The 144,179-nt window shown below is 30.3% G+C and overlaps 2 protein-coding genes across 4 annotated transcripts; both read left to right on the forward strand.

Moving 5' to 3' along the window:
* The first annotated feature begins 7,914 nt into the window (after positions 1–7,914).
* Sp1 (transcription factor Sp8) lies at positions 7,915–91,037 on the forward strand. 3 transcript variants are annotated; one of them, XM_089228688.1, is made up of 4 exons: positions 7,915–8,570; positions 81,580–81,651; positions 88,435–89,038; positions 89,898–91,037. In XM_089228688.1, exons 1-4 carry the CDS (start codon positions 8,460–8,462, stop codon positions 91,031–91,033), a joined length of 1,923 nt encoding a protein of 640 aa, XP_089084814.1. In that variant the 5' UTR covers positions 7,915–8,459; the 3' UTR covers positions 91,034–91,037. The 3 variants fall into 3 exon arrangements, with proteins under 3 accessions (XP_089084814.1, XP_089084815.1, XP_089084816.1); XM_089228689.1 differs by lacking the exon at positions 7,915–8,570 and adding an exon at positions 57,705–57,951; XM_089228690.1 differs by lacking the exon at positions 7,915–8,570 and adding an exon at positions 71,895–72,542.
* Positions 91,034–92,289, forward strand: LOC149055008 (uncharacterized; the record flags this gene model as incomplete). The annotated part of the gene is made up of 1 exon (XM_089229489.1): positions 91,034–92,289. A coding segment is annotated over one exon (363 nt), but the record flags the coding sequence as incomplete, so codon positions are not given.
* Positions 92,290–144,179: the final 51,890 nt, after the last annotated feature.

Consider the following 144,179-nt stretch of genomic DNA (forward strand, 5'->3'; position numbering starts at 1 on the left):
GACTTTTTTCCTATAGTATAAGCATACCTATAAGCTACATTATAGACAAGGAACTATGCTATACTATGCTATACCACCTTCTTAAATGGTTACCTTTATTCGGTTTTATACCCATAATATGTGCTTTGAATGTCTAATGTAGTGATACTCACAAAGAAACAATGATTGAATATTTCTGGGCTCTGTTGAACTAAATTTTGTTAATTACTAAAAATCGTTTTGACAGTTATTTTATGTCTAAATTGCTCACTATTATACTGTAATGTTTGACCTATTAAATAAAAAGCTTTATTTCAGACTTCCTTATACCAGTTGTACCTATATTTTAATATTTATGAATAGGTAATACTTTTACGAAAACTTTGTCGTGGGAGATTTTTCACATCGACACTAGAAGACATAACTTCGTCCAAGTTTTTCACGGGCTCGTCGAGAAAGGTAAAAAAGACGAAGATAGATGGCGCTGGTATTATTATCTAGATGCATCGTTGAATACAAATATGAAATGATATTACAATAAAGCCGTTGACGTTATACTAAAAAACAGAATAAATTTTCTGGTTGACTCACTTGACTGTCATGTAGTAAAACTCTAAAAACGTAAGTAAACGACAAACGTACGATTTAAAAAAAAAAAAAATGCATCAATATTAATTGTTTTTAATCCGTGTCCTGGTTTTTACCGCGCATTTCCACCAGGTCCATTCGAGTTTTGAACAATAATCAATTTATAACACACGTTTTTCATTCACTATAATAACTTAATATTATTACATTATTCTTATATGTATAGGTGCAATGTATTAAATACCTTACTTCCTTACTATATATGAGATTTAAACATATGAATGTAATATTACCTATATGTTTGTTTGTTTTACTTGTACCTACAGGCTACAATATTTCCATAACTTTATAATAGTATAGCCATTTGTGTTTTCCTATAACTTAAGTTATACATTTCATATTTCAAATAAAGTATACAAATTTGTGTCCTTTTTAAATTTGATGATATAATGTGCAGGTTCTGTATGGTACTCGGAAAAAAAATCTCCAGAAAAAAAACTACCGGAAAAAAACCTCCGGAAAAAAAATCCCCAGTTTACTTATATATTATATAATATAATTGTACATCCTAGGTTACAGTTAGGTATAACTATTGAGGATTTTTTGACAGCTCCGAGTAATAACATATTATATACGCAAGAGAACTGATTAACTTTTTATTATATAGGTATATACCTAGATATTATTTTTATTTTATGCGCAATGTATTTACTATTGTTCATTATTATCATAATTATTTTTAATTTTTGCGTAATCTAGCTGTGTGATCAAGATAATATTATAATAGTTATCATTCAAATTTTATATTTTTTTAAAATTATTTTATATTATATTATTAATTATTATTTTAGAACAGTTAGTATATCTTTGGGGATTTTTTTTCTTGTGGATTTATTTTCCGGGGATTTTTTTTCCTAGATTCTTATGTATATGTGATATATCTGCAGGTGCATCAAAAATGGTCTTGCGTAAATTCACACATCACATTATAGTCAGCTATTATAAGCACTCGTGACTCAGTAAAACTATTAACTATTACATTTATGCCAATGAGCAACGGCACGCACGTACTTGCACATAATAACTTTAGATAATATTTCAATGTTTATACATTATAATAATATTATGTATAAAACGTATATTTAAAGTTTGAACGTTCATACCTATTATATCGGTCGCCGTTGCCCAATACATTTATAAACATATATTTATCACATATATATTGGTTTATTAATTACAATATTTGGTTCACGACATTATTCGCATAGGTATCTATACCACCAGCTATTATTATATAGATAGTTTGATTGGAAATTACTTCTGCTTTACAACGCGTATATCAATCAGTGTTCAAAGTTATAACTTTAAGTCTATACTGAATCCAAATATGTATATATAATATATAACCCTCTCGACGGCAGAGTCGGGATCGACCTCGACGTAACACAGTAATATAATTGTATTAATACCTTATAGAACGATTTTATTATTACTTCACATTTTCGTGTAGATGCATTATAATACGGTTAGGTTTATATTATATACATATCCGATACTTATATTTTATATACGTATATAAATGTCGAAGGACATATTTGTAGGTTGCTGCTGCAGTTTCAGGCATTAAGTCTCGTCTAATATATACACTTATCTATCGACTTCGCAATTTATTATACAGCTATATAGGTAGGTACCTATAAAATGTATAAATTCGTTATTTCGTATAGTACCTATGTGCACCGCCTAATATATAATAATTCGGTGGAAATCGCTTCCGGATTGCAATTGTACCTGCGAGACCCATCATCGGATGTCATTTGCAACAAGAAAAATTGGGAGTACCTATACCTATTATAACTGTATCTACAGAATGATTCACTATAGGCATGTGTACCTTCATTTTTTCCTTTAACGATGAATTTATTCAAATTATAATGTTTTGAATTTTTGAATATACTTAAAGAGTTAAAGATCTTCATACTTTCGAATACATGAGATTTGTTGTGCTATTTGTTGAATTTCGTGTGTGGTGATGCATACATCTGTTTTTCAGACGACAACTTCCATTCTTATATACTGTAAAAATTATTTAGTAGACAACTTTTTTTTTTAATTTTGAAGTACTTAATCCAAAGTTTGAACGAGTAGTTTCTCAGTTGTAAAAACTTTTTATTTTATAGGATAATAGTTCTTAAAAATGATTTAAAAAAAGTTCTTAAAAATGATTTAAAAAAAGTGTATGATAGAATGATAGATGGAATATTGTATCTATTGTTTATTATAATTAAACCAGTTTTACAAATTGTAAAATATGATATTACTATGATAGATGAACATTTATTATTTAATATTAAAATCGTCTAATTACCATTATGTCCCATATTATCTTACTATAACCCATCATAATACGTATGGAACTATCATCATTATACTATACACAATAAGTCAAATAACTCAATGACTATACTCATTATTGATGTTGATACGTTGATATTTTCAGAAAAATTATTTGTTAAATAATTTATATCATTATTAAAAGTATAAAACATTTTAATATTACACATAAAAAAGAGTGATCATACTTAGAAAATCAATATGTACATATTATAATTAGACAGGTAATTATAATTTATAATATATACACACAACAAAGTTTATATATTATATACGTGTTTAACAAATTACCAAACCCGCATGCAGTTGTTATTTTTATAAGATAAGGAATAATTTAAAATTCTTAAAAATTATCTACATTATAAAACAATATATATTATACTATACTACGAATAAGATATAGTTAATGTATTTTCATATTCGAATTCAACTACTTTGAAAATTAATTTTTTTACCCACTATAATTTATTGAATTAATTTCTTTTTTTGTAACCTAACCTAACATAACCTGAGCATAGGTGTATACATTAGCCTAATCATCCTGTGCGTTATAAAATAATTATTTGTAATTTAACTTCATCCTTTTTTTTTAACAGGTTGATTTTTAATTATATAAATTTGTTTTAAATATACCTGAATATTATATTTTTAATGCTTTATAACCATTTTCTATATGGTATCATACGTATAACCTTTACGTATATCTCTGTGCACTGTACATTGTGTAACTGTATTTTATTTTATAGTTTTTTAAATAGCCAAGTTCCCTCATATTATAGCCATAGTATTAATGTGTATAATATTACGTAATATAGGTGCTAATAAATTGAATAATTATTTCGAGTAACAATATAAAATAGATTTAATTTTTCTCAAAATGAATCAAATTGGTTTATATAATTTGTATACCTATACCTATTAAGTATATATATATTTAAATATTTTTAAACATAACTGTTAAAGAGTCATGTGCTATTATACATTTATAAAACAATTGTTTAGATTTTATATTATACTAAAAGCTATACGTAAGTGTAGATTTTTTAAAGGTAAGACAATAAATATATTAACATATAGATTTTATAGGTAGTAGTATAGGTAGTTGTAGTTATACCCATTTCTTTGGACATTTAAGTGATAACGATATGTCAGAAAATCTTAGTTAAACGATGTCATATATAAATGTATTTATTCTATAACATTAAGATTTGGATGAAAATGTTAATAAATACCTACTAGACGGTCTAAGATTATTTGTGAATCATTTTTTTTAAAATGTTAATGTATCTAATTCAAAATTTGAATGCATAGTTTTTTAGTTGTTAAAATTTTATTAAGAGCAATAGACACAAGTCCTTAAAAATAAATCCAATACTATAGTAATTAATATATTTGGATAAATGTTTACAAATAATTGTTAATGTTGTCAGATCAATATCAATCACTATAATGTTCAAATGACTATAATATATGGATCACATTACTTCGAAATCCACAAAATCATTATGTACACATAGTTAAATAGGTAACTCGAAAACTACTCGTTCAAATTTTAAGTCAGATACATATATCATTTTTCAGAAAAATGTTGTGCTAAATAATTTACAGTAGAAAATAAGGTCGATTTTCATTTGAAAAACAGAAATTTGTATCTCTATATAATGACTTCCTTAAGTAGTAACTACCTAAAAAAAAAGCACAAGAATTTGAATATATTTATAGTCTTTCGATAAGTAGAACAGGTAGGTATATTTAAAAACGCTAAAAATCAGATTTTGAATATAACTGTATTATTGACGAAAAGAGGTGCTTATAATGCTCGTGACACACCCTGTATATATAGGTTTAGTTAGGTATCAGTTAAAATGTGTATAACATTTACCAGGGAACCGACTAACCGAGCGTACAATATATCATATTATACATTTATATTGGTAATATATTTTTAAGCACGATTGTTCTTATTTTTAAAACTGCGTATTACAAAAGCGGAAGTAGTTAGTTTTGTGTTAAAATCACAATATGTAAGTATACAATACTCTTAAGTTTGTTTATTTATCAAAGAAAATAAGACTATGAAACGCGTGTACCCTACTATATGTGTGTGATTGAAACTAAGTTATAGTACGCACTTATGATAGGCCCTACAGTCATACATTAGGCATGTATGTAGGAACCAATTTAATACTATTTGTGCCTATAATAGGTATTACTTTATACGTATAAAAAGTAAAACCTTCACTTGCAAATTATAAATTATCGAATAAATCAATAAAAACATTCTTAACAATTAGGTATTTATAGTACAGTAAAATATACTTAGGTTCAATGTTTATATGATATTTTACGATGTGCTTACCTATACTTACTTAATACTTTTAAATATGAAGTTACGTGCGTTAATTTATAATGTATATATTATATTATCATCTAAAAGACTAAAAATGACTTTATTCACAATTACACTACAAAAAAAAAGTTCTGAGCTAGGTTTTAAATTATCAAATTAAATAAATCACAAAATTACCATAAACTTTTCAATAAGTGAATACTTTTCAAATATTATACAGTGTGATCACGATAAGTGGAAACACTCAATAACTATGTGCAGGCTTCATATATTTCAATTCTGCTTTTTCGGCTAACTAATAAACATTATTATACACATTTTCAAATAATTAGACTATTTTTTTGACACTTAACTTTGCGCATGCGCACAATAACTTTTTTTTTTTTAATGGCATGATCCATTTTTGACCACAAATTATTTATTTTGGTATTTTTTTTATGAATTTTAGTGGTTGAATTTCTTTTCTAAGTCAAAAAATGACCGAGTTACAGCAATTTGATTTTACGTTATTATTTGCACGGGTATAACAGATTATAAAATACTTAGTTAATAATAAAAAAATAAAAATAACTAATCCAATTTATGAAATACTTGTTTACCTATTGTAATTTTATATTAACAATAGGTAAAATCATAAAATTCATGATGAAATGATCATAAATCAAATATTTACATAAAATACCAAAAAAAAAATAATTTGTGGTCAAAAATGGATCATGCCATTTAAAAAAAAAAGTTATTGTGCGCATGCGCAAAGTTAAGTGTCAAAAAAATAGTCTAATTATTTGAAAATGTGTATAATAATGTTTATTAGTTAGCCGAAAAAGCAGAATTGAAATATATGAAGCCTGCACATAGTTATTGAGTGTTTCCACTTATCGTGATCACACTGTATATATGTACGCAACAATTATTCTTCATTAATTTCAATCTATTTTAATATTCTATATTCTATAAGAAATAAGGATAAAAGTCTAATTACTTAAATACCTACGTTGTAAATGCATACGATAATTATAATTCGGTATACAATATAAAAATAAAATATTTGTTAATAATCACTACTTATTACTAAATGGCCAAGGTTAGGTACTAAATGTAGGTATTTAAGTATTAGACTTTTATCCTTATTCCTTAGTATTTCAAGTAGAATAACTCTTTAAGTTTTCGTTCGAAATTTGATTGCAAATTGCAATATGTCAAAATTTTCAGAAAAATTATCTGAATCACATTTTGCTTTAAAACATATAGGTTGTCATTTGAAAAACCTAAGTTGGTATTGCTACAGGATACTCCTTAAAAGTTGTGAAAAATCTAAGTACTCAAAAATATCGTCTTTAACTACACTTAAAAATTCCAAAAAACAGAATTTGAATATATGCATAATTTAAGCATAAAATGGGGTGAGCATGCTTAAAAAAATCACGCTGTATATATTATAATATGACCAAAGTCGAGAGACTAATACATAAATGTATAAAATATATATTATTTAATATAAATTTATCATAATATGCTAACATATACATCGCTATATTACACCTCTATATATCTATATAATAGTTCAATCTATCAGTACAATATGTCTCAGATCATCCGCTGTGTAATATATATATATCATCTATATAAGACTTATTGTGGTCTAGCTGCGTATGACAAACGGATTCCTCCCATGCAAATAAACATAAAAATCTCAGTGTAAAAATATTGCAAATAATCAATTTGATTGTCGTCAAAACAGTTTATCACAATAATGTTATGTACTTATGTGTAATACCTATATTGTGTAAATAAATACGTGCCACTAACAACAGGGTACAATATAATATATTATTGTAAAAATAGTAAAAAATAACAAACTTCAGAATATCTGTAATCATATTCCATATACACATTTTATGTACTTTACGTGTATCTATAATAGTATATATGCATATGCGTATTATACCTAATACATATAATAATAATATATAGTATAATATAGGTACACTCACCGGAAAAGTAAATTAACGATTTTGAATCGGGAACAAGTTAAAAAGTTTGTCAGACTGACAGGTGGCGGCATCTGACGACGTGCCGCCGTCTCCGGTTGATGGATAGGTGAATATATATACCTGGAAGTACATATATACCTACCTGTGTATATATATACAACGTCGTTGGCGCGCGCGCGCTCGTGTATGAGCGTATGTCATGATGGCCGAGACGGCCGGTCTCATTAAGTGGGAGGCGCCATATTATGGCCATTTCCATACACCTTCCACGTATACATACAGACACACACACACACACACATATATACACTCGAGTCAAATAAAATAATAATAATAATAATGAAAAAAAAATAGTAGAGAGAGAAAAAATACGCATATATATATATACATTATACACACACACACACGAGCACAGAAAAACACAAACACACGGACACACACGCGCGGGGAATGAACCCACGTACGTATATCGTATACGTAATAACGCTGAAATTATCGAGGGGAAGATAATTGTCGCCCGGCGGAAACCACCGCCGCTGCCACACAGACACACACACGCATACACACATACACAGTTCACGAAAAGACCTGACAAGTCGTCGCAGCAGCGTTATATTGCTGTGTCGGTGGTGGGATACACGCGCTTATACGCCACACGAACGCGAGTAGGGAAGAAAGGAAAAAAAAATACAAATACAAACCGACGAAAAACGAAAAAAAAGAGTAAAGCTAATAATATTTTCATTAGTGCGAACATGGTTTGCTCGTGTTTCGTCCGGCCGCGGTGGATGCGCGCGGGAAAACGCACGGAAATGTGATAAATAAAAATAAATCGTCGTCCGCGCATTTTCGTCTTTGCCGCCGCCGTCCGTCGGCCGAGTTGGTACAATATTATAATATTATAATATTATCATATCACACACACACACACACACACGCACACATACACACACACAAACACGAAAACAAGCAATATATTAATCATCGTTTGAACACATCTCTCTCTCTCTCTCTCTCTCTCATTCTCTCATTCACACACTCACATACACATTCGTCCGCGTATATTATAATCTTATATATTTTTTATTATGATGTATAAATAATGTGCGCGTGGGCGAGTGGTGAGCCGCTGCAGCAGAGTGCGCGTGTGGGTTATGGAAGAAGATGACCGGCGGAACAGAGCGGACAGTCTGCAGCAGCAGGAAAGGACCGCAGAACTCCGGCATCACAAGAACGACGACCGCGACGGAGCGACCATCATGAGCGTAAGTCCGACCTATATATATATACGATTTTAATTGTCGTTAAATACTTTATCAAAATAATATGATTTATGATCAAAAAATAAAATAACAATATATACGAGTGTCTATACTAAGTGCGTATCAGACAACAATTTTTTTTTGCATTTTCGGCCAAAGTTCTCAGGATGTTTTTCAAAAAAAAAATGTCCACTACAGTTAAGGTATAGGTTAACAATTTGTTCCTTTCTCGGTTTCTCATCCGTGCCGAATGAAACTTATTTGATTAATAAGCCAACTACAATGTAATTATATATACATAATCTGTAGTTATAGTCTCAAAACTCAATGACATTAGCGTAAAGGTGTATCTATGACATTATGTCCTATAATGTACCCGTAACTTCACCGTCCTGGGCAGACTATTGGCGCGAGAATTATCTACGATGATGACACACATATTGATGTGCGTTTCGTGATTTTGTCGGAAAGTTCGTTCCGTTTCGGCTTATTTTGGCGCCCGAAATACGCATGTCGTGCGTAGACGATACAAATGTTTGTACGTTGATAATTATATTGCCGTGTCGCCATTTATGTTATTGTACGTACGAGGACGATGTTCGCTGTGAAAAACAGATGTTTTGTCACGTCGCGCGCGTGTTTAAATTGAGATGAATGTGCGTTGTCTATCAAGCGGGGAAACGCACGGAAAGGATATCGCAGGTGTGTGTGAAATCGTTACGAATCCCGGGGTTGTTTTTTTTATTTTTCACAACACCAGAAATAAATTGATTGATCGACAATAACGGTGTACATAATATAATAGAAAGAGCAGCCGTATAATGATTAGACGCCCGTTCGCCCATATAACAAGCGCGTAACTTGGACGTATACCAAAGGTGTCGAGTCATCTGGTTAACAAACTCGATAATAATAACATCTTCATTGTCGGACTCTTTGGCGTATATTTGGGTAGATTTTTATATAGGTACGATGTAGACCATAACAACAATCATATAATAATATGTAGGTATACTTACCTCCTATATATATATTGTACCAGTAATACAAATATAATTGAATTATTATATTTATTGTAGTCTTATGTTTTTAAATATTATATTATATATAATGTACACCTGTTAGTTAGACATATAAGTATAATTCGATACTTTTTTGAGTAATATTATGTAATATGGTTTATGTTATTTCAAGTGTGCGATATTTAATGCAATCTTCATAAAAAAAAAAAAAATATATATATATATATATATATGAGTATATATATAATATATACTCATAATATTTTAATAAATATAAATTAGGCTTAAATTATGTTTTATATTTAATGTTCTTTTTACTACGATAAATAATGTTTGTTTTATTTAATTTATTGGATTATCGACCTAGGGAGATATGCATAGTAAGCTTAACTTAAAATAAGTTGTAACATTTTTTTATTTCAAAATTAAATATTAGTTGTGAATATATTTTTATTACAGTTTGTCATGAACGAATATAAACGTTCAGGAAAATAAAATTAAATGTTGATAAAAAATGTTGATGATTAATTTCATAAGTATATTATCATAATTTTGCATTTTAGTAAAATGTTGAATATAATCATTACCTATTTTATAAAAGAAAATGTTTCTTACAACTAAAAATTTGACCATGACTCTATTTTCTTTATGAAACATTTTTAAGTTAGTGCCATTTTTAGAACAATATTGGATCAATAAATATAGCACAATTTTTTATATTATATTATATCCACGATTAAAAAATAAAAAATAATATTATATAGTGTATACCATAATATAAGCAACAAACATAGCAACATAAAACTAGTAAAAACTATTATAAGTAGGTACCGTTAATACACTAACACCACAGTGGCACAGTATATTATATACTAATAACATCTTGTTTACTATAACCAATAAATGTGTTTTAATTGAGCTTGTGCTCAATGGTAAAATTAAAGTTAGAACAATTTTAAGACCAATTGACGAAATCATCATCATCATATAAACATTATGAAGACAATTATGAGCTACTAAAAATAAATAAATCATTTATAGTTGTTGATACAACATATTATATTAACCACTGTGTGATGTTAATGATATAATATATCTAATATACAATAATTAAGTATAATGATTTAGTCTAGCGTTGTATTTGGATTGTGACACTAAAGTATTTTTACCTTAAAAGTTATAACACAATGTTATACTAAATTGTATTATATTAATGATATTAATTATTATTTGAAAATAATATAAAAAATTGTACTAATACATAATATATCTATATATTCTATTGACATTCGAGACAAATGAATATCATGTTCCACCATATTTTATGAATATTTTATATGTGTAATAATAGAGCAGTGTTCGATACATATATGACATCAGGTTTTTCCTAATTGTCTTCGTGTCGTTTTTTTTTCGTTTGAAAGTTAAGTACAATTTCAATAAATTATAATAATAATAATAATTTAAATTGGATTAAGGTTTCTGTGTATTATACGCGTGTATACATCACACATTCAGTCAATTGAATAAATCGAACACGCCGTATTTTCTAATTTGTGTCTTCGTATTATACAACCATGACAAATCTCGGGGCGTTTTTCGATCAAAAAATACCACCCACTTCGTGTGCATGTGCGTTCAACCAGATTATATTCCCGTAATCAAATAATATTTGGGACCTCTCCGTTTTGCGATCTCTCCCCGCTGCAACCGCATCGGTTTGGGCGTTAAAAATTATGTCAGAAACTAATGTCATAAACTCATAACTTAACTTAAAGGGTTTCTATAGTATTATACTTGATTTGTGTTAGTTATAAACACATATAACGTGTTATTATATCGATTCTCTTTTTATAACACTTTACTAGAATATAATTTTAAAATGAGCAAACAACATTACAAATATAACATTAAAATTATGTTTTAAAATATCTTTTTAATAATATCATAAATACACAATTAATAATAAGTATATAATATAATATTGTAAAATCATATTTATTATAAAGTGTAGTTATAATATAATAATATGTTATATAGTTATGTAATTTTAATGTTTTTAAAATAATATTTGTATCAACATTTAACATTGAATAATAATATGTATATTAATAACACCATGATTACAGAAATGCTAGCAATAGGATCTACACGACTACACTAACTTTTTAGTTAGTACAAAGTCGTAACAGAAAAAAAATTCGGGAGGGGGGGGGTCCAACATTTTTTTAATTATAGATACTCATTATAGAAAACGAACATTTTAACGTTAAGAATAAAAAATTTTTGATTATCATCGTTATTAAAAACATATGTCGTCATTATAATATTCAATTTACATATAATAATTAATTATTTATATTGTGCTAAAATGTTTCTACTTTAAAAAATTTCGGGGAGGGGAGGTCCAGAATTGTATTAAACTTTGTAAAAGTTATTAAAAAATAAAATAATATCAATAGGTGCACAATAAAGTTTCAGTACAATTTTCTCGCGTATACCATTTACCAATATATAATATATTATATATGTAGTTTGCGTTATAGACCACAAATTATGTTCCTATAAAGAATTTAATATATTAGGTTTATAATGTATAATAAGAAAAATCGTAAATGTCCGCCAAAATGTATAAATTATGTGCATTTATATTATATAATGTAATATATACCTATAATAATCTACAAGTTGACTATAATAAAATAAAACTATTTACTATCTGGTATATTACTATTTCCCGTAGGCATATAATGTACATACGATAATAGCTACGACACACGCTGTGACTTAAGTGGCACTAAAACTAAAAATAAAAAAAATGGCAACAATTTTTTCTCGAGTTTATAATATAGTAATATTAATAATATTATATACATAATGTAAACGTGTGAAATATATATATATATGAAGTACATGTATACCTACCTAATATGCATGTAGACTGCTGCAGTAGTAATTTAATAATTGGTGAATATTATGTACCACAGTTGCTCCGCTCAGCTGTGTATTATGTACAGGGTGATTCGCCGCAACCATTATGCTTTGTTTTAATTAACAGGTCATAAACACTGGTCAAATGTTTGGAATAGATAGCTATATGATAATTTAAAAATTTTATCTGCTAATAAAGTACCTAATTAATATTAATAAATCATAATTTTTAATCAGATATTTTATATTTTTTGTAACACTATATTTTTAAGGACTATCTTAGTAAATATTTATACATTTTAATAATTCAGAAACTACCAGTTCGAATTGTAATGAACATTTTCAAAAAAGTCAACTGCTAAACAATAATTTATAGGAAAAAGGGCAATCATCATGCGAAAAAAAGAAATTGGCATTGTTATAATATACATTAAAATCGAAGTGTTTGAAAATATGGTTCTTTAAAGTATATGCATAATATAAATGGAAAAAATCTAATTTGAAAAAATTGGTTGTTAATAAAAAAATAAAAAATAGCATTGAGCATCCTTCACTCTGCAGTTATAAGAAGCCACTTCGTTTACACCCGGTGTTAAAAAATACCAAAACATCGCAATAATAGTTATAACCGATATCGTTTAAATATCGTTGCCATCATGTATAGATCTATATTTCAAAAATCTTTCTAGACGCATAATAAATATATACAATAGTAGGGTACCTAAATAAGTGGAATCGAGTACCTACCACATTTATACAAACCACGTGATTTTTCAGCTATATACATTATACATATATATATATATACCTATATACTATTCGTATAGATGTATATTGTATATATAAATACGTAACCGTGTATTTATAAATGTTATCGACGAGCAACAGTCTGCGATAGACGTGCAGGTTTATACCTATATCGGGTCGCAACCGCATTGCGTGATCTCCTTGACGGAATAATCGGAGCTGTCCGACATCACCACAAACAAATGGCTGGTTCTCGTGTTGACGCCGCATAATGTATATAATAGGTATATATAAATTCGTAAAATATGCATACACACCTCTGTATTGTACTTACCTATATGGGTAGTAGTAAGTACAGTATATGAACAACGAACAACAACCAAATAAAACGCGCGAGCCACATACAAAAGCCACACACACTATACACCACGTACGTGAAGTTGGCCCCCCCACATCAACCCAGAAACTTCAAACCTCTTTAGAAAAATTGCTACTTTTTTGCTAGAATTTGCTATGTAGTTTTTAGAATTTGCATGGTTTTGGTTTTCCCAGCAAAAACATTTTTCACTCGGGGGGGCCAACTTCACTGTAGCCCCCCCACATTTACTCAGAAACTTCAAACCTCTTTAGAAAAATTGCTACTTATTTGCTAGAATTTGCTATGTAGTTTTTAGAATTTGCATGGTTTTGGTTTTCCCAGCAAAAACATTTTTCACTCGGGGGGGCCAACTTCACTGTAGCCCCCCCACATTAACTCAGAAACTTTAAACCTCTTTAGGAAAATTGCTACTTATTTGCTAGAATTTGCTATGTAGTTTTTAGAATTTGCATGGTTTTGGTTTTCCCAGCAAAAACATTTTTTATAAAAAAATATTTTTTTTTTATTCCTAATATATTTATATCATTTTTAAATCTCTTTAGAAAAATTGCTACTAACTTTTTATTATTTTTTTTATTGAATAAAAACATGATGAATACGTGTTTTTTTAATTTTATTTTTTCTTATGTTTAAAAAATTATATTTATTCTCATTATTAGAATGAAAACAAAAAATAAAATATAAAATATTTTTTTCGATTCATTCTTCCATCAACAAATATAATAGAGTATCATGTTGGCCATTGGGTGTATAATAACAAAATAGTTTATTATAAAAATTAAAGTCTAATGAACTACATTATAATAAACATTATTAATTATAATCATTTATCTGTTATATATTACTTTTTTACGTCCTGAAGTTGACACCTTGAGTATGGTTGACCAAATTCAAACTTGTGCCAATAAGGTTTTGCAGATTTCATGCAACAATTTGAAACATAAGTTTTAGAATTTGTAACATTGCTTTATGTCCACAACTTTCAACATAGTTTTGGATGCCAAATTTATTGCGTCATTTTTAAGCATGTCTGTTGATGTTGGTATTGTCATAGATGGTTATAACATCAATATTAATGACTCATCAAATATTATTTTAATAATTAATAAACAACACGTCAATGAACTTGGCCCACCCACTTTACGCAATCCACTGCAAATATATGTCAAAAAATAGCGAATACTTATTACTTAGCAATTAATAGCAAGTTGGTTTTCAAAATTAGTAAGTCAAAGTGCTTGCGGAAACTATGCAACAAAATAGTTCATATTTAACTTCTAATTGCATAATTTTTTTTTTTTTCGAAAATCAACGATTTATCAAATAATATTATAACACTACTATAGCCATCGACAAATCATAACGTGTAATAGCAACGGATTCTTCAGACTTCATATAATTATTTCTTATTTACTCTCTAGTAGTTACATGAAAAGTATTATATTATGTATTATTTGGTATAGGTAGATTTGTTTTATTATATAACAATAAAAATAAAATCCAAAGTAAATTTAGGTACTTTGATAAGTGCCTATTTTGTGACTAGTACCTGTCGGCTGTCACATTCTTAACTAAATTAATTTATCCCAGTAATGAACAAATACAATTTAACTATACATTATTAGTTATTAATTTATTATGTCCGTGAAGATACCCCGCCTGTGCCCCACACTAATGATTTCGGGTCGATTACTTCAAGAAAGTACATGAAAAATAATATGAGTTCTAATAATATTTCCCACTGTCTTTTAAAATATTGCTATTTTTAAATGTTTAATATAACCCGACCTTATTATGTATATCGACTATACGAACGATTAAAATGGTTTATATTTAGTATTGTTATCTTGTTATTTACATATGATTGTATCGTCGTTGATTTTACTATCGATAAAGTAAAAAACACTAGATTGTCTGTCATTCGTTTTCGTATTACGATTTCCAACGTGTGATGTTTGATGCGATTTCGTGTACCAACTTATAATATTGATTTATCACATTGTCATTTGCTTGCCGCGTTTGAAAAATGGACAACAAAATAGTAAGTTACCTTGATTGTTTATAAATTATGTACTTTTATGTTTTAATAAATCTAGAAGTAAGAAAATAATAAAGCAATAATAATTATCATAAGGTTATTACGCCGTGTCCTATGTGAATACGACAAATGTGACGAAATTACGAATAATAAAACAGTTTGTATTAGATTCTGAGCGGAGCGATGAATGTATTAATTTTACAATGATGTGTGTTTTTTTTTGTGTCTGTCATCACGTTTTGGGGCAGTAAAAGTGCTTCGATTTTTGACTTCAGTACCTCGTTCGATCACAAAGTGAATCTAGTTGGTACTTTGGGGGGTCAAAAGTAAAAAATTCTTAATAATACTTTTCTAAATAATCGAGAAAAACAAACTAAAAATTAAGGGAAAAACGGGAAATTTTACGCACACTCATTTTTCGACAAAATCGATTTTGGTTTTTGATGTAACTTTAAAACGAATGACCATAGATACATGAAATTTTCACCGAATATTTATATAAGTATATTCTATCAAACATGCAATTTTCAAAAAATTTCGACTTAAGTTGAACTATTCATAGGCATTTGAAATTTTCGATCATTATTAGTTTTTTTTAAATTAATATCGATAAAAATTTATTTGTTAGGCAGAAAAGCTTGAACATTTAATTCAAGGCTCTAAATATATTGTTACAATAGCAGCTGAAAAATAAAAGAAATTCATTGTCACAATTTTATTTTATATGCCTTCAAAGTTTGAATTTTGACAAAATACGTAAAAATCTCGAAAATTCTCAAATTATTTTAAGGTAGAAATTCATAAAAAATTTTCTTTTTAAATCTAAGATTTAAAAATTTAATACAAGATTTCTTACAAGTTTTTCAATCTTTATCACAAATAAAAATTCCACCGGAAATTCAAATTAAATTTTTATGAGCATTTGAAATTTAAATTTTTACAACATTGGATTTTCACTGGATTTCACATTTAGTGATTTTCTTATTTTGGTGTAACTCTAAAAGACTAAAACAAATGACCGCAGATACTTGAAATTTTCACTGAATATTTATATAGGCATTTTATATATTTGATACAATTTTCAAAATATTTAGATTTGTTTTGAGCTGTTTACTGACATTTTAATTTTTCAACTTTTTTAGTTTTTTTTTCTATAAATATCGATAAAAATTTATTTGTTCGGTAGAAAAGCTTGAAAATTTAATACAAGGCTTCTAACACATTGTAACAATAGCAGTTAAAAAATATTAAAAATTCGTAGGCACGATTTTTTTTTATAAGCATTTAAAGTTAAAATTTTGACTAAATACGTAAAAATCACAAAAATTCGCAAATTATTTTAAGCTAGAAATGCATGACAAATTTTCTTTTTAAATCTAAGGTTCGATATTTAATAATCTATAATATATCCTAGACTGACAAATCATCTCCGTTTAGAATCGTTTTTTGTATACAATGATACCTATCATTTCATTCAAATTTAACCTACCCTAGTCAGAGGTCCACCCCACCCCCTAATGTACAGCAGAGCGACATCCACTTACCCGCTTTTTTATGTTTTAAATTAAGGTTCTCAGAATGATATTTTATCTCATGATAGGAAATACCTAATATACATAAACTGTTATTATATTAAGTTAATAGTAGTAAGATTACTTCAATAATTCATGTTATTTTAAAATTAAATTAATTTTTTGAAATTCCTCGTCTAATATGAATATTTATATAATAATAATACAAGCCAAACTTATTGAAAATCTTGTATTAAATTTTTAACTCGTAGCTACTTATACAACATTTTTATGAATTTTCAACTACAAAATTAATTGTTTATTTTCGCGATTTTGACATATTTTGTAAAAATTTGAACTTTTAACACTTATAAAAAAGATTGTGCTTAACAATTTTTGATTTTTTTTTAACTACAATAAGAGCGACTTATAAGTAACGTTGTATTAAATTTTCAAGTTTTTTTGAGTACCCAAAATTTTTTTATTGACACTTTAAAAAAAATAATTAGAAATATCGAAAATTGTTGTACAGTATACATACAAAAAAAAAACTCATAATTGTAAAATCAATACATTAATCACTTCGTTCAGAATCTAAAGAAGAATAAATATAATTAAGTAAATTATAAGATTATTAGGTAGTATAAATATATTTAATAAATAAAAACTATTTTAAAATATAAATTTATTTTCATATCTTATATTTTCACCTACGTGAAGCTGGCACCACAAAGTTAGCACAATCACCTAAAACCATTCCAACAAACTCTACTCGGACTTGTTGGACAATTGTTAGATTTTGTTGGAAGCTATAAAAAAAGTTATTCGATTTCAAAGTTTGTAGTGCCAACTACATGACAAGCACTACATTTATAAAAAAACACTTTAAAACTCTTACAAAAATACTCATATAACGTTGTTGGACATTGTTGGGCATTTGAACTTTGAAATTGAATACCTTTTTATATAGCTTCCAACAAATGCCCAACAATGTCCAACAACGTTATATGAGTATTTTTGTAAGAGTTTTGAAGTGTTTTTTTATAAATGTAGTGCTGGTCATGTAGTTGGCACTACAAACTTTGAAATCGAATAACTTTTTTTATAGCTTCAAACAAAATCCAACAATTGTCCAACAAGTCCGAGTAGAGTTTGTTGGAATGGTTTTAGTTGATTGTGCTAACTTTGTGGTGCCAGCTTCAAGTAGGTTATATTTTCTATATTTAATGATATTTTAAAGTAGAATAATGTTAAAAATATAAAATTGGTGCTGCTATAGTAATTTTATGTTCAAATTTGAATAACATTATATCGAATTAGTCAAAAAATTAACAAATTTTTAATTTTTTTAATTACGACTTATGTGTATTTTGGTACCTAATATGAATATAAAATACCTTTGACAGCCTTTGCTCAGAAACGTTTTTCTTTTACAATGATACAAAATTGAATCAATATTTAACAAAATTTACTATATATATTAAGCTATTAAAGTGATAACTTATTGTCCTACTGTGCTATATGTAAAATGGATTGCGAGATTGATATTTTATTTTTAAAAACAACAATAAATACCTACATATTTTTTTTTTCTGATAATATAAAATGCGGGTGTCTAAGTTTTTAAACAATTTTATTTTAGGAAAAATCGAAGAAAGGTAGAAAACCAGTAGTTGAGCTAGGTATTGTCTTCAGTCATCTTGAAAAAAGGAAAAATGACTTATTTAATGAAAATGGTATTTTGAAAAAAGCCTCTTCGAAAATTTGGAATGAGATTTCTACTGCTCTTGAAGGAAAAATTACATCAGTAACATTGCATTTGGCTGTGCATCATAATCGAAATAATTGGCAAACCAAATTAAAGAATCTACTAGGTATTAATGAAAAAATAACTGTTCTATCATCAAATGATAAAGAAAGTTCAACAGATGAATCATTTATATCGTCATCAGAATCATCATTATCATTAAATGACTCTAGTAGAGAGTTATTTAAATTTTATCTGTCATATGAAAAATTTAGACTAATATGTCCTACAACAACTTCGTATAAAAGAAAAAATAAAAGAAGAAATTATGAAATATTAACACCATATGTTTGGACAGATATAATAAATGATGAATTTTTAAAGGCTCATAAACTTCCTTGTAACTTCATTTATAAAAGAGGGAAAGCATACACGAATTCCGAAAGTAGGTATTACATTACATTTAAGGCAAAATGTAAGGATTGTGATGCTAATCTTTTTGGTTGGAGTGAATCTAAACCTGACGAAGGAAAACCGCTAGATGTTTCAATTTTAACGAATAACACAAAGGGGCTTGAACATCAACATAATACAAAAAGACCGTTGAAAGGAATAAAACGTCAAGAAATAGGGCAATCATTAAAAACCGATCTCGCTTGCAATTGGAGGCGTGCAAATGTTGATGATATGGAGTTTGGTAGTATTTCCCCACCAAATTTATATAAGACATCTGTCTTACGAAAAGCGAAACAGGAGTCGAAAGATAAAGAAATAGGTAAAAAATATAAATGCTCAGTTCAATCACTTGTAGAATTTAAGAATAATTCAAAGTATTCAGGGTCTATACATACTATTGGCATCGATCCTTTTTTAGTACATTATTGGACTCAACATCAAATTATAATTTACAAAGAAGCATGCAAAAATTATTGTAAGTTATCAATTGATGCTACTGGTTCTTTAGTTAAAAAGCTTAAACGTTCGTCGCTAAAATTACTATCAAGTCACATATTCTTATATGAGGCTGTAGTAAGTACCAGTTTTGGAAATAACATGACTGTTTCACAAATGTTGTCAGAAAAACAAAATACTTTGACAATTTTTTTATGGTTGAGTGAATGGATGCAGTTTGGTATTGGCAATCCTAATGAAGTTGTCTGTGATTATTCGAAAGCTCTACTTGGAGCCACGTCGAGAGCCTTTTGTAACGGTAGCAGCATAAGCAGCTATGTAGAAAATTGTTTCATGGCATTGATGGGTCATGAGGAACGTTTACCGTGTTGTTTCTTACGCATAGATGTTGCACATGTTATTAAAATATTTTGTCGATTGAAATGTTTAACTGGTGTAAGAAATAAAACACTGAAAGAATTTTATGTTAGATCACTGCGGCTTCTCTTATCATCAGAAAATCTTTTTGAATTTGGTTATTATTTAGAAGCGGTACTGACTGTAATTATGAGCGAAACTGATGGATGGATTGAAAATGATAACCATAATAAAACTCCGGCTGAGAAAAATAGAGAAAATATAATTAATAAAATAAAAGGGTTGCCTGAACAAAATGATTTTATAGATGGTTTTCAAAGTACTGATGATGATTATGTTATAGAAGATAATAATATTGAAGTATTAAGTTCAAATCATGTACAGCAATATTTAAACAGTATTTACGAGCAAAGTAAAACAAATTCTTTAGTAAAAGGAGATCGGTTATCGGCATATTATCTTCCTGAATTAGCCAACCATGTTCTACGTATTTGTAAAGATTTCCCTCTATGGACCAATGTTATGAGAACAATGTTTAAATCACCTTATACTAATGGAAGTTCTGCCGTAGTTGAAAATGATTTCAAAGAGCTTAAATCTCAAATTCTGAGGTTTGATGTTCGACCTATGAGTGTGGATAGGTTTATAATAACACATCTAAAAAGTATTGAATCTAATGCAAAACTGACCAGAAGTACTCAGATTCGAGACTCTTTAATATCACAAGATCACAGAAATAATCACATTTCAATCATTGATGACACAATGGTTCACGAGAAATCAAAAAATAAACTTGTATGTGCACCAATAGAATATTTAAAAAATATTGACTATTCTGATTCCGATTTAAATACAACAAGTCCAATACCAACCAACAATGATAATATTCAGAATTATTCTATCAGTAGTCCAAACTCCTCAGCTACGGACGATGAATTAAGTACTTCAATTAACTCGGAATGTTCTCTGAGTGCTGTTGAAAATTGGCGTGGTTTTGGGAATGATACAACTATTTCTCCAGTTCAAATAAATAAACATAAAAAACAAAGAGTTACTAAATATATGAGTTCAAATCCAGAAATAGAAAGAATTCTTAGTAATCCTTCAACGCGTTCATCATTGGATACTATATTGTTAAATGGTAATACATCTACTCCTATTCGATATAATAAAAATAAATATTTATTACACAACACCTGCCCGTTTGATTCGGTTTCGTCGATATTAGTAATGGCATACATTGATATAAGTTTCTACAAAGATTTTATAAACACAAGTAAAAATAGGATGTTACAATTTTGCAAAGAATTAGCTCATCACAAGACATCAAAAAAAACATACACCGATCGATTTGTTCTACTAAAAGGCATTTTTAACGAAGACATGAATGTATCCAACATAAAACTAATTAACACTGAATGTAACGTTTCTTTTATTGTTACACAATTGCTCAAAGATGCACCATCGGCTGAAGAATACATCACTTGTTCTAATAATCAATGTAAAAATGCTTCAAAAACTCACGGTTGCCCAACAATCATCATGCGTTTTAAAGGCAATGGATTTAATTTATTACAACAAAGTCTTATTCAGTATATAGAAAATAATAGATACGAATGCCAAGAAGAATTTTGTAGCGGGATCATGAATTCATCCAGAGTCTTGGGATATCATTTATTTATTGAGACTGATATTTTTGCTGAAAATCAACAATTTAAGCTGGATGATTTTCCAGTGAACATAAATATTGAAACAAAAAAGTTAGTATAGTAGTTAAAATTTTATTTATAATTTAAACAAAAAATATAATTATATTTATTTTTACTGAGTTAAAATTGAACAAATTTCATATAATTTCATACAACTTAGTAACAATCATACTCATATATTATTTTTCAGCTACATATTTTACGGAGCTGTAGCTTTTAGTTCTGGTCACTACGTGGCGTATATACGAAGATCCGAAAATAAATGGGAACTTCACAATGATATTTTGAAAAAAATTATGAAATTCTCAAGTACAAAAGAAAAATATTTAACTCCACATCTTCTTGTATATATAAGATTAAACTAAACATTTTAAAAAGAAACACGTGAAATGTTAATTTAAACTTTTAATATTATTATTATCATTTTTAGATAAAAGACTTATTTCATTTTTTTTTAAATTGCTTATAATTAATAATGTTCATTATAGTATAGTTCATTAGACTTTAATTTTTATAATAAACTATTTTGTTATTATACACCCAATGGCCAACATGATACTCTATTATATTTGTTGATGGAAGAATGAATCGAAAAAAATATTTTATATTTTATTTTTTGTTTTCATTCTAATAATGAGAATAAATATAATTTTTTAAACATAAGAAAAAATAAAATTAAAAAAACACGTATTCATCATGTTTTTATTCAATAAAAAAAAAAATAAAAAGTTAGTAGCAATTTTTCTAAAGAGATTTAAAAATGATATAAATATATTAGGAATAAACCAAAACCATGCAAATTCTAAAAACTACATAGCAAATTCTAGCAAATAAGTAGCAATTTTCCTAAAGAGGTTTAAAGTTTCTGAGTTAATGTGGGGGGGCTACGGGAAGTTGGCCCCCCCGAGTGAAAAATGTTTTTGCTGGGAAAACCAAAACCATGCAAATTCTAAAAACTACATAGCAAATTCTAGCAAATAAGTAGCAATTTTTCTAAAGAGGTTTGAAGTTTCTGAGTAAATGTGGGGGGGCTACAGTGAAGTTGGCCCCCCCGAGTGAAAAATGTTTTTGCTGGGAAAACCAAAACCATGCAAATTCTAAAAACTACATAGCAAATTCTAGCAAATAAGTAGCAATTTTTCTAAAGAGGTTTGAAGTTTCTGAGTAAATGTGGGGGGGCTACAGTGAAGTTGGCCCCCCCGAGTGAAAAATGTTTTTGCTGGGAAAACCAAAACCATGCAAATTCTAAAAACTACATAGCAAATTCTAGCAAATAAGTAGCAATTTTTCTAAAGAGGTTTGAAGTTTCTGGGTTGATGTGGGGGGGCCAACTTCACGTACGTCTATACACCATCGTGATGTGCGGGTATGTTGACCTGGCGAAATGTCGACCGCAACTGTACAACAGTGAATAGTGATGGGAATCTATGCGTTTAAATCACTGTTTTTTTTTTTTTTAAATTTTTTCCACAATACAATAAAATAATAACATCACACCGCCGCAAAAACAATTTCGTATATTTATGCGTTATTGTAATATTTTCTGGAAATTCGGTCGAGCGTTCATATTATTGTGGTGCTTCTTATTCGTTCGCAACACGCAGTTTACTGTTATAATATATCATTTTATCATGATAGTTCTAAAATAATATGTAAAATCCATAAACAAATAAACAATAACTATATAATATATATACACCAAAAACAAAAATAATATAATGATGACGTGTAACGTAGTGTTAATAATTTTCATTTTAGACGCAAATTACTCGTAAAAAAATAATTGTTTAACATAATTTCCCGCGCGAATTTTGGTACCTATGGAGGTACATAATGTTATATACCTTAACGTACACGATATTATGTACGTACCTACACACACACACACACACACACACACACACACACACACACACACACTTACACCATGGTAGTATCGACGTACATACACGTCGTATGGATATACTTTAAAACGAACGGTATATAACATGCATTAATATATATATAATATTATATATTTCTACTCAAACAACACCGGCGGACGTGATCGCGTGGAGAACACGTCCCGTCGCGGGTCACGATTGGCCTCAGCCGATGGATCGGTTCAATAATATATATAATATGGGCACCTACCTACCTATATGTATATATACAAGTTATTTTTTTATTCTATTTCAATGTATCACTGATTTATCGGCAATAAGATAGTATAAGACTCACCTCATCCATTCCCATGGATTTTCCTAACGTACCTGTAGGTACTGCAGTGTGTATACTGTATATATCATACACCAATATTATAATATATTATGTTGCGCCGACATATAATAACAATATTATAATATTATATACGAGAGGGGAACCCTTACCTTTTGGGCACCATGTATATATATATGTGTGTGTGTGTGTGTGTGTGTGTGTGTGTGTGTGTGTGTGTGTGTGTGTGTGTGTGTGTGTGTGTGTGTGTGTGTGTGTGTGTGTGTGTGTGTGTGTGTGTGTGTGTGTGTGTGTGTGTGTGTGTGTGTGTGTGTGTGTGTGTGTGTGTGTGTGTGTGTGTGTGTGTGTGTGTGTGTGTGTGTGTGTGTGTGTGTGTGTGTGGTGTACCTACCTACTTATATATATATATATGTCTGTTCACACAAGCTATATGGCGGTCGTGAGCCCCGACGTTTTTATCATAAAATTATCCTAATTTCACAAGAACAATAGAAATTGGTTTGTATTTTTGTCACGACTATAATTATATCGCACAGGGACCCCATGTACATCGTCGCAAACACGTATCTATACCGTATATTCTATACATATACACACACACACACAATATGTATATATAATATATATATGTTACACGTCAAGTCTTATGCGATGTCCGTTAAATATTCGAGTGTATAATATATTATAATACAGAAAATCTCGAAAATAATGAGGCTGAATTATGAATACAATGGACGTCGATTTTCTCGCACGTCGTCGTCGTCGCCAAAGCTTCGATACACGCACCACAATGTGTGATGTGTATATATATGTACTCTAGCTGGCTCATATATTTGTACACATTATGGTTATATTATTATATATCCGCACACACATATCACGTGATTACCAAATGAAAGCACATATAATATTATACGCTCTATGACGACGTTTAATGATGTCGCAGTAGATCTTATTCGTCGGAACAAATGGACAATAATAATATTATAATACATTATTATATATTATGTTTTTGTATGCGGCACACGATATTTTGTACGCATTATTGTATATACTATAATGATATGCGTCATCTACGTGTGGGTCTGGTGCAATGTTTCGAGCAAGTTGAATGTATATGATATTATAATATATATGTCATATTTTACAACAATCGAGTGCACCAAGGTTGTATTTTTTTTTAATTTTCATATCACTATATGAAATACAATATCTCTTTATTAATTATTTTTTTTTTGTTCTATGACACCGGATTTAATGAAGATATATATAATATTATATATATGCCACGCATTTATTATGCGCAATATGCATCACATATAATACGGGACACGATATAAACGTTTGCAATTTATTTGTAACAGGTATACAATTACTATAATATATTTATTGTGCGCATTATTAAATAAAAACAATTTCGTTTGTTTAAGCGGATAAATTTAACACAAAAATAATTTATATCCATACATGCACCTTGCACCTACACATGCTTATAAATATATAATATACTTAAGTCGAATACGATTTACAAACACTGCAGCTCGCTGTGTGCAATATCCAATTAAAAGTATAATAATAATTAATGTAAGATATATACCTATATAGAAAAGCAAAAAAAGAAAAAAAAACAGTTTTATTTTTCCGACAAAAAAGGCGGTTTAATTAAAATATGTTTCAATTAAAGAGTAAGAGTATTCTACCCCGGAAAACCGTCATATAAATAACGCGAGGCTATATTGTTTAGCGTTTTGAAAGGGGCAGTCGGGTCGGTGAAATACACATAAAGGCGTTCGGACGACTATAGCACACACATACACACACACACACCCGCACATACACAAGTGTGTATAACATCGACCGCGAAATGTCTTTTATATTTTTATTACGATGTATATATATATATATATATTTTTTTTTATTCTGTTTTGTTTTATTAGTTCTAAAAGGGGCGCCGACTGGCGCCGCTGGATGGGTAAGCGCACAGGTAACCAACGAAATTAAAAATGAAAAAAAAAAGATCGCCTGTGCCGCTACAGAAGGCCGGTCTAATTTGTGTGAGCGGCTTGTCAAAAAAACGTAATAACGTATTGTAACAGGTGTAAAGTCATGAAAAAAATAAAATACTGTAGTCTGGTTTCGAGAATGCCAATCCACACAACATAAAAATATGTCTAACCGCAGTAGGTAAAATTTATTGTATAAATTAATTTCAATTTTCCCTGAGCAGAAAAATATTATCATCAGCGTCATATAATAGCGGACAATCTATTTGCGCTATAAACAATACGACGTACTCGTTGTTTATACATGGTACGGAGGTTCTTGGACAATGAATATTTTTTATTTTAAATTCCATTAAAATTAAATCTCATATAAATTAATATTTATTAGCGATTACGTATAGATAACGCTGGTGCTGCTCCCGTGCATTAAATATTTATACATAAAGGAAACAATAATGCAGTCTGGTACACATTAACAATGTGTACAGGTATGAACATATTATTATTTGATACGTAATAAAATCACTATGTGTGCATGCAATTCAAATTATTACACAACAAGTTTATCGTCGAGTTTTTAATACGAAATAGGTGCCGACAATCAGAAATTGACAACATTTATTAATCATATTACCTATGTTCTGTTCTAAAATATGACAACAATAAGTATTACTTCGTTATATTATATTATTTATATTACTTTTTAGGATAAGGTACGCTCTGAATATTATATTATATTTCATATAACTGATCGAAAACAGTAAGTATATTTAGCTCGAAATATTTTACTTACTATGTGCAATAAGATTTGAAGAACACCAATACATCATGGCGAATGGTGATGATATGATTATATGAATTATAGTAATTATACCTTTTTAGTAATTAGCAGGTAATTCATGCAATTTATTACTTTAATTAGGTAGGTATATGTTTCATTTTCACATAATTAGGTGACGTCTTAGGAGCTAACCTAAATTCTAAGTTTAAAGTTAGATATGATAAATTGATAAATGAAAATAATTTTCAGGATGTATATCGATTGTATATAAATTAATGAATAATAAATGTTTATTTAGATACAAAGTTAATTAGGACAAGATTATTGGAGATAAAAAAACCTTGTGGCAATATGTACACGTTAAGAGTTTATTAAAATCATATCAAAGAGCGAATTTAAGTTGTTTATGGCTGTAAAAATGTATATGAATTTCATAAAAATTTCTATGACGGACACTTATGTCTTCGTTCATTTAATAATTTTATAAAGTGGAGAGTGTAAAAACATTATATTTTATTTTATAGCGTGTACACATAAGTCACTACAATAATATAATATTAGAGTTTCTAGACATTTATCGTCACATTTTTTATCTTTGTAATGGAGATTAAAGATTTATGTACACAACGTAATAAAGTATGAAAACAATCTTATGTGGAGTATTATACCGCCAGTTCTTTTCAATACTATTTCAAATTAGAAAGGTAGACAATGAAACTGAATCGCGTTTCCACTTCAAGCCATAAATTTGGCAGCGGAAAGATTTATATGGTTCGTAATACCATAAAAGCGGTGTTTTTGCTACAAAGGGCGCTGTCGTAAGAATACAGTATGATATAGTAAGAACACTAAGAACTAAATAGTTTTAAATTTGGATTCGTGCAGAAGTCGAGAAAAAACGATTCGTATCTAATTTATTACTTTTAATTATTTAGTAACATTAAAAAAATATCTAATTTATCTTGAAAACAAATAGCATTTGTGATCATAATTGTTTGTACCTACTACCTATATATTGTGGCATGTTGGAATTGAATTAAAACGAAATCAATAACTAAACTATTGAGTTTCGATAAATAAATACATTTTACGTATATACAACATAATATATATAGTACCTAATTAAATAGTAATTTTCATTAAATTATTCAATACAAATTGTTTTTTTAATAAGTTAATTTTCACATTAATGGCCTATTTTTCGTTAAACGTTGTTTATTTTTTTTCTCAAAGAAAATATGTATTTAAAGTATAATATACATTATAATTCTATACTCCATTTTTTGGTAGATTTCTGACTGAATTACCGCTATCGAATAGTAATAAATCTTATATTAAATTATATATTGAATATAATATATACCTATGTAGAATATATTATCATTGGTATTCGGGCTCTGTGAAAATATTAGTAGAACGTGAAATATTTATGGAGATTGATATTGATCATTTTCAGTATTTTCACATAAAATATTAGAATTTGAAACATTTATTGTTAAAATTAATTGAAATATACGTACCAACTTATCAGTGTCATTTCTCGTCCATCCGTCCACTATATAAATTATTTTATTTTTTAATTCTGTCCTTTCCTAAACAATAGATTGAATCCAATTAAATATGTTTTAAATTACGATTTTATAGTATTAAATTATATACGATAAAAATTATATTATATATTTTTTTTTATTATTATTTAAAGTAAAATACAGTCTGCGGCAAATTATTTATAATTATTCATCTTACTAGTAGGTAACAAGAATAATATAATATCTATACATCTATTAATTGTGGCAGGTAATAGGTATCTATACTAGCTAATTCACTATAAAGGTAGGTTTTTTCTAAACTATAGTGAGTCAATAGGTAGGTACCTATATTTATGAGGCATATGAAATACCTATCTAGTATTGTATAAAATATGAAAAGAAGCGGCTCACAAAAATCATAACATAATATCAAGGCCTTGTTCCAACGGTGTTAAACAACATACGATTGAGTTTGAAACTAAAAAAATGAATTGATTATCAACAAAACAATATAAGTGATGTGTTTAAGAATAATATTTTCAATTTTGTGACTGTACTTAATAAAATATGTGCTATACTAAAGTAGACCATCTCTTTATTGTGGACACGCGAGGCAAGGCAGATATCTATATAGTGTATGTTAGGTATTAAAAGGCCAAAATCAATACAATAGCATTCTTCTGTTTAATAATTTTTGAGTATTATACAAAGGTATTATTACTTGTTTTTATCAGCTTTTAAGAGATAGTTGTTTAGAGAGTTGCTTGTAAGAATAGTAGTATTATATTTATATATATATATATAATAAAATACAGTGTAATATATATAATATCAGAAAATAATACTATAGACAGTTAAAATACATAATAGTATTATATAATAAAGTACTTTCAATTGATCGATAAATATATTAATATTTTTTTCTTAAACAAGCGGCTGACTTAGAATATATAAAATGAAGGGAATTTTCGACTTAAAATATAAACGATGTATTATGAATTATACCGAGTATTGACGATATGTTTAAAACGGAACGTGCTGTTGTAAAATAACATGTTGAGATATATATATACACGTTTATACACCGGAGAGTATTTGATATCATTCGATTTACACAATTTACAACGTTTGCAAAATTAAAGGGACTTATTCCGGCCCCTGCATCAGCAGCCGGACAAAGGCAATGGAAAACAAAACAAAAAAAAGAAGAAAAATAAATAAGAAAAATAAGGAGTGCCGGATGTATTAAACGGCGACCGGCGTTTCTGTAACGCAGGAAAGACTCGGCACTTTTCCCAAGAGAGCTTTTGCTGATAATAACATCCGGAGGTCAACCGTTTTTCCCGCACACTCACACACACTCACACACACACATACACCCGACTTTATATCCCCCTAATGGACCATTGAAACTCGCAGCATTTTAACCCACTCTGTTTCTCCACACCACCCACGCCCTCTCGCAGTGCACAACAGACCTACATCAGGACAACCGTTGTCCTCCTGCACTGCACACACTTCACGACCGGACCAACCAAATTCCCCTGCGCTCACCGCGAGTACTAAACACGATATATATATACAATACGAGGAACACTGCAAAATCAAGTGTATTGATCGTATACGCTTTTATATATAAATAATATATATATATAATATATATATGATATTTTACCTATGTGTGTAGTGCACATTTTATGCTGGCAATATTATAATATGTATTATATTATATTGTGTTAAATAGATAAATAGGTATTGTAATTTGTAGCCCGTCATCGATTTCATATATATATATCATTTTTCAGCTTATAATATATATATATACCTAATGTTGATATTATGTACCGGGGGATTTTTGAAACAAGCTCACACTGATTTTACGGTTAAATTACGCATGTATTGAAATTAGATTTTTGGAATTTTTAAATACACTATATTATATTGAAGACCATTTTTCGAATCATTGGCATTTTTTTACCACTCTTAAGGATGATCCTGTGTCAATACAAACTTCAGTTTTTCAAACAGGAACCTCAATTTTTTACTAACAAGCAGATTAATAATTTTTTGAGGATTTTGATTTAGATATAGGTACATCAACATTTATAAAAAAAACTATCCACTTATAATTTTTCAGTAAAAAAGGGTGTTTTTCATTTGAAAAATAGAAGTTGGTATCGCCGCAGGATACTCTTGAAGTAGTACAAAAAAATATCAGAAATTTGAAAATACGATCTTTTTAGTCTACTCAAAAATTCTAAAAATCAGAATTTTCATAAATGTATACTATTATAAAGGGAAAAATGGGGGTAAGCATGTTTAAAAAATCACCCTGTATTATTTCAGGAACCCAAGGCCGCGGTATAATTATTCTTTGGCGCATATACATATTATGTAAGTATAATCAGGTACATGATGTTTTAAATAATATTTGAATTTTGTGCCCAATATAACGTCATCGAATCTAATTTGAAATAATAATAATAAAACCGATAAAAAAAAAAATGTATACACGCGCGTCCGTTGTAGTAATAATGCGACGCGCGTGCATATGAAATATTTCATTACAAATTTAAATTAACAGCAAATCGATTTTTTCTCGTTTAAAAAGTCTAATCTACCGTCTTTAATTATTACTACACGAACATCACGGTTAGTGTCCATGATACGGCGGCGGCGGCCATATTAAATTGTCTAGACCGCATAACCGCGCGTATGTTCCCTCAATTGCTTATATATACATAATAACTAGAACCATTATGCAACGAAAATTATTTCCTTTTTCGAAAAAAAAAAAAGATCAATTTGTATATTTTAATATACCTACGTAGTTCGTCGATCTAATCATCCAACGGCTTTGAGTTTAATTTTAGATGATTTTCGTTTAGAACTCATTTTTGGTCTATCTATATATACATATGTACCTAATAATATAATAATATATAATATAGCTTCATTAATCGAATTTAAGGCAATACTTTTATTAACTCTATTTTAAAAATGTATGTAATTATGTATATATATATGTATATAGTAGTGCTATCTTAATTAATTTGTATATACCTCGTGAATATGAAATGTAATTAACTAAAATATTTGTTTAGTGTGTGTTAACGCCTTAACGGTATATATATAATATATATAGTCGTATGCAAATAATTGTATGGAAATGAATTACGCAAAATGTAATATTATACTGTTTTACCGTAATGCTGGAATATGACCAAATGTGCAATTATAAAAGTGCAATATAATGGCTATGATCACAAAGCAAACTTAATGAATTCATGTAACAGAAATAATTTTAATAATCTTTTTTATTTCGACCTTGGGTAAAGTAGTATATGTATACGAGAAAACGTATGATAAAAATATGGTATTTCGATTGCTGATTTCCGCGTGTTTATTATATGAATAACTAAATGAAAAAAATATTTTTTATTCCATCGATATATAAGCATTTAAATTTTTAAATTAAAAAAAAGCTTACATTTGCTCATACTTAATATCATATTATATACATATCATACGCCATGATAATATTTTTTTGGGCGTTGATATAAAGCTTTGCGTGTTATACATAATATAGAGAGAGTTTTTATTACTTCAACATTACATTTTATGAAACTCTGTAATGCATTAAACAGAAGAAGTCGCGTTTTTTATGTCCGTATTATATATTTTTAAAGATTTTATATGAACCCTCGAAAATGCTCTTCCGCCATGTTAAACGGTGTGAAATAAACCAGAACGCATTTTAGTGTTATTATATTTACTTAATACTTGTTGGGGCGAGGGACTTTTTGTTGTTGTTGTAATTTAAGCGAAAACATTACGACTCTTTGCTGACATAAAATGTGTTCCGGACTTTGGAGATCCTATGCGTCGTATCACTTTAATATACAACCATAATGTAATAATGCAAACAACCAAAAATGGATTATTATGTTGCGCGAGATTTATAAACTGTATTATTATTTCTGGTTCTCGTTGTAATTATAGACTAGGTATATACCTTATACCTAGTTAATATAGTAATAATGATAATAATAATAATATATAAAATCATCCACAATAATTTACGTCATAACAAGACGTCAAGACACATCAGTAGCATTTGCGTGTGATGTACGGGTATCGTGTGTTTAATAATATTAGGTATATATTGTGTTCAGAGTAGTTTTAAGTAGCCTTCTAAATATCACAGGTGCTATTGTAAACAAAAGTTGTAAAAAAAAATATAAAAACATAAATGACAGCAATTATTATCCTTATTTGCTTATTGGCTTACACGATATCCAAATTTTTTTTTTAATAATATCAATCTTTTTAAATAACTTATATATATTATACAAGGTCTTTCTCAACATCTAATGGTTTATTCAAAAAATGGATAAAAAAAAATATATATAAATTAATCTTATTTGTTAAAAAAAAAAAATAAAAAAATAATTGAAACAAGATATCGTAATTACCTTCGTGTTGCATGTTTGTTTTCAGATGTATTTTCTTCTCTTTTTACATCCGTTGACCTTGAAGGGGTCGAGGATAACCTGTTCCCATCAACTGCAGCTCAATTTTTCTTTAGTCCCTCGAAATATTTTTTCGTGTGATCTATAACACGATGGAGCTCAAACCAATATTTGTTAGATATAATATACCTATTATACAGGGTGATTCTTTTATCAAACAACACTCATTATTTAAAAAAGTATTGACTTTTTTCAATTTTTTTTTTTTTCAAAATTGTAGATTTACACTCTTCTTGAATTGTTTATTATTTTTATATTTTTCACCCTTATATTTATTATATACACCACCATCAACTTTTGATTTTTAAATGGTAACCTATACTTCAAATTTCATAATTTAATAAAGCTATTTTTTTAATTAATTATTACGTTAAAATTTTGAATTTAGCGCTAGTAGTTTATGAGTTATAGGTATTTAAAGTTTAGATTGGCAGAGTGGAGTGGTACGGGGTTACCCCGCAAAATGTTTGTCCACTACTCCGCTTGTCTAAACTTTAAATACTTATAACTCATAAACTACTAGTCCTAAATTCGATTTTTATGTATCAAAATTTTTAGAAAAATATTCTGCTTTGGAATATGAAATTAAAAAACTATGTTGCCATTCAAAAAAGTAAAAAACTTAAAAAATGATAAGGATAAAAAATATTTAAAAATATAATTTTTTAATAAAAGCGTTGGTTTTTTAACAACTTGAAACTATGTAAAACAATATTTTGAAAAAAGTCAATACTTTTATAAATAATGAGTGTTGTTTGATAAACGAATCACCCTGTACATATTCTTCTTGACGGCTGTCATGTGGTATACAGTATACACGATGCATGTCTAAAATCAATGTACAACTGTATATACATTATAACTTAAATAGAACTATATTATATAATGTATATCTATGAAGTAAGAATAACGCCATGTTATTATAAGACTCATATAATGTATGTATAGAGCAAAACGAGGCTGCACTTAATAATAGGGCTCCGCAAGACCTTCTATAACTAAAGAAAATCGCAAAATATGCAAGCATATATTTTAATATGTACTGCACAACTCAAAAATATGGACTTAAAATTAATTTTTATCGATTTTTGTACACTAATATAGTAATGCAAGTCGCGCTAAAATGTTACACACATTACCGTAAATTATCGTATATATGCATTACGGCGCAATATTAGTGTTATTTAATTTTAATTATTTGGCATAACACAAAAACAAAATTAGCGAAGAATTTATCTATTCAATTTCATTTCATGGACTACGACCCAACAAAAAGTTTTAAAAAGGAGAAATATTCCTTAAAAATATAAAACTCAAAATACGCATTTATTTATTATTTATATTCGAAACAAAATTACATGCATCTAGTTTTGTCTTAACATATTTTACCTAACGCATTTGTTTCTGACGCTGTTGTTTGACGTGATTAATTAAAATAAATAAGCAAATGCTAGAATAGTCCGCCGACCTAGACTTAGTCGTGTATTAAATTATTTCTCAGTTAAATTTTTTCTGTTTTTATTTTGGACAATTAGATGAAATGCATCGATTTAGGGTAACTATTTTAGATTTTTTTTTTTATAAATGAAAACGAAAGGATGTAATTGGCCAGAATATTTTAGTAGATTCAGTTTAAACTTCGCGCTGAAAGAGTTAACAATCTGGGTGATTCACCCGAAGCAAATATTACTTCAGACAAGAATCTGAACATGGCTTTATTTTATTATTCACCAGTAATGTGTTTTATTATCATAATCCAATGCTTTAGGCGATGGATAAAAAGCGTTTTTGTGAAAACCTATATTGTAAATCAAAAATATCAGACAACAAAATTTGTCAAGGAAAAAAATAGCTGCTAACGACTGATGATCTTTTATGAGCTATTGTCTTAAATTTGTAACCTTGTCTGTTCATTTTTTCTTCTGACTTTTAATTATTATTTATTGAGTTGATTTTAAAATATTATACGTACATGTTTGTCTTACTATACTCTCAGTGTCTTCATTGATATATGGTTTCAATACAATTTTTTAAAGTTATCGTTTGTTGTTGTTGTTATTATTAATTATTATTACTTTTTTTTTTTAATGTCTCCAAAATTAATTATTAGGAACTAGCTGATGGTGTTAATAATTTATGGTTTTAAACATTTATTTCTTAGCGTGTTATAATAATAGTTCACAAAGGTAACGAGATTTATATGATTACTTTTTTTTATTATTATTATTTTAAAATTGAACCCGTACTGCTAATTGTTTCGCTATGAACTAAGACCCAGAATATATATATATATATACATAATGGTACATGTATTATATATTATACACAACACACACACACACACATATATATATATATATATATATATATAGTTTTCTTCATGTAGACGTGCTCCGTCAGATAATTATAGGTTGTATGCGGCCACAGAAAATGTTCACCCAATCTTTGGCCGTGAGAAGAGAGAGGAGACTTATTTTTTGTATTTGATCATATACATTATAAATATGTATATATATGGCGGAAAAAAATATTTTATCACAGACTTTATAATGGTCACAGAGTATTTGAAATATACTTTAAAACCATATAATAGTGGTTGAAATAATGTATAAAATAATATGATGGTTAATATACAGTGACTGTTTTTTTTTTTTTTTTTAAGAGTTACTTGATTTGTAGTACAACTCTATCAAAACTTACGTATAAAAAATAATATTTTTATACTTAATACATAAATATTAGTTGGAATTATATTTTGTGTCACTATTATACATTGTATGTAAGTAAAATATATGCATATATAATATTAAATATGTAGTCGAAGATTTATCACACTAATAAGCTTTCATGTCGAATATACCTATAATATTATATGAATAGTGTTTATGTATACTTTATAGTTTTACCTCACGAATATTAAAACAAGTTGTGAGATCGTAATTGGATAATAATAATAATAATAATAATTGAGAAAAAAACATTTAATTAAAACTTAAAAGAAACGTAAATTGAGCAACAGCCAACGAATACAACAATGTTAGTTGGATACGATCTTAATAAAGGTTTTACGTTAATTCCGGTGTCGTATCGAATATAATACATGTGGGTGGAGTTTCTGGGAATAAAAAACCGCTTTCAACTCTTTTGGTAGTGAATAATATGTTCGTTGTCGGACAGTGAACCTATAAATATTATATGTTTATCAGAATCGGAGTATCTTGGATAAACAATGCGTCGCTTGAAGAACATTGAATTCATATATATACGTATATTATATAGTATTGAATGTATGTTATCAGTTTATCACTCATATTCAAATTATAAACTTACATTTAAAATTAGTTTAAAAAAAAAGTACGGTTTACTTGAAGTTAAAAAAATAGTTAAAACAGTTTAAAAAAATCAGTAGATAAAATATAAATATAATTTTTTTTTTTTTTATCGTGCCAATAAAACCATCAGAGCTGTATAATAAATTATCCCCTCGAAAAAATAAGCATGCACAATAATACTGGCGTTTGAAAAGGTGTTGTCATTTACGAGTGTTTGGTGACTGATGGCCTAAGGTAAAAAACATAATGGGAAATCGAAGGGTTGGAATGTAATGGGTTAATGTTGATTGATGTCATCTGTTTTGAAGTGCTGCTATTTGCAGGTTTATTATTATTTTATTTCATTTATTTGATATCAAACATTGCTTTTGATTGATCGCTTCGTTTTTTCTATATAATAAATATTGTGGAAAACGGAAGTAAAGCATATTTTATCAACTTTCAATGCAATAATTATGAACGTATAGGTACCTAAAATTAGTCATTAAAAATAGATATAAATCACAGAGTAAACGAGCAACTAATAAATTATATTTATCTGTTTTTTTTTACCGTGAGTATAATAGCGCTATTTTTTATATTATATTGTATGATTGATAATCTCTGTGAATACAGTTTTGTGATACTTCCTATAATATAATATTATGTAATACAAAATATTTTTTTTGACTTAAGCTCGTACGGTATAGATAATAAGTGACCTGAATAGTTTTTAATGTTACCATTGGCATTATTTGAATTCCAAAAAAGTGAATTAATTTTCCATCATCCTAATTGCATATGTTCATAAAAAACAGAAAAATATCATTAGGAGTACAAAAAGGCTTTGGGCCACTCGAATTTCAGTCTGCTTAAAACCTTATTAAAAAAAAAAATCTTTTGGATTTATCCATAATATATAGTATTATATACAACTATAGGTATGACTAACTTTATATATAATTTGGGTTCTCGTAAAAAATGAATATAAAATGTATAAATAACAATATATTTATTCAGAAAATAAATAGCGTTAATTTTGCTATTCTAAATTTAGGTTTTTTCTAACTATAGACTTTTTACCGATTAAAATTTCGTGGAAGATTTTTTTTTTTGGTGGTTATTTTTTAAATTTATTTATAATTAAAATATTTAGATAGTTATTCAAATTATTTTTATTTTTTTAACGATTTTAAAATACACAAGTGTTTTTTTTTATTGTTGTAATAAGGGATCTTCTTTTTAAATGCATGTCCGCGTGATAACGATAATTATGGGTTACGCACTTGAAAAGGTAAAATGTAGAGTCCATACATCGAGTATACGATGTAGTCGTAACCGTATATGCTACCCAAACCCTTTTGGTACCTACCTATACCTGTTAAATTTTGTATGTATCATGTTTTAATCAAATATACCAATATTACCACTGCATCTTTACTTAAAAAATAATAAAAATGTCCTTGTAAAAAACACATTCGTATAAAAATAAAAATTATACTAATAATCATTGTTCACTATTTTTTTTGTTTTTAGACATAATAGAGTGGTTATTTGAATACCTATTCACAACAATGATGTACAATTTGATTTCGTAACCACTTATAAAAAAATATAATTATTTTGAAATTTATTATATTAAATTATATTGATAAATAATTCAATATTATTTATTACTTATTGAGATAAAAATAGAAAATTTAATTAAATTCTCTAAAACTTTAAATTTAATTATATTGTTCAATAACTAGTTAGTATTTATGCATAGAATATATTATTAGAAAAATTAAATATGTTGGTAGGTACCAAAGCATTAAATTAATATTCACTACTTATTTCCTGTTAAATTACCCCATATTGTTTGTAAGCTATTTAAATATCTATCAAGTCATTATAATATTTTTTCACAGAAATCCATATATTATTAAATAGTGCTAAAAACTTAAAGCACTTTTGCGATTAATTTCATTAATTTATATACAACTATAGTTCAAAGTTTCTAAAGAGTAATAATAGGTATATCTTTTTTTTGTAGGCTGCACAAAGTAATTAGGATACTCTTTATAAATATGGTATAAAAAGCGTTTATAATTGTATAACTTTTACTACCATAGGGTCGTCATAATCATGATTTTTTTTCGTAGGAGGGGGGTGATAAATAGAACGGGCAATTTTACCTGACCTAATTATTGTGCAGCTACAACACAATTTATACGGTTCTCAAAAAAATAATGTACACCGTGTATACCTAATGTCGAATCCCTTGATGAACTCGTTAAACATCGATTAGCTTCATATATATATATACCTGTCTGGCGCACGAACCCAAACAAAACAATATTTTCGCTTCGTCCCGCGCTCGTAAGATCATTAATCCAAAACTCCGGTAGTTGAGTGGATGATAATAATTTGTCAAGACTCGCTTAAAACATTTTTTTCCAGCCCCTCCTACCCACAGCGTGACGTATTTTTGTTGCGCGGGGAGGTTTAAAAGTAGTTAATATATATATAATATAGAATAACGACCTGCGTTATACGATGACGGCGAAACGGATTAATGATGCGAAAATGATAAACGATTATTATATGGGTCCTCCGTGTTCGTATATTATACAGTTTGCGTGTATTTTTACGAACGCCACAATTTATAATATATTCCATACGTGCGTGATATATACCTAAAATTCGCGGAATTATTCGATTTGATATACTGCCCGCCATAACTGCGTGGTTTTGAAACATATTATATTTCTATATATGGATAGGAGACATTGGTCAGTATGGAGACGACACTACTGTATTTATATATTTAGCTTAAAAGTATTCGTGTTTTACCAACAAATCATACGACGATTTCACTGCAGATCGCCCACAGAATGGCTATATATATTCAACTGTACCTATATAAGTACATACCGACAATCAGTTAAAGTATTTTGGTGTCGTATAACGTTGGACAAAATACTAATACCGGGTGACCGAATTTATAATCTAAACTTCAATAAGCTTATATATCAACGCCTATCGATGCCGTTCTCTATATTTAAAACAGGAAATCGAATTGAGTGAACAAAATGTTCCTTACCTTTTTACAAGCAAATTCTGCACTCTTTTCTCACTTGTGCTTGTCCCATTCGGGGCAAATGTGTGCTAATTTAAGGAAACTTTAAATATTTCAAAACAAGACCTTAAACGCAATAATAAATACTCGATGGATTGTAAAAACCAAAATATTCACTAAGACCTCAAAAATCCATGTCTCCAGGGACTAAATTACAAATTTGGTTTATAGCTTCTTCAAGTTTATTCAGAATTCAATACAAGCTCAATGTACTACCAACTCAACATAATACCACCCCTTCAACGCGGCCGTAGACACGGAGGCTTCACGACCAGATTGTTTAAATAAACAGCATTAAGTTATCACTATAACTTTATCACTACTTCATAATAATTAAAGTTAATTTCAATTATCGCGCTTATAAGAACTAAACGTGTATACATATCTACATAATCAATATTATATACATCTTAATAGCGCAATCTTGATATAACTAATTGTGTTTATGTATAATAAATAAGATTATTCAAGTAAATATATGATGAAAAACTTGGAGTGAGAGTCACTATAATATTGAGTAAAATGTCAAATAAAGGCATCGAAAAATCTGGAATCTGCGAATTTCGTTACACTTGTAATATTTTAATGTACATAATATAATCAATAACAAGACTGTGCAAAATCTGATATAGTGTATACCTAGGTACATACATTTGCTTTTCGTTCGTAAAAAGCTGCAGCTGTATGTGACAGATTACGAATTATTATGTTAATTACTCGTTGTGGAACGTAGATTTATACTATAAGAAAAGGTGAATTTGGTCTATTGGTCAATTGTGCGAGTCCACATCGCGCGTGTGTATTTCGTAATCTAGACGAATTTCATACAACTACCGCGGAGATGCATCGGTTTCGCTAATGTTCAATAATTGTGCATTTATCGCATGATACAAGAAGTATATTATATTTTGGAATTTTTACGTATATAATAACATCGAAGTTTATTGGCCAATACTCGCGAGTCGGCTGTGACCCAGAAAAAAGATAATATTATATAAGCATCTTAAGTCGTACAACAACAACATGTTTATAACATAATGTACATACACACACAGGACCGGATTAAGAGTTTACCCGACCTGGAGCCTAGTATTCCAAAGGGTCCTCAGTCCTTACAATATTTATTACCAATAACTGGATTTTATTTATCTAAAAAAATGATACAATAAGGTAATTGGTTGCACAGAAATATCTTTAACAATTTTTAATATTTGTCAATTTTCATTACATGCTATTATATTATACAATATTTATTCTTTAAATGTCCAAATATGAATGTAATATTTTAAAGCTAACTTAATTATCTTATTTTTTTGAAACTCATGGCGTAATACAAATAATACAATTATGAAAATTAAAAAAATTTAAAAAATGTGTAACCAAAATAAGATTTAAGCTTAAAATATTTTGAACTTGGTTTCAGATTCAGTATTTTAGGGCTCATAGGCTCCGTGCTTAATCCGGCCGTGCATACACTATACACATAACAATGCGTATACTTATAGATAACATTATCGATATTATAATACGCGTACGTCCCACATTATATACATATAAATATAACTACACCTATACATAGTGCGACATATATAAATAGAGGTATATAAACATAATATACCGTGTAGGTCAATTATATACCGCGTTTCCGACACGCCGATGACAGTCCTGCAGTAATCGACGCCCATCAATCAGAAATTACCGTGTTATCGCGGGCGGCCGATCGTGTGAGCAGGCGCGTTTAGCGTCTCGGCCATAAATCCACGAATGAGGCGACTCGACGCGCGCACAGTGGCTACCAAAAGATTACAATGCCCGACGGGCTCGAATTCAAAACATACACACACACACACACACACACGCCGTGCCGTATATTATATAAGTACATCGTAATTTCGAACGCCAGCTGGTATACAATTAAAATTATCTCCACCGATAAATTACTACTTTCGCGCGGCGTGTACCCGTGGAGGGGGGGGGGGGTTGTGTTTTTTTAGCGGCGTGTGTGATGTGTTTTCTAGTCATCCGACGGCCGGCGAAGTGATGGTCGGAACAACGGGTGGGCGCGGGAGCTGAAGGTCTCGAAGAATCTGCCACTCCACCGTGTAACATGATGTATAATATATAGGTAACCTACACACGCGCGTTTTATTTCGTTTATATTATTATTATTAAGCAGAGCTAGACCTGCACTATACTGCTGCTATATTATGGCGGCGGTGTTTAGCATATATACTTATAGGTAGTAATTTAATCGAAACCTGCAATTTAAACGTCAACCCGATGAATCCGTACTGCTGTATTCGTCATCATCGTCGTCACCGCCGTCATCACCGTCATCATCACCACTCGGTCGCTGCGGCGATATAGGTAGGTATAGGCCAGTAGGTATAATATAATATATATAGGTATCCGCGGTATATAGACCATCACAATCAGGGCCGGCGCTAACTTTTGCGAGGCTCTGCGCAAAACTTATGTAAACAATAACCATCGTATACAGTCATCACCTGCCATATGGCCTATATATAGGATTTCTTTGGAAAATATTTTTCAATGTAAATTTTGTGCGCGAGGCCTTGGACAAATGCCCCACTTTGCCAAACCCCCCCCCCCTCCCATCACGGCGACAAAATATATATTTACCTAGGTCAATTGTCATATATAGGTGATTTTAGTAGGCAGGGGGGTTGCCTTTGTCATTCTAAAATATCTAAATATATTATGATGATAATTGAATTCGACATTACAGTTATAATTTTGAACTAAAAGTCGATAATATTTCATAACGACTATACAATATATACTCAGTAAGGTAATTATAAGAAATCGGTGGCTGTCAAAATTATATGTGGAGGTGTCTAATGTCATTGGTAAAATTTTGGACTTTGGCGCCACTGCCCCCCCCCTTTAACATCTGCCCTGATCCAAATACGCGGTGTTTACTGTTAATATATTATTTATAATACACATCATCATAATCACGCGCACATATTATTATATTTTACAAAATAATGTATTGAGAATATTTATATATGCTTACAGTCGTACTGTGTGTTATTATTATTATTCTTTTTTACACGACGATCGTGTACAAGACATTGTTCGGTGTTCCGTATAGGTACGCGTTCATATAGGATATGATATAATATATAAGTGGACGCAGTTAAACCGGACCGCAGATATAATCAAAACTAATAAATAATCGTTTTCGAATCAAGTGAAAAAAAAATATATATATAATAACGATTGGACATCATCAAACCGATATTCTCACGAAAAGCGGCTATAGTTTTTTTTTTTTTTTATGAATAAATACAATTCACATTCGTCGTTTTTTACTTTACTTTTTTTTTATACCACCGTAGCACCTGTCATTTGAAATGTAATTAATACGTATATAAGCAATTAACCAATTGACCTTTTATGTAGTTATAAACGTGTACGTAATACTATCGATATAAACTCTGAGTATTTTTAATTTTAATAGTGTTAGGTATGGGCGGCTTCGAATATACCTCAATGGCCAATGTCCGGTGTCGAATTATAATTTGGAAACAATATTGATTTAATCTGAAATGAAGACATTATTAACAGTTATTATATTGTTTGTATCAAATTACGATTTAAATTATATTTTGAAAATGGAACGTTCGCTTTTAAAGAACCATCACAAATAACAACAATGATGTTTAATTTTATTCAGTCATAATAATGTTAATATCTTGTGCGTGTTTTTATGCGTTCGATAAATATTTTAAAATTGATTAAGAAATAATATTGCAAAGTTGTTATTCTTATGATGTCTACTACAATATATATATAGGTATGACGATAACGTGATCATTTCTTTAAAATAAATTTTAAAAAAAAAGTCTTTATAATTGTGCGTTTAAATTTTTTAGTTATTATTACTTAAAATATGTGCACGTCCATAACGATTACTGCAATGAAAATATAAACAAAGATTAAACTGTGTGAATTTTTTAAGTGGAAAGTTATTACATCATTTGAAATTTAAATATCCGGTTAGTGGTTTAATATTAATTAATACGATATCTAACTATATGTAAAATTTTTGACAATTTGTACTCAATCTACGATGTTGTAATAATATGATTATTATAATAAATTTAAGAGAGAGAGAGAGAGAGAGAGAGAGAGATATTTTCAAATGTTATTAGTTTATTACCTAGCTATAAATGTTTTTAAAACATAATCGTATTATAATATCTAATGAAATATTTAGTTATATACCAAGTTAGTTATACCAACATTGTTTATATAATATGACTAAATTTTTATTGATAAAAGCTTGGCACTTTTGATAATCTATATGAATTTATTTAAAAATTATATATTGTATTGTTTTATTTTCAAGTAATAAATGGCGGGAGCTATTTATAGTACCTAATATAGTTACAAAGGTTGATGGCAATCGCGCAAAAAAAAAAACTAGCATACATATTATATGTATACTCCGATTATAACGAGGCAAGATAAATAATTTTAATGTTTTATATTACACACATATTCATTGTGCTGTAATATAGTTTTACACTAGAAGCTTATAAAAACAAAAAACAAATATATATTATATTTTATACAAATAGAGAATATTGAGGAATATTTGACCTACTCGTATATACCCCGGCATTTATTGTTTTAAATCATATACACTATATACAGATATTATATATAATATTTATGTTTGCTTGCGACATGGTATTTTGTATGGAAGTCTGTGGAACGGACAAATTTTATTTATTATTTTCTGTTCGTACTTTTAGATTTATTGACGGACTATATTATATAACATATATATGGACGGTATAAAAATAGTTTTTCGCTAGAGAATTCATATACACATATAATACATATAGTGTGGTGCGCGCGTGTAACATAAAAATTCATAGGGCTATCATCATGCGCCGAGGGTCATGTGATATAGAAATTTGTTATTCATGGCGTTTTACGTACGCACACACACACACTCACCCACACATTTCTGTATACCATATAATAATAATAATAATAATAATAGTATATAATATGTGAACTTGTGTGCGACGGCGAAGTCTGAGTGGAAAATCGGGGTAGTTTATGCGTATAGTGTAGAAAGTGACTCTCCGGCGGCGTCGTCGTGGTGATGGTGGTGACGGTGGTGGTGGCAGTGGCAGTGGCGGCGGTGGCGGCCCAGGTTGATTTATCGTCAGTGCGGCACGCCCACCGTGCGCGAGCGTAACGCCGGTCGGGGGTTTTTGTGAAAAATAAGCGGTGCCGCCGATTTCAGACGAGCCAGCGATTGATAATGGGCGGAAACGGCACTTCTAACTGCAGTCCCTGCCGACGTTCGGTCCTATATATATATAAGACCCGCCGTGATTAGAGAGGGTGGTCGGCGTGCGGGGACAACGATCGCGGTCTCGAAGAAAGCGCCACATACTCTATACAAACGACGAGGGAGAGGTATATCATGTTGACAGCGTCAACTTTTCTGCGCACACATCACACGCCATATCGTAATATTAATATGTTATATCATATTGTATTGTTGTTATACGATGTCTAAAATAAAAACTGTGTGTGCGCTGCAGTGTGGGAATGATGACTACGTTCGTCAGTGAATATTGCGCATGCGCGTTGAGGGGACAGAGGGAGAGTACGATGTGTCAGATGAACAATTGAAATTCCATACGAGTTTAACAATCGTTGGTTGTCAAAATTATAGGGGCTCGATGGTAAAACATAGGAAAATGCCATTAAAAAAAAAAAAATCATTTATATGGCCCAATAAATGTACCTATTGTTCCGAAGGCTCAAATGCAAAAAGTTTGATATATACCTAAACTTAACATTTTACTTATCTAAAACATAAATAAAACGTCGAATATAAACTGCAAAACTAGATTTTTGTGTTGCAATAGAAAATATATAACTCTTACTCGTCTTAGACTATATAATATGGAAAAACATTTCGAGTGTGTTATAAAAATAATAGTTCCGACCTAATACAAGTATGAAATATAGACAAGTTTCTATTATTTACATCAAATGTATACTCTATAGTCTATAGTGCACAGCTACATAAAAGCAATGAATATTTAGTAGAATAAAAATAATTGTCTTCCATTCTATATATATATATAGTTATAGTTTATAAGTAAATAATTACTTTCGTAAGTCAATTTAAAACTATATTAAATCTTTTACGTATAAAATAAAAAGTATATATAATTCAAAAGTGGTATGATATTTACATAATTATGTTTACGTGTTTTGCTTATTACGTATATATTAAATTTAAATTATTTCAGAATCAATTAAAATTAAATAATTTAGTGAGAAAATACTTATAATTAGTTTGAAGAAAAAAAATAACTGAGAAAATAATTATAATAATTACTCTATATTCGACATAATTAATGTAATACGCACTTTACAGATTTGATTGTTTTTTTATATGAATATTTTCTTTAAAAAAAGTTACCTACTTAATATTTTTTTAACGCTCCAGCTCTATGAGACGGTTCATCAACTTGTTTGCGGGTAGGAACAATAGTAGACAATCGACAGATGCGAAGACCTTCCTATAACCAATTTCCGATATGCCTATATAGAAAAATAAAAATCTTCGATTCTCTCCCAAAGATTAATTAAAAGTGAATTTTCATTTTGTAAACCGATTAACCACCAAATCGTAACCAAAACCGGATTGTATTTTTCATGACGGTGGTCTGGGTGGCGAACGAAAAAAATTAACCCGAGAGCCGACTAATGTCTATCACGATGTGGATGAGAACGTGTTACGTGACCGGCAAGAAAGATTGGACTTTTTCTACATCTTAGTAGGTATTCGACGAACAACAGCAACCACACGGAATAATGTATAATATTGTATCTATTTATAATTTATACCATCATTCAACATTCTGTGACTAATTATAGAAGATATAATAAATAGTGTAATATGACGTATATGGATAGATGGTCAGTTATGGTGACAATAAAGCATTGTATAGGCGCGCTTGGAAATCATTTAATTTCGTATCAGTTTAGGTTTAGGTATATGATGATATTATAGTCCTTATCTAGAAACAATTTTCAGTCTAAACTTTGATCATTATAATATATTATATTGTTTTACCTTTTATACGAATTAGTTTGATCATCTACAAGATCGAATACATATAGATAGCAACGAATTTCCTGAAATTCTCTGTACCCTGTAATTATATAATAATTATAAATATAATATATATATATATGTGGGCTAGGTTAGGTACTTCATAATAATAATGTGTTGGAAATTAATTTTTTAACAATTTCAATCTTTATTACGGTTACTTGTTATCAATATTAGATCCCGTATATGGTTATACTTATATTATAAATAATATGTATATACCTCGGCATGCATGGGTTTATTGTCTAAATAATTTATATTATGTATTTATATCCGTATATAGCTATATATAACAGGATATTTAACACAATATTTTTATTAGAAAAATAGAAACATTTTGAATTGTTTACCTCTCGGGCGTTTTTAACTATTAATAAATCGCTGTGTCGCGACGATCGAAATTTTACAAAAGCTAAAAAATACTTACGATATAATAACATTAAATTTTCTTATACAATTGGTGTAATAATAATAAACACCAAGTATACTGCAGTACCTATATAAACTTTATCAAATATTATGATGGACAAACTTTGCAGTCGAATTACTAAATTAATATCTAATGTTCGTGTCGTATATTAATTGTAAGAGTATTTATTTATTGGACACATTGTCGGTATTTAAATTATCATATCTATTCGTAAGTAAACGATATTAATTAATGTACAATTTATAATTATGTATATAAAAATAAATCGTTATAACATATTATATCAGATTTGAAATGTATAAATACTAAATATGTGTTTGATGCAGCACCACCTATACATATACACTGCATATTGTATATTATTTTATGTATTGCTTGCGCGTTTTCAGTTTCTCGTATGTGGCACGCAGAACTATTTCGAGTTCGTGTAAAATATTTTATTGCCCTTGTTCTGCGGATTGTTGCCACGGGAAAATAGTTTTTCACCATTTCCCTGCCCTTTTTGCCGCCGCCACCGCAGCGGAGTTTTCCTCGAGGGCACACGGTTAACGCCCACTCGCGTCTCCCGTGGCAACACGACTTCCGACCATTGGCCGCCGCCGGAGCCCTCGTGACATTAATTAATGATTCACGAAGACAGCTTGCTTTTGCCACAGAGCTCCAAAGACGGTTCGGGAGGAAGCCAAAAAAGAACTAATATTATTTTAAAACATTTGAAATTATTTTGGGAAAACTATATTGGTACCTACAACTCGCGTTGCAGGGCTTATATTTCGCGGTCAAAGTTCTTTTTATTAAATGTTTCGTGATAAAAATTTAACTCCGTAAGTTAAAAACTATGCATACCTAGGTACTTATTGCACCTAATATAAATATAGTACAGTATTGCACGATCTTAATTTTTTAATGATTTTATTCTGCTCATATTATGTTATCATCACAGCGGATATAATATTCATATTAATACTGATTATGCTGACTGATAAAGATAAAAATATTAACGTACCGAATAACAATACAACTTCTACAGTCCTAATACCTATGTATTTAAAAAAAAAAAATAAGTATTTTATGTTTCGTAAAATCAAGGAGTCGGAAATGTACCTATATTATATATACTATATATGACCGTGTTGTGTATTATATATATATATATGATAGATTGGTATTAAAAAATAAAAATAAAAATAGTAATATTATGGTTTTATATATTTGTGCATGTGTATTTATATATCATCTATACTCTGTAGTATAGACGATATAAGTACTTATTAATGCATTGAAATTATATTCATGTGTTTTTAAATAGATAACTGATAATAGAAAATATCATTTGATAATAAATTATTTAAGGTCAAAGCGAATGAATACAATGGAAGGTTAGATAACCGTTAGATTTAACCACGTTAATCTGTGGTCAAATTCGGAGTGAATAATGAAAAAAAAAACTCAAAGGAAAGTTAAAAACTTTTTTTGATAGCCGTTTGAACGTTTCGTGTGTCTAGTGAGAGTATAATCACATTTAATATAATATAATAAGAATCTCAGTTGTATGATAACACCTACCTCTCACACTTAACAAATTTATCCCTTTTTTTCCTTTTCGTTATTATATTAGAACGATATAATGAGTATTAATAACATATTAATATGTATACCTATTTATAATGTACTACATGCGACATAACCGAATAACTAACAATATCTTAGTTGTTGAAATGTTCTTAAAGTTCAATAAAAAAAATAAAATTAAAATAGCAATCACAAATATTTAGTTGGAAGAAACTAATGAGTGATGAGTATCTAATGGGAGAGTGGAAAGCAATAAAATAAGTTATACAATGAAATACGTTAATAATTATTGTAACGACAAATACTAAAACGATTATACGTAGGTATAATAATATTATATTGTAATAGTTGATTCGTCCGATAAAATGTAAATTACTTCTATATAGAATATTGGTTAATTAAAATGCTAAAGGTGACCATCATTTAAATCACACAGTGTTAAAAGTGTCGACGTTTACGAATTCCTCGCGATCGTCGACGAAATCGGACTAAAACTGCAGCTGTATTATAGCCATATATCTCTGTAAGGTATATAGCACTTTTTCTTGAACGTATATTATCGCATCAGCACAATAATAATAATAATATTTAATAACTCGTTCGTCCCACCTTTTTTTTTTTTTAATCGTCATTACTTATCATATTATAAGACAATATGATTATTTCGTTTTATATAAAAAAAAAAAACATATATACAAGTGAATTATAATTTATTACAAACAGTTGTATGGAATACAAATTAAATAAATAGACACATACACACACGCGTTTATACCTCAATATAATATGTAGTACATTATAATATATATATGAAGTATAAATAAGATTCGATGCGCGCTTTTTCAGCTTTGTCAGTTTTTTAACGCGCTATACACGACGGCGGCGGCAATGAATCATATTGGCGGCGGCGGTTCGGTTAAAATTCGACCGCCGCCGCCGTAGTCTGGTCGCAGAGGATAATCCCCCTAAGCCTATAATTAAATACGGTCGCTTCCCCTGTAATTATAGCCTGTAAATTTTCGTCCCGTCCATCCGGACGGATTGTATATATATATATAAATATAATATACGCGAGCGAACGCACACGCACAAGCACGCACACACACACACGCGCGCACGAGGGACCACTCGCCCGGGTTATCTCACGGAGGATCTCCGTCCAACTCTTCCTCACTCGCACTACATTATACACGTACCTACCCATACCTACATTACCTATATATATATATATATATATACTCGAGCACCGACGACGATGCTGTGTGGCACGTCTCATATTTTATATACAGCCAGTTGTTATATTTATAAACATCACTCACACACTCATGCGGTGTACCATGTGATATAGGTAGGTATATACGTATAACATATATATAGCAATAAGACATTCGCATGATATAATGTGTCTTATATATATAGCTGGTGGTACGCACAATATTATACAAAACGTATTTTTATTTTTACAAGTCGTAAATTGTATATAGGTAAACATATTGGCTGCATAATACAAATATTATTATCATTTTTTTTTTCGATATATATATACGTACATATCACACGCTCATATATATAGGTACGTACCTGCAGTGTGTGTAGGTACTATATACATATTATACTCTCTATGTTCTATATATATATAGTATCCTGCAGTATAATATACTTGAGTAAGACGTATGTATACACAGAGCTTACACAAGGAGAGGGGGTCAGAAGTGCCCATGTGGTACTGCAGGGGCCCGGACATTAGAGGGACCTGCAGGCGTTCATGTAAATAATCACTTCAAAATTACTTCAATATGTTATAAATATTGAAAAAATGTTCGTTTCCCGGATTTAGTTCGGTACCAGGTTCAAAAATATGATGGGGGGGGGGGGTTATCGAGAGATTATAATATATAATATACGAGTACGTGTAAGGACAGCTTTGGGACTTATCATTATTGTATATATAACGTGTCATAATAATCAGCCAAATAGTATTATAGGTATATGTTATATACATGCACAATGCACACTGGCATGTATATGTATCTGTCCTATGCATACGACGTGTGTCGTATAGTGTACTCCCGCGTTTGATATATATATAATATGCGTGTTGGTGCGAGTGTGTTCCCGCGGCCAATCAATAACGCTGCACGGTCTTAACCCTGAGGTCACGCGCGGTGAATATTTCATGGGTTTTTGTATTATTTAGTGTGAAAACGACTTGAATCAATCGTCGCGTGTGTATTATATTCGTATTGTACAACCTCTGAATATATTATATTATAATTTTCAAAGCAGTCGTAAAAAAGTGTATTTTTTTATGTTTTAGTTTTCTTAAAATAAAACAAAATCAATACGAAACCCAGTAATAATATAGGCGTAAGAGTAAAAATGGATAACGAAAAAAAGTTATGTTTTAAAATCGCAGTAGCCAGTTGTAGGTATATACCTATATATACAATAAATTAAAATCATAATTCTCATTTCCGGCCGACCCTCCGGAAGGGGCTAACATAATAGGAACATGCCTACCCGTAAACGTGTACCTACCGTACCCGAGATACAGCTATGAAGTAAATTACAAAATTATAAAATCCCTGATCCATAAATATTAAATGAAAAAAAAGATAGATGCCTGTCTGGCTGTCAATGGTAGAATATATATACTGTATATAAATATGCAATTGATTTATAAGGGTCGTGTACACCTGCTGAAGTGTTTTTTTCTAGGAAATCATTGCGAGACACCTATATAATATTTTTTGATATTATATTTTGAAACAAAAAAGTTTACCTAATTAAAAACTTATAATTGTTTGATAAAAAAAAAAGTGAAAAATATGCTAACTATAATTCACCATAAGCATTTAACTTATTATTTTATTTATCACAGTACTTTTTAACCACCAAATTTGTAGGATCCAAGCTTTTGGTTCGTCAAAATGTATACATACAAATAGTGAGAATAATCAGTAAATATATAGTTCTTTCTTAAACTTGAAATCATTGTAATATTCGCTAAACATTTCCTAGGAGTTGTCTAGAAAATATATTATAATTGTGGTCCATAAAGAAAAAAACATAGTACCTAACTTGTACTGAAATATTAGGTCCGTGGTGATTACTTTGTGAGTCGTGATGAATCAATGCTCTATATATAACCATACTGCAGTCGATATAAGTACTTTTTTAGTGTATTATTAAAGTTTAATAATTTATTGATAAGGTACATACTATTGATTTTTTTAAATGGGTTATGTACTTTACTATTATATTTTAATCGCTACAAAACGAGATTTATTATAACTTTAAATGACCATTGGTTGCAGCCATCTTCAGATGTATCGTTATTATTGGTTATACAATTATAAGGTTATAATTCTCTATAATTGACCGATTGAATAACAATTTCAGTTTAAAATTTCATATTAATACAATTAAAATTGAGGTAATTAATTTAAATGCTCATTATTTTTAGATACTCAATAGATACTTATATATATATATATTTACAATTTATATTACAAGATTTTAAAATAAAACAATTACTCTGAAGTAGGATTTTTACACAATCGTTTCTGTTAAATTATTTGTTAATAATTAAAATAATAAACGTTTATAGGTACCGTTATAATAGTAAAAGCTATATATAGCAGTACCTATATAATAGCTTATATAAGTCAAACATCAAATCAGCTTTACATAGGTATAAGTATGCTTAAAATATTGATATTATATACCTACCTATAATACAGAGCGTAACACAAAGATGTAACATGTTGTCATAATATGTTTCTGTTACACATTGTATGTATATACAAGGTGTAACTGATAGAACTGACATTTGGACTAACTTTTTTTCACATTAATATTTTTTATTTTTGTTCATTAAGCGAACCTAGCACTACATGTATAATACATTTTTTTATTTTTTAGTACTGAAAATAAAAAAATATTAATTTAATAAAAAAAATGTTGGATAAATTCAAAATAGTCTATATTTATGAATCTGATTATAAGAACAATTTTGATGGTAAAAAGATTTATCTAAATCAAGTACTTGGTTTATTTTTTAGAATTTTTATAAAATTCAATATTTTTTTGGTTAATTTAATTTGGAACGCAATAACTTTTAAAAAAATATGATTTTTGAGAATTTACTGACATGAGTATATTTCTTAAATTATTTATTCATCATATAATATTTAAAAAAATTGTCATAAGATGAATTTGCATAATTTTTTTTTCGGTCAGGTATTTCTATTACACCCTGTGTATATAGGCATAAAGTATATGTCCAGTTTCCTAACTATGCGACGATAGTATTACAGATGAAGTTTATAGAAGTGCATGTAGAATGCGAAAATTCGTATGATAATAATAATATTATGTAACACGTTCCATGAGCCATTATACGATTAAAAAAGATTCTCGTTTAATTGCATATAGATATGCCTAAGGGTATTCAATTGAGACACACTACACTATATAGTGAACATATATATGCATATAAATATGAATATATATTTTTAAATGTCTGACTGAATAGTTGAACGGATTGTCAAAATGTCATATTTTATACACACCGACGGTATGAAGCATGTCGTGCAGCATAAATAAAATTAAAGTGTATAATAATATTACCTACATACACAATCAATCAACAAAACAGCATTGATAATAAGCAGACGATAAAGCCCGCCATACGATGTAATTATACAGAACCCTTTTTCATTATAACATAAATGCAATAATAATAATTGGAAAAATCGACTTAATGCCTTTTAATATATAACACAATAGTATATAATATATATATATTATACAGAACGCCCACGGTATTCCGTTATGTATACACAGCGCGTCACGACCGCGGTAATAACAACGAACGCGGTAATAACCACGAACGCGCGATGGTCGTGCAGCGCGGACCGAATGCTCGAACGCCACGGCTGCGGCGGTGGTCGCCGAGCGGAGCTGTAAGCGGCCGCAGTGGTCGCGCGCCGCGTGCAGCAGGGGACTGTAATGATATAATATAATAATATGTCATCGGCAATAACGCTCGGCCGCAGTACAATAATATCATATCGTTACGGTATGACAAACGACCAACAGACGCGCCGCAATAATTATTATTGTCTGTATACCAACGTTAACAAGTGCGGGCGACAAACGAACGTATGCACACACACACGCACACGCACACGCGCACACACACACACACACACACCAACTTAACGGCGGCGGTGGCCAGTGGAACGGACAGAAAGACCGCGCGCGGTAATTATTCAAACGCATCTCCTTACACTCCCTCCACCCGTTCGCCCTCTGCAGCTGTTCACGTGCGAACGTCGGCGACGACGACAACGGCAGAGCTGCAGCAGAAACAGACTGCAGCAGCGGCGACGAGACGGATAGCTGCTGCAATATTTTATATTATTATTATTATTATTATAGAACTGCACGCGACCGTCCGTCGTCACTATATGCAGTATGCACAACAATAGTGTACACGAATAATATATTATTATTTTCCATCGCTGCAGTCGACGACGAGGCCCGACGCGTCCTCAAGACAGTCCAGTGACCCTCGGCCGCTACCTATTCGCGCGAGTCGTTCTCGGAGTGCGCGCGCTGTCGCTCATCGGCCTGTCTCTGTCCGGTGCACTGGCGCGCGGCGCGCGTATCCGCGATAATCTTATTTATCGTCGCGCCACCGCGGGTGGGTGTACACATTATGGGCGATAATCTGCAAATCGCCGACGACCCCGCAGGCGCCACAATAATAATATTAATATTAATAATATCACAATCATAATTATATTATAAAACTATATAATATTATCGCGCAGGTTATTATTATTATTATATTATATACGACGTGGCCCGCGGCAGGGTCCCCAAAGTTTACTTCACGTTATCTATCGAATCGACCTGCACCCCCCCCTCCTCGGAAACGCTGTGCGAGTGTGTAGGTCAGTGGTTTTCAATCGGTGCTCCGTAAACTTGGCCAAAGTGTTCCGCCAAATTTTCAAAATTTGCGAAAAAAATCATTAAATCATTGGGATAATTTAATTTTCGGTTTCATCGTTTTTAATAATTGTACTTAATATACAGCACAATACGAGTATATTATGTATGTAATTTTATTTAAAAAAATAAATGTAAAGTATTGTTTATGTTACGTCTTTACGACCTATAGTGCTCCGCAAAAATCTTATAAAATTATAAGTGTTCCGTGGTTCTAAAAATGTTAAGAACCACTGAACTGAAGGTGTTATAATATTTTATAGGAAACGCGTGTGGGAAATTTAATCGAACGATTTTTATTTCTCTGCACCTATATACATACATGTTAATGGTTATAATGTATTTACCATTTCCTCCACTTCTCTCCCCTCGCCATGACCCCTTCAAACGTTCAAACGGCGATTTATCGCAATCGTGTCCAATAGTGTCGTACATTATAGTCGTGTTTTTTTATATCTCGTAAAATATTATTGATAGAACTCGCAGGTCATCTGCAGGTACCTATTATATTGATAAAGAGAAAATTACGATTTTTCTGCTAAAAATGTGTACATTTTTGCTAGTGATTAAATATTTTTAGGGTATAATTCAGGTAATAGGTATATTATACAACTCGCATGTGTCGTATAATACGCATCGTATGATTGTACTCCTGCAACAGTATTTTATTATAAATATTATATCATATTATTATAATTTACAATATTTATAATATGCTTTGCACAAGACGTAAAATATATAATAATGCGCGATAACTATATAATAACAATTAATATGAACAAATCATACTTTTACGAGTAAAAAATTTGGATATTGTCGTCGCAGACGCAGGGAGTGTTAAATGACGGTCATTATCACTCCCTTTTAATAGCTTAAAAATTATGTTAACGAAACCCTTTTTAACTGTTGAACGATAAAAAAATCGGGTTCCAACGACACGTTTCACCGACAAAAAGGGATTAAGGTCAACTTTACAATATTTACAATGTACGTACACGAGGATAAAAATTAAAAATTAAAATATTTTTTTATTAATACCGGGAACATTATTTACTCTTGAGTGGCATTTTTCTAACGTTTTCACAAAAAAAAAAACGAGAATATAATAGTTTTAATAACAGTATATTATTATTCTCATCGCCGTTATGATAATATATCATCCACACGATTTATAATAAAATATAATTGTATTTCTATTAGCTAGGTATTGTCATACGCGTGTGATCAAACGCTTTTAATTTTCAAGTTTTCCATCGCATCCAACATTGTAATATCATATGAAAATATTTTCATAATAGTCATCTGCTGTAGTAATTCTATTGTTGTTGTATGTTTACCATCATGTTTCTGTTTATATGTTATAATTATATTATAATATTATAGCGTTAATTATTATTATTTCGATTCATTTTGATAATAATTAAGTGTTTAAATATATTATATATAGGTATATCCGTGTTACGTGTACCTATATATACTATGTAAAATATATAATACATACTAATTATATATATATATATATATTATATACATATATAATAGTTGTGTGTACCAAACTAGTTGGCGCATACAACAGTTGAAAAATAAAAATTAACTGAAATGTTACTATTATAATATGTAATAGTTAGGTGTACTAACATTTTTTTTCTCTCGACTATAATGAAAATGATTTTGGTTGTTTGTGATGAAAATAGTGTTTTTAATGTTCTATATATATTACTGCGTATATATATGTACCTACCTACCTATATTTATTGCGTAACTGCGGACCGATAAATCCAATATCCGTGAGATTAGAAGCGCACACGGAGGATACCGCCTCTGGCGCCTATAAACGATTTTTGCGCCATCTAATTTAGTTGTGTTTTTTTTTCTTTCATAGACTATAAAGTATAATATTATATAGTAGCACTTTACTGCAGTTTTAACACTTTCTTTATAATTTTTTCGTATACAGCATATATATAATAATAATCTATCAAAATAACAAACACTTTTGGTTTTACGAAAGGAATTTGGTATTATGTACGTAATATTATATGATTTCTAGTTATATATACCTATGCCTGTGACGATAAAATTTGTCTATTGTGTGTTCTCTTTAAACATACACGCCCATGATGCCGACCTGTGTTTCGGGCGTTGGCCTAAGCCGCCCCTTTAACGCCGCTGCTGTTCGCAATCACTTAATAATTTCCATTACTCTTTTATTTTATTTTTTTTTTTTTAGTGAAAAGTCAATATTAAACGTGCAAACGAGTGGTGAAATATGTTCTTTTTTAATATTTCTAAAATATTTTCAATTATATTATTATCCGCGTATAAAACAACAAGATATCAATAAATTATCAATATTTAAGCTTAACGCTTGTGTTCTATTATAATATACCTAATAATAATACAAGATGAGATATATACATATAATTTGTTGTGAAATCTTATAAATAGCTCAATAATAACGTGTAATGACTAATGGATAGCAAACTGTGTTAATACTCTTTTACATTATTCATTTACACCTCCTATGATATTACATTATATTTTGTATTTCTTATAATTTATGTATGTACTTACCCGTGTAATACTTATAAACTAATGTATAGAAGATTTTAATTTATATATATATATATATATATATTTTTTTTTATCAATGATTATGTACAATAAATTACATAAAACGGTGTTACTCGAGTAATACCTGTATACATGTATAAAATATACCTAATGTAATAATATAAGTATTATAAGAAGGCAGCTATTTTATGTTACCTAAACAACAGCTTAAAATCATGCAGCAGGTTTAATCGTTATTAACCTCGTAAGTGCGGTATTGAGATGATTTCGCTTTTGTTTTTCAAAAATTAATTAATAATTTTTTTTTTTTTAAAGGTGCGTAGAACGCCGGTTTGTGATGGTACTAATCAAAGTGGTGGTTGTACAGTGTGGGTGTAGTAAACGACTAATTATTGTTGAGCCAATGAAACGGCAAGACTCGTTTAAACCGTCTTTCCTTTTTTTTTCGTTTAACGCGGCTATAGATACATTTTTTTTTCTCTCATAAGCCAGATTTTTATTAGTTATACTGCACCAGTCTTAAACGAAATCTCGACAAGTCTACAAGTTCGCGGGTTTTACGTGATTATTTTTTTCCCTCCAAATATTCATGTAATATAGTTGAAGTGATATTGTACTCAAACACACATAAATAAATATATATATATATATACTACCAGTGCGTATATAATCGTTTGTCGAAATGACCACACTTGACATGTCGTATCCATACAGCAGTTATCATTTAGCCGAAAATTACAACGCATTGTACTGTGAAAAAGTAAGATCAATAATATTATTACGAATTAAATATAATATAATTATATAGGTGCAATTGTGCATATTCTGAAGAAAACCATCTACAACGTTAATATACATTTTCAAATATTATAAATAGTATGCTTATCTATATGTTTGCCCCGTGGTATAATTTCAGGTATATGTATTATACAATTATTTATTTTTATCATGCTTCGAGATTATTTGTCTTAATATTTAAGTTTATTTCTTTGCGATAACCGGCCTGTACCTGTAAAGACAATATAAAACTACACATTTGATATAGATTCTCTAAATCAAGCATCGTCAATAAATAAAACGTAGGTATATTGATTAAATGCATATATATATATATATATTGATATATGCAATATATGCATACATGAAATATACATTAGGTACATATATGGTATATCGAAGTTATAGTTAAGTATTATTATCAATCTGTGCACAAATCATGCCGTATTGAATACTTGACTATTCATATTCATGGAATTATTATTAAATTTATATTTTAATATTGATTAATAAAAATACATTACTATCTATTAATATTCTTTAAATATTTTACAATAAACTAATAACAATTGCATATTTTGGTATGGTAGTTGGTAAATTTATATTTTACAAAACAAAAAGTAATGTTATATAATCGTTTTATAATAGTTCTTAATCAGATTTCTTTAATTATATATATGAATTCATTCAGATTTATCATTTATCGTAGTTTAATTCCTAAGATTTTTTTTAAATGATAATAATTTAAACTTAAATGTTCATTTGAATTAAATCTTTATCTTCATAAATTCAAAAAATGACTATATAGATAAATAAGGTTCTTATAAATCTCTATAGAAAACACGTATCTCTTAAACTTATACTATAAAAATTTTAGTAATTAAAATAATACTTATATAATTATAAAATGGATAATTTTAAAAATCAGCAACATCAAAATTAAAAAAACTCGTTTTTATTTTAGCTATTATATTTTTACTTATTGGTTATTATAGGTAATTTTTATAGACCGTATAGAAATAATTATATAAAAAGTAAATTACTTACGAATTTAATGACTCATTAAATCTTGTTTTTTTTTAATTCCAGCAACTATTATAATATAATACTATAACATTGATTGAATTTTTAATCGAATTCTTTTTTTTCTTTCTATTATTACCTAAAAGTAATAACTCATAGCGTTGCATGTACCATGTACCTATACATTATTACCACGAGTATCATAGATATATGTATATATATATATATAAAAAGTATAAATTTACATTTGCAGTACACTTATTATCTATACTGCAGTGTATATCAGTTATATATATATATATATATATATATATATAGCCATCTCGTATGTTTATAATAATATCTATAACATATATAAGGACTAAACGTACAGATTTACAAATCTATTTGAAAACATGGTTACCTTATAAATATTTATTTTAAAGGCTATTTTTTTAATATTAAATAAATCTTATAGGCATATGCAAACTATATAATATATAATAGGGCACTGTTTAGTATTCCATCGTATTTCGATAATATACTCATCTTGGAAAATAATTTGTTGGACACTGCTCGTGTGTTATACTGTTATGTATGTCAAAAGGCATTATTTTAGATTCTGAGCGGAGCAAGGAATGTATTGGATTCACAATGATTTCTATTTTTTATTCTGTAAACACTTTTTCTTCTTCTAAACTTGCTCAAAAGTACCAAGTGTAGCATCTTTTCTGAAAGGCAATGTTCTTGAGCTGGTACATTAAAGAGGTAGTTTTTCGATTTTCGAAACGGTACTCGAAATAAAAGCGGTTAAAGGAGAAAAAGTACGATTTCACGATTTTATAATGTTAAATAATTACGGACGTTTTCTACCAGAAATATTGCTTCAAATAAAAAATGACAAGATTTATTTTTCGTTGTATTTTGGATTTTGTTCCTTAAGGTTTAAAGTTCGGGAAAATTTTAGCCATTTTTGAGCTATTTATAGACATTTTAATTTTGGGAGTTTTTTTTTGTAGTAATTCGGTTAAAAACATTTGTATAAAAACTTGAAATTTGGGTTGTTTACTTATATTAGCCTTACCAAGGCATGGTAAAATTTTCAAAACATTTGGTTGACTGTTTTCTTTTTAAATCTGAGATTTGAACATTATTAATAATCTATATAATATATCCTAGACAGAAAAACCGTCTCCGCTCAGAATCGTTTTTCGTACACTGCGATGATATAATATCATTGGATTTAAATTTATATTCCATCCATTACAATAACCCACTTGTAACCTACTGTACAGCAGAGCGACTTACCCGCTTATTTTTATCTACAAATATTAAATGCAACCAGTCGTTGTGATTTGTGAACTATGTTGTATAGACGTTTGGCTCACGGGCACGAATCAGTGCAAAACGTATCATATATATATAATATATTATATCGTACCTAATACCTACCCATATATATATATAATATATTTATCAATGTTTAATATACTCCTACACTTTCCATCATATATATATATATATATACTGTGTCATAAGTGCCTACATTGTGGCGCCTTGATATTGTTATAATACATTTACTAGGATATAATGTAAAAATTATAAATTTCAAATTTTTTTTTTTTTACAATATGTATTAACATTTTATTTTTATTTCGAAATCGTTCACGTGCCCATAAATAATTATATATATATATATCGATATAATAGTTATTACTCTATGTTTGCAAATGATCGATTGAAATATTAAAGTTTCTCGTTCTTATAGTCATTATAATATACGTGCATATTATTATTATTATTATTATTATTATACCTACACCGCGCCTCGTGCAAGTATATGCGTGAACTAAACGGGCATATTAAATTATATTTATGGGCTCATAAAACTGAAATCAGTCGCGGTCTTGTTTATGCACCGATGAAATTTATGACGCTAGCTCATTAACCCCCCACCCCCTCCCTGTCAGTATACCCTCACACACAACCATTGAGCTCCCCAAATTCTCTCGTATCCTCTTAAGTTTTGATAGAATATAAATCAACACGCGCGCACCAGATATATATAGTATACTACATATTCAAAGCATTTTTTATATGCACATATGATTATGATGGATATATATTATAAATGATGATTTATTAATCGCGAAATCTATTATAGCTGAACCAGGCCCTATTATTTGTAAAATTTTGGACTGCACACTTAATTTTGCTGTTTAAACGAATATTTTATGCACTACTATCTTAGAAAAACCAATATACGAGTATTACATATTATATATAATATATAATAATTTAACAATGCAATCAAATCAAATTACAACATTCTGGAAATACTCATATTTTCTAGTGGCTGACATATTTTGTAATTTTTGTTTTGTAGACCATAGTGCACACACGTTCAAATCGTAGTGCACATTTGTACATTCGTGATGGTGATGCACATAAAAATAGGGCCTGACAAATGAGCATTTACCTACTTGTTCACAATTAAACGTGATGACGGCAATTTTTTATAATCGATTATGACTTGTAAGTCTATAATTTTCATAAACCACAATAAGTTGTAGGTATATATATATATAGGTAGGTACGCTTTAAAATTACTCTAATCGAAAACTGAAGGTTATATTATGTTATGTATCCTAAACAATTTAATAATTATATTTTCAAACAAATGATGCAAACATATTACATTACATTATGATATTTTCTCAGATAATTTTGTATATTTTTTAACACATTCCTCTGTTAGAAAACAAAGATTTTGAAAATTTTAAATTTTACAAAACAATAATACTTACAAATTATCTAATTTTATCCTTACGTGGCCGTGGTGTATAAACAAACACAATGTAAAGTTTATTGTGTATTTTGATTTATGATATTTTCACAAAACAACAGTTATTATTAAGTTTTCAGTTATAATGTATTTTTTTAAATAAGTTAAAAAAATACAAAATATAAGTTAATACGTTGTCGTTGAAAAAACTTGTAAGTAATTTTATTTTTATCAAGTTAAAAATATAATTTATAATATTATATAGAGTTTTAAATTATAAAATATAAATTATTCTCGGTTAGGTATATATGTTGACATTTATTATTTATATATTTATACAGCTAATTTTTTTTTGTTGTGCCGTCTACAAAGAACACTATATAGTATAAATATGCATTAGTAAATTTAAACAAATTTTGTTTTATAGATTCAGTTAAATATATTATATTTAAATTTAATGAAAAATAAAAGCTTATATTATAAGATATTTTATATTTATGTATCTATTCAAGCACGCCCGCAGAATAAAATCCCACCCGGGGCAAGATCAAAATTCTAAAACCAAATCAAAAAGATTATATTAAATTTTAATATATTTCTAGTGTCTTCATTCTAAAATAGCATATCATAAATAAAAAAAAACAACATTATGTCATCACATAAGTCCCTTATTATATGTGTAGGTTTACAATACAATATTAATATTTTTTGAATACATGTTGATTTAGATATTACAAATTCATTATATTTATATTAATTATCAAATAAAAGTTGTTATGTATGCGTCTTGGTTCCATACAAAATGATTGTATAACGACTTCAATAATTTTTTGTTTTTGCTTTAACAATGTCTTCAATATGCGTGGCATTAAATTAACAATAGTTTTTAAGTATTCCCAGTAGGGGCAATGGCCCCCTTGCCCCCCCTGCGGGTGCCCTTGTACACTCAGAGAAAAATATATCTTGGTTTTAATTGTGGTACTCCTTTAAATTGAATACACACAAACAATTTAAGATTAAAGAAATAATTCATAAAAGTTATTACTATAGATTTAATATTAGGATATTAGTTTAAATTCAATAGATATCAAATACCATCTATCTATTAATAATTACTAAACACTATATGTATACACGATAAATGCATTTTTATCGTCTTAGAAATGTATATTTATAATTAAATCACATAAATTGATCACTTCCCACCCTTATATATTTTAATAAACATTAACTAGACTGCACTTATATATAGAGTCAAATATACAAAGCAATTAATTAATGTTTTGACGAGACGATGACAAATATTGTATTTTTAAATTAAATTTCGAGCCCATCATCCGCTGGCAAGACATTTTAAATGCATATACCTAATAAATATTGTGATAAAAATACTCTACAGCAGTACATACGATGATGATAATTACTATAATGACGGTTAATGTTTGTTCATTTCCGTTTTGGAAGTATTTATATTACAAATAGCCATCACATCATACTTGGTCTTCATCTGACGTGGGCGAAATACATTTCAGATCGCGTTTGGCAGGGTGGCGCGTGTGTAGTGTCGATTACTGCTGATATAGTCAACACGACGACTTTTCACTGCAGGGCGCGGCACACACGCATATATATATTTTATAACGACATGGTAGGCTGTTTCTGTATATTTACTGCACTACCCATTTGATTAATTATTCTTCTGGAAAAAATAGATTATAGGGGGATATGTGCGATATATGTGTTATTCAAATTTCAATACAAGGTGACAGCTTTAAGTTCCAAGCCACATAGCTACCTTGCTACCTTACTGCAGCAGAGTGACTCTCCGTTTTTTTTTTCTAGTAATTTACCTATGTATAATATTTTACCTATAAATATATATAGGTAGCGTTTATCTTAGAATTAGCTATTATTTTTACAGTGATACAGGTTATATATTATGTGTATAGATAATAACTATATACTAAATTCATAAACGTTTATATATAGTACATAATATACTACCTATATATATATGCTGAAACTGCAACTGTATATCTATACTTCATTATATATAATATATATATAATTACAATCGTATAAACCATATATATATATATATAAGATAATGTAAAAACGTTCTATAAACACTTACCTATAAGTCGTATAGATATAGTATAATATAAGATTAAAATGTATATAATATATGCCATATATGATATATATATATATATATATATATATATATATATATAGTTATTATTATGTTACGAATAATTTGTTATTGATTGGTGTGTAATGTGTATTATATAAATATTATAAACACATGCAGGATACACTAATTTGTTCGGTCATTAGGTTAATCCTCGTGATACACGCCTCCGGGCCTTTTTTTTGTTTTTGGCAAAAAAAAAATACAAATACTTCTAAGCCCAGTCGTGTGTATAGACAGAACTTGTCTAGTCTATATCATTAGCGCGGCGGCGTATATAATATGCGTATTACGATGTATAATGACGGTCAGGCATGTAGGAGGTGCGTGTGTGTGTGTGTATGGCGTTTAAAATTCGTTCAATTAGTCAATAATATATAATATATAATAATAAATAGGTACCTGCTATACACCTATATATACCATATATATATAGTTGTATTTATATATACACATCAACGGGCGCCTTGTCAAATACATAGGTATATGAATTCCAATGCGCAGCTCTATCTTCGTATTATTATTTTAGCTTCGTATATATACACACTTATAATATTATACATATACATGTATATCATGTTATTATATATATATATATAATACGAAAACATCCAATAACTACACTTATAAAATATTATGTGTATAAGCGTTATGGCGCACACCCATTTAAATACACACTCGGTGTGCTTAAAAGTACTCCGCCCCGCGTTCTGTACATCGCGGACCTCTCGTGTATATAATACATATACATATACATATAATATATGTAGTGTGTGTATACATAGAGGTACGTCGTCGCGCCCCGTCGGCACCCGTCCACATTTCCCTAATAATCGGATATTTTTACACACACCTCGCCAAGTTAATCGCGCTCGCACGTGTCACCTCCGGTAGCAATCTGTTACCGCAATCCCGTCAAAAATTGCCCATTGTCTATACGAACTTGTAATAATAATAATGATACAAATAAAAACAATAACGATAACAATTTAATACAATATGCACTTACTGTACTTACGTAGTTATTGTATGTAGATACATATATTCGTGTAATGCGCGTCGTATAGTCTGCCTAATAATAGGTTGTGTAGACGTGTAGTTCTGGTGGACTGTGCGGTAGGCACTACATATTATATTATGCGCAGTCACAATAAATCCATCAGAATGGAATGGACTGTTATATTATCATTATGGGACGGTAAATTTAATTTTGTTTGCAAATTAAAGATTTTGAATTTTTATTTCGTTCCTATAAATATAGAACACCTTGTCTTATTTTCGACACACGATGGTACAAATAAATTTAAAATCAAAATAATAACTATGTAGGACGTCTATATATACATTATATATAGTAGGTCTTATAATATTATTCGCAATTATTATATTACATAATGTCCGACGTTTTCATTAAAACAGTTTAAATTTCATTCATGATTTGAAGATACATATCTGTGAAAGACATTATACGCTCATTAACATCACGCAGAGTTGAATTTTTTTTTTTTTAAAGAATTTATTGTAAAGAAAACATTTATAATACAAGTAAATAATAATATTAAGATTAAATTTTACAATAAATTATCTACCTCCCTTAAGCATATGCTTGTGATGGAGGTAGAGAGTTACATTACATAATGATAGTGATAGACACAAATTTATAGGTACACTATTTAATGTTGAAATTAAATCTAAGATTGTTACATATAGAAACAAGAAAAAGTATGTGAAATAAATTTAATAATGTTGCATTTTAATCTTTATACACTTAATAGAGAAAATAACCATAAGTTAATTTGCTTTTTTATATTTGTAATTTTAAGATTCCCAGATGTAGAGTAAATGAGATATATATTTGGTGTTTTTTTTTTTTTTTATTGACCTAAAGCATTATTTTGACCATTAGAATTTTATAAGGAGGTTACAGTTGGTTGTCAGATACACGTATAATATATGTATATATATGCGATGTATGTGTGCAGGGGCGAAGATTCGTTGCTAAAAACCCGAAGGGTCACCCATCCGGGAATTAGCGACGTCGAACGATGCTTGACCGCAGCACATATTAGTGACTGCGGCCAATCGCCGTTTTATACCAGGCCTCGATGGTTTTTTTTTTATATTTATATATAATAATGTATATACCATTATAGATGGGTGTTAATTCATCACTATATTATGGTAGGCAAGAAAAAATAATTTCATAATGCAATAAATTTCGGTTGAAACATTGCAGCTCTTTATCTTAGAACATAATATGTTCATCACGTACAACATAATAATACAATAACAGTATAGGTATATTCAATTATTGTCGTTTTCGATCAAGAAATGTATTCATCTAAGAACACCTAAACCAAAAGTCATGCGATATTATCTACGAAATAATTATATAAGTGGGTATACCGGCCATGTATAGTGTTATGTTTATATCAGATGTATAACTACAACAAAACTTTTACTATATACATATACAAACTAAAAACAGAAATCGTGTAGGTATATATTATGACATCATAATATAAAATAGATATATTTATATAAATCATATTAACATTTATTTTTTACAAGATTAAAATCTTAAGTCTTTTGACCATTGAGTTCTTTGCAGTCATCACATACACCTATATATATACTGATGATATGTATGTTTTCGAATTAGTTTTAGATATTTTATATTGCCATTCAAGAATTATTTATTACAGTTCTAGAAAATTAAATTACATTATAATATATTATTACATTATTACATGATAATATTGATAATATATATATATATATATATATATATATATATATATATATATATAGCTAGACACTGTTTGAAAGTTATATACAATACGTCTATATAGCCGTAGAGTACCTATATATGAAATATAACGCTGCAGCTGACGGGGGGGTTACATAAATTATACCTAGGTAGTAGGTATAACCTAATACTACCTATATTATTACGTTCAGTTGTTGGACAAAAGTCTAATTACGTGTAGTGATGCGGTATATATATATATATATAGTAGCATTACATCAGCAGACTGACTTGGACCACGTGTCCACGTATATGATGCTATCTCGTAACAATAACTATATAGTTTGTGAGCTGTGTACACTATTTAAAATATATATATACACATTATAAAACCTTTTAATATATATATATTACCTATTTATACATATTATTTAGCTGTGGCAGTGGCGTCATTTTTTTTTTTTTTTAACAAATGAAACGGCCGGTAGAAACGCGACGTGCGAGTTCACGATGTTATACATAATGTGTGTGTTTACGTCGGCGTTTTTAATATATTTAGTTTTGTTAACGACGGTCGATTTTTCCACGTCTCGTATATATTTAGCACCCACCGACAACCAGCCGCTGCGGGACGTGCACGAATGACCAAAAGTGGAAAACCACTATACATATAATATATTATACTTGTGGTGTTGTGTATTTATCAGTACGACCTATAGCTATACATATATATATATTATATATATATAATGGCCGCATATTATTTATATTATTTTACCAATGTTTATATTCGTTTTTTTCTTGTCCAAACATTTCGTACGCTCCTCCTTTATATTATTGTATCATATATATACTTTTCAAACGTCTCCACCGTGGTTGTTATATATATGCAATATATGATGCCTATAATGTGCCTATATATGTGTTATACCACTCTGCAGTACCTATACATAAGTACTATATATACGACTTACAGCGTAGGTATATTATACGTATACATGATCTGGGAAATTGATTACATGAAATTAATTTCGTCGGCACGCACGCGGCGGAGTGTATATCTATATAGGTACCTACGCAGTTACATTATGAAAACACGAAAATTAAATATGCTACACAGATATATACATATATATATATTTATAGATACATCATGCCTGTATATATACATTTGTGTGTATCGTGTATATACACAGTGTACATAGACAAATACAATGTGGGTGGTGCCGTGTGGTGGGGTGCAGTGGAGGAGATAACAGGGGAGGTACCAGAAAGCGCCTAATGTTTGGTTAACGAGCTTGTGTGTGTGTGTGTGTCGAATATTGTATACTATTACGATGGTGGCGCCTTTGGGTCGTATCATTAAGCCGACGACGACGGAAGATCGCTGAAAAATCGGTTCTGATGCTGCAGACACGACCGCTGCTGCTGCTGCTGTTGCTGCTGCTGCGGAGGACAAATGATTTCCTATCCTTGATGGCGGTATTTTTTTCTTTTCCATCTATATATAATATATTATTCTCTCTCCTCTCGCGTTCCCTCCGTCCGGCTGCCAGCCTGTCTGTTAGTCATTCTCATTCATTTTGTGTACGCGTATACAGCGATACAGCAGAGTCCGGTGTGCTACGTGCCCGTTGATCTATAATAGACGTCGAACCCATTATATGTATACAACAGAAATACAGATGAAGAACAAACCCAACCGGTTTAATGTGCCTTAAATATAGGGGTAGCGGAAATTGCAATAGAAATTTGGTCTGTCGTTCATATACACATACACACACACACACATCTTATAATGGGTAGTAGGTAATACCTACACATTGTACAATTCAATTGGCCAAAAACTCGTTAAACACTGCACGGTCTCGTCATTAAATACTCAATTATATAGCTTCTTCATTTTTGTGTTATTATATCATCATCATCATTATCATCATCAACTTTTTCCAGTTTACGGTTTTAATCTTAAGCTACTGTCTTTATATATACTCTGAAAATATAACATATACCTAACTAATATTATATATATAAACAATTGAATGGAATATTATACTGCACATAGCACATACAATTAACATAATATATAAATATATATATGATATATATATATATATTATAGGAGTGTTAAGGACCAATTATTGATTATATTTAAAAGTATTTGTTATATATATATGGACATTATATAAATATATAATAGTATAAGTATATATACTTATATTATATAAGTCATATAACTATACTTTAGTATATTGCCAATAAATTAGCATTGCAATTATTGATTTTAATTTTTTAATATTTCGCCGACTAATGACTATATTTAATGATATGGTCGGTAAACTGCGAATGATAACAGATATAATAATTAAGCTGCATGCGTAAATTACTATGTACATCAAGATTTTTGCGATAGTTCGTATAACAAATGATTAATGATGTTTTGTTTACGCCCAAAGAAAATAATATATGCCTCGCGTGAGCGTTTCTATAACTTTAAATTAATTTGATGCGAAAATTCAAACATATTTAGAAATGTATATTTAATAGTGTATTAAGGTATATATATAGTATACAGTAATAAGTTTAATAGCGGTAGTGGAGCATATAAATTGCATTGTTTGTAGTAATAATTACTGCAGTTTGGTCTTTGATGAATTATATATAGTACTAAATAGATATAGTATCACATTGCAATTTATAAATTATTATCATATTATATAAAGAACATTCAATTATTCAACTGCAAGTGCAATTTTCTGTCATAAAACGCTACTGTTTATGCTGATTATATTCATATCGAGTATTTACTGAACAAATATTATAATATATGTGTATACAGAGATAAGCAGATCGCACTTAAAAATACAATAACATATATAACAGCGGGGGTCTTTATACCTATTATTATACGCATTACGCAATAACATTATACATATTAATATTTATAATAACACCTATATAACTTATAAGTATATTACCTATATATGTGTCATATACCAGGGGTGGCGAACCCACGGCACGCGTGCCAAAAGTTGAAAAGTGGCGCACGAAAAATTAAAACTGCGAAAAATTATGATATTCATATAAAATGTTGCTTGAAAAAATTCAAAGAAACAAATTACATACATTTTAAATATTATAATATGTTCCTGTAATATGTTTGATTGATTATACCTACATATATATATTATACCATATACCTACCTATTATTACTATATTTATTATGTTCTACTTCAATTTTGAGCGTCATGTGAAAAATTGTTAATTCCTATTGATATTGCAAAAATTTGGCATATAACCCAAAAAAGTATTATACATAGAATAACGTAAGTATTGTAAGCACATTTTTATTATAGTACCTACAATTAGTTTGTGTGTTTGTAACAAGTATCTAAATTAAAATTATTATATAAATATAGATATGTATATATGGTGTTGTAATAACAAAAATATAATACATTTTAGTTAATTCCTTATTTATATACCTACTACTAATAGTTCTTATCTTATATTTGTAAATATAGGTAAAACTATATGTATACATATATTATTATATACTGCAAATATATTACATGAGCATAATATATAGGTAGTGACAATGTTCACGGTAACATGCGTATACGCAATATAATAATATATACACGTGTACCGCAGCACGTGCTGCGAAATTGCTCTGCAGCTTATGTATAAACTGTAATATACATTCTACCGTATGGCATATATATATATATATATATATATATATATATATATATATTATACATTGTACCTATATACACTGCATGATGGCCTCAATATTATCTATATATTATAAATTGGTTATAACAATTGCAGCTCAGACCACCTACTAAGGGTGCCGGATGGATAATTTTCAGGGATAAGAACATCTGCAGCAGGATTTTCAAAATATATATTTTTTTTAAGCATTCTATATATATATATATATATATAGGTACCTACATAAGAAGAAAAAAATATAAATATTTTTTAGGATTTGTTTTGAATTTTTCAAATATAATGGCAATAAGTATATAAAAACGGTTTTATATATTATATACCTATTATACTCAAAATATATAAATTTATAAATATTTAAATAATGGCTATATAGGAATGTTAAGTATAATATACCCATATTTACTATCGTGTTTGGTTATGAATTTATGATTAGATTATATTGAGAATTTCGCCAATATAACTATATGTATAATATTCTTACGAGTATATAATATATTATACAACTATTATATTCTATATACATAAAGTTAGTTATTCACATAGTACCTATAGAGATAGGTGATGTATATAAATATTTAAAAAATAGTAAAATGTCTTCATAATAAAATACGGCACGTAGTATAATAAAGCGGCTGCGCTAAAACGGTCGATATAAATTTGATAAATTATATGCATTATTATTTATGTGACTCGTGTAATAGGTATATATTGTGTATACCGAGCTTGTGACCGGATCCGTCCGAAAGACTGACAGACGGCGATGACATCCGTCAAAAGCGAAAATACCTATACAACTATATACATAGCACTGTACATAGTAAATAATACTATATACATATTATAAATATATATATATATATATATATATATATATATAATAATACGTATATATATAGTATATAATACTTAGGTATTATAAAAACAACTCGTATGGGAAAAGGTATTATATTATTACATGTTTTATGATTACGAATGCACTCGGCCATAAGTACGCGTTGAGTATTATTGTTATGGTATATACCTAAGTGCGAGTTTAATATAATATAATATACTGCGGTATATGTTATAATATGAAAACACAGCGTTACCGCCCAGCGCGGCAAAATGTAAAATATCGATCGTCGACCGGGCGACACCGGCGCGGCGCCACTCTCAATGCCGCGCGCCTCATCATACACAATAATATCATACAGTGTCGGCGGCGGGCCCAGCGTCGTCGTCGTCGTCGTCGCCGGTGGTGGCGGTGTCGTCGCGGCGGCGTCGGTGGGGGCAAAGAGCACCGCCGCGGTGGGGCGTGTCCCGGGCGCCCCTATTTAATTGCGGTTTGCGCGCGGTCGGGCGGCGGGGAATCGCGACGACGACGCACGCCAAACGTGGGCGTGTCCGTCCATTGGCCGCCGGGACCCCGACAAGCTCCGCCCACTTGTAGCGGGACGCCGTCGCCGCCGACCGCCGTCCGCGTACAGTCGCTCCGATCGCGATCTCGAACAGTCAACACACATTGCCCGTTTCGGTATAATCACCGCGGACTCGCTCAACGTTGTATTTTCAATTTTGTTGATGTTTTCGTTTCGAATCACATAGTTCTTGTTTATTTTTATTTTTTTTTCAGTTTTCGAATTTATTATGTTTTTCACTCGGTTTCTCGTGTCCGATGCCGTTCGCCGTCTGCGAAACGATTAAAACGATCCGTGTTACCTATATGCGCATGCGTATTATAACATAATTTTTGATATAAAAATACAATATTATGACATACGTCGTAGAGAATCGTTGATTTTAAACGTCACTGGCACTATATCTTATCGAACGAATTTAGACCCGGGTTATGGTCGCGACCAGAAAACTAATATTGTACATCGCTGACTGACTACGGGTCGTCGAGTACAAGCACCGCGACACACACATTTACGGCACTTGCGCCTACACCGGTCGCGGGTGACTACGTATATTACACTAGGTATTATCATTATACACATATATATATATACAGTCCGGATCACAAGTAAAGTACTAATTAACCGGTCACACGTGAGAACAATAACATCATGTTGGCCGACTATCCAATATCACGCGTACCCGGTGGACCGCTCTACAACACGTCCGTGGTAAGTTCATCGACGAATTTATATATGTATATACCTATCCAAACTAAATAGTTGTGCAATAACGAAATTTTGATTATAATGTTTACCTGTTTATCCGCATGTACATTGTTTATTACATATTAAATATAATTATAATGCAGAGTAATATTATATACATATAGGCAACTAGAATTCTCTCTCTCTAAATATATATAAATATAAGTATATTTCAAAGATGTTTCTCTCAATTTGATATAATTTTTTATGTATTTAGGTATATATGCCTACACTAGCTGTACCTATATATTATATCTATAAAATATTACAATGCGTGTGGTTTAAAATATCGTATACATATACATTTATTGTTATATATACCTATGTAGTTATCTCTATTATACATCAACAATGGATGAATTTTTTTTTTAATTTCTCATTATTAATATATAGGCTATTATAATTTTAAGACACGTATTTAAATTGATTCCAGCAGTCCTCGCGTTTTGATAACACATTTTGGGCATATCCATCAGTTACATGCACTATATAACCTCAAGAGGACTGTGTATATACTTACATGAGTTCGCTTGTATGAATATTTTAAACTACTGATAATCTAACGTTTTTGTTATTAATGCAGCATATATACCCATATTTTACCCACCTTTAATTAATTGAATACCAATGGAATGATTTAATAATGAACTCGTTTGAAAACAGAAAAGAGATTTTCTTTATTTGATTATATTCTCTAATACATAATTATGCTGCTGTTATATTATATTGTATAATATACCGTGTATGTTGTATCCATAGTTTTAACTGTTCTATAATGTAATAGGGTAATAGCTAGATATCTGCTTTATAATTTATAAAACCATCATAATATTTATAGACATCAAATAAGATATATATAGGTATATAGCTGGTATAATATGTTTACTATTAAGTGTGGTGTGGTTCACTAATATATGATTTTAATTAGTAAAATGTGGCTATGTATTATTTTTTAAATTATATATCCTTAAGGTATATAATATATATAATACCTATACATTCTCAAAAAAAAAAAAAAAAAAATGGGTAAATGTAGGAATTGTAAAACGACCGATATACCAGCGAAAAACAAAAGGCGATTTGTGAAATATGTGTCAGAAAATATGACGTTTATAATGTGTTTTTATATGTGTAATGTATTCTGGGTCGGCATGGGTTCAAAGGGCTACTCGACGGGGGTGCGAATCGTAAAACGAGTCTCTAAAAATTATTGTATTTTCTGGGACCTAAAAATCGCGGAGCGCGTATATTATTATTATGATTATATTATTGTCGTCTGCAAAGAAGCCGCCTTCTTACTTCTATTATATTTATATATTATACATATATAGGTACAAGTGTATACGCAATATATACGCTATACTATACACAGAGAAAGAAAGAAATTGGAGTTTTTGTCACATTCAAATATTGGATTGGGTTTTATGTTATTTATTGGTTCCAATTATATACATGCATTTATATAGATTGTTCTCACCCCAACTATATTCTTAAGGGTAGTCTGTTATATTATAAAATAAACGAGGATTTTTGCACGTGGAAACCTTATACTATACTGCTGTTGCAATATAATATAATATGCTGTGTCATTTTCGATTCTGGGAACACATTTCAATATAAATAATTGTGTGAGTAAATAATACGTAATATTTTATAGTGAATGCAACAAAATTCATCAAACAATAAATCTATCCTTTATATTTATTTATTATTAATGTATCATAGAATTATAGTAAAGTAAGTACGCATGTACGTATATACATATATATACTTACTTTACTTACTTTACTATAATTCTATATATATATATATATATGTATCTATAATCTATATAGTTACAATAATAGACTATCTATTTGTATGATTGCCTAAATGAACAGCATAATGTATAGGCGATGAACATGTGGTGAAGTAGTGTATATACTATATAATACAAATAAGGGTTCAGTATGAGAGTATATAAATATAGTAAATAATATGATGAACTCAGTAGAGCTCAATTGCAACTTATATATATATATGTATGTTACCACTTTAATATAATTTATATTGACCATATTTTTTATTTGGCAGGGAAAAGGTTAATTACATATTTAGAAACTTAAGTTATATCTATATCGTCTCAAAACATCCATATATATATGTATATAGTTGCAGTATATTGGTACTGTTGATAATAATTCTATATGTATATGTTATATATCAGGGGTGGCCACAACGAGGCTCGCGAGCCGCATGCGGTTCTTAAATCAATTTCGTAAGGCTCTTGAACCAAACTTAGACTAAAATTAAAAGTAAACAAATGTTCCTTCATTTGTTTTAAAATGAAAAATGTATCTTTATTTTATAAACATTGCTTTACAATGTGTGGCTCACCTCGAATTAACTTTATAAATTTTCGGCTCCCAAAGTTAAGGTTAGTGGCCAACCCTAGCTGTTATATATTATAATATTGTTGGTATTATAGTGTATATTACGTCAGAAAATAACTGGAATGCCATAAATCATGATTTTTCGGTTTCTCAGTGTTTCATATATTCCTTTTTCCCGTTTTACTTGATACATTGTATAATATATATATAGGTATCTACCCCACATATGGTTTCATATATAATACCTAGTATTGTGCCCACATAAATATTTAGTGGTGACACGTATACGCAAGAATATAGTCTAGTATACAAAACCACAAAAAGGGGTTTTACAAAAGACCTACAAAATCCTGGTTGCATACCACAAGCATGCGCATTTATATACATGATGTTTAGGATATTGCGTCCCGCTGATACTATATTCTGTCTCGGCGGGTGTCGGCCGCCGGGTTTTAACCCTCTTCGAGATTCACTGCGTGTGCGATTGTCCTCTTATACGCATTATATATAGATTATATAGGCTCTAAGTCGGTACGGACGCTGGTCAACGTGTCATCGTGGGAAAGGATCCGAGAAACGGTTTTTGTGCGGAAAGGACAGAAAAAAATATCGCTACTGCATGTAGACCGACCGACCATAAATTTTCGGTGAAATTGAATGAAAAAAAAAAAACGTTTTAAAAATACATTGTGTTTTGTGCGTTATAATATATTATGAAGGAACTGTTGTTATAACGGCAAAAAGATAGGTACCTACATAAATGGTATGGGCGCAGGTAACGGTTTTTCGGAAGCAGTGGGTGTCGACCGTTGACGGACATTATAGCCTTTATTACTATTATTTTTTTTTTGACCTACAGAAAGATCTTATAATCTGCCGCTTTAACCCTGTTTTTGTGTATATGAACTAGGTATATAATAAAATATTACGTTATAACGGGAAATAATGGATAAAGGTAAACGAGGTATACCTACACAGTGCGCATCCGTGAATATAACTATATAATAAATATAGGTACATATGTATGTTATAAAAATGTCATCGGTTAGATTTCAAACGTGAGAGGTTAATAAATAAATATTGAGATATACTGATACCAATGTATTGTATAGTTTTGGGTATACTGCAACTGCTGCAATGTCATATTATTCGAGTTAGTACCTGTACATATACTTGTAGGCTTTACTGTGTAATAAATCTATATATTTCACCTAGTTACTATATGTGTATACAACACACATAATACATAAAATACAATGTAGGTACATTAAAATTCTCCACAGTCCACAGCACCTATAAACAGTTTGATATCTATATCCCATTCGAGTATATTTGTTTTCAATATTATTTATATAACTAACTCTAACACCCGCACATTTAAGTAGATATATAGATATGGTATATTATGTAATAGTAAGGAGTACCCACGAATATTATACAATGAAACTCGCATATCGTTGAGTTCATTTGATATACGGCTGCATGTTTAAATTGAGGGTTCTATGATGCATATAGGTACGTGTACATGATATGTAATATATAAATTGTTTATAATATAACCGTGGTTACACAACCTTCATGTGTAGATAAGATATATTTGCCAGTTTACTACAATTGGATAAATACGAACGACTGCAGTTGAATTATTTTCTACTATTATAATGTATATATTATGTAGCTATGCATATCAACATTCGACATATATTAGTTTATACACACAGACATTGGCTATAAGTGTTAAACAAAACCTACTCTATGATTATAAGCACATTATACAAGTAGAATATTATATACATAATGTGTGAATGTTTTTTTTCAATTTAAATATATTCACGCTTTATATCCTTGGACGAGCCTAATGACTTATACGTATATGAGCCAACAATTTAGATTATCATTTATGTAATGTATTCATGCGTTACCTAATATCATTGTTACAATAAGTTAATTTATTGAAGTATTATTCAGTGTGGCGAATAATTTTCATAAATACTTTTAAGATCAGATCATTCGACATTCATATGATAATATTGTTCTTCGTCCAAGGATGATGATCATATAGTGTATACTGTTGGTATTATAGGTACTAGAGGTTTGAGAAACTGTTAACACTTGACAAAATTTGAAGTTGAAAAATAAACATATCTATAATAATATATATTTATAGGTTAATTAGCTAGGCTAGTTAAGGTATAATTAATAATTATTATACTTAATATATTATATGTCCATGCGATAATAATATATATTTATAGAAAATTTGATTTTATAAATAGGTAAATTATGAATTTGATCAATCCTACATTTCTATGTCACAAAATAATAAAATCAATAACAGTTAGATTAGTTATAACTTATAAGTATACGTATATCATTATAATTAAAGTATAGTTATGTAGTTATGTATGTGTATATATAGTATCGTGAATATTACCTATACATATTATAATAAGGTACCTATTAAGTACTAATAACATTATTTATTTAATGAGTCAATTAGATTATAATTTAACTTAATAGTTACTCGTATAACTTAAAAATTGTTGATCATTTTAGAAAAGTTTAAGTATTACAAATTGTATTACTTATCTAAAAATAATTAGTAGAGCAAGGACATTGGAACATGCGTCCATGTATTTGCATATTTTGTTATTTTTTTGAGTTTTTAGGGCATATTTATGATTTTAAGGTCATATTTCTATTTTTCAGGCCATATTCTTATACTTGTATGTAAAATTTTTTATCTACTTAAATAGATGTTAATTATAATATTAACTTATTATTAAATTATTAGATTTAAATATTATGTTTTGAAAAAATTCAGTCATTCCCATTGAATCGAAAAAAGGATTTTTACATATAGGACATAGGTATATATAACTTATAAAATAGTTTCAAAATAAATATGATGACAAATTATTCAATTTTTAATTTCAAAATTATGGCTTTAAAACCATTTTGAATAAAATATTTTTATTTAAATATACCTACTTTAGATGTTTTGTTGGTTTATATCTACTTAATACGGCTATATAGTGGAGTGACATTATAATATTATATAAATTTTAATATTTTATAGTCATGATGTATGAAAATGGAAAGGATTTTGCTCTTATTTTAAAATACTTAAGTTGGTACTTATATAATATGTAAATTATTAATGGTGCATAAAAGAAATGAATTATATAGTTATTACCTATACAATATATACAGGTATATAATTCATTTCTATTTATTTGTTTATTTATTTATTTGTCTATCTATTAGTTAAATTAGGTAGTTATGACTTATGTACCTACACTATTTTTTGACGAAAAAAAAAATAATAAAAATAATGATAAATAGGTATATACCTATAATAAAATTAATTTTCATCATTTGTTTGATGTAAAAAGTAAAAAATCAAACTCTTAAATTTATTATCGCTACGCACAATCGATGCCGTCGTTTTAATATATAATATAATATACTATATTATGTGTAGGTATATAATATATAAAAGCATATATACCGTCTAAAATCGTTGAGGCCCCCGGACACAATATAATATTATTATCTATTGCGGGCTGATTACACCGACACGATTTCAGAGCTCGAGGGGCTGCTAATTCCCGCGATGGCCTATTGTTCAGGCCTTTGATTTTTCTTTCTTTGATTTTTTTATTTTATTTTGTACAATACACTTACTTATATAATATTATACACACATTATATATATCTTTTTATTTTTTTTTTCTATAATATGCGCTTCATTGTTGACGGAACGTGCGCGTTCAAGGAGACGGGTTTTGAACCGCTATCAAAATAAATTGCGGTCAATAAAGACTGGAACACGGGAAACGGTGGTGGCTGCACGCGATTTTAATTCACTTTATGTAGAGAAGAAATCTGCCCCTTTTCATTCTGTTGACGTTTCGCCCGTCAAACCGTTTGACACTTGAATGCGACGGTGCAGTGCACGCGGAATCGTCTCTTTTGAACAACAACAGAAAAAAAATAAAGGAGAAGAAATAATAATATAATATAATACAATAATGTAATCGCAAAAATGAGATTTGACAGAATATTAAGGTCATCTTGTTCCTCTTTGAAGTGATTTCTTATATTCCGAAATCGCTGCGGATAATAATATAATCCCGGGTCGTAGTGTGCCAACGCAAAATATTGACTATGTGCAATTTTCGCATGCACTATTAATAGGTAATATAAGTAATAATATATGACTGTAATGCAACATATGTTTTCATGTACCAATACTCAGCTATTATATATTTGAAGGAAAATGTTCGCCATAATAATATATATATATAATAATAATGTTGCAGTGTTTGCTATTGTTGATTGTTTTGATATTTGTCGACCAATCGATACAAAATGTCGTTATTGTTTGTTGTAAAGACTATTTATACGAGTGTTGCATATGTTCGATGTCTGTTGGCTACCTATACACCGTGGGAAATCGCCTGGGGATTAATTGTTTTTGATAAATCGATTGAAAAATATAATATAATATATACCTTAATCATTCCGATGATGCGTATGCGCGGTAGGACTTCATTCATAATAATGTTATATATATATTTAAATAACAACTGAATCGGCCCCGAGGACATAATTAACCACGTTTTCTTATTAAAACTCCATATTTAAGTTCAACCCTATTTATAATATACAACCAGATGACTTGTATGGATGTTTTGTCAGTCGCTTCTGTTTTTCTCGTTTACAGTTTTTTTTTTCATTTATATTTTTAATGCTGCCGGTCATAATCATCATATATATATATACGTAAGTAGGTACATCACGGTAGAATTGAAACCAATATTAATAACTCAAAATATAATTAGAAAAAAACTTAAAAATGACTCCCGGCGATTGTGTGTGAATGATAAATATAAATGTATATATTGTATAATATAAAAGTATACATAATTTATGTACACAATGAATATTTGCACTTGTTACAATCCATTAAAAAATATAAAATGCTACTGTAATATTGTTTCTACGCATATGTCCTAAAGCGACCGTTGTATATTATTTTTCTACGTTGAAGAACTAATTAAAAAATAAATACCTATCCTTATATCCACGCACCAGTTTCTCACTCCCCACCATCGTTTCTCACGTGAGCGGCGGCCCACGGTGAGCCTTTTATTTATGTATATATATGTACATCTGCTCGGCTACAATAATATTATTCACGAGGTGTAGCGAATGATTCATATTATGATGTGTTATATAACGCTTTATTACTATTCATATATTTTATATTGTTGGAAATGGGCAATTGGCAATTGTTATTTTGATGGTCAGTTGTTATTATAGTGCCGGTCTCTTATATATATAATAAAGCATATACCTTCACACATTCAACAAAAATCTGACGTTCTCAAGCTGTGCACGTGAACCCAGATCACTTTAAGTAGACGTTTCGTTCCAATATATAAATATATTTATATGCGCTTGGATGTGATGCGTCCGAGTCCGTGAGCGGCAGATTTTGCTGAATGATTGAAAATGGAATTTGAAAAAATAAGTTTAAATTTCGAACTGGCAACGCGTAAATCGGTAGCTCGACCAAAGAAAATAAATAGCTAGCCGACGAACTGCTCGATCTAAACTCCATACCTATCTATCTACCTACCAGCTACCTACGATATTACACATTTCACGCACACACTCGTATATTATATATCATTATTATTATACATATTATATTATACGTCTTCGGCGGAAAGAGATAGCGACTAATGCTGCTGCAGCGGACGAAAGGATTTATGACATGCGTTTTGTCCGAAACACATGTTTTTTAGCTAAAGGCGGTGTATCGTCGAGATATAGTATATATATATATAATTGCTTTGAGCCCCCATTATTGTGTATAGGTACTTATACATATATGCATGCGTACCTGTGTATGAGTATATGAGAGTTAACTTTGATGGTGTACCGTCAAATTATTCATGTGTAAAATATGTATATTACGCCCGGAGGATGTATTAATGAACTCGTTTTCGGTACGACCTTCGTTTAACGGCAAGACCGCTGCACTTTGTCGTTGTCGCGTTTCCGAAAGACGCCCAAAACTGTCGTCAATGATTTCGTCACTCTGTGAGCTTTGTCGTAAAAGCATCTAAATATAATAATATTATTACGATTGATGATGATCTATATATACTGCAGTTCATCTGCAAACATAAACAATAATATCTTTATTTTGAGGAAAAACATTGTAATATATACTTTTATTTTATATTATGTCACAGAATATGTATTACAATGTTAACATTTGTTGCGTATCGTGTATAAGTGAAATTTTTTATAATACAATTTATAAAATATTTGTATATATATATATATTATATATTATATATAATATATATAGGTAAACACGATACGTGATATGACGCGCGGATTGTCTTAAATGATACTGCAAAAACAATTAAATTCGTTCAATTATTTTTAAAAATGTGTTTTTAATATTGTAAAATACAATAATACTTTATATACATTAAAATAGATGATTGGTTATTATATGCGTTCATATATTATTAATATAAGTTAATTTTGCTCTTATTTTATTTTGCATTTAGCTAATCGTTTTATTATTCGATGTGTGTTTACAGGTTCCTGATTTCCAAAGCGCCTTAACTGGCAAATCTTGCAATGAAGGATGGCCCACCGAACAAGAGATAATGGTGAGTTTCCCCTTTCCGCGCTCGTATATACATTTTTTGTTTTTAATTTAGCCGCCGTTTTTCGATTAGGCTGCCGGTAGAAAATGGATTTTAAACGCGTAAACCCATCACTAAGAGCCCCGGGCATGTATAATGAGAGTAGTAAAAACACTCTGTGTACGCATTGTAGATATATATGCGTATATGTTATATAGAGAGACAGAAAAAGAAAATTATAAAAACCGCTTCATCATGGACTGTCGGTGTCGAATCTTTGAACCTTGCATGACATGTGGCGCCACCTAATCTGGCGATGTTATAACAGAATGGAAGAAGCCATTCTACGAGTAAATAATAACTTTAAAAAAAAAATATGACGATAGAATCTCCTCCTTCACGTCTACAAAATACTACCAGTGCCTATATAGTATATGTGTAGGTACAATTTATATATACATACTACAGCAGTATATATTTAATACATAAGTATTGTATTGTACCATAATATTCCATTGTCATTTTATATTGGTATAAAGAGTTATGGGTGACGTGTACAAGATAAAATATTATAATATATATATATTGACAATTCAATTTAGTATATAAACGATTTGTCATATAGATTCAATTTATACGCATTTTGCCATTTTCCCGCCGTTTTAAATATTTATATATTGTTGCCTTCAGACCGCAGTGAACACGGTTATTATTTGTTTCGCAAAAATGATTTTTTTTTTTTTTTTTAATTATAATATATACATGATATTGTATTTTATAAATGTAACTGATAATCGTTTAGTATTTAAATGGTAAAAATCAAAAACGTACGCTTAACAATATTGTTGAAACACAAAATGTATGTTTTAATATATATAACATATATGCATATTATCGTGCGTTCAAAACTCTGCTTTGAACTGAGTCACTACAGCCACTGGTCAGTAAAATAATCGGCACTGAGTGGTATTAATAAAAAAACAAACTAATATTAATTTATGCTTATAAACGGACAATATTTAAGTCTCTCCAACCTACATAGTGGTTTGGCGTGCTGCAGCAGGTCCCTCATTCTTATAATATTATTTATCTTGTTTCCCATTAAATATAGAATAATAGGTATATCAGACAAAATACATTATTGGATCAAAAAAAAATTGAAATTTTTACAACCAGTTTTGGAAGGAATCTTATCATTATAATATTATATTATATGAACAAATACGCACCTATATATGGCGGCTAAAAACATTTTGTGCTGATTGACTTTTTATCGGTTGGTATATATCGTTCGTTTGTTCCATTCACAATAGTAAATAAAAAAAAAAATCGTCTTATTGAATATCATTTTTTTTTCATTATTATTATTATCATTATTCACTCTCTCTATATGTACACTTTTGCTTGCCGCCATCACAAACCGCACACTCATCGTCATTAAAACGAGCACACATTGATAAAAAAGAATAAAAAGAGTAAAAAAGTGTGTATATAATTAATTTTATGACGTCGTCAGATATAACGTTGACTAATGGCGCGGCTTATCTCGTGATCTTTTTGTTAGTTAAAAGAATATAAACAAGGTGTGCCTTCTTCTTCTAGCACCTATGGGCCTCAGGAACTAACGGGTTCCTGTTCGTGTATATATGTCCTATATGATCTACTGCAGCAGTCTATATACACACACATATACATACACGTATATACTATATATATATAATATGAACGGAAACGAGAGTTGAATGCATCGAGTTTTTTTTCATCATTTCTTAGAGTTCATATTTTTATTTTTATTGTTTTTTTTTTGTAAATTTGTTACATTCTAAAATTATCATGTAACTTGCGTGGGCTGCGTTTACGTCGAGTGAGTAACTTTGGACGGTTAGCATGAAAACAATCTTATTAAAAATACGTAAATAAGCGATATTGTAATTAGCCGCGTGTTAAATACCACGAGCATACACTATATACATAATAATATACATAGTTAATACCATCAGTATACCATGTAGTTGGTACCTACGTGAAACAATTTTGTATTATATTAACATATTATGGGTACAATGCGTGCACGTAGCTATATAATATGTACATACCTACATATATAGTATGTAATTCAAATAAACCACTGACGATTCGGAGGTACATTAATTTGTTTTTCTCGAAATCCGCAAGCACGAATTTTGGAATTCATTCAAACCTCCCCGCAAATGAAATAATATTTCGGTGCGTATGTATAGGTTGTTATAACACGATGTTTTTATAACGTATACTATATTTACGTGCGATACTACAGGGTGTATGATGGTGCATCGCATAAATTCGACAATTTTACTGATAGAAATATTGCAGCATTCGAATCCATTTGCACATCCTGTATAATACCCATATTTTGTATCCCGCGCAGTCTTGCAGTTTGAATTAAACGCGTGATGGAACAAATTTGTCGAATCGCATAGTACATTCGATTAAGGAAAACGTCATTGTATGATTTTTGAGAGCGCGCGACAGGTGTAGGCATGTATAGGATTTTACCTTTCGGACAATGTGACATTATTATTATTATTATTGGACAGTGGCGGCTGCTCGTTCCGAATTTTATTGAAATGTTTACGTTTCCGTGGTGACAATAACGCGAATATCCGGTGTCGGGTTACGGCGCGGTTGTTTCTTTTTTTCTTCGTTAAATTTATTTTTGACCCGGCTGATTTTCCGATGATCATTTTTATCCCTCCACGATTTTCATCTTTATCTCGTCCCGGCGATCCTCTGATGCAGTCGACGAATATGCCACAAAGATGAAGACGACGATAATAATAATGTGCCGCTGTAATGTCCTCCGGCCGAATCAGTGCGTTTATAAAAAACCTATATCATCATCTTGTCTATATATATAAATGTACGTATATACAAGACGACAAAAATAATCGTCGTTTCGACTATATCCGAGCACGATTTCTGTGTACCCACCTAAATCACCGTCGAGTTGGTTTAAAACAATAACAATCCAACAATGAATCGAAAATAATTACGAATTTCGTAAGACAATGATTTGACGGTATATATTTGACCAGCGCGGACGTTATTTTCGTACATAATATTATTATACGACATGCGATTGCGGGGTGAAATAATATTGTGTCGTCGTTGAAATCGTACGAGTTTCGCATGACATTTTATTCGTGATGATCAATATAATATATAATAATATAATCATATATATACAGGGGCGCCGGACGAATGAATGGGTTGTCAAATTCGCCTGAGTGGTTATTTTTCGGCGGCCGAGTACTTTATATAATATTTTATTGGGGTTCTAATATGACAGCACTTTGTGTGTGCAGCCATCACAAGTGACGGTTGTCCAACTTCTCCGTCGGTGAACACTGGCATTGAAAATCACATTATTTTTTTTTTCGGTATGTTTGTACATCATCCACCCTGCAAATTAATACAATAATAATACTATATTTTATTATTAATATACATATAATTATTGTAAGTTATAATGATATTTCGCAATAATTTTACGCATTGATATAATAATATTTCTGCAGACTACGTTAAGTTTCCATTTAATTATATTATGTTAATTAGATTTAAAAACCCATTTTGTATTTTTGTTTAAAACTGTCGATGCATATAGATATCCTTCAAATCAATACGATCGATAATTTTATCTATTTATCTTATTTATTGTGTGTATAATTTAATTAGTTTTAACGCGTTACAAGAATATATGTAAATTGTATAAATAATTAATAATATTATCCACTTAAAAGCAAAATAATTATTGTAACCTTATGTTTTGGCTTCTGACACATCGTAATATTATACAAGACTGGTTGTACATTAAACTTGTGTAATTTTTAAAAATATTTTTGTAATATTTTTAGATTTTACACAATAATATTATGCGCTATGCATAATTATTACTTATTAATTAATATATTTCGAGTTTATCGTGCATACCTTAATACGACGAGAAGATGTCATTGCTGTATGGGTACTTAAATCCCATTGAAAAATATGTTCCTACAGAAGTACTTTGCCAATCGCCCTTTCATATAATAGTATGATATAGTCATTTCAGAATTCTTATGAATGAATAATGGTCGTGACGAAAACTAGCTACAGTCTCAATATAATAATAACAACAATACTAAGATTAATAATAATAATAATAATAATATTCGTACCTATATTGCATTATGTGTTCACGTTTGTGTTACACTCGAAGAAGTGTTCGTTAAAAACCATTGAACAGATCTCTGAAATCGTTAAATATTTTTGGCATTTAATAATAATTATACAAAAAAAAAAAAATTTATTTATTTGTCATTTTTATAAAATTACCATTGACGCTTTTCAATATTATATTTCATTGTGTGTATGATTTCATTCTTTGTTGGCTTTAAGGAATATAATATCTCCTATAATACATCATTTATATCCTGTCAACGAGTCCAACACGTATAATATCGAATCGTAACATTTTTGATTCGACCTATATATATATACGTACGTCATGATGATACTTAGGACCATTTGCTACACTTTGGAATTTAAATCGATTATCGATGTTTCACCGTCTATTCTGTATAATATATTCGGTGCAAGACTCTTTTTCTGTATTAGGTATAATATAATTATTGTCTACTGCACCGCACGCCGCTCGCTCTCTTAGATTTGATCCCGACGACTTCTTGTCGATTATTTCAGTTGTTGCACAATGCTGCGTATATATATATATATATATATAGATTTATGATATGCACCTAAACCTGCAGTACCTACAAACACACACACATATAATAATATGTATATATAACGGTTTTTTTTTTAGTTGTCAGTCGGTAGTTACTTATATTATTTCCCCAGAGCCTTATATATTATATGGAAAAATATGATAATGATTCGATCCACAGAAATAATAATACCCGACGGTTCTTTTCTGTCGTGCGTCCGATATTTGTTGGTAGGTATCTGTACACAATAATATACATAATATTAATATAATACGAGAACGAAGACGGTGGTTAAAATTGTTATTGTAAAGACGTCGTCGCCCGTCAGGTCTATTACCTAGCCATTGGCTATCAAATACTGAGATCGGATTCAGATGTCGTTTTTATTTTTATTTATTTTTTTTGTTTTGTAATAATTTAAAAACTTAATTTATTTAAAGCTGTTTACAAAAATATAAATATGTACACATATTATACATAGGTTATTGGTCAGAGGTCCACACGTGCAGTGTTTGATGGTCTACATAATATTCTTTCAAACACGTTACCGGCGTTACCGCGCGTATATAGACAGCCGTTGGGCGCATTCGCATTGTACACAGACACACACGCTTATTCGTCAATATGTGTGTTGCAGTGTGTATAACATCATAACTGTTAAATAGAAATTGAAATGAGGAAGTGTGTGGGGTGGTCGACTTGCGTGCGATGTTAATCACTCGAAAAATGAGATCCGTCATTTGCGGATGTGGAGACTTAAACAAGTCGCACTTGAATTCGCTCTGCAGACGTCGCCGCGGTGTCGTCCACGCATATATATATATAATTTCAGGGAACGAGTTTTGAATGCGTCCGCGGTCAAAAAAATCAGAAAATATATTTGTATATATTAGAAATTAGGTCAACCGCACGATAATTATATTATAATTCGTCGATTTACGATTATTTTAAGCGCGAATACATAATTATATACATCAATTAGAATTGCATAGGTGTATAATATATATATATACGATTTTCAAGTAATATTACTATCTCTATCTACTTTAATGACATGACGTCATGACACGTACTGAGTAGCTGGTACCATTTGAAACGAGTGGACGAGTGTTGCACCACGGAACAAAAAAATCGTGATTGGTTTGGGCATTTGTTTTGCATAATATATCGTTGAACACCGATGATTGCAGTGAAATTACTGTTGCTGTGATCTGGTTCGATTACATTTCGTGTACTAATAATATCGGGCCAACTATGCAGCAGCCGGTCGTACAAATATTATAATGCTCGCTGCAGCATGGCCTAGCTGTATAAAAATATATAATGTGTAAATCTCGTTTCGCCGGACAAACTGGTTTTGAACACATATTATTATTATTATTATACGATCGCTTCACACGCCACGTGCACCGCGTATTATAATATATTGTATGGTTTTATCTTTTATTGTAATTAATTTCGAACAACTGCGCATTTCGACGTATAATATTAATATTTTGATATTTTACGAGCCCGTATGATAATACGCGAGTGAACCACGACTGTTGCAACCATATACGACGCGTATTATAATATTAATTTCAGGTTGGTATATTCGAATAGCGAATATTATATTCGACGACTCGTCTATGGTCGACGTGATTGCTTCTGACATCGGTACTTGCTATTCATTTATTGTATGCATATTTTTTATCGCGTATTCAACGATACGTCATGAGTAATTACCAGCCATCGAAACGCGTACCAGGTATATACCGCATAAAACATAATAATATAACAGCACAGCCCAATTAACAAATCGTAACCGCGTTTAAATCACGTCTTCACAGGACGTTTGGAATGATACGTCGTATAGTCAGCTACGATAAGCGCCGTTATAGTGTATTTACAGTTTATCTATAGACGAAAGTGACTTCGATATTGGTTTTCGGTCTATCCATAAATAAACGGCTAATCGTAACGCTACAAACTTGGCCATCTATAATAACCGCGCGTATTATCCGTATCCGTACACACCGGAAATAATATGTCTAACCGGAAGCTTTTATATTTGTTTCAGGAACACCCCGGGCTGAGAAACACTCCACTGGCCATGTTGGCGGCTCAGTGCAACAAGTTGCAGAGTAAATCGCCGCCGCCACTCGCTGACGCGGCCGTGGGCAAAGGGTTTTATCCGTGGAAAAAGAGCCCGCAACAGCAGTCCACCGACATGTCCGGTTCTCCGCTGCAACAGCAACAGCAGCAACAACAGCAACAGCAGCAACAGCAACAGTGCCAACAGCAACAGCGGACGTCGGCCAGTGCGGCGGAATCGCCCAGGCCCGTGGTCACTTCCACGTCGTCGGCTCCGTCCACGCCGGTGCCGACCGGCGCCGGTTACCCGCCCCCGCCTCCGCCGCACCACGGCAACATCTACTTCGGCGGCGGCGGTGGCGGTGGCCACCAGACGCTGGCCGCTGACAATAACGGACACCACCATCACCACCAAAGCCCGCTGCTGAGCAAGGTGGACAACCACAGCGCGCTGTACGGCCGCCATCCGTACGAGTGGCCGTTCAATTCGATGGGCACCGCTGGACACCACGCGCCCGCCATCAAGACGGAGTCGGTGAATCCCGCTTGGTGGGACGTGCACGGGAGCGGATGGCTAGACATGAGTGGAGGTAAACATTATGTGCATATTATACGTTATTTATCGAACGATTCATGGTTATATTATATATAGTCTATGCGATGATGCACCATTAATAACGATAACATGAGATAAAAATTTAAAAAATATACGCTCGCGATTAAAAAATTAAAATTCAAAGTTGAAATTAAAATAATCGTCATGGGTAATTCGTTTTCGAAACACTTGGGCATTTACCTCTATATACATATACATAAACAAACACACACACACACATACGAGGTCGATTATAAGTGTGCGCCAATCGTGTACGCTATTACTATATATACATAATATATACCTAGGTATCTATATATATATATATATATATGTATATACACGTATATATACCTAATATTTCTACGTATAAATGATTCCTTTCACATTTCATAATTGCGTTAATATATATATATAGGCATTGGTGCAACATTATACGGTGCATAATAATTTGAATACCTATCGTAATTTTTCATTCCAGGCGTTTATTACGCGTAAATCGTTATATTATTATTATATGTATACGTCACATACGGTACGCTCTATATAGATATGAAACATTTGATATCGTATTTTTCATATTCCGGACGATCAAAAATGAGACTTATTTACGTATATTCTATACCCCGCGGACATGGAAATATATATGGAATGTTTTCGACAGCGATTGTAAATAGTTATCAATATATAATATACATCGAAGTGTAAATGTACAAACCTGCTGAGTTATATAGGATAATTTCCCGAACAATATTATTATATTATATTCTCGTTTATAATAATAATGTAATATTAAATGATTGACGAGTTTTGATTATTTTTGTTTTTTTGTTTTTTTTTTGGTTTCCACGCAGGCATGCACGCGCAGATGGCCAATTACGCGGCGCAGTCGGACTACTCGTCGTTGAGCCACTCGCTGGCCGCGTCCAACACGGCGGCCGCTCACCACCTGTTCTCCAACCAACATTTCTTGCAGGACACGTACAAGTCCATACTGCCGGGCGCGCAGGGTTCGTTCGGCCTGGGCCATCACCACCACCATCATCCGTCCGTCGTCACGTCCTCGTCGTCCTCGTCGTCGGCCACGTCACCGGGTTCGGCGTCCGCGGCTGCAGCAGCCGCAGCCGCCGCGGCCGCCGTGTCCGCGGCTTATAGCGCGGCCCCCCAGACGCCGTCGCCGCGCACACAGCGCCGGTACACGGGACGGGCCACGTGCGACTGCCCAAACTGCCAGGAAGCCGAGCGGCTGGGACCGGCCGGCGGCCACCTCAAGAAGAACGTGCACAGCTGCCACATACCCGGTTGCGGAAAAGTGTACGGCAAGACGTCCCATCTCAAGGCGCACCTCCGATGGCACACGGGCGAGAGGCCGTTCGTGTGCAACTGGCTGTTCTGCGGCAAGCGGTTCACCCGGTCCGACGAGTTGCAGCGGCACTTGCGCACGCACACCGGCGAGAAGCGGTTCGCGTGTCCCGTGTGCAACAAGCGGTTCATGCGGTCCGACCACCTGGCCAAGCACGTCAAAACGCACAACGGAAACGGTGGCAGCAAGAAGGGCAGCAGCGATTCGTGTTCCGATTCGGAAAACAGCCAGAGCGCGGCCGACGGTTCGTCTCCGCACAACCAACACCAGCAGCAGCAGCAACATCAACAACAGCAACAGCAGCAACAACAACAACAACAACAACAACAGCAACAGCAACAGCAACAGCACCAGCAGCACGTGCAACCGTTGCACATGGCCGACATGGTGGACGTCAAACCGCCGTTGCCCCTGAGCGGACCTGCCGGTCTGGTCCGATGGAGCCCGGTAGTCAGTTCCGTGGGTTCTGTAGTGCCACTGTCCCCACCGTCGTCGCACGCCATCGGCTCGTCGCCGTTCCTGTCCGTACAACAGCAGCACAACAACAACAAGGACCAGAAGAGCTTCTGCAGCTGGACGAATGCCGCCGGCAAAGAGCCGAAAATGTACCAGGAGAAACTGGAATGAGCGTCGCCTCCGCCGGTGCAACTGCCACCGCCGCCGCCGACCGTCGCGTTTGGCGGCGATGGCGGCGGCGACCGCGGCACCGGCGGTGGTGCTACGCCAGGCCCACAGTTGTTTTCTAGTCTCCACTACAAAAACGGACTCCAGCAGCAGCAGCAGCAGCACAATCAACATCATCATCACCTTCAGCAGCAGCAGCAGCAGCACCACCAACAGCAGCAGCAACAACAGCACGAACAGCAGCAGCAGCAGCTGCATCAACAGCATCAGCATCACCAGCAGTACCTGCAGCAGCACCATCAGCATCACGGCAGCAACCTGGTCACGCATTACGCGGCCCTCGGCAGTGCATTTTACACGTACTGACGCACTATAATCTATAAACGGAAAAAAAAAAACGGTAACATTTTGCGGTAAATCTTAATTCATTTATTCGGATGTATACCTACGTATGGCATTATACAAATTACAGACATTTTTTTGTCCACTTTTTTAACACTCGCGGCGTGTTTTTTAACGTATATATTATAATATATATATATATATATATAACTGCGTGTTGCCACTTTGTACAAAAAATATTATTATGATTATTATTATTATCATTATTATTATTATATCATTCATTATCTTTATGTGTACATATTTTTATTGTACTATATCTGTGTACATAATTTAATGTTTTACTGTGAAAAAAAAAAAACAAAAAAAAAATCGTATTATTATTACATATTATAAATAATATATTATTAACGTTTTTATTAGTGTTTAACCCGACAAAGTATTTTGTCCGCTTCACGTGCATAAAAAGGTATGTAATGAAGTTGAATGAAAAAAATCTAATATTATATTGTGTACGATATACGTCCAAACGATTAAAACAATTTTTCATTTCATTAAAAGATACACCGCGGTTTACCTAAAAATACGTTTCTGGCGACCGAGTGTGTGTGTCGTCGTTGAACCGCGTCAGCCGCTTCTGTACTTATATTAATAATATTGTAGTCGCCGATATCGATTTAATCAACTCACATCAAAACGATATACATAATATCCTATTGTATAAATATTATGGTTGTTCATATATTAAATGCGTAAGAACAGTGTACGGATAAAAAAAAAATGTTCAACTACGTTTCAATATATATATATGATATTATACAAGTACTGTATTTTGTATTACCTATGTATAATATATAAATTATATACGTATTGATAATTATACGAAATAAATTATAATTTTTTTTGTTGTCTCATAATTGGAATTTGTTTCTCTCACTCTTCTCATCTCCTATACACGGTCGCAAGCACATATAGGTATAATAAGAATAACTACGTCGCGTCATTTGCAGACGGTATCATATATTATTATATCTATGTGTATATACTTGTTAAGTATATAATGGTACTCGCAGCCTACCTACATTTACATCTAAAGATACATTTTATACCTGCACTATAATACGTGATGCATCTACAATGTACTTATTGGGTCATATAGGCGAAAATCTATTGGAATTTCAAGGGGGGGGGGGGCTAAATTACAAAAAAAAACAATATTCAAATGATATGATAGAAATCGAAAAACAAAAAACTCATTGTGTCGCGTATTTTGTTGAATTGGATCATAATACATTTTAACGGGCGATACCCGTTAGCGTACATTTAACCTTTTTGCGACTCGTTTGCGTACATAAACTATACCAAAAGTCTACTAAAACCCTTAACAAAAATAAGGTTTAAGATTGTTTCAAACATTTTCCTTACATCTTAACAACAGATCACCTGATTTTAAAACACGAAACTCACTATATAGTTTTTAATATTAGAACAATGTTTTCCTCTGCGCGTTTCAAAAACATTTGATATTTGAATGTCCGTGGTGCTACACGAATTAAAATGACTATGCTATCTCGATAGCATCACACGTTCGTCTAAATAATAGGCATATATATAGTAACATACAGCGGTCGTCAATAACGCACACATTTATCTAAAATCACATTGTCGTTTAGAACCGCATCACTATAGTTAATCAATTACGTGTATCTTATCGAAATTTGCTCTACAAGTAACAATAATATAAGTCAAATTTAATAGCTGTACGCAAACGATTCGTAATTTTTCAGGTCAAAATTAGTATTGACCAGGTTTTCACGTTTTTCGATGTACGCAAACGAGTTGTCAGTTTACAGGTAAAAAATTGTGTATACTGTTCGCAAACGAGTATCATCGATTTTAACAGCCTATAAGTACACATAAATACAACAAAAAAAAAAAAAACCATTAAAAGAATAAAATGTATTCAAATTATGTTAACACAATAATTGTTCTATTATAATAATGACGTTAATCGTGGTTAGACCTAAGATGCAACCACGGTTGTAGCAGTTGCAGATATCTATTAGATCATGCATTTTTAGATGAAATTCCTATCATAGAATTTAAAGTAGTGTTACCACATATTGTAATCTAAATTTTTTTTCATAATGATATAAATATAATACAGCTGCTACTGTACAATTAGTTAATATATTATATCAAATATTTTCACATAAGACACGACAACATTTTTTTTTTTTGGGGGGGGGGGGGGGGGGGGCTATTACAATATTTGAGAGGGATAAGTCCCCCCCCCCATTTCCGCCTATGTATTGGTTGTTCTTTTATGGTATGTATATATATTGCGCATTATTGTATATGTAATGACTTTATATATATATATACATATGTGCTGGTCTTTTAGCGCGTATATAAGCGATGGTTGAGGGTTTTTTTTTTATCGCCTTTCCGTGTCGGCAGCCATTGTGGTTTTTCGAACGAAAGTAAAAAAAACCTTGACGACGAAAAGCCAAACACACGACACTAAATTATATTACGAGCAGCCGAACTCCGCCAGTGTTAATATACATGTTATATATACATACGAACGCTGACAAGTGTATTATATCATATTATTTGTGTCGTGTATCGTCGTGTGCAGTGACTTAGACTATATAGCTGTGAATAATACAACCTACCTATATATATTTATATATCATATAATATGTATGAGTATATTATATACTTGTACAGCGTGACACGCTATGCCGTCAGCTGTGCGACAATAATAATTGAGCGCGCCCCAATTAAACGTTTTTTTTTTTTTTTTTATTGGAATTTATTTTTATTTTTTTGAAAACCACGATCGACAGTGGTTAAAAATCCGATGAAATATACGATTGGGCGAATGACGTTTTTAACAATATACCATCGCGATGGCATGCTAATAATATAATGCATATATAGAACGAGCTGTGCACAACAGTGCGCTATTGTTGTTTTTCGGGAGATTGCACGATAAAAAGTTTTCAATGACTTACACCAACTATATTATATTTAATGTAAAAATAATGAATATGGGACTCGTATAGTTTTTTGATAAACTTATTTTTTCTCGTCGTCGTTGAGATATGACGTTATGTCGATACTTATAAGAGAAAGCTAAATAAAATGTAACAAAATATGTACCGCACACAAAAAACTGTTTTGTGAGTGGAACAGGACCTCTCAGGCTGTATAGTTATAGGTTAGACTCCAAATTGATATACAATATAATATAGTTGAGAACATTAAACGTGAAAAATCGTTTTTAACTTTGTTTGATATGACTTAATATGAAAAAAGTTCTCATTGTTTTAAAATCCATTAGTTTTGTGTTTTTTTCAAATTTGAATAACTTTTTTTGTAGTTCCGATATCGAAGAAGTAAAAACGATAATTCCCAGTCAAAATGTTCGTTCCTTTGTTATGTCTATAGTTTTTTTTCGGTTCTTTCCCGCGCAAAACAGTTTTTACATTTTTTGTTAGACGAAGACAACACGGTTCGGGTATATAGCGGCATCTTAGGACTGACTATATCATATTATATTTTTATATTTTATATCATATACTATTATGTTAGAACATTATAATACATACCCATACAAGAATAAAGATATTTTTATAATATCACGTTGTTATATAACTTATATAGGTGTATAATTACCTGACTTTTTCGGGCAAGACTATCGTAGCAGTACTTATATCGTTTTTCGTTTTTCATCAGTTGAATTACATTATTACACGACCAACATAACTTTACAATAATAAATTATTAATTTCACGATTTTCCACTTCATGCATTTGGAAATATTACGTAAACGCATGACTCTGGAAACAGCTGATTCAACGAATGCTCAAAGCCAGCGTAATTAATTCCTGTAATATCATCAAAAGCGTCGTTTTAAGAATGATCCAATAAGTGCAGCTGTTGTTATTTTTGTTAATGACAGTGCAACCACTAATCGAACAGAAAATTCCCTCGACGAATAAATTCTCACTTGTTGTTAGGTCAGGTCATTATACAATTCTTATTATATTCCGGGAGAACTTTACTAGTATAGGTACGTTCCTTTTTATTTATATTGATGACAATAATCTCATCATTTTGTCCCTCAAAAACTGAGAGAGATGCGTTCTGTTGCAGCTTCTTAAGCGACGAGATGATGTATACTTTTTCTCCGAGGTTAGGGTCATCGAACTATTCAAGTACAAACTCTGAAAACATCAAATAGTAAACATTAAAAAAATATTATATATGTCGCATGATACGAAATTCAATTCATTTATCAAAACAATAATAAATTAGAATAATATAATATGCTGACTAACGATATCCTGCAGGAATCGACCTAATTATAGTAGGTAACTTATTAAAACTTATATTGTATTTATCAACACATTATTTTTATCTATCTAGCCATATTTCTTATAACAATTATTACGATTATTTATGAGATGGCTTTGACCATTTATATCTTCATTATTGATAAGATAAAAGATAAAACGTCAATATTACCTTAAGTCTTGTCGTATAGGTACGCCACGCAAAGGCTCGACGGATACAACAGATATATTTCGGTTTCTGATTTTCCCAAACCGTCAAACGAGTAAATTATTGATACCCGCTGTATAATATGAGTCTATTTGAGTTCTCCTTTTGGTGATCACGATTTAACGAGTACTGCACAAAAGGATAATTAAGCCAAGTCCAACAGGATTTACACTGTACAACTCAACAAGGTGATTTTACCCTCAAACTGACCACGATAACGAGTATTGGATGTTCGGGGGTGAGACATCTTTAACCTATAGGCAAAGTCTTACTCTTTATTCTCGATTGACCACGATAACGAGTACTGGACGAGAAAATAAGTACGAAAGTGTTTTACTGCCTTTTCCAAAGTGTCATTCACCACAAACGTCTCCGTACGCAAAAATAACAAAACACTAAAACTGCAGGAGTAAAGAAAAACAAACTATAAGGAACACTCGGTTAAAAGAAATTAATTATAAATGTAATAAAATATATCAAAAAACAAATAATAAAAAGAAACGTAAAACACTGTTCGTTGGCTACGACACAATAAGCGAAATTATTCCAATATAGTTATCCCGTCGCAGATGTGCAGAGATCGTTGTAATTTTGATGACTCGGCTTGATTGACTTCTGCTTCGTATACGTAATCGATATTTTAATATTTTATAATTTTGTATGTATATGTACAACAGTCTCATTGTCGACCGAAAAAATTCGTATATAATATATTATGGAAAATGAATTTGATTCTACCTCCGTTTAGCTCCCAACAATATTTCGTTTTATGGGAGTTTTACTGTGCCTACCTATGTGTATATATAATATATATATATATTATAACTCATATAAAGGATAATAATTGTTATGTAAAGTGATACTATTGTTGTATATAAGGCTTTAATGCGTACATACGAGTTCTGCACAGAGATTGCAATATTATATATATGTTTATATTGTATAATAATACATAAATAAAAATAAAAAAACGTATCGACAGATGAAAAATCGTCAACATATGTACTTACACCGGTGATCGTTTCGTCTATCTCAGTTGCCATTACACACACAAACCTCATCGTCCTATCATCATCCAAAATATTATCATTTGTTTATACATAACTTGTGGTATATAGCTGTAGTCTGCTGTTGGTTGTCTTAACTATTTTTGTTTAGCCACTCGACAGGTTATTTATATAATGATTAATTAATATAATAACATACGGCGATGTATATGAGATGATACGCATGCGCATAAATCATCGAGATGACGTTCGCTGCTTTCCATCACGGTTACCAATATGGTATCAGTCACGTGATGATGTGCAGGTTCTATCGATACCATAAATACATAATATAATATTATTATTTGTTGTAAAAAAAAAAAAAAATGTAACATAAATATAACCTGAAGAGTTAGCTATAGGTATATGCGGTCGCGTTCGTCGTGGCGCGGTCGATTTACAAAGTTATTTGTTTTCCGTCCCCCGGCCGCACCCCGGAAGCTGTGACGAATGTGTACTACACCTGTGTAGGTATAATATGAAATGTGTGTGTGCACATAATAATATGTGATGTGCGTACGCGTTCAATAAATGTTCAGCCTGCACTGCTATAAATATTTTATTTTTTTAATAAAAGCCTCGGCATCTAGCGAGGCCATTGGCTACTACAGATTTATGGAGTTACATTGAAATGAAGTTGCCTAATATTAATATACAATTATTTTATAGATGGTTGATCAAATTAGAATTGATAATGAATAAAATCGTGTTCTGGATGTTGGCTGGCTGAAGGGCTTCGGCGAGAATGGATGGTACTCCTGCTTACCGTTTTTCTATCTCAAATTGGCGGCATTCAGTTATGACGTGCTTGATTGTGAGCTTTGTGCCGCTATAAATATTAATGTGTATAAAAAAAAAAAAAAAAAAATGTACGACATTGGAACGACAAACTTGTTTGATGATTTTATATTCTGACGTGGAATGTTTACCGAGGATTTCGATATTTGCGTGAAAATTGAATTTCGAGTATACAGTTATAATAACTATAATATATAACTGTCAATATTTAAAATTTGGATGAGTATATAATAGCTAGTGCATCTGTAATATTTAACGGTGTTTTGGAATATCCTCCTCACAAATATAGGTGATATGAAATCAAAATGAAAGCTATCATTTGAAAAATTATAATGACGTAAACAATTTTTTTTTTTAATACCTTATATAAAACGCAACGACTTCATATTTTGTAAAAATAATATTTCTAAAATATGTACCAAAGGCACGATTGTTAATCGACGAAAAAAAAATCGCTTTGGTATACATATAATATATAACATATAGGTTAGGTTAGGTTAACCTCTATATAACGCATTTCGGAAATATATATATACGATAATAATAATGTTATATACCTACCTATAATGATATTCGCCAACACTTCGCGTGTCCAATTATACACCTGCAGTGGTCAGTATAATGCCGTGTATGATACAGAGTGTGTTTGTGTGAGTTGGCAGGTACAGGGTGTGTGGTGTGTCATTGTGTAATACCATTATATATTAGTATATATAGGCGACTTGGATATCTCGGCAGGAGGTAAAAAATAATTCACATTGTCGATGTCCCGAGTTCTATTCTATATGTGCACCTGGATAGGTGTAACCGTAAAAATAGCAATAAATGAGTAAAAAGCCATTAAATTATTATTATATTGTAACATTATAATATGATGGTATATAATATACACGACGATATATTATTATATATACTCACAAAACATTATGCAATTATTATCACAACTGCGTCTGAGGAAAAATTGATTTTCTATGCGTTTTTCCAATAGTCAATTTTCCGATTACTATATTATATAGAATTTGGGAGTGTAAGGTTAAGTGTCCGTTAACTTTAAAAACCGGACATTGTAAGAACGGTCCTAAAAACTTGATAGAAAAATAAAAACATTTATATATACGCATAATATATTTATACGTCATCGATAACTTGTCGCAGCACACGTATATGTTGTGAAATATATGTAAATGTGTGTAATTCGTTACGAAGGGCACGAAATTGATAAAATAATAAATACGTAAACATTTTTACGAAGAGGCAGGTAAACATGATTCCGCGTCCAGCGCTTCGGATGGGGACACATATTATTATTATTCGTTATTATTATATCATTTCGAGTTTCGGCGACGCGTGAAATATGGACGCACTCGTACGGTAATAATCATCGCGACTCCGGCCGGCCCTTTGGATAATAATATATTAATTTATATTTTATATTACAAGTGTTGCATAATATTATTATAGAATGATTCATGTGGTTTTCTTTAACCATCCGTTCTTATCTGTATTACGGCCACATCAGGTGCCGAAGCTACCGTTTAAATTTTTTTTTTTTTAAACACATATTACGCATGCGATTACGGTCAAGACGTAAGTATAGGTGTACGGTATTTACCATGCTTAAATATGACATCTTTGCCTCTTTTATATATAATGCGTATTATTATGGCACATGTGTTATTTACTGCACTGACACATCGGCGGGCGAGGAGGTTGTCGCAAAACCGTTTAGTGCGGTGTCATTTTTTCCCCTCACGATATTTACATCGAAACGCCCGTTAACGATTATCAAACCGATGTTAAACCAACTGGTGGAGGGGGGGGATTAAAAAAATTAAATATAATATGCACGGAAAAAACATGCGATTGAAATCCCACACAATATCGTTGCGCGGTTTATTAAATCTTCGCCGTAAATATAACCATCAATCGCTGTAAAACAACGGGCCCGAAAAAACGAACAGTTAACATAATAATATTATTAACGAATGTATAGAGCTCACAACGCGGAGAGAAGAAAACTACAAATTTCCGATCGCCTAGCGCAAGTAAATTGCAGCAAATTAGATCCGATCTTCACTGTTCTTAACAAATAGGATGGACAAAAAATTCAGCCACAATGTCTACAACAATGGTCCTAAAAAAAAAAAAACAGACTTATTACTAAGTTTACTCAAATAGTTTTCAAAATAATAAAATGGAGGACGTTTTGTATTTTAGGAACCTACTATGGTCCATTTTTACTATTATTCTTGACAAATAGAAAGATGGTGAAAAAATTCGACAACAATGCGTACCTACAATAGTTCATGAAAAAAAAATCAAACTCATTATTATATTAAACTGCTAATTATGAAAAAATTAATAAGCTGTAACGACCTGTAAGCCCCCCCTCCCGTTAAACGCCTTTGCATATCGGAATGCTATATATAGTCATTACTTCGTTAGTTATCACTAGAGCAAGGACTTTCATGCATTTGCATATTTTTTCTGGTTAACTTTATTGTATGCTTGTTAAATAAAAAATACATTTCATAACGTTTATGATGAAATACTCAAAGTTTATAGTGCATATTTTTGCATATTTGGACATTTTTTGGATTAAGGGGCATATTTTTGATTATAAGAGCATATTTTAAGCTTTTAGTGCATATTTTGATGGTTTGTCAAAAATCAAGCTCTTTGGTGAATATTTTTCATGAACTAAGGTTAACAAATATGCACCGATCACGTCAGTGGACGTCGAACGAAGTTTTTCGCAATATAAGAACCTGCTGACAGATAAAAGACGTTCTCTGCTATTTGAAAATATCAAAGAAATGTTAATAATTCAGTGCAATTCTAATTTAGGTAAGGTAAATATTTGAGAATAATTCATCAATTATTTTAAAATACCTTTTTTGTTTTATTAGGTGCAGAATAATAATTAAAAAGAACATTCATCAATCATTCAAAACAGATTCCAAATCAATTTAATAAATAATAATATAAATCTAGTTAAAACTTATATAGAATAATAATAAAATTAATTTTTTTAAGGGCATATTTAACCGCATATTTTTAATTTTTTGATGCATAAGTGCATATTTTTAAATGCATATTTGATGATTTTTTAGTGCATGAAAGTCCTTGCTCTAGTTATCACATATAGGTAACGCGTATTGTTTACTTAAAGTGTACCTATATCTATATCTAAACAATAAGCCGCCTGCAGATGTTGCACTTATATTGTGTTAAATATTAGTATATGAAAAGGATGAATTACCTACCCCGATTGGCCCGATCGTAAACTTCGCAGCATCCGGTTATACGATACACACCACGTGTAGCCCGTGTAGGTACAGGCAGGTATACAATATCATGAAATTGGGTTGAATTCGTTTCTTTTATCTCACCATAATAAAACGATGATAAACAATTGAATTGCAGCGAAATTATATTAGGTATTACTGCAGCAGAAACAATAATGGTGGTAATATCATCCATTGTAGAGGCACAACTATTACGGTACAATGCCATTTTCGACTATCAGTGTGTTTTAGTGTAAAATGCAACTAAAAGTTTACGCGTTTTGATGCATTAACGACACGATCGGCTTAATTGTATACTATAATTATATTTTATGGATCGAATCGTATATACAATACGTGAAAAGTGAATATTTTGAAAGTTCGACAAATACCAATACGGTCATAATATTATATCATTTGTACTTAACTGTTATACGCTGCAGTTTTTAAAGACGTTGTAAACATATAATTATTGCGTAATAATAATGGTAACACCGATGGTGACTGCAAACGAATAAAATAAAAAATATAGTTATTTTACTCGCTTTTCCTCTTCTATATAATATAATATAATAGTCTACAGAGACGCGTGTTTTGATATTAATTTACAACGCATAATGTCTTTTAATAATAATTGTTCAATATAGACAATTTCAAAATCATCCACAAAACAATTGTACATTTTAGAACTTAACCATAAGCAGGCAGGTAATCGCAATGTTGTAAAAAGCCTACATCTTGGTTGACTGATATTGAGGACTGTATTTGTATATATTGTTTTTTTTTTTTTTTGAGGGGAACCCGCCACAACATAGGCCATTGGGTGTGTATATATTATTTTATACCCATAATTGACCTACAACGAATATTATTTTATTATTATTTTACATAATAGATTATCTTCTATATATACGATATTCTCGATTCACAAATCGAACACAATAATAATGATAATAACTCAAAACGTTTTACAGCTCCTATTAAATTGTTGCAGACCTGTTGCAGGTATAGGGAATAAGTTCTAATGATATTTGTGGCACTCGCTTATTATTAGGCGTGTAGGAACATTCGAAATTTCGACGTTCATAATTTCTCGGGCTATATTTTAACAAGAAAAGCATGAACTGCAGCTATACGACGCTTTTTTTTATCAAAATGTAAAGTGCATTAAACGTTAATATATATTATATTATCATAAAAAAGTAGGCTTCATTATACCCACTCGTAACTGTTAATTCAAGTAGGACACTTATGTCGTTAAAATGTATATATCTTTACATAATATTACACGCATCTAACCTGTAAGTAGTAAGTACTGTACTTAAGTATACCTACTGTGTATAATGTTCCTGAATATTATAAGCCAAATACTACTGCGCTGTGTTCGTAATAAGAAATCAATAATTATTTTCACATATTAAATTATTTAAATCGTTTGCGCGACGACCTTGTTCGTGCTGTTATTATATATTATCGGTTAAATATTTTTATATATTATTATCATCGCCCGTATAGCCATGTAGATAGGTAGGTACCTATACCTATACCTAAACGGAATGCGAAACACGTCATACAATATATTATTTTTTATTATATCATTATTTTAATATGTTTTTATATATTGCCGCCGCGGTTCAGTGCAGTCTATATGTTGTTATAAATCTGTGTCGCGGTGATCAAAAGCGTGTAAATGGGCCGCAAATGAGAAGTGTCTCTATATGATATCATATGATGGCGAGCACGACGTGTGCTTGTCGGACTCACAAAAAGAGAGAGAGAAAACGTGAACAATATCTCGATTATGTATTAATAATAATAATAATTATAACAATACAATGCACGAGCATTAAACTCTTTTGAATAACGTTCGACGGGCAGAGCTTTCGTCCTGATGCTCTCGGCAGGACTATATATGTACGCGTATAATAATATTATAATCTTGAAATATATATGACATATGTTCCGCTTTGTTCCGTTTCGTTTCGATTTAGCCGCTTCTCACGATCGTGATATCGTTAATTGTACGTATATATTGTGTATAGGTACACGGACGCAATGATCGATATGCCGTCATCGATACGGATCGATTAAAAATAATAATATTATAAATACAATAAATATAATAATATAATGTTCCTATTCCTATACGCATAGTCTATAAATTGTTAAACTGGTTGAAATCCAATTTTGAAACGCATACGTATTAGAAGAATATAATAATTGCTAATGATATTTTAAACGTTCGGTACACATATTATTATAGTATAAACATAAAAAAGAACCATTAGAAAAATAAGGAAATAAAAACCTTGAGAGATGAAGTTTTTCAAACAATATATTATACATATATTACCTTTACCTACTATTATTATTATTATTAATATGTACGTGTACGTACATGTAGTAATATCACACGTGTGTAGGTCTAATTTATGTCTAATCAATTATTAATGTATCGAGAGAACGTGCTGTATATTATATTGAAATAATTATGTCGTATTACGCACATCACTATATATGTTATTAATATTTTCGATTTCATCAATCGCGCGGCCTAAATGCGTGCCTGATTCGTAATTTCTAAAAATAGTCATTACATTTTATACATAAATATTTTTATAGCCAGAACTCTGCGGTATTCTTAATACGAATAAAAAATTATGGATACGTTTACATCATAATATTATATACACTACACCTAGGCACCGGATGTCACAATAATAATTATTATCATCGTTTAGCCGAACGGCAAACGCGGCTTCTTCATTATTATAATATCATATATGACGGCGCACGTCATAGTGTTCACTGGCAATAAAGTTAGATGGTTTTCCTTCTATACCGCGACCACGACACTGCAGATCGTGCCTTCGGATCCCGATTTGATGGTACATAATATATATACGAGCACTTTGAAACGATGAGTAGTAATGGTATTGTTAAGGTGGTTATGAATGGTATATATTATTCTGAGCTGTCGTTTGCTGATGATTTAAAACGGAACTCTAAAAAACTATACCAACGCGAGTATATAATATAATAATAGTGATCCACGTATAATGCGTACACACTATTTGGTAGCCCGCTTGCATATTGATATATATACACCGGATGATTCTTTTATCATTGAACACTCATTATTTCAAAAATTATTAATGTTTTTGAAAATATTATTTTACATAGTTTCTAGTTGTTAAAAACTAACGTTTTTATTAAAAATTATACTTTAAAATATTTTTTAAGTTTTTTACTTTTTTGAATGACAACATAGAGTTTTAATTTCTTATTCCAAAGCAGAATATGAAATTAAAACTCTATATTGTCATCCAAAAAGTTAAAAAACTTAAAAAATTTAAAGGATAAAAAATATTTTAAAATTCAATGTTTTAATAAAAACGTTGGTTTTTGAACAACATGAAACTTTGTAAAAAAATATTTTCAAAAACATTGGTAATTTTTGAAATAATGAGTGTTTAATGATAAAAGAATAACCCGGTATATAGTTGCACAATGTGGTCGTCGCTGCAGATAATGCAGAATAAAATGTATAGGTATAATGCTATTATAATATTTGAAAAAACGGTTTGCATCAGTTATCGTGTTTGATTTATACAACAGACATCTTTATAGGTATTATAATATATTATTATTATTGACGTTTGGCACATTGTTTGAATGCATCTACCTCTATAGCTACCTGTAAAATGTAATATGATATAAATAATTTCACACGATATGATATTATGGTACGATGGGGTTGAAAATTTACCTTCATAGATTTTAAGTATGCTTTGTTTCAATAATAATAATGGTTTCTAAATTGTTGAATTGTCAACAACAATGATTTTGCAATAATTAAAAAAAAAAAATAGTTGTAAAAAACAAGTTCAATAGTAATTAATAAATAACAAATAATATACAATAATAATAATAATATAGTTTTCATAATTAATTATTCAAATTTTAATGAATTTTGGGACAAGATTAAATTGTATAAAACTCGGCGATTGCGTTGTTTAATAATAGATAATAAAATATAGACTCAATAGACTCATTGGGTTTAATATATTATGCATTTTAAAGTACCTAAGCAACCTAGCTGTATCTTTTGTTTTAAATTTCTACTATTAGGTACCTTAAGAGGCCGTTCTGGTAACAATATTTGGCTGTAAAAACATTTTTTCGTACTTAAAGTTTTCCTCAGCTTTGGGTAGTCGTGAAAACATAATTTTTGCACCAAAATAAACGTGAGAAGTTCTTCTAGATTTTATCTTGCCAGATTTTTGAATTTCCTATTGAAACCTAATATATATGCATTTGAAATTTTTAAAAACATTTTTATTTAAAAAAAACCTATAAGATTCACAAAAAAAGATATCAAAAATCTGACACGACCAAATCTAGGAGAACTTCTCTCGTGTATATTGATGAAAAAATTATGTTTCTACGACTACCCAGAGCTGAGGAAAACTTGAAGTACGAAAGCATGTTTTCGGTCAAATATATAACTGCTGAATACTAATAAAATAAGAATCATCACGAAATATCTACCCATCTGTAGTATTAGAATCAGAATTGTTTTATACTATATTTTTATGTTTATGTCTCTCATAATTATAATTTTTTTTTTTTACTTAAATGTATGTATAATTATTATATATAGATAATAATAATAATAGCGAAATTGCTGACATCGTAAAACCAGTTCCTATGTATTATATCAGTTTTAAAGCTATTAATTTTTGTAATTTCAAAGAGATTACGCGCGTATGTACTTATTGATACCTATAACCTATATTAGATTAATTTAGAAAATTGGATTTACTTTGTATGTCAATTAACTCTGTTAAACTTAAAAATTAAAACTTGAAAGATTTATATTTTTATTATATTTATAAGTCTTATTATTTTTATCGGTCGCGTTGTCCGCAGATAATGTTTAACGACTAACGAGGATTATTTGTTATTATTGTATTTGAAATTGCTTTTATGCTAATGCAATAATGTTTGAATATATTATTACTGCAACTGCAATTTCCTAAGGAATTAATTAATACCTGCAATTATAAAATAGTTTATGAATTATCGCAGTTTATTTTACACCTTAATAAATATTATGTTATCTATATTAGGTGCATTTGCCAATGGTCGAGTTATTAAATCTATAAATCTAAACATATAATATATTATGCTTTGAATGAAAATCGATAAGTTTTAATAGTAAGTACCTACCTACGTCATATATTTTTACATTCATATTGTGAAATAAATAATTAAATTTTTTTATTGATAAAAATTGTCTGTATAGAGTACCCCGCCTAGATATAATTAAAAACCATTTTATTTAGCAGGAATTTTGTTCAATATTTCTCGATTTATGTTCGGTTGAGGTGTCCCAAAAAACATTTCAAATTATTGTATATAAAATAATTATTTTGCAATTTAAAAAAAAATCAGTGTTGTCTTGGGATTTTAAAAAGACCGGTTTAAAACGCAGTATGATGTAATTTATCGACTAATATCAGTGTTTATACGGAGTTGGTTTTCAAAGGGCGTCATATTACTGTCCAACAAATTGTCCATCGGTTTCATTGCAGGGTTCTCCCAGGTGTCTGAACACAATATTTGTGCGTGATGGACGATCGCCATTTCAATTGTTATTTTGTATTGATTTTGAAATCCATCTAAACAATAATAATTTTTTAGTTTCGTTTATTAGGAACAATAATGTAGGTACGAGTATAGACACGTTGTATAGGTAACTATATATTACCTACAATAAATGGGAGTTGTTTGTTTTCATCAAAACGAAAACAGTTTGATTGTTATTGCCATTAAATCTAGTTATTTTAATTAAAATTTAAGAACCATTTAGAATTACCCAGGGGTAATTAATATTGTTAATAATATTAATAATATTGTTTTCCTTGTTTATATTCATTTAATTAATTTCGTCTGATGGATCTATATTTGCCCAGTTTTAATAATATTACTATTAGATTTATATAATTTACAGTAGTTTTAAAAACAGTGAGAAGTAATAGATTTTGTTGTACCTATACGCGTTGTTGTTACAGTTGACGTTTTCATCAACCTGTTTTGAATATTTTTTCTTTTTTTGTTTTTGGATGTTAAACGTTTATATAATTTAAAATATTTTATTTTTCTAATATATATACATTTGATAATAAAATTACATTTAAAACCTAGAGGCCGCTCTTTAAGTTATATATGCTTTTAAGTTTTATGTATCTGTACTGCTAAAATATTTTACTTATTGCATTTTAACGCACAGCACACATCATATTATTATGATTTACATATGCACTAATTATAATTTTTAAACACATTGACGCAACCATACGACACAATCAATGAGCTAACTATTACTGATTATTAGGCAAAGACTTAGGTTCAGCTGCACTCTAAACATATTGCAGGTAGCCAATCAATGGCACCAATCATATAATATACAGGGACTAAATACTTATCATAAGAAACCAGTTATTGTATATAATTTGCTTTTACATATATATATATATATATTGTAGATACCTATGTAATAACTTATAAATGTATTAAAAACAAAAAAGTATCAATAAATATATAAGCTAAAATTAATTATCCATATTGAATACGGATAAAGTATATATATATATATATAGGTACGCCATACATAATATAATTATGACTTATAGATAGTTTCATATGTTATCATATACGAACTGTCGTGATTTAAACGTTCAGTAGGTAATTGTGTTCAAAATAAAAACTAAAACCCATTTATCTATAAGATATATTGTTTTTAAATTATTATTTGGGTTAAGCAATCTATATGCAATTTTCGTATGATAAATAATAAGTTTAAAAATATGAGGTTTGTGAGGTTGTTGTAATTTATGTTATAGGTTCTAAACGGAATCGAGAAAAAATAATAATTATACATTTTGTGTTCGGTATATGGAATGAAAAATTTAAATTATGTACATAATATTAGTACTGATGATAATCTTCAGAGATGGAGCTTGCATTTGAAATGTATAAATATATTAAAGTACTAAAACCTTATTTAACACAACACCATGTAAAATTGACAAACAAAAAATTTGCTAATGGATACACACTTATTATTTAAATTCACGTTAGATCTGTATAATATCCTTAAAAAATAGCATAATGTATAATAAATACCACCAATTGTAAAAAACTCAATAATTAGAAATCTAACATAATATAATTAGTAATGTTTTGTAGAGACTGGTGGCTATATATAATATATAATACGTGCAACTTGTTTATAGCACGCCAAAGCTACAAAACAATAATTTTTTAGTTTTACATAATGATAATTATGTATATATAAGTTGCTTAAATTTTGGTGTACAATTTACACGTCGAATTATATTTTAAGGGTTTTTCGTTTTTTTTTCACATTAACATTAAAGTTTTCACCATAGTATAGCCAATATATTCTCATTATTTAGTAGTATTTTTTTATCACGCAATAATATAAATTCTTAGAATACGTATTATATGCACCTACTTATATTTATATATACCTACATGTTTAGGAGTATAATTATATATATATGTGTGTCTTATATTTGATGTTATTCATAGATAATAATATGTCTACGATTTTTCTTAACTTACTGTGATCTTATGAGATTATGACCTTATGAGATTTCATAAGTTGTGATATTAAATGGTATTTAAATAAAATTGTTCTACTTTAATTTGATTTTTTAGGTATGATTATACAAATGTTGATTATTATTATCCTTACCTATTTTATATTTTTATTGTATGTTTATATACTATCATATACATTAATTTTGTAATGTTAATATTGTAATTGTCGAACTATCATAGTTTTTATTATAGAAGTTCTAAATAAAATAAAATTTATTCATAAAACATTGACATCATTAAATAATTTATAGCAATTCAAAAACACTTCTGTTAATTGTAGCAAAGAAAAATAAAATATTCAAAATGTGGCACTATTTGATCATTATAAGTGTTTTAAGGGTGACGAAGAAATTATAATATCGATTAAAAAACAAAATTGTTTAAGCTTAGAAACAATAATTCTCATCTTACGACTGAGGCAAAATATATATGTATGAGTATTACACTCTATACCACTCGAAATTAAAGTGAAATGCCCATCAGTGATCTATGCCGATAATTGTACTTAATTTTAATTATACGACTGTTTTGTATCTTTATCTGTTCTTTTCATTTCAACTTAAAATAAATGTTCGAATTTATTATTATCTGTTTCAGAGTGCTTCTGTAACTTTTAACTAAATTATATAATTGATTTACACGCTAATGAAAATATATCACCATTCCATTGTATTGTTGTTTATTTAATGGTCATAGTGACAGTATTATAAAGGAAAAGTTTGATCGTTGTTCACTATACTTGGAGTCATTAGTGGCAGTATTATATCCCAATTTATAATTTATAATAATATCTAACCCTCAAATCTGTGCGAGGAGAAATGCAAATATTGAAAAATGGGTAGGATGTACGTGTTATAATGTTATATATAGTATACAGATATGCATGTAAGAATATGATAATTTACAAAAAATTAAATTACATTCGATTTTTTATAAACTTAAATATTGCAAACACCGCCCACAGCTCATTTGTATAACATACGCTACGTTCGCGATATTTTCCAGGAAATGATGGAATTCGCATAAAACCGTCGACAATAATTCGTACGCTTTTGGCCCGGTAAATAATTACAAGAAGTTATTTATTCGAAACCGCGGGGTCGGTTTGCGATATTATACATAATATTATGCATTTATGTGCAGTGGTGTGTGTTTAAAAAACAAACTGCAGTGCTACGCTGCAACGATAATATTTGTATGTATAATAAATAATAATATTACTGCAAAATGTCATATAATAATAGACTTCAAGTGATTTTGGCGACATTTGCTGCTGACGAGACGGAAACTATTAGGTACAATCTTATCTGAATTTCAAATCAGCCCCGAATAAGTTTGTTGCATAATATATAATTTACACGTCTCGCGTATTGTCATATATATAGTATATTGATTAAAAAACAATAGTCATCCGGCGTCGCATACAAGCATAATATTATAATAATAAAACGTACACTGCTGCAGCACTGAAACTCGCGACAACATGGGTATATATATAAATACATAAATTATTACATCAGAAGTAGCAATATAAATTTTACTCGGCCATACTAATATATATATATATATATACACATGTTTGATCTTGCAGTGTGTGTAAGAGCGGTTGGAGGATTTGCATATTACAGCCACGGAATTATTATGCGATGAGACCGAAGCTATATTATAGAGACAAATTGCCGAGGGTAAAAGTCTTTCTGTATATACACGCACACACAACCCCCTCCCACCAACATTCGTATATATATTATACTCGGTGGAAAGACGTTTCGACTTTTCGCCCCCCCCCCCCCCCGGTGCCCCGCGAGCTGCAGCCGACTTGGACAGATCCGTATAAAATATGCGAACACACAGCACATAAATATTGTCGCAATCGCACCGCCGCGGTATATGTAGACACTAAAACTGTGCGAGTATCACCCCTCCCCCCCCCCCCCAGTTACCGCCCCTCGGAGTGTATATTGCACTGCACACACACACACACTCGTATTTATAAACAACAAATGCTCTCTACAAATCTCTCTCTCTCTCTCCGAGCTTTTAATCAGAGCGGTTTACACGGACCGCAGACCGCCCGCCGCTTGTTGTGAGAGATCGCCCGCGAGGCGGTGGCACAATGTTTATAATAATAATATAATATATAGAGCGTGTGTGCGTGTGTGCGTGTCGGAGCGACTACGCGACGTGAGCGGTTTAATTGAGAAAAATGCGACTCGTTTCACTGCAAATCGCAGTCATATCGTTCGCGTATTATGTATATATAATAAAATTGCTGTGTGTGTGTGTGTATAATATACATTCGCGTTTATTGAGGGTAATCCGGTTAGCCGCAGTCGTATCGTATCGGATGGGGGGGGGGGGGGAGACACGGACAACAACAAAAATAAGGGATGAAATTAATCAATCGGATCAGCGGGATTCCGCGTATATCCGCGGGGGGATATACTCTGTCCACATGTCGATGTCGCCAGCTCCTCCACGACGGGTCGTTTGTATATACTTATAGGTCTACTTAACAACGTATATCGTATTATCGTCGCACTACTTAATGTGTGTGTGTGTGTGTGTTTTTTAGGTATAGTAAGTAATGTGTATATTGTGATGATACATATTATATATTATTATATTGTAATCCGTTTAACCCACACCGTTATTGTTCCCGAATAATAATAAAATAATATATAAATTACAATTAAATAATCATATTATATGGTGTTATTGTTTCCTGCCAACACGCGAGGCGTTCACACAACATCAATGCGGATACTGAAGAAGACTGCCGCGACGACAACGTCCCCTAATACATATACCTACATTATAATATTATGATAACGACGATTATATAAGAATAGAATTTTCAGTGCAAAGTTCTTTTGTTTTTCTAGGGTTTTATTGGACAACGCGTTCCAAGTATACACAGTTAATTTTTAGTGACGGATATTTCAAAAGCCAAACTTTTATTTTGTATTTTTTAGTTCAGTAAACATTTTTTTTCGAGTTTAAAGTAGCTAAAATTCTTAAATTTTATGAAATTAATTTTTTTGAAATATTTCATTTTTGTGAAAAATAATAAAAAATCATTTTAATTTAAATCTAGAGTATAAATGTAATAAATATTTCTTACATATCCAGTATATTAAACAAATTACAAAAAAGTCATATCAACATAGGTACTTAAAAAAGTTTCAAAACATATGAATTACCTATATCAATTTCCTAATTCATGTTTATTTAATATTTTATAATTACTAATTACTAATTAGTGGAGGTTCAATATTTAATAGTTAATAATAAGTTAATGAATAATAATTAATAATCATTGATATATTATTTATTCAATGTAGATAAGAATGATAAGATAATGATAAACACAATATATAATATTTTATATTGTTAATATTATAATATTCTCTTTCTCTACATAATCGTGAAATGATAATCACTAATCAACTATGGAATCAGCTAGTATGGCCATCTAGTGATGATTTGTTCAAACATAGCAAAAAAAAAAAATTATACAATATTATAATATTTTACACATATTATATTTTTCAATATTTCAAGAAGGCTGAAAGTTTCAAGTTTGAAATATTTCAAAGTGAAAATTTCATGTGAAATATTTCATGCTCATAACCCTAGTTTAAAGTGTTGAGTTGCGGAAATCAAATTAATATTTTTGTTATTTTTTGGTTAAGTTTCAGTGCCCACGATCTAACAGGTAATATTGCATATAGTTTAACGTCAATTTTAATATAATTTTGCATGATCTTTGTTTCATATTTTTGTGTATTTGAGGTAATACGAATAAAAGACAGACCAGAAAGACAAATTTTAAGACCACCGCTCGCTTATGAGTAATTTCAAATTTGTCGGTGGAATTATATTGAACTTTATTAAATTACAAATTAAGCATTAAATTGATATTATTACCCTGTAATCGGAAAAAAATAATGTTTATCACGATTTTATGTTGGACATTTTCTATAGATCATATAATATTTTGTCGTCAGTTTTTATATTGAAAACCGACTACAATGTTATAATAATATATTATTACATTATTTAATCGCCAGAACAGATGATGGACTCGTTTTATGATTCCCGTGCCGATATGTACCTAGGTGCCTGTCTACAAGTCGCGTTTAACAACATGGTGATAATAGTTATTTTTTCTGCAGAACGGACAAGTCCCGCACATTTTGAAAACGCAATTAATATACGTACTACCTCGCCGCTCATAATAATATTATTCTACCGCAGCAGCGTATAATATATATAATTTGACATGCTGCGTAAACATGGCAAACGGATTGGCACTAATATACTTTCTGCATCGATGATCGTTATCGAGTGTTATATACATTATATATATGTAGATTAAAGGTACGTTGTTTGTGTACGCGATTATGATTATGTTTATAAGTGGGTTTTTTTTTTGTATCGCATATAACCGTTACCGTTTTTTAAATATATTTTTCGTCACTAATTATCGGTCGACAATCTTGACCCATCCTGATGATCCGATGTAATTGAAATTCCATTTTATCAATTCGAATAACACCTGTACGGTTGACCGAAATCGTATTATCGAATGATATTTTAGTTATTTGATTTATTTTTTGCTTGAAAACTTTAAATAAAATTAGTATGTAAAATTGATTATTACAACTCATATTATGGTTATACTTCGTATGCTTATACTATATATTATAATATATAATTGGCTCCTGTTAGTTATAATTTTTTTCTACAACATTATTAATACTATTTATGTAATATGCAATTTTCACGAAGCCCGTAATAATAATATTAATTGTTGATTGAAATTGATAAGTATAAAAATAAAAAATAAAATAAAAAACTAATATAATTTCATTCACGCACAGGTACTTTAAAATAACATAATATTACAATCTTAATAATTAAAATTTAATTAATTTCATGCATTTTTCGAAGTATACTTATCCATTTTTATCGAATAAACGTTAGAAAAGAAAATATTGTTTTTAATTTATACAAAATTTGTCTTACGACAGATAGATTTAATATTGTGCGCTATGCAGATATGATGGACAGTTGAATACCTAACTATTATTTTTTATTATGGGACTCTCAACAAAGTACCTATATAAAGTGTATTGTTGTACATTATTTATTTTAGTTTAGCCTTTAAAGTCCAAGTTCGAACGGCGTTAGCTTTACCAATATTAAATTCAAAGCAGAAATATTCGCCATAAAAACATCTTATATCACAACCAATCATAGTTTATAATTAATATATTGTACTATGCCGCTAGACCATAAATATAAATTAAACTTAGATACGAATATCGCCATTATCCCATAGGATAAAATATATCACTGCATTATAGCGAATAAAACTCGTAATCCGTATAATTATAATATGTATATTCTAACAATAAAATATATATTTGACAAATTCGAAGAACACATAGAGGAAGTTAAAATAAGTCATTGTATATGATTATATTATTATTGCTGACATTTTAGGTCCAGATCCGAACGATTAAAAGAATTATACATACTATTCAGTTTTTCCAGCAAACACAAATACTGGACAAATTAGATTATAGATTTATAATTATTTATATTTAATATAATTCATATCATTGTTAACACTTCATACAAAAAACCGATTTTATTATAAGTATGTAACTGTATTATCTTCGATAATAATTATGTGTATTTACTTTTTCGGTAAAAAAAATATATGTATATAATATAAACATAAGTACTCGAAATTTGTTACATTATTTAATATCATACTACTCAAACACTATACGTCAATTGATCCATCCTGAATATTATAGTTTTCAAATTTCATGTAAAATGTATAATATTATTATATCATATAAATATATATGTATAGTGTTAAGTTCTATATAGTCACCAAAGCCGAATCGTATTTTCGAAAAACTCGTATAGAAAATTTTTCATTTTGCATAACAACCTCACGCGTGTACTGTACTTTTGAATATTTTATTTTTATTAAATTTAAGGCATGACAATCGGTTTTTTCCGCATTAATATAATATTAAACAACAAACATATACCTGCCGCAGTAGCATGTACGAACTTGTACCATGGTATAATTTATAATGGGTATAACGGTCGCATGTTCCAGTGAATACCAATAACGAATTATTATCCGCTTTTACGTTTATATATAGGTAGGTACACATTAGTGTACGGAATTTATAGGCGAACACTGCAAAACAAAAAAAGGGTTTGGGATTCGATTATATTATGTTTCATTGTTAGACAAATTAAAAATATGAGGTGCCCTTCTAATTAAATCAGTGACGTCTCTCTCTCTTTATATTATATATATATATGTATTTTACGGAAATCGTTTTTTGGCTCCCTCGACGAAACCGTCAACGACACGTACCGTAAAAATAATTCACCGGCATTCAATTAGACGGAGAAGTTTGTAAATATTTTGGCTTAATAACAATAGGTTTTTTACGGTATACCGGACACGAACAAACCGCCATTGTTGTTTTTTCACTTCATCATTCGTTTTGTGTTTTTTTTTTTTCCCATTGAAAAGTGTTTTACATTCAGAGTCACTTAACACGACGACGTCCGAGAGCGTTTAGTGGAAAAAAAAGGACGTACTATATATATATTAGTTCCGATTCGATGGCCAATAGTAAACAAAAACAGACACCCGGCGAGATTTACAAAAAAAAAAAAAAACAACAAACAAACCTCAAATTGTTTATCCTGGGCCGCAGCGGGGCACGCGCCCCGCGTACAAAATGCTCTCACATCCCCCAAGAGGTGTTGATGATCATAATACGAGTCATGATATTTGACTTAAAAGAAAGTAGGCGCCCATATCATAATAATATTGGGCAAGTATATGTTATATACTTTTGTTGAATTTTATTCATTCACCTAATATAAATTATATATAATATGTGTAATGTGTATAGGTATTTTCATCGTTCGGCGTGGGATTTTAAATAAAAATCTAAAACGATTTGTCCTATTCTTTCTATATTCGTGACTATAATAATTTGCAATGCTCCTATATAATAATATATATGCAAAATAAAATATAGGTACCTACCTATATATATGTAGCTACTGCAAGACCAGTGCAAGTGTTTTCCAAATTATATTTTTGTCTTGCAATAATTAAAAAAAAAACAGAAAAAGTTTTTTCAGTTTTGATCGTAATATATAATATTATATACATTTTTTGACAAACAAGACGTATTATATGTATAGAGATTATACATGAAATGTATAATTATTCATCACTGCGGTCGTGATGCTAGTCCGAGTAATAAATAGGTATATAAACAGTGATAGTATATAGACTATGATATTATATATTATATAGTTATTGAACACGTATAGACGAGAATGAAAAATATGTCATATTATAAGTATTTAAATATATATATAGTTTATTGTAAAACGGTTAAACTGTAATTGATTTATAATACGAATGAATCCGATTTCTGCAGCAAGACTTTCCGCCTTGATGAGTGCCTATAAACATATCTCTGTATATAGTTCCGCTGTTCTGCAAAATTGCACAGATTTCCATTTCCACATTGTACCTGCCTAATAATAATATACAAACCATACTGTTGCGGCTGTCTGTTTTACAACTAACCGATTTAGACAGTTTACGACAATCATATTAATAATGTATAGATGAGGTACATGAACACATAATATTATTTGTATGGACCTATATCTCGACTGATGTTTTCTTTTCCATGTACACCTTCTAGCATATAATATATTATTTGCGTGTTATTGATCTACATACATCTAATGATGTTATATGTAGTGTAATATATACCAGAATTATGCAAGCGATAAAATTATCAAATCACTTTCTATATATATGTAACGGCAATTTTATTTTTCGTAAATGTTGTGTATGTAAAATGTAGTAATATAGCTTATTATAACGTAGATACCTAACTATATATGGCAGGTATTAGGTATATTATATATAGGTACCAGCTATATGTATCCTTAAAATTACGAATGTTTGGCAATCTTATAGTTAGTATAAACCAGTTATTATAATTACTGGAGGATATATAATATAATATTATGTTCTAATATCTTCGGATGTGATTTGTAATTTATAAAGAATGTTGTTTAAAAAAAAAAAAATGTGACGTCAATGATACATGTTTATATATTAAACTATACGCTATATATACGCGTGTATAAAATAATACCTCCTTCCGGTCGATTTTGATCAATCGATCAACGGCGGGGCTACACATCATACGAATCGCCATTTATACATAATATTATGTCTAAACACGTCGTATATATATATCATCATTCGTATATATACGCTTCTTGTGGATAACCGTTACTCTAGGAAACGTTATAATGTACCAATACTTGTATAGCAATGTACAAGAGAGAATATTATATTCTGGTCGGTTTATAATATATATGTAATACTCGATTCCAATTGGTCAATCGAAAATACGTAGGTACCCAGCCAGGTAATATAATAACGTTAAATGCGCTGTTGCATAAATATTCTTCGTGTCGTGTATCATAATATACAGAAATAATATTATATCCAATGTGTTTTTCATTTTTGCAGAGACGCGTTTGTAAATACTATAATAATAAATCATCGATGACGGAGTAGTTATTTTGAGAAACAAAAAAAAAAATAAATATAGATCTAAGTACCTATAACAATCGCTGAGAGATATAAACTATAACATTATTATAATAAATGCTTGCTGTTGTATAGCTGCAGCTGCACTCATTGCAGAATGAGCTTTTACTGCAGTCTGCACTCTGCACGAGTTGTTCCGTGTATTTGCGTCGGGTGGAAAACCAAAAAACAATAAATATATACATATATATCCAATTAATTTTAAACTATAGTATAATATCTATACACAACGCACACACGTTAACACGATATTATGTATTCGAGGAAAATTTTAAATTTCAAATTAATTATTCCCTATTATCATTAATATTCATTGTTATTGTACTGCAGCTGCGTGCAGTATATTTCTATATGTACGCACTGCCTACACTATATTATAATATCACACTTGAAAATTGTGTTTTTTCGGTTGCACTTATCCACACTGAAATGCGACGATAACGATAATAATGATGACAATAGTATATTGCGAGTTGTGTGGTCTTAACGTGCGTACTTATCTCGTATTAATGCATTATTGCATTAGACGTTGAAAAATAAATTAACATTAAAATCTATTATATAGAGTGGCGCGAGAATAAAATATTGTGCCTCGCGTCTTGAAGCATTTTGGAGGTGTCGACTCGTACTAAAACGGTTATGTGCATACTATATATAATGATACATGATACTAAGGGTTAAGGGTAGGTACCTATATTATATAGGTATATATATATATGATGTTATGTGCATATGTGTGTGTGTGTGAGTGTTTGGGACGTGCCACGTGGGGGTAAAACGGAGATGTCAAGTTTAACATATTGTGGTTAATTTGTTTTTTTTTTTTTATGATATTATTCTATAAGTTAAAACATAATATAACATTATGGTTGAAATGATACCTAATCATAAGTCGATTTCAATGACATTATTTTTAAGTTCCTAATAGAAATGAATCAGTTAAAACTTAAACTAAATATATTTAGTATACTAAATTTTACGTTCATTAAATACAATTTAAATCACTCATATTAAAAAAATATTAATATCGTTTGTTTTTATATATGCAACTAAATTAATCCACTTAAGTAGTTATTTTTATCGTAGTAATTTGTATCTACATAATCTATTATAGGTACGTGTATTTTTAGGGAAAATTAACCCCTATATAAATATAATAATTATAAAATAATTAAAAAATAAATGCTTGAAAAATTAATGTAGGTATCAACCTGTTTACTAGGAATTCGAGATAAGTAATTTTTAAAATCTATATAGACTTAAATTTGTTATAACATTTTCTGTACATTTTCTGGATTTTATATAGCCTGTAACACGTAATACCTACAGATTATAAGTATTGGTAAAATTAAATAATTTTTTTAAAACTTCATTTTAAAAACAATTAATTCATTAAAATAAGCCTGTAGTATGATGCAGATATAATATATGTTTATGTCATGCCGACACGTGAGAAAAGTACCCATCCAATGGCAACACTTTGGGATTTGTTTAGCTTTGATTATAAATTTAAATTATATCAATTTTAAACTCAAAATTTGAACAAATTAAGGCTATGACTATAGGTCTATACCTCATTACACAAAGTTGTGTTCACTTATAACTAACAACCGTAGTTGTTCATCAACCCAAATAATTTTGAAAATGTTATATATATATTGCTAAAAAAAAAGTAACATTATAAGAACATTATAACCAATATACAGTGAATATAATATATTTATAAACATAAATAATAGTTTTTAATGTACCTATATCTAAAAACTGATGGTTGGGGTTGTGATGATTTTAACTTCTCACTATTAAAGATAATAAGACAACGTCGATGTACGAAAATTATATTTTTACCACATATTATTATATCATAAAGCCGGCGACACATATGTGCATTTTGGCGTAATGTAAATACCAACGATTATTCTACACATACAATTTTTTTAATCATTGTTACTAGTATATATATATATATATATAAGACAATAAGACATACATATTAGAACGTCTCAGTTCTGCCCATCGTTCCTCATACACACACACACACATATATATATATATACTCGATACACATTAGTCTTTTTATTTTTTAGGAACGACGCCGACGCGGAACACGTGTCTGTTCGATTCTTTTTTGGCTCGACGGCAGCAGACAGCGGCAGGACCATTAAAATGGCCAAATTCATTTTCCTATACTCGCCCGTGTTTCGTCGACCCGACGTTAATTTCGCACACAACGACAATTTGGAAAGGACAAACGGAAAAAAAAAATTAATAATAAAAATACCAATAATAGTCGTAACTACACCCCGCGCCGATTTGTATTACATTGTGCACGTGTGTATTATTCATTATAATATATATGTATTACCTACTATCGATATTTTATGTTTCGCGGCTCTGTTGATTTGATTTTATTTCAAATTCTTACAATATATAATACCATGTATATATTTCGAGTTGAATTTTCATTTAGGTACCTATACAGGTAACCAGGTAACGATAAAATGGTATAAAGATTCTTTGGTACACGCTGCAGTGTACATATATATAATATTTAATGTCTTATGTGTTATTTAAAAAGAGTATATTATATATACGTATATAAATGTATATATTATTTATATATGTATGTGAGTGTCGCAGTATCATCACCGCGCCGGATGTTACGATAAATCACTGGGATTTAACCCTCGATAACGGAAGTCATCGATAAGATTTCCTTTTACTAAACTAAAAAAACGGGGTAAGAAACGTAAAAAAAAAAGAATTTTTTAAATATCTATATAATGTATGCTACGAAACAGTGACGATGTTCAATGTATTACCATACAATACTGTATTGTTCTGAGTGTTGCCGTATAAATAATTAACATTAAAATTAATACATTATTATAATATATATAGTTTGAGTTATATTATATGTAGAGCCAATATAAATATTATTTGGTCAATATAGTCAACAAATGTGAATTTGATAGACAAATATTTTCAAAACCATAATAATTAAAAAAGCAAAAATAAATCCTCAGTCGGAACTAATAACAGTTTAACCCGCGAGGTGACGTATTATTAGTGTTCTAAATAGGTATCCAGCTATGAGTTTGTAAAATACGCGCACGACGTTATTTTTTAATTGATTAGTGCGGCACTCGTAAAAATAGTAAAAATTAAATAATTTTTTCAGAACGGTAGCCGGTCGGAGTTCTTCTGGGCGTTTTAGAGACATCAAAAAAATGACAACAGCTGTGGTACTACGCAGCATCTTGATGATTTATTATTTGATTTTTAACGGTATATTTCACGCAGTTGTGAAATATAGTTGCAGTATACTACAGCAGACTACACATTAAATTGTCACTAAGTAGGTTCGTGTAAAAATAGTATTAATATTTTGTCGATCTTATAATTTTTCGCTCTAGTGTTATATATATATATATATGATATATTATTTACTGTATACGATATTTCATACATTTAGGTAAGTTTTAACATAACGTTTCGTCATAATTTATCACTGTGGCTGAAAACATTTTTTATCCCGCTGGTGGTTGACAAACGTTTCTGTATACTATTTTCGGTGCGTGCAAAAAAAAAAATTGTTTTCAAAAAAAAAAAAAAACTTAGTCATCCCGCTGCAGTATATACGTACAATTGGCAACTTCAATGGTATATATGCTGCCTGTCATATTGTGTTTTTGACCACCTCGACGTTTCCAGTAAAGTTTTTCTCACCGGATTCATTGTATAAGACGCGATCATTATGATAATGTGATGTATAATATATATACGACGCGAACAATTTGTCGACCGTCACGTCGACCATTACACGAATAATTTCGCAGTGTATAATATAAAATATGATAATAATAACGTACATTATTAACTTTACGGCTTTTGATACGAGTGGTCACAATAAAAACATAATTTATCATATTATTATGGTCATGTATGCGTCTCATCATTATCTCTATATGCCCACCACAATAATGGGTAGGTATGGGTAGCCCGTTGTGTAATATGTATTTACTAAATCGGAGTTCATTTTTGGTATAAATTCGACATTGTTGTCGCGCGTGTAATCTGCTAATAACACTGCACGATAACGTACACAAGTCGAGTGCAGACAATAACGAAATATAATACAACAAATAAACACGAGGGACGAGGTGAAAGAATGAGGTAAACATTGAAAGGGATTTCGCTAATATTGCGGTTTATTATAATTTTCTCCTTGTGTGTGGGTTCATTGTGTTTTCTTTCGAATAAATCACCGTGTTCGCGGGACATGTAAACTGTTTATTCACGTCTCTGCGGGGAAAAGAAAAAAAAGTGTAAAACGTGTATTCCTTGTTTAAACAGTCATTGAAGAATTTCACAAAAAATCGTAAAAAAAGAAAAAAAAACATCTGTTGGCCGAACACCTTCTGCTGTCACTGTTCATTTGGAATTCACTTGACACCAATTATTAATGCTTAACACGACCGTGTTGAGCATTTATACCGCAAACTTTGTTTGTAAGTCTTTAATGTACTATAAATAGTTGATTTAAAAGATAAATATAAAAAGAAACCGAGAAAAAACATAAAATATAATATGTTAATAATATAATAGTCCACAACTTTCTAACTATTTTAATCATATGTTTATTTTTAAAACCTAAACATGTATAATTTTCTTACGTACAATCCATGTTATTATTATATATCATTATATTTGTTTAATTTTTTTTTTTTTTTTTTGGTTTTACATTTTTCAACTAGCCAACTAGCCATTAAACCATACAATGGTTCAAATTGAACCATTCAATATATTTTTAAATAATCGAATTTTTTAATTAGTAAATTTTGAGAGGACTTTATGCACATGGTTCATACGCAAACGTATATATAGCAGTACACAATGAACTAAAACATAATTCGACAGAGAATATTTTTCGCAATTTGTCTACTCAAATTTTGATTTGAGGCCAGACAATTTTTGATAGTAATGTATTTTATTTTATGAAAGGAAGATTTGTGAATTGATACAACACATTTAATATGTTTTTATAGATTCGAGCATTATTTATAATTATATGTAAATATTGTTCGTTATTTTAAGTAAAGGAAAATATGGTTACAAAAATAATATTTCATTGAATTTAAATGTGTATGGCGACATGGTGTTATATTTTATTCAGTGTTTCCATAATGTTTAATCATATTATATTATATAATTTTTTTTTTTAATACATAAATTCAACTAAAACATTAGGCATGAATAATAATCAAAATATATTTATGTTCGTGAACATATATTTAATGATAAGTTATGTTTAGTATGGAGTGATAGTGACGTATGTTATAATTTTAAACGGTGAACTGAATAACAAACTTGAAAGTAGTTAATGAACTCTATAATATGTGGTAGGTATATTATGTATATATACTGTTTATAATCACTGGTTTGGTTAATATATAAGTCATTTACATAATATGGCTTTGCACGACCATTTATATTTTTTTAAATAAATAATTATTTTTAGTAAATAATTGTGTTTTAGTAAATTATACTATTTTAAGGAATCGCTTTTACGTTTTCAAAACAATTATCGTGATGGTACGTTTATTTGTTTGTTTGTTTGTTTTTTTTTTTTTTTTTTTTTTTTTGAATTTCGAAACCTTTCATTAAAAACGACACGATGATGATGAAAAAAAACCCCACTAAAACACTATATATTATAATGTAGCTCGCTGCAGTGTACCAGTTTACTGCAATCAGTGCAATGTAACGTTTGAAGTAATTGCGGACACGCCAACTCTAAAGCATAATACTACATAACATAACACGTATTGTGAATGATATACAGTGGAACTAATCTATAACTCGAACCTCCGTAAGTCGAATTTTCGATAACTCGATTTTTTTTTTCACCCCCAACCGATTCGAGTTATCGATATAGCGATATATCGATGTGTCCCTGTATGATATTCTACATAGGAGGTGGCTCTAACATTGATCTACTCGATTGTTCACCGTTTGTTAGAATTAGGGCCCGGATTTAAATGCACTTAAAACCATACAAATATGCTCTAAAAAATCGAAAAAAATTGCCTTAAAAAATGCATTTTACCACAAAAATGACCTTAAAAATTCCGTTTATACTTGTTTTTTTATACAATTTGTTATTTTAATTTGGAATTTATTATTAAAATATAGTTATTACTTTATTGAAAAAAAAAAAAAATTGGAAAAACTATCTTGATGCTGCTATAATGTTGACACGCATATGTTTTGGGGCAATATTATTCATTCTAAACATGGATAATACAATATATATTAATAAATACACTAAATTTGTATAGTATACTGAACGAATATGCATTTAAAAACCATAAAAATAACCCAATAATGCTAAAAATGCTCTTAAAATATAAAAACGCCGAAATATGCAAAAACCTGCAAAATAAAATGTTTAGCTTTGAAACACTCGTTACAGAAAACGAATTTTATACTTGGAAAGCATTGTCTATGATCAATCAAAAAAAGATGCACTTCGCATTGAAATCCGGGCCCTATAGTTATAATATTATATATATATATACAATATATATATTAATAGACACAATAATACACGATAAAACGACGACGACAATAGACACTATACCCGCGATAAATAATAATAATAATAATAAAAATGGCTTCTGTCACATTAAATATTATCCAGTGCGCGTGTGTGCGTGTACGTAGATGCAGATTAAAGGGAGACAAATCCTATACTCGTTTAAAAATCAATAGCCTCCTCGCCGCGCCACAGCAACAGCAGATTGGCAGCCGCAAAACATTTGTTCGCGCAATATGAAAATAACAAATGATCATAAAAATGGTAAACGGTCGTAATAATTTATCGTCGTCGAATTTGTCAGACACAACGATGGGAAGAGAGTGCGCGCGCGCGATCGCGATTTCTCTTTTGTGTCAAAGTCGCGGCGCGTATTATGTCCTCCTCGCCGCGTGTGTTTGTGTGTGCGCGCGCTGAGATACAATACATATATATATACACATAGACGACCCCCTTGCTGCAGGAAATATTATAATAGTGACGTTTTTTTTCCTTCTTCTACCCCGCCGTAGGGGTGGCCGAAAAGCCCATTACTCAACCCCCCCTCCCCTTCCCATCCCCTCGCAAAACCACCGCTCCCACCCGACTCTTCGTCCCGCGGCATCAGCAGTGTATATATAATATAAAGCGATGATTGTTTTCCGTATGTGTGTCTATACACACACACATATATATGTAATACCTACGACCCCAACGTATAACAGTTTAACGCCGTTTATATATTATATCATTATATATACCGTCCCGCGAATGATGCGACGAGGGACCATTATATTATATATAATGATAATAATATGCTCTTTCGTCGTCGTCGCAGCACCGAACGTTTGGTGTATAGTTTTCATGAACTCATCCCCGTGCAGCAGAGCTGTATATGACGATTCGAGTGAGGACGACGACGGTAGGTATTATCCTCGCTGCACATTATTGGCTATAACTATAGACATTTGGACAAGGTGATAGTGCTATTAGGCTCCAGGTTTTTTTTACGACTTAATGGCGCCTAACTTTTCAAACAATTTTATAGGGTGCTAATTTTAACTTGAGCTTAAGACCCAAAGCATCCCCCCCCCTATAGTTGCGCCAATGCATCTGCATGTTATACAGCACAGCACTTTCCCGACAATATCGAATCGTGTTGTAAATAAATTTGCGACGAAAATTATTCAAAATTTCAGTTAAATATTATATTATTATGTCATACAAATTAAAATGACACAACTGCAATATTGAGTATTATTAAGACACTACTCAATTGTCAGTACTGCGGTAAAACGGGTTTACTATAGGGACACTTTTAAACTTCAGATGAATGTTGATCGATAAGTCTTCAAAATATGACAATAATGGCAAGTACCAAAAATTATGGTCTTGGCTTAGACTATAAGACCCATATGTTATTTTTTTGATTCCCTCTTTTCCATTGAAAAATATAAATAAATGCGCTTGTCCCGAGTTGCACTCGGTTTTTGCTAACTTGCAGAGGCAACGATTGTTTCATATGAAAAACTCGTGTTGGACTACACATATTTTAATTTGCAGGGACGGATGAATTGTTTTATTTTTATTTTTTAAACACCGTTTAGAATATTAAAATTTAAATTACGGTTAGGTTATAAATTTGGTTTTTAAATTATTGTATACCAATACATTGCGCATCAATAAATAATAATAATAAAATATCGTATATTAGTATTACGTACTGTAAAAATATGCAAGATATATCGTCGGACAATGATTGAAGTGTCAGACAAACATATCGGGCCCACATTATACTTATATTTTATATTATTCGGATCCAAAATCGGGTGTATTATTTAGAGGATTATTCCGGTGTATTATCGGCTGATGGTTGTAATAATATTATGTGCTTATGTACACACTCGGCGCGTGAGAGGAAATCGCACCGCGCATTTAGCTGCAGATCAAATCGTCGTACGGGTCGTGGGGTTGTAAGGGTTGGTGGGTTGGGAGGGGTTGGTGGGGACGGTGTGTTAAATTTATTATCAGCGCGGGGGTGAGCATTATTGTGCGACAACTGAAAGTCCTGGGACCCTAATGATTTTGTAATTGAAGGATTTCGCGATACAAATAATAATATTATGATATAATGCACCTACTTTACATTTTGCAGTGTTGTTATTGTTTTAATAGCGTCAAGTCGATTGGGTTATTTTCATCTGCTCACACTCCATATAGGTAGTTACCGCGATTGAATTAACGAAACGTTTTTCAATAAACATTACATATTGTTGACCAATACAACCATGCAGGTGACTATATTATTTACAAAACTGCGTACCTTTTCGTTGTACTCGTATAGTCGTCAGACCTATGCACTAAATCTAATAATTACACTTTATAACACTTTATTTTTACCAATTCCTTTGTGATGTACAAATACGGGTATATTGTATATATTTTTAAATGCAATTAAGTTCTTAACTACATAATATATACTATAACCCAACTATATTAATAATAACACATACCGTACCTGCAGTATCATTTCTATGTTTAATAAGTTATATTTTATTATAGGTATTATAATATTGGTTACCTGTTATTAAATGTATACAGAAAATATTTTTCTTTTACACAATATTTATATAAAATCTTGTAGGTGTGTTAAACGAATGAATTTTTTCGTCTGTCGCCAAACTATATAAGGACTATAATATACCTAAGCTACTATATACAGAGTGTCCCACAAAGATCTGACATTCTGACAAATGAAATAACTTTTGTTCTAATTAATATTTTAAAAAAATACTGAAAATAAAAAACTTGAAAATTTATGAAATTTTTTTTCGAAATATTCAATATAGCCAAATTGTAAATCTGATTTAAAAAAAAATTTATATGGTAAAAACACTTATTTAAGTCGAATGGCAGCTGATTTTTTACAATTTTTTTAAATATCAATATTTTCGTTAAGTAAATTACGATCTAGTTTATGTTAGAAACCTTGTAATTTCATATAATGATAAAGTTTTTTAAAAATATTTTATAAGAACATTTTTAAATAAGTGCATGTTAAAATCTAATTATTTTTTTTATTGTATTTATTTTAATAATATATGTGATGTATAAACTATAAATCACTATAATTTACTGAACGAAAATATTGATATTTCAAAAAATTGTAAAAAATCAGCCTTTTGACTTAAATAAGTGTTTTTACCATATACATTTTTCTGAAAATCAAATTTACAAATTGGCTATAATGAATATTTCGAAAAACAAAATATTGATTAGAACAAAAGTTATTTCATTTGTCAGAATGTCAGATCTCTGTGGGGACATCCTGTATATGTTTATAGGTAATATTTTTTAGAAAAATTTATCCACTTATCACTAATGTCACGTGTAACGTTTACACCACAAAATTAGAAGTATTTCAAATAGTAAACTCATTTGTAAATTACATTTTAATATAGTACCAAACGGTATCATTATCAGACAAACGAAATTACACATTTTTAATTTCAAACTTTCAAAGTTTACGTACACGCTGGTTTAATCAATTATACATATATCCTTACATTGATGCACTCAGTGTCGGCCTGGTACTTAAAGGGCCCCGGATGCATTTCTTCAGAAGGGCCCCCAAACATGTTACTAAATAAAAATCATAAACAATGCTTATAAGCAGTGAAATATTACATTTTTAGTAATGTCGGGGCCCCTAAGACACAACACACAAATACGGCCGGGGGCCTCGGATGCGTTCGCGGCCTAGCGGCCATGGCCAGGCCGACACTGGATGCACTAGATAATATGAATTATACATAACTACCTAGCTATATACTACTTAATAAAAATTTTAAATAATATGCATATAAATATTATATTCTTATATTAATTTGTTTTTTTTTTTTTTAAGGACCTACCTACCTATATAATTTAATTGTAATTAGATAAAAATTAAAAAAAAAAAAAATTGAAATCGACAAATGGTTAACTTACGCACACACCTATATTTTTCTATCGCCATTCGTCACGAATTCACGATTTTACACACAGTTTATATAATTCATACGTTATAATTATTGAGTATTATAAGTGCGTTCATTGCAAGTACGTAACTATATACGATTACCCATTGGCAATAACAAACTTGTACGACTAAATATAATTTATTGTACAACCATAATAACACTTTTACGATGTGTACTTGAGCTTGTTTTCAAAACTTTTTCGAATAGTATTTGAAAACGATACGTCGTAAAATTTACATTCTGATTATTACAAGGTGCCTAATAAACGCAAGATAGAAACGATTTACTGAAATCAATATTAATTCAATGTAGAAACGTATTTAAAAAAATAAAAATAATTATTACATAGGTACATTACCTTACATGTATATACTTTTCCAGTGAGTTCTATAATTTACAAATTGCATAAATAAGAACGTTTAAATACTCGTATTATACATTTATTAAATATAAGTACTTACTACCTACCAATGTTATTATTATAATTGATTTTATCAAGAAATAAACTCGTATGAAGTTTATACAGCGCTATCTAGTGGCGTTTACCAATATTCATTAATCCATTGTTTTAATTTCTAAATATATAGGTATAGTATAGGTACAATGTACATACATTGACACATTGTACACTTGGACTATAAGTAGGACCAATATTAGACGTATCATTCACGGGTACGTGGCGTAGACACGGATATCCGTATTGCATAATAATATCAATATAGTACCTATCTATACTGTTGTTCAAGTTATTTAAAACTTCGTAGAGACGTCGAAGAATTGCAGTGACCAAGATTAAATTATTTAAAACGTATATTTTTGGTACTTGTGATTTTTCGTGTACCTACCTATTATGCGTGCTTGTTCAATTTAATTATTTTGCTGTTATTTATTTTTAATGAAATTCAAATTACCACATTAAATTAAACTCCAAGGTTAGTAAGTGTAGTAGTGAAATTAAGAAAACTCTTTAAAAACATCCGGAGTCCTGCAGACTGAACCGGTAAACTTATTAAAACAAAATACGTTCAGTGCCAAAAACAAAAGTTATAAAAGCCAACACTATACGAGCACGGCGCCAAGTACACAACAGCAAAAATGAAAAACGTTACACAAGATTGATATATTGAATCATAATATTTAACTGACAAAAAATTACGATTTAATATTCACGAGTCCGAGAGTGAAAAAAATAAATCTCACGCCTCCCACGAGTAATATAAAATAAATAATAACTCAGTAATAAGCCAACTGCAATTAATATTAATTTTACAATGTATTCAATCATTGTTGATGAGAATTATTATTTATATATATGGCATACTAAAGTGTAAAAAAATCAATGCAGCAAACAAAATATGTATTTGATTTCCTCAAAGTCTCGAAATGTCGAAACAGTATAGATAATGGAATATTCTTATGCCTACTGTAGTCACACGCATTTATTTTTCCGCATAGAGTTTAGACTGATGTTTAAAATAATCCAATACGGCGACTGACTGCAACAATTGAAAACCCTAAGGCTTCTCAGTTCTCACGAATACGATGGACAGCAAAAAATTTGCTAAATTGATGTACTCGCAGAGCTTTGTTCTGAGCTTTTGAGCTTCAACTTTTAAGTAACACTTATGGCGTTTTCCACCTAATTGCACTATTGCACTAAGGGCGCACTGAGTGCCATTTGCGTGTTCCATCTACCACTACGTGTTTGCACAATTCCAGTGTAATGTGTTCCATCTTGAAAAGCTACACGAGTTTTTTACATTCGGTGCGGTTGTTATCACTACTGATAAGATATAAAAATTAAAAACTTGAAATCGTTAATTTATTTGTACATTATAAAATTCTACTAGTCATTGTGTTATTAGGGGTAGGCGTTATACTGTATCTCATCAAAAACACTCCGTGTAAAAACATCGCTAAGTAAAAATAAGCACTTAAATTACAAAAGTTGTGATATCAAAAATTGGCTAAGTAATTTCATAAATTCATTAATAAAAAAGTATTTATAACTGTTTGTATTTATTGTACCTTGTGAATTTATTCAGTGCAAATAATTGTACTTAGCTTGGCGGGTACTAGAAGAATGTATTTAAATATTTGTATTGTTCTATAGTTTAACTATAGTAAAAATACGCAAAATGAAGCGAATATTTATGTAGAAATCGAGACATTTGGGTTCTTAGTTATAGAGACATAAATAATAGTAACTGCGCCAAGCTAAGTACAATTATTTGCACTGAATAAATTCACAAGGTACAATAAATACAAACAGTTATAAATACTTTTTTATTAATGAATTTATGAAATTACTTAGCCAATTTTTGATATCACAACTTTTGTAATTTAAGTGCTTATTTTTACTTAGCGATGTTTTTACACGGAGTGTTTTTGATGAGATATCACTCATTTTTTTAATTAAAATTTTAGATATATGTAATTCTTTTCAAGCGGTGATGAAATGTTTTTGTTTGGGAGAGGGGAGGTATATTATTATATAATTTAAGTTTTAATTATTGCTGGAGAATGATTATATATACGTCTTTAGCACCACGTGGCCACCGGTCGTAATAAATATTAGAATCATTGCATCTAACCCATTTATTATTAAATCGGATAATGCATGTATAATGAGCTGATGACATTGAATTACCATGGTGGCAAATCACCGAGTGTAGTTTATACATGCTGCCATCAATATTTATTTTTTCATTTGGTAATCCATTAATGACTAAGTCGGTGATTTTTGTGGTTGAATTTGACCATAGTTGTATTTGTAAAAATATATATTTGTTGCCATTTAATATGTGTGATGTTTGTGTATGAGGGTAATATGTTTGACAATTTTCACACAGAATATTATCTATCAGAACTTGTTCTGAAATTATTTCAAACATAGATTTCAATGTCACTTTAGACTTGTCGGTAGGAGCAGTAAGTTGGACGATATAATTTGTACAACGGGCACGGTACTGTACATTACAACTGTCGGTTATCAAATGTTTCGTTTCACATAATCACATTAATTACACTCGTAAACCCGTTGCATGGAGAGGGAAATTCAGACGGCCAGATAGTTCAACGCAGCGCCGCGCCGTGACGACGGATTACGCAACGAGTGATTTCAACCGACGAGTGGAAGGGGAAAAATGGGCGGCCAGCACAAGCATCCAACGCCGCGGAACATATACATATACATTGTGGAATTGATGAAAAAAATAGCGTTTTGCTTAATTATTATGTTAATACTTTAGCATGTAACTAAGGCTGTAATACTCCGATAAACTTTAAATGTTCACAGAATCATCTACACACCAAACTGAGCTATTTGTGAACTTTTCAAGTCAATTGGTTCATTAGTTTAGGCTACAGGGTGGTCGACATGATTTTCGTAAAATAACATTGGTTAAATACAAGTTGGTTCTCTCGTGTAATATACACCGTCGTCGCGCGCTAGTTTCTTTCTTTTTTTACTTAGCTCTGCGCCGCGACCGCGGCGTTGGATAGTACCTACTTTTTTTTATAGAATTTAGAACAAAGAAAACTGAAAAGCGAAAAAAACAGCCAACATAACTGAAAAACGAAAATATGTTTTGCAATTTGTATAAAATATAATTGTTATCAATAATTTTTCGTGTTCCATATCTAGTAGTAAAATGTTGGTACTTGTGATAACACCGAAAAACTCGCACAGTGCGAGTTCGACAAGGTGGAAAACGTTATAACAGTCAGTGCCTCTCAGTTTAGTGACAGAATGACATTATATGACATATAAATATTGTGATATATTGTACCGAGTGCGTTGTATATAATATCATTCGTAAGAGTCGTCTTTGAAATCGATGCACAACGCCTATACCTATAAACAGAGGATATATAGTACGGATGTGAGGCGTATATAGGTATAGGTACGATGGATAATAATAATAATAATACGTACGTAATGCATACACACGCGGCGGCTAGGAAGTCGACGCGATTATGTCTTTATATACGCCTACCCGTATATACCCTGTCATGTTTTTGCGCCATTTGAGCGTGGGCTAATCCGCGTTGAATGGGTTCGATGATTAGCCCCGCGAGCACTGTGCCACGTCGACGGCGGGCAAAGGGGATAAAGCGACAAATTGAATAATCTAATGCGGCAAAGGTTATAATAATGCTTTATATATTATGTATATGTATACGTGTCGAGATGGCGAGAGAGAAAGTGGGGGGGAGTGAGGGGAGGGATAGGGAGAGGGATGACGGACAGCAAAGTAGAACGGCGGCGGCGACGCGGTCTGATCTGTCATTAGAGACTCGTGTCACGTGGCGCCGACGACGGGGAAAGTTTTGCCTCCAGCAAAGGCGCAACCGACCGAAAACACAGACACACACACAAATATATTCTCTTCTCTCTATACAAAAATGTTCATATATTATGTCATGCGCTATATGTATAGGTTGGGTACCTACCTATGAACGTTGGGCTTGTACAAAAGTATTATTATCGTATAAAATTGTATTCAGCTGCCATGATGCAAAATCCTCGCACGGAAAACGTGTACATTTTCGGCGCCCGCGATCGGCGGCGTTTTTATATATATATTTATAATAATGCAATATAATTTAAGACACGATAAGTGAAGATATCACGATAATATATCTGTTTAAATAAAAACTTTACATTACGTAGTTGTCATTCGAGTGACCGGCGATTCTAGGAGAAATAATTTCAAATTTGTATTAAATAGTATCACGTGTGTAGCTTTTTGAAAACCAAAAACTATAAATTCAGTGACATATAAAGAGAGGGGGTTTGGAATTGGAACCATGGTAAATGTAATAAAGTTCTTAGGTACGAATTAAAGGAACACATACTAGTTGCGGACGAAATTATTCAGGTCAATATCATAACACAACAATTGCGGACACGAGTTTCGTTATCATAATACTAGTTGCGTATACAGAATTTTTTTAAATAAAAAAATCACATGAGCTGCGAACACAAATATTTCCCTTCACTACTTTTTCAGGACAAGTTACCAAAAAAATGGTAGGCGAGGTTAAAAATATTTGTGTCTTGCAAACGAGCAATCGTTATTTTAAAAATTTTTAAAAGCTTTTTCTTATAAAATATTTATAGATTATTGTAATTATTTATTTATTGTGATAAGTTTTAAAGTAGTTAATCATATTTTTTGACAGCCGTCTCAAAAGCACCAGCACAATCTAAATGCTAATAAATTATCAGTCTAATAATGTCATTCATCATTTATGTATAGATTTATATCTGTTATCTTCTGTTCTTATTGAACAGTAATTTCCTAACGTTCGGAAATTTTCCCGCAATTCGGATGTTACCTTTTTAGATTTCGTCCGCAACTCACATGGTTTTTGTCACTTTGTCCGCAACTAGGAAACACCGAATTAAAGCACGTGTTATAATGCATGCCCGTATAATTATAAGCCCCCTTCTCTTGCACCTAAAAAAGTAATATTGGCCCACTGAGAAAATAATTTATATATATATACCACTGAAGACAAATGTAATATTATATAGTACCTAAACATAGAATTTTATTGTCGCTTATTGTGTATAATATACAACTCTTGGATTTTACGGTGACTCGAGCATGCATATTATTTCAGTTATTGAACAATATTTACCGCCATTTAATATGTTATAAGCACCGTAAATTAAAGCAATCACAATTATTTGAAGTAAAAGTAAATATGTTGTTAATTTTTTGCATAATATACGTAGAAATAAATTTGCAGCTTTGTGTACCATATATAATGTAGGAAGTATTAATTATTGAATTAAGTTAGACTTAATCCATATTAATATATATTTTGTTAGTTAATGTTTGTATACAGCTACCTATAAAGATATTGTATTATTTGTTTTCTTAAATCTAAAAGTATTTTAATGAATAAAGATATATTATTCTCACATTTTTGTTTGTGCAGCTGTAGGTATAGATGTTTTATTATAAAACCAAATAATGATATATCATAATGTATGTATCATTACAGTTTCATCTGTATAAACGCAAATACAAAAAAGTACGTGAAATTTCGATATCTGAATAATGGTATACGATTTCAGTTTGACTGTTTCTTACGCCCATATCGCAACCTACATATTATTATGTATACTGAAAAGAGGGAGAATTTGCGACCATAGATAAATTCAAAGGGTGTATATACTGTATACTTATCCTTGTTCGTTCGTTTGATCTTTAGCGGTAAATTATACCATTAAAAGTTTATTCAATTAAGACATAGTCACTCTAATTAACAATATTAAAATTAAGTAATCAAATATGTATTTAAAATGGCCACTTTTTATTGTTTCTCTAGAAACTTACGAGGAAAACCGAATTTTTTATTTTTGAAATTAAATTATGTATTGATGTGAATAGCCATTATATTGCTTACACCAAAAAATAAAAACACAACTCAGTTCCCGTGTATATGTTCCAATAACTGTCTGTTAATAATTATCTTATTTTTCTACTATTCTTTATAATGGATATATACTTATATTGCTAAAACTTTAAATATTACTTTGTGATTATTCGCAGATGAAATCACATTAACCTATTAATTATAATAATTCACAAAATGTATGTCTGCACTGCACATGTATACCTACGTATTAAACGTATGCTCATATATATATAATATTCGCTTACCGTTAAAGTATACACAATGATTATAACGAACAATATTATAACATTTAAACACAATCATTTCGAGCAATGAAAGATATCTAAACTTCCTGCTGCAACGGCACGGCATAGGTAGTTAAAATAATAAATAATAATACAGCTTTGGATCGTTCGTGATGTGTACAAGATATAAGTATATAAAGCGTTTTGATAATATTGTGTACACTTAATTATTGGAGGGATCGGCTGTCAATTATGAGGATTTCCGGACCATGATGCGCAAACAGCAATAATAAATAATATTATGCGCTTCAGCCGCATCTAACAAGTGGCCGGAAAAGCGGCGTGTGAGAGAGACGGACGTGTGGTGGTGGTTTGAGCGAAGAGAGAGATGGAGCGAGTGGGCAAAGAGCTTATATTATATTCATATTATTATAGACGTAAAATAGAGAGACACACACACAGCAGCGCAGACTGCAGACCGACAGACCGAAGAAGAAAGCATCCTAACAAATTATCGTATATAGATAGGTAGGTACGGACAGTAGGTAATATAATTATAATGTACATGCGCGACCGGGGAAAACGCACAGTTTTCCAAATAATGAAAACAGGGATATCCGCATACTGCAGAAGCAGGATTACAAAAGCGCTCGGGTGGCGGGTCAGGGGGGTGTGTGATGGAAGAAATCAATTTGAAGCACATACGGCGACCGTATGCGAGTTAATTATATACGTGTGTGATATTATTATAATATTTAATATTATATGTTATGTGTGTGCATAGACTGTCCGGCTGGAAGCTACCGAGCTGCACGGACGTCCCGAATGTCGTATGCACCATGAATAATATACAATAACCGAATAACGATTATTATTATTATTATTATTATTATTATAATTATCATTGTTATTTATAATTATAATTATTAAAAAAACCGTAAAGGGAACGCACACAACTGACCGACGCTCATTAATAACAATAATTTTTATCTCGCGTGTGTGTGTGTGCCTATATATTATACACATAGAAAAACTCACATACCTAATAATCGACTTTTTATTATTTATGACGAACAAAGGACCGTGCGTGTCGCGAACGGGGTATTATAATATTATAATATTATTGTGAGCGGTCCCGCATGTCTGTTTTTCATATATTCCATCGTATTATAATACAATATTTTTCTCTGCTTTCATTCCGCCGCGGTACATGGTATTTAATGTGTCGTGAGTGAGTTTTTTTATTTCATTTTCTAATTTTTTCCACAAACGTCTCATTATGCCGTCAATAATAATAATATTGTATAATCAATGGCTTGAGACGGCGTAAACATTCGAACGTTCAGTCGGCTATTAAAATTCACGTGGAAGTCAAAAACACAAAAACTACTGTGCCATCATGTCAATATGCAAGCCGGTATCGCGTTCGGTGGCGACCGATTGTCTCCATTGTAATAATAAAAAAAAAAAAATGTATTCAATCGGTTTAAACATATAGTACATATTATAGTAGTCATATCCGCATCGAAACCCATATGTGTTGAGGTTACACCGATTTCGTTGCAGTAGTGTGCCTACTCTTCCGCTTTCGTCGTTCGAAAACCGGAACACACATCATCACAATTAAATTTTAAACGTATATTATGCATTAATTAGGTTTAACGGGACACAATATTATGCCCTATGCATACAGTCGACACCGAAAAACTAACGAAATTGAACACATTAGGTACCTGTACAACAATAATACCTATATGTTTAAAAAAAAATATTTTATGTTGCCAATCGAAATGATTTTTAAGATTCTTTTTATATGATAATTTAATAATCATTTCATGGTGAATCGATAGTGATTTGAATTACAGCAGCTGTCATCTATTGTAATGATTAATGATCCTACCACAGTGTGTACTGCCGATACTGTATTATAAATGTATTATACAAATTATGTTTTTCTTTCTTATAAACAGGTATTCTTGAATTCTACAAAAGATGAAAAACTATTGAAATTATGTTAATAAATGTTCAAGTAACGACATAATGGTTGCGATAAACTCGAGAATCAGACAAATCATTTTAAAAAAATACTAAAAACAATTTTACAACGAAATCAATTAATTGAAACCGTATTTAAGTATTGACCTGTAAATATTTTTAGCCAATTTATTGATTTATCATAACAAATGAAAACGCAAAAACTCAAAATCAATATAATACCTAATATATATAGTAAACCTCCAATAATTTATATAGACGATAATAAAATAAGTAATTACTATTGTACAGTAAAATATATCATATTGTTATAATCACGTTAGTCATATGAATGTTTAATTTGTATTAAAAGGATCATAGAGTAGGTATTTTACAATCTATTATATATTCGAATATAAGCGTACATTTTAGCTGCATAAAATATCCCATGGGATGTTTTAATGATAGTTTTTAAAATTAATATTTTATGCATGAAAATTCCATTTTATTACCTAGGTACGTACCGTTTTCGTATTAACAATTGTGTATATTATATACTGTAATAACAAGAGGTCATCAGTATTTCAAGGTAATAATATAGTGAATATTTCAACAATGCGAATTATTATAACCGTATACAATAATTATCATATCACTATATTATAGTATTATAATATTCAGTTCTTCCGTGCGCACTTGAAAACTCCACGAAATTAAACAAGATGTGTTCACATTGCCTCATCCCTCAAACCTTCCTGGAAAATTTGAAGTTATACTCACTAGATTACGGATCCAGTATGTCCAACATGCGGCACTGAATTATCAATAATTAAACACATAATGATCGAATGTCGTTCATACTCCGAATCAAGGCTGACCTCAAACCTTCATGAACATATTTTATTGGAGTCACTCGGTCAAAACAGTTCTTCACTTTTAGCTACCATCAAGTTCATCACAGAGGCAGAACTACATAATAAAATATGAACACTGTAAAATAATATAGTTGCCAATATAAATTCAACCCAATGTAACTTAAATTTTGTAACCCAATGGCCTAGGTCGTCGAGGGTATATTTCGTTTTAATAATAATAATAATAAAAATATTCAGTTCTTATTGAAACATTTTTATTTATCATTCATTCTTGTCTATTGCACAGCAGGCGTGGATTTTTGCACAACTTTATAGCTGAAGAAATTGTTAATTTAATCCAAAACTGGACTACGTGAGTTGTAAAATGATCTATATTTTTAGATTTGCACATTTTTATTTTCTCAATTACCTATTCAATTAAGTTTCCTCTATTCGCTAATAAAAAATTGCTATTAAAGTGATAATTTTTAATAAAAATATTCGATTTACAAATAGCAGATAGGTGAATAATTATTGTATATATTGTTTACCTTACAACAATAAAAGTGCTCATGCGAGAATATTTTAGGTACTTATTATATAATTTATTTATAATGGATTCTTTTCTAGTAGTTATATAATATTGTGTGTAATATCATGACCATAATATTTCCAAATTCATTATTTTATTATGTTAATAAAATTTTGATATTTATATTAAATGTATTATAGTTGAACAGGTTTTCGCAGAATCATCATCGATATAATAAAACATAATGTTATGGAGTTTTGACCATTATACATGACAAATAGAGAAATTACCCATATCAAAACAGCGATATTATTTAATATTTGAAACTCAAAGCTATACCATTATATAAGGTAGGTACTGCAATATATTTTACTGTGTTATTAGGTACCTATACTTGGTTCGTGAGAAATTATTTAACAATTTACAAATACCATTTATAGATTAACATGATTCTTCACATGCGTTTGACTCTGCTAATGCACATCACTATGTTATCTACAACTGTATACAACACCAAATTAGGGTCTGGACTATGTTTGGGAATCGGAAGTTGTAGGCCATGATGTTATTATATATTATTCTGCAATATGCATCGAAAACGTGTTTTCCTTTCAATTTCGTCGTAAATAATATTTTCGACAGAGTCCTGCAATGTAGCCACGCCGCTCTTCTGCGTCATGGTACATTCCGAATCGGATTCCGAGATATAAAAATATACATCGGCCTGGTAAACATGACACTTTCGAGGTTTTACATTGATTGATTATACACCGGAATCGACCGCATGGAGGGTCTTTGCGAGCGAGAGCACAAACGCACACCCACACCCACACCGGACATCGCATTATAACGTGTGTCTGTTAATTACTGCAAATGCTGCACAGGACTGGGCAACGGTCATTAACGATAATTGGGGGCACGTGTGTCGTTTTGCCGATATGGCCATACAATAAATCGGCCGTCGAATTTTCTCTGTAATGTCAACGACATGACGTCCTATTGTGTTTGTTGCCACGTACACACACACACAAACACATTATGTACATAACATATATATATATATATATATATAATATACTGCTATGTATATAATTCGTGTATAATACATAGATGGTATTGGTGTCTATATAATATATAGTTCAGCTCTCAAAGTCTTGACCCTAAGGGCGATATTATAGTAAATCTATTTACTCGAACATATAATATATAATATATATAACTAATCCTATTCCGGCGGCACCTGCTCTTGCGATATCTTCTTAATAGATTTAGGTGGTTCCTACCTATATATATTGCAGTATTGGTATTTATAAAAAATTTATAATGTCAGTTATCAAAGGACATTTCGTCGAAGACCCAGTGGAATTGTAGGTTTTACAGCCCCAAATTATATCGTTTGTCAATGACCATTAGACGTGATGTGCAGTCTATGTGTGTACAGGTATAATAGTATGGCTTTAAAAGAGGTAAAAACAAAATAATAATAAATAAAACACACACACACACACATAGTATATGGTATGTACGGTATAATATTATAGTATGCCATATACTTCTGTACACGAGAGGTACCTATATATATACATACAATACAAAGGTACTATTGGATATCTATACGACTGATCCCGCGATCATTCGAGTATTTTGTTTGACGTCTATCGGTTTATCGGTGTGTGTACTGCAGTGTATCGTAAGAGTATGTAACTTATTAATTATTATATAATACACGGTCGGCTACGGGGTGAACTTTACCAAAAAAAGTTGTTTACAATACATAAAATCTTTCACGATTATACACATATTATATAATATATAATTATATTGTCTGATATTATAATGTCCACTGCAGTATACAATGATGATATTGTGTACCCTCGAAAAGGAAGTCGCTCTAAGTTGTGAGAAAAATTGATACTAATTAACGAGCAAATTAAACCCGGTAAGTACTGTAATTACGATTTTTTCATAAACATGATGGTACTTATATTCAGTATATACGGTGTGTATTGCGTTTATGATAATATTTACTTTAATTTTCATTGTTACGCCATTACAATACATATAATATAATACGAATACCTGCGAAAGAATTACCAGACCGTGTGTTGCTTATTAAGAAATATTTTAATAGGTTGATATTATATTATAAGCAGTAGTTGTACTTACACCGAGAACAGAATCGTATAAGTCCAGTAAAATTTTCCCTCATCATTTATTTTTATTTTTACGCAACCAAGTTTTATTGTATGCATAATTAATTTTATTTAATCGTGATATTTAAACAATATTTTCCAAATTGTCATTTCTGATTTTCACGTTTTCTAACTCTCGCCAGAGTATTTGGCTAAAACATGTAATGACTATTAAGTATAATTATTTGTATGATGATACAATTTTCTTCAATATTTTACTTACTGTTTTTAATGTTTTCCTGATACAAAAAATAAATATTTTTTATGCACAGTGTTGATTAGTTCTGTATTAAATATATTTTTATTTCGACATAACTATACCTAATTATTGGACGAAATTCTTGAATTAATATTTCTAATAAAAATACACTGTCTATACATCAAATAGGGTTTTTATACATTGCATATTATATAGATATACTCATATACACATGGAGTGTGAAATAATGCGACATTTTACCATTTCCGAGAAATTGATCCGTGCAAAATTCAAAAGATTCTCAACAGTTTGTAGAACTGTATATTATTATGGTATGATATAATATATAAGAGTTCACTGCAAATTCGTTACGGCTAATGGTTTACGGACAGCAGGCCGTATGTACAAAACGGTTTCGTACAACACGAAATGCAATTTTTCTGTAATATTCCCTATCGCGCGGAGTGACAAAAAAAAAAAGTCAATAGGGTGTATGCTGAGGTCAAGTGCTTAGAACGGAACTAATAAGATTGGTCATGGAGGAGGCATTGTGTGTGTGTGTCCTCGATCAGTCACGGGTACTTGGAAAAATCACCTACTGGTAGTCCGCGCATCTGCTCCTACATATAAATATGGCCCAGGGGTGCCAAAAAAAAATAAAAATTAAATAAATCACGTCAATCGCAATTACGGTGGCTTTACATGGTCCCGTCGTTAAAATGAATGCTTAAAACGGCGAAACATAATTACTAATTTAGATTTTACGCCTGTGCAGGCCTGCATTTATACGAATTGACATTATTGCTGTATTGTGAGACGTGTTTGAGTTCATAAAATATAATAATTTAATATATATTATTTATATTTTTTGTTTTCAAGCAAACATCACAGAAATCGGTTTTGGAAACCAATGAAAATTGTATACGTTTATTTGTAACAGGAAGTTATTGTAAATGTGCAGTGCCAATAAATAATGCGAGGACTAAAAAGACAAATCGAATGTATATATTGTTGCTGTAGGACATTCAATTGTGCGAAAAATTAGACACAGTACTTTTACACTGGTCTGATGCACCCAACAAGAATGATTTTTTTAAAAAAACTATTATTTATTAGTATTTACAGAATCGATAAAAAAAACCATGTCTAAGAGAGACAAATTTGGCCAGTTTAAAATAATTATGGACTAGTATAACAAAGTACGGATATTATATATTATTGTTTGTATTAAAAGTATATTATGTAATTTTATTAATGAAATCAGCGTAAAAAAATATGCTTATAAATTGCATTTGTAGTTTCTAAACTTTCTTTCAACGTCATATATTAGTTTATTACTATATTCCAATATAATCAATATATATATTGTATATAGTAATAATTGAACGTGAATATTAGAATTTATAGAATGTATTTTTAAACATTTCAATAGGTTTGATGAAAATCAAGAAATCGCTTCAAACAAAAGTTGGTATGTAAAATATATAAGCTGCCATAGTTTCCAATCGAATTTTGAACGTTTCATATAATCCAAGCTCATCTTACACCTTAAAAACCTTTTCGAGTTCGAAATAAGATAATTATGATTTATCACGTTCAGAATTAAAATTACAAATAATATCATATACATTTTGCACTATATTGGCTATACTTTATTATAGCACACCAAATGTATAACTCTTTAAAAAAATATATATTTAGCAATACGTTTTGACCTTGGCTGAAAAATCTGTACGTACAATCGATAACAATTTCTTAGTCGTAATAATGATACGTCGATAGTATTCGTGTCCTGTTATTTTATAAATATACATTATTATTATATACTTGTGTTTGGACCATATTATTATTGTGAGAACTGCGCCCAACTGTCTGGAAAAAACACAAAACGGAAACAAAATATATTGTTTAAAATGTAGGTAGTGTATATTATATGAAATAAAATAAAAAAAAATGTTATTTTATTTGCACCTGTGTTCGCTTTATGCATTTCGGTCGGTTGAAAAAGGGGTTTTTTTTTGAAAAGAGTATCGTGTTGCTTCCCACGCCTCTGCGACGTCCGTGTAACTCTACACGACCAATTGATACGATGAATGAGAGGAAAAAAATACTCTCGATATTCCGCGAAAGAATATTTATCCAAACGTATGTATAGACGACCTAATAAGACATTTTATTAAGCCTATTATGTGTCGTTCGCGCAACGAACCTTTTTTTCTTCGTTTTTATTTTTCTTACGGTTTTTACGACACTTAATAAATATAGTGAAGAGACTATATATTATATAGGTGTAATATATAAATAGCACGGTGGATTTTATTATTATCAATCGATTTTTACTACTTTAAAAGCATATGATATTTTTTTTTAGCGAATTCGTCGTATTTTATGCAGGAGTTAAAAGTATAACATAAATATAATCGTTCGTGTTATATATATATAATTGTCTCGTAAATTTCGTACGAGCTATGTCAGTTTTGAAATTAAAGGTGTTGTGCTTTGAACAACAAAAGTGACACTAATTGGGTCAACCCTTTTTGTAATGTAATATTTCACCGCGTGTAACACAACGCCGTCTTAATGAGCTAATTAAACGCGACTTAGCAACCCTTCATATATAATTTAATACGCTCTAATAAGTCTACGAGCTTCTCGGTATAATATATATATATATATATATATATATATATAATTTTAGGCAACTTTTCAATCAGAATTTTAACAGCAGCCCGAAATTACGTTTCAAGTCCGTGATTTAGTAAGTATAATAATATAATCAAAATATATATTAAATATATGACAGCACAGTTATTGCAAAAACCGTTTTTTGTAACAATATGGACACAACGAATGTGGCAATCGATTATTCTAATGACTTTTCGTTCAGTTAACACGCACAAAAGATAAGCATTATACACACACACACACACACACACACACTTATATATATATATATTAAATATAATATTATTATTGCAACTAGTAACTACTACATAGGGGATTGGAGCTTGTAAGCCAAGAAGTAAAAAAAAAATGCCCACCAAACGCGTGCCAAACAGCGGGTAACATGTTAATCCAGTGCGCATACATCCGCTATATATAGGTCTACATCTTTTCATGGAAAACATAATATATTACACCCTCTTTTTTTTGTACATCACGAAATTATTATATCCTGTTAAAAAAAAACCCGATTTTTATCCATAATATTATTTGGGGACCGCCGCCACCGCGTGTTTGGTGCGAAAACACGAGTATATTGTGTTTTAATTTTCTGCATGAAAGCCAAAATTCACTCGAAAGTTTTATGTTAAAAACATAAAATATCATAAACTACACATTTTTATTTTTACAAGATATTTACAATCACTTCAAAGTACAATAAGCAAATTTGATAAAAGTAAGATATTATATATTATAATAAGATAATAAGAATAAGCCACCCAATGATGGCACTACATACTTCGAGTATTTTAGTTGAAAAGATTTATGAACTATAAATTATACATAATATTTACTTTATACTTTAGTCTATAGGTAGTAGGTACTGAACCATTATTGCGGTCGGTTTTTCTAGTTTTCTTTTATCTTGGTTGATCACAGAGAAAAACTGCAGTACCTTCCCATGAGAGGTATTCATAACAATTGTAAAACTAAAAAGTGTTTTGTAAAAGAATTAGGAAAGTGTTGAATACAAAGTTA

This window comes from Diuraphis noxia, unplaced genomic scaffold (assembly GCF_037042655.1).
Source record: "Diuraphis noxia isolate RWA-SAM2 unplaced genomic scaffold, SU_Dnox_SAM2 contig0005, whole genome shotgun sequence".
In the NCBI taxonomy this organism is placed as follows: domain Eukaryota; kingdom Metazoa; phylum Arthropoda; class Insecta; order Hemiptera; family Aphididae; genus Diuraphis; species Diuraphis noxia.

What these genes read in the sequence shown, in the direction of transcription:
- Sp1 (XM_089228688.1), top strand. Translation starts at nt 8,460, where the DNA reads ATGGAAGAAGATGACCGGCGGAACAGAGCGGACAGTCTGCAGCAGCAG. An exon ending in CCACCGAACAAGAGATAATG is followed by an intron (nt 81,652 to 88,434) that starts GTGAGTTTCCCC and finishes TATTTGTTTCAG; the next exon opens with GAACACCCCGGGCTGAGAAA. An exon ending in ATGGCTAGACATGAGTGGAG is followed by an intron (nt 89,039 to 89,897) that starts GTAAACATTATG and finishes GTTTCCACGCAG; the next exon opens with GCATGCACGCGCAGATGGCC.